At 41.3% G+C, this 144,179-nt stretch overlaps 7 protein-coding genes across 10 annotated transcripts in view; 4 read left to right on the top strand and 3 right to left on the bottom strand.

Annotated features, from left to right (window-relative positions):
* znf385a (zinc finger protein 385A) overlaps nt 1-11,362 on the top strand; it is an 81,544-nt gene extending 70,182 nt beyond the window's left edge. The window contains 4 exon segments of the mRNA XM_080444186.1: nt 658-1,035; nt 5,925-6,109; nt 6,767-6,859; nt 7,347-11,362. Coding sequence (XP_080300312.1) covers nt 658-1,035; nt 5,925-6,109; nt 6,767-6,859; nt 7,347-7,610 — 920 coding nt within the window. The 3' untranslated portion in view covers nt 7,611-11,362.
* Nucleotides 11,363-34,352: 22,990 nt separating this feature from the next.
* On the top strand, nt 34,353-37,582 carry tac3a (tachykinin precursor 3a). The gene is made up of 7 exons (XM_080444236.1): nt 34,353-34,404; nt 35,383-35,501; nt 35,619-35,718; nt 36,164-36,193; nt 36,290-36,343; nt 36,515-36,581; nt 37,446-37,582. The coding sequence occupies exons 2-7, from the start codon at nt 35,397-35,399 to the stop codon at nt 37,462-37,464; spliced, it is 375 nt and encodes a 124-aa protein (XP_080300362.1). The 5' UTR covers nt 34,353-34,404; nt 35,383-35,396; the 3' UTR covers nt 37,465-37,582.
* On the bottom strand, nt 37,487-45,442 carry c1galt1la (core 1 synthase, glycoprotein-N-acetylgalactosamine 3-beta-galactosyltransferase 1, like a). 3 transcript variants are annotated; one of them, XM_080444235.1, is made up of 4 exons: nt 45,211-45,442; nt 44,137-44,373; nt 41,131-41,795; nt 37,487-38,986 (listed from the first exon to the last, which is right to left on the bottom strand). In XM_080444235.1, exons 2-4 carry the CDS (start codon nt 44,300-44,302, stop codon nt 38,696-38,698), a joined length of 1,122 nt encoding a protein of 373 aa, XP_080300361.1. In that variant the 5' UTR covers nt 44,303-44,373; nt 45,211-45,442; the 3' UTR covers nt 37,487-38,695. The 3 variants fall into 3 exon arrangements, with proteins under 3 accessions (XP_080300361.1, XP_080300359.1, XP_080300360.1); XM_080444233.1 differs by having other exon boundaries at nt 37,500-38,986; nt 41,131-41,798; XM_080444234.1 differs by lacking the exon at nt 45,211-45,442 and adding an exon at nt 44,693-44,825 and having other exon boundaries at nt 37,500-38,986; nt 41,131-41,798.
* A 17,504-nt stretch (nt 45,443-62,946) lies between these two features.
* Nucleotides 62,947-77,517, top strand: b4galnt1a (beta-1,4-N-acetyl-galactosaminyl transferase 1a). 2 transcript variants are annotated; one of them, XM_080445301.1, is made up of 11 exons: nt 62,947-63,293; nt 65,164-65,431; nt 66,115-66,303; nt 67,853-67,959; nt 72,293-72,330; nt 72,421-72,601; nt 72,887-72,979; nt 73,091-73,278; nt 73,934-74,074; nt 74,945-75,182; nt 75,447-77,517. In XM_080445301.1, exons 2-11 carry the CDS (start codon nt 65,175-65,177, stop codon nt 75,656-75,658), a joined length of 1,644 nt encoding a protein of 547 aa, XP_080301427.1. In that variant the 5' UTR covers nt 62,947-63,293; nt 65,164-65,174; the 3' UTR covers nt 75,659-77,517. The 2 variants fall into 2 exon arrangements, with proteins under 2 accessions (XP_080301427.1, XP_080301428.1); XM_080445302.1 differs by lacking the exons at nt 62,947-63,293; nt 65,164-65,431; nt 67,853-67,959 and having other exon boundaries at nt 66,149-66,303.
* An 11,230-nt stretch (nt 77,518-88,747) lies between these two features.
* slc26a10 (solute carrier family 26 member 10) lies at nt 88,748-102,969 on the bottom strand. The gene is made up of 18 exons (XM_080444487.1): nt 102,680-102,969; nt 101,274-101,384; nt 100,099-100,256; nt 98,365-98,529; nt 97,400-97,552; nt 96,143-96,225; nt 95,894-96,041; nt 95,395-95,508; nt 94,563-94,640; nt 94,183-94,278; nt 93,432-93,538; nt 93,050-93,119; nt 92,114-92,296; nt 91,484-91,538; nt 91,060-91,148; nt 90,879-90,933; nt 90,460-90,566; nt 88,748-90,276 (listed from the first exon to the last, which is right to left on the bottom strand). Exons 1-18 carry the CDS (start codon nt 102,945-102,947, stop codon nt 90,238-90,240), a joined length of 2,079 nt encoding a protein of 692 aa, XP_080300613.1. The 5' UTR covers nt 102,948-102,969; the 3' UTR covers nt 88,748-90,237.
* A 27,256-nt stretch (nt 102,970-130,225) lies between these two features.
* Nucleotides 130,226-132,257, top strand: sp5l (Sp5 transcription factor-like; the record flags this gene model as incomplete). The annotated part of the gene is made up of 2 exons (XM_080443783.1): nt 130,226-130,279; nt 131,217-132,257. The coding sequence occupies 2 exons, from the start codon at nt 130,226-130,228 to the stop codon at nt 132,255-132,257; spliced, it is 1,095 nt and encodes a 364-aa protein (XP_080299909.1).
* A 2,229-nt stretch (nt 132,258-134,486) lies between these two features.
* The window catches only part of arhgef25a (Rho guanine nucleotide exchange factor (GEF) 25a), a 64,951-nt gene continuing 55,258 nt past the window's right edge, over nt 134,487-144,179 (bottom strand). Inside the window, 4 exon segments of the mRNA XM_080445676.1 lie at nt 134,487-137,429; nt 139,606-139,740; nt 143,077-143,312; nt 143,847-144,027. Of these exon segments, the coding sequence (XP_080301802.1) occupies nt 137,298-137,429; nt 139,606-139,740; nt 143,077-143,312; nt 143,847-144,027 (684 nt within the window). The 3' untranslated portion in view covers nt 134,487-137,297.

Here is a 144,179-nt window from a genome sequence, read left to right as displayed (position 1 = left end):
TATGATGTTTTCTTTGGCCTTAATGTCTGTGCCCGGTTCAAAAACAAGTGCCATCGTGTCACTGTACCAGCCAAAAATAACAGGTGTGAGAGAGCAAGTCAAAACATCCACAGGCTGAGGTATCTGTTTCCTATTTCTCCCCTCGGAAACATTTCAATAATATGAGACCACATCATTGAGAGAAGGGCACTTCAAAGGGCCAACAATCATGCCCCCGCCATGTATGTGCCTCTTCCTGTACTACGAGCTACAGTATACCGTACTGTAAATATACGCCCGTTTGGTCTGATCCACATCAAGTCTTACTGCTTTTGCAGTTAAAGGGAACCCTTTCAACACAATTACGGGTCATATGGCATAGCAAACATTATCCGCATGCGAGCTCTTTAAGTTGGTTTGTCTGATCCTCTCACCAGACACTGGGTTCCACATTTGAATGGGCCTGGGTTTGAGATGTGGTTGAAATGTCCAAACAGTGGATTTTTCAAGGGTACTTTGCTTTACCGCAGACTTGAAGGGCCATAAAGTGTGTAATAAAACATTTTATTGTTCGAGTTATATGCCCATTTGTCCCAGAAAAACAACTTTTCCGATATTTGCACAATTTGACAGAATTTCCATCTTATGTTGTCTTTTCTGTTTTGTTGTCGTCTGTAGATGAACCAATGCCGCTGGTACAGCTAAATGGCCCCCTGCTGGCCCCCGGGCCCCTCCCTCCTCTCCCCACACCACCCACACCACCCATGGACTCCCCCATGCCCATGGTGTGCGACCTCCTCCCCACCCAGACTCCACCGCTGATACCTCCGTCCTCTTCCTCCCCGGGCTGTGGCAACGGCAGTGGCAGTGCCAATCCGGAGCATCCCCCCGGCTCGGTGACCCCGGGCACGGGCTCACCAGGGGCCGCGGGGGTCCCGGCTTCCAACGGCCCCTCCAACCCAGAGACAGAGGAGGACAAGGCAAAGAAACTACTCTACTGCTCCCTCTGCAAGGTGGCCGTCAACTCCCTGTCACAGCTGGAGGCTCACAACAAAGGTAGCTTTACCTGACACACACACCCTCACACACACACACACACACGCACACGCACACGCACACGCACACGCACACGCACACACACACACACACACACACACACAAACGCTCACACGCACACAGAGAAACACCTGGACACCATTGCCCTTATCTCATACCATCTTGATTCAGCGCTTTCAGAAAAGTACCTGTAGGTTTCCTATAAGTGCTCCAGTGTGAGACTGCAGGGTTCTGAAAGTAGCACCGATCAGCAGATAAACGATCCGCTCGACTGGGCTTTAAACTCAAACTCTGTAACCAGGCACTGCTCTCCTGTTTTCCGGAGCTACGTCAAGGTGGCCCCGTGGCAGCGTATTTTTCTGCTCACCTGTCTGTACGTGTTCTCTCATATGGCACGCTGGCTGCACATCCACACCTCACCTCACAGAGACATAATTATTTAAAGAAAACTCTCCCCTGCTCAAAGATTGATCTTGTCATTGGCAGCAGGCATGCCCGACGCTGCTTCAACAGGACGAGTAACACTGGTAACAGCTACCTGAAGGATTTAAACAGGGTGAAACTAAAAGAGCAGGTCATTACTGTATGTGGGTGATCTCTCTCTGCCTTGACGTCAGCCTCAGCGTTCTGTCAGGACAGTTTTCGCACACATGAGCAGACATGAGACGGGCTTTAAATGTCACTGAGCAGCCCACTCACTGCCTGATCTAATTGTCCATGCCCACCAGCACCAGTCTACCTTTATGTGTGACATTGTTTCTCACTAGAGGACACCACACTGTTGGTGTCTGTTGGTCCTTGAACCTCCACTCTTTATTTTTGGACATTTTGCTCCCCAGGCAGGCGTACACAGACCTGCTTGCCCATACTCCGCAGACCTTTTCCACACACACACATGCAATGCATGCGCACGCACGCACGCACAGACACAAACCTGTACACCCACACTCTGTTGCATGCACACCTATGTCCACAACACACACAAGCGCAATCCACGCGTACACATTTACGCACGCACACGCACGCACAAACTCACACACTCGCCAGACACGGAGTAACGCAGTAACTCAGGTGTGCTGTGTGATGTACTGTAGCAGGCTTGTCCTTGGTGTAAGTACATTGCCTTGGAGCAGCCAGTACTGAAAGACATGAAAACAGATCCTTCTTAATGTAGAATTAAATGTCAATCAATAAAAGTGCAATCACTGAGATCATTATGGTTGATGTAACTGCTGGCAGGGTTCTTTATAGTACCCTGGAGATCCACTGACTCACACGCAGGCAGGCACGCACACACACACAGGCGCACACACACACAGGCGCACACACACACACACACACACACACACACACACACACACACACACACACACACACACACACACACACACACACACACACACACACACACACACACACGCACGCACGCACGCACGCACGCGCGCGTGAACACACACACACACACACTCTCCCACACACTCAAAGAGAATGGAATGACGAGTTTATTGTTGTGCAGTAACAGTTTTCCAGCTGTAATCTTGCAGTAGATTAGGCTGCACATGTGCGTACCAGTGCACATCCATCCATGATGTTCAGTACATGCATACAGTATGTAACTATAAAAAGAGATCAGCAGCACAGAACAGATTAAAAACAAACATGACCCTGTGACATGCGCTATGTGTCAGCCCACTCGCCCTGTTCTTCAAACCCCAGGGGAAGATTAACAGTTCAAATCAACTCTGTGGGTAGAACAATCTGGAAGTAATCTTTCTCTCTCATTCAAAAAAAAAGAAAAAATGGTGCATGTAACCATGGATCCAAAAATAAAGACATATGCTAGGCAGACGTCAAAACATGCACAGTATATGGCGCGAATCGAATGATAAAAAATACAAAATAAAAACTCAAAGCCGTAAGAGAGAAGAACGATAATGTGTATTCAGTATTATCTCAACATTTATGCAACGGTTTCCCCGCTACCTATTGTCTATTTTCATGTTTTTAAACCTGTCTTGTCTGTTTGTGTTGCGCGTTGAGTCAAACTCACAAAGACAGAAAAAATGAAAATAATCCACAGGGGCCTCGTCAGCCCAAAATAGAACAAAGGCAGATACAAAATACCCCAAGTTCACATTTTTGGCCACAAGTTAAATCAGTCATTCCAGCCTCTTCCCTCCCAGAAGACACCCCAGCCCCCAGGCCCCCCTCTCTATACTGCCTCACCCCTCTCCCCCATCCACCCCCACCCCCATGTATTCTCTCTCCCTGCAGTACTGTGTGTGTGTGTGTGTGTGTGTGTGTGTGTGTGTGTGTGTGTGTGTGTGTGTGTGTGTGTGTGTGTGTGTGTGTGTGTGTGTGTGTGTGTGTGTGTGTGTGTGTGTGTGTGTGTGTGTGTGTGTGTGTGTGTGTGTGTGTGTGTGTGTGTGTGTGTGTGCGCGCACGCCTGCGTGTGTGCCTTTGTGCGTGAACAAAACATAATTAGTTAGCGGAAAGCTATTTTGGCAGGTTATTGGTATGCTTAAGAGTTGTGCAAAAACACTACAATACATTTTACACAGTCAAATCTGGAGTGTTAATCTGACACAAATCTATCCTTGCAGGTCCATCTTTACACTGTCGTAGTAGTTCACCCAAAAAAATACTTATTTTCTATCAAGTATACACCCCATGAAGCCTTGAATTCATGAGATGTATTTGTTGTTGTCTTATTCCTGAGCCAATAATTAGTAGGAGAGTAGGAGTCAGTCGGAGACTCTTTGAGTCTCCTCCCGGAGACTCCGCCGGTCATCAAATTATTGTGTTAGGAATGTGACAAAAGCAAAAAAATCACCATGAATTCAAGGCTTCATGGGTTGTGTAATTAATAGAAAATAAGTACGTTAACACTCCAGATTTTGCGGTGTAGTTGTATACTGCAGAAAAAACAATGATCTAAGCGAGCTAAGGTTGTGCAATATTCTGATAAAATAAATAAATTAAGGGCAAACGCATACTTTACCAAGACCATTACCAGCTGGAAGGACTGTAAAACATCAATAGACGTTTAATTAGTGAGTCAACCCATTGTATCGCCTTTATCAATGATGCTGCTTAGATGGCTGACCACACATAATTGAGTTGTTAATTAATTTACATACTTATTCCTGGACTTTCATTATGTTTTAATCACTCTACATCTTTATATCTGTCGGGGTCAGTGATTATATTGGAATTACATGATAGATATATATATAATTTCATGGGACATAAAAAGAAACCCACAACACATTCTCATATCCATTCTAATCCCATTGCCTAAGCTCTTTTTAATGTCGTTGAGAAAAGTGGTGCATAAATAAAACTATTATTGGCATTATTATTATTATTAATGCCACCAAAGTGCTTCATTTGACACATGAAGCTCAATTGTCGCTGAGTCATTGATATTAATGCCTGTGTGTGACATGAAGGACTCTAAGACCTCACTAACTCCACCCTCCCCTCCCCACCCCTCTTTGAATCAGACATTCCCAATCAGTTGTCACAACATTAGCACTGGAGACTAGCTGTGGCTCATTTCTCTCATCTCCAGCCAATGTCAACCGTTCTAACTCCAACCACTTGGTCCCGTTTTGTAACTGAAAGCCTCTCCCTCCCTCAACTCTGCCTGGCTGTATCCCTCTAGTGGTGAAGACTTTACATTACACTGTTATCCCAGTGGTGTAAAGTACATGTACTCAAGTACTGTACTTAATTACAATTGTGAGGTATTTTTTACTTTCTTCAGTATTTAGTTTTCAATACTTATACTTCTACCCTACTACATCTCAGAGGGAAATATTGTACCATTTCTCCACAACAAGTATGAAGTTAGTTGCTAGTTACTTTTTTTTAATTTGAATTATTATTACAAAACACTTTTTATATATATAGCCCTATATATATTTCGGCCATTTGAAAATAGCAGATCTACAAGCTCACAATGTGTCACATTGTGAGCTTGTAGATCTGCTATTTTCAAAAGATTTCTTTTTGCATTTTGAACTTTTGAACTAAACTACTTTTACTTTTGGTACTATAAGTATTATTTTGAAGCTGGTACTTTTGTACTTTTACTCAAGTACATTTTGAATACTGGACTTCTACTTGTAACAGAGTATATCTACATTGCAGTATTGATACTTTTACTTGAGTAAAACATGTGTGTACTTCCATCACTGGTTATCCCACTGTAATGACGTCCTCTGTCGCACATATGTGTTCGTTTAGAGCAAAACTCCTGCCACTGACACACAGTCTACTCTTTCATATCCTGATGTTTGTCATTGTCACTGTCTGCCTCTCCATCAGCGCTTTGAGCTTCAGAGTCAGTGACGCTGTCCAGACTCATTATTTGAGACTGAGAGAGCTGGCAGATGGAGGCAGCATGACTCATATGGCAGATAGCATGAATAGTGATGCATCTTAAATACATTCTTCAATAGATTGTTTCATTATACTTTGTTAGCTCCTAATTATGTCATTAAATCTGAGTCAGTAACATTGATGACGTGTGTGTGTGTGTGTGTGTGTGTGTGTGTGTGTGTGTGTGTGTGCGTGTGCGTGTGCGTGTGCATGTGCGTGCCTGTGTGAATGAATGGATGAATAATGTTCTGGTCTTGATAATAATAATAACTAGAATTTATATAGCATAGCGCCTTTCAGAAACCCAAGGACGCTTTACAATACAAAAAGACCCAATCCCTTACGGGATTATAAGACACCAAAAACATAAATAAACAATATCACATTCACTTCCTGGAAACAGAAACTGCACAAGTAAAAAATATTTGGTTAACATATATGTTTTCCATGTCCGTTTGTCACAAGCTTTCTCTAAATGTGTGTGTGTGTGTGTGTGTGTCCAGGTACCAAACACAAAACCATCCTGGAGGCGCGAAGTGGGCTGGGCCCCATAAAGGCATACCCGCGCCTGGGCCCCAAACCTATTGGCGAGCAGGCAGGGGGGCCGGTGGACCCCAACACTCAGGAACGCACCTTCCACTGTGAGATCTGCAACGTGCGGGTCAATTCTGAACTGCAGCTCAAACAGGTGTGCAGATTTTCTAGGTTGCCAGAAAAAGCAGAAGGAAAATGACATCTTAAATGAATGCTTCAACATGTAATATTGGATTGTGTTGTACGGCATCATAGTATAACATTTTTGCATTGTATTTGAACATGGCCATTTGCATACATTGTATGCAAATTACAATATACTGTAAATAATACATTATACTTAGTTCATTTAACTCTGAGAGTGTACTGAGTTACACAAATGGATAAATGAACACTCAGGATTTTATTGTGTACAGTCCAGACACTTAGAAAGCCTTCCGTTTATTGTCTAATCAAAGCATGCATTTGTCTATTCGTCTCAAAGATCAAATCAGCCTTCATGATTTTGGGGGATAAACAAATTACCTCATGAATAGATATACAATTAGTTCAATATCACATACAGTAACAATACAAAAATTTTACTGGCCAATTGAATATTTTCTTCTTTGCGTTGTTACTGCATTTTGGCATTTTTCCCCTCTACACCAACTGTCTTTGCCAAAAATAGACACTTTGTGAGCTTGTAGATCAGCTATTTTTGCTGAATGTTTGCCCCAGAATAGGGACGCCAGGCTTCATGCGGTTAAGAGAGCTGGTCATGCATTATGATGCAGCATAACACTGCCCCCTGTCTGTGTCCTCCATGCAGCACATATCGAGTCGAAGGCATCGGGATGGCGTGGCAGGAAAGCCCAACCCCCTCCTCAGCCGACACAAGAAGCACAGGGGAGCTGACCTAACGGTAACCTTTCACCTCTCACCTCTGAACCCCAAGGGCTCCTCTGACACGGCAGTGTAGCAACCTGAGAAGAACAGATCATCAGATACACATTATTGAACTAGAACAGAAAGGCCTTGCATTGGTTCAGACTTGTTGATTAAATCCCTACCAAGGCTCTCAAGCCACTCTGTTTTTTGGCCGTCTCCCCTTCCTGGAAATGTTTCTTGATTGAACTGAAAAGCTCTGCATTATGACAGATCAAAAGAGTCTGGAGACAATTTTAAATTTCTATGTCTCCCCTCCATATGTTAACCTTCTGGAACTAATAGTTTTATTCTGGTCTCTCCTTCTCCCCTCCCCCCACACACCTATCCATCACTCTCAATCTCTCTCTCTCTCTCTCTCTCTCTCTCTCTCTCTCTCTCTCTCTCTCTCTCTCTCTCTCTCTCTCTCTCTCTCTGCTCCTCTTCCCCCATTTTCCGCCCTCTTTTCTTCTTCTCCCTTTTAGTCTGCTTTGACCTTCTCTAAGGAGCTGAGCTTCTCTAAAGCTCTGGGTGCAGGGCTCTTGCCCAGTCCCCTGGCTGTCGCCGCGGCGATGGCGGCCGCAGCCTCCAACAACAGGCTGGCTCAACTTCACGCGGCGAATCCCGCCCACCACCATCATCATCCACACCACCATCTACTGCAGGGCCCGCCCCTCAGCCACATCCTGAGACCCGCGCCCGGGCCCATCCGCACGGCCCACGGCCCGATCCTCTTCTCCCCTTACTGACACACACCCCCTTTCACCTCGGACCAGTCAGGAACAGCCACTCCAAAAAAAAAAAAAGCACACTGTGAAGAAATAAACATAATCAACAGCAATTGACAGGAGGAAAAAAAACTAAAAAAAACTAAAAAACATCCAAACATTTAAATATCTAGGTGAGAGGAAAAAGCGAGGGAAGCGAGCACTGGAGAAAAAAAGGAGAAGGGGCATATGTTCTTCTTTTTCCACTTTACCAGGAACTCTCCCTTCATTTCAAAGACTCCTCAGTGATAGGTGGACTGGATGAACAGAGGAGAGGTATTCATTATGCATTGGACTCCCTTGTACATCTCTCCCCTCACCCCCCCACCGCCCCCCCTCCCTCCCTTACCCCCCTCTCTTCCACTGTGGCCCGCCATGGTCGCCCTCAATAGAACAAAACAAACGTAACACGTGGATCTTTGCAAGAAAACGTTGAAGCATGCCTAGTGTTAAATGATCATGCTGGGCCCGAGGTGGTTGGTTTCACCTCCCGTCCTCATGGTTCAATGTGTTCTTCTCACCCCTATGCACCTCTAAACAGCAAGACTGTAGTGTTATGTCAGTAGGATAGCTGCTTCCATCGGTCTTTGCTATAATCAATGTGTGTGCCCCCGTATACTGTAGCTACGGTGGCCTCCGCGGTACTTACTGTAGGCTACATGTTTCTCTGCGCCAGGAGTCCAGCCAGCGGCGAAGGCAAAACCCTTTCTCAGTTTGTGACACTAGGCACTCACTAGATGCAACATGTCTTTAGGTGACAGGCGCAGTCTTCCCCAGACGCATGGTGGTGGTGGTGGTGGTGGTGTGGGGTCAGAAAAGTGACTGTAGGGGATCGGCTGTCAATTCAAGGTTAGCGCTAGGTGAGAGGGCAGAGGGGGCTGGCATGGGTCAGCGGTCAAACTGACCCCAGGCAGCATGCAGACCCACACAGGTCCAGACAAATTTGTGTTTAAAAAAAGACTATGCCAACAAATATGGCTGGAGGGAGGGGGAATGCTTACGTCAACCTCCATAACAGTCAGAGAAGGGGGGTTGCACTGCAGGACTCAGACATTGGTACTGTACATTCTGTACTGTCTGTGCTGTAGCATTATGTGCTACATGATCAGAGTTTGAACCCAAAGGAATGAACCCAATTTTCTCTTAGAGTTGCTTTTTTTTCCTTTTCTGCTGAACAGACACACCACCACGCACTGTAGGCTCAACGGTAGCAAAGGACATCAGAGTATAGTACAGCATCGCTCATAGATGTCATGAGAGAAGCCTTTGTGGGTTGAATCCCAGTCGCGTAGCGCTATTCACAGAGCGAGGTCATTATATGTCATCCTCACACCACCGCACTGTGCTCATCGTTCATACTGTACGCTGCGGCAGTGCCATGGCATGACCCTGTGTTCCGCCATATCGATCTCCCTTGTACTCTCTGCAATGGGGCCTCGCACCACAGGACGCCGGAGGGTCAGGCTTCTGCATCGCCGGATCGACCTTCTCTCTCCTTCCTCCCCCGTCCCTCCTCCTTGTCCCCCCCACCCCTCCCACCCAAAGGGGTTAAATGAAACTGTAACGCACGCGCGGCGCGGCACGGGGGGGTTGGGGCAGCACATTGACCTTGGCAACAGTAACGTTGCCTACTAACACTGCAGGCCGTTGAAAGGAATGGGAATGGAAGACAGAAAGGAGAAGAGAGAGGAGAAATGAAGGCATAGCGGAACGATGCTGAATTAGAGTGACAACCGAACCAGAAGCCCCGGCAATGTCACTCCAGACTGGGACCCAGGATGCCACCACACCCGTGGCCATCTGGCTCCATGTAATTTCCTACAACTGAAAGCCATGAAACGCACTTGTTTGTTTTCTTTTTTTTGTTGCTGCAATGACTGGTTATAGTGTCTCTGTTTAGTATGTGTTGTTCGGGTCATTATTTCACCTCCATAGCACACAAGAGATTATGAAAGAACGAACATAGCATACGGTGCACGCCATGAAAGAGGTGCGCACAGCTGGTGCATCATCCTCGCAACAAAAGTAACAAAAACTCATATTTTTCTAGGCAGAGAAAGTGTCGCTGACCGTATCTGACAAGGGAGAAGAGAAATGGGCCAGAGGGATTGGAAGGCTGCCAGTCTGAAGTATTGAATAGATAGACTGTGACCATCCTGGCACAATATATTATATCACACCGACAGACTGACTCACAGACAGTTAGCGAGCGTGGGGAAGCCACCGCGGTGGCTGAGCAGTGACACGACTGTCCTGCAGAACACCTTCAAACTAACCCCCCTCTACTAATTGAGATTTACACTGTGCCCTTTCATTGAGAAGCAATGAGCTCTAATGTCTTACCTTTGTCTGCATATTGCAATGCAATGAGCATTTTTTTTAGCAGAGTGATTTGTTGTGGTTGTGACATGTTGTCTAGGGGGGTGTGTGTGTGTGTGTGTGTGTGTGTGTGTGTGTGTGAACGAGGTCCAGCACGCCTGCTCACGTGCATTTCTGTTCTTCCATATTATGGAGGAGGTACGACATGCCCTCCGATGTTGGAGAGATGGAGAGAGGCAGAGAGACGGAGAGGAGTAGCTGGGCTTAGGGACCGGCCCTTCATATTAAAGGGCCCTATTACTGAGGTATCTCTGCAAGGGGAACAGGGTACAACTCCAGGTATCAAGGGATTAAAAGTAGATTCAGTTCACAGGCTTTTTCTCTAGTTTAGTTGGACATTTGTGTTGCATTGTGTTTTTATTTTATTTTTGTGTGAAATTTGGTTAAAAAAAAGAAAAAGAAAACAATACAAAAAAAAAATTATAATGCCATCACTTAAAAATAATAATGATAATAATAATAAACAGGGAGTTGGCTTCCACCATTGTGCTTTTCTCTTTTGGTTGATGAGAACATTTCTTGTTGGAGTTCATTTTGTAAGTGAGTTATTGTTCCAGGATTATAGTGTTATTATATGTATTCTAGTGTGTGTTGAGACCCGCTCTCTCCCCACTCTCCACCAATCAGAGACAGAGGTGACCTGGAGCTAAAGTGGCCTATCATCACGGTAGAGGAAGATGAAATGGGGAGGCTTGATTTGTGATCACAGATACTGTATAAGAAACTTGATCAATGACCCTAACCCACTCAGTGTTGCAATCTTGTCACTTGTAGTTCCATCGAGTAGCAAACTGCACAGATATGTTCATACTTGTAGTCATCCTCAAATGATTCATCCTCATTATTCACCTATGGGAAAATAAATGTTAGATTCCTATTTTCTGGGCAGGTATTTCATGTTAGCTGTGTTTAGAGGCTACTAGCCTTAGCCTTATTCCGCCCTCGGTCTCCCCTGAAGCAGAGAGAGAGACGGAGAGGCTTCGGTGTAATTTTGTCTTGCCAATAAAAGTTATTTTTTGAATTTCATTGTCAGAGGGACAAAGAGTTTGTATGGCGAACTGTAGCAATACCCAACTCATACTGGCTACTCTTGTTTATTGCAATAAGAAAATCAAACAATAAAATATGTATGTGAGTAAAATATTATAAGTGTAATTTAAATGAAAAAGAAACTTTATGGAAAATACTATTGGTATCAAGAACCATGGTGGAAAAAAGTAAACGTCAATAAATCATCAAATGAAATGTCATCTCTGTTTTATTAAATCAAACACCCTGTCACACAAAATATTTATTTTAATCATTGTGATAAATATATATTGACTATATCATACATACATAATATTGAGTCAATAATAAATCACACTAATGCATTCATTTGTAAATTCCCAGAGTTACTTTAATCCCAACTAATTCAGATCAAGAGAAGAGCTATAGCCTACTGTAACATCCAGTGATGAAAAGTAACTTAAGTACATTTAATCAAGTACTGTATTTAATCAAAGTACAACTTTGAGGTACTTTTACTGTACTTGACCTGACCATGTCAGTATCATGTCAATATGATGTGACATGATACTAACATGATACTGTCATGATACTGACCATGATACCGACAAAATACTGACCATGATACTGACCAGAAACACACATATGATTCTGTAGCTTAAGAATAGCTCTGGTCCATAGCGTTAGAAGGAGTTCTCCTTAACGCTATGGTACTTTCGATTCTTTCCCCTCGCACCGCGCTAGCGCAGCCTCTCGTCTGTAGTAAAAATAAATAATACACTTTTGCTACTCACCAAAACAAAGACGGTTTTATGGAGTTGAAAGCCTACTCTACTACGTGGGAACACTCTGAGCCCCCCACCTCACGTCTAAAATATAGTTTTTGGCCAGAAAAGAAAATATTTCACCGGAAGGAGAATCTGGTCAATAGGAAAATTCCATTGACCGGATCTGTAGAGGGCACTGTGGAGTAACCAAAAACATTGTTTCCTTCCGGTGAAATATTTTCTATTCCGGCCAAAAAGTGTATTTTAGACGTGAGGTGGGGGTCTCAAAGTGTTTCCACGTAATAGAGTAGGCTTTCAACTCCACAAAACAGTCTTTGTTTTGGTGAGTAGCAAAAGTGTATTTTTTATTTTTACTACAGACGAGAGGCTGCGCTACCGCGGTGCGAGGGGAAAGAATTGAAAGTAGGCTACCGCGTTAAGGAGAACTCCTTCTAACGCTATGGACCAGAGCTAGCTTAAGAATGATAGTAATAATATTAAGTACAGACACATTTCGCCTCTGTTCGCACTTCGCAGCATAGAAGTTGTCCCAGACAGTCCCACCAATGCCACCATTCAGTGGTGCACAGCCAGGTAAGTTCAATTGTGTCAATTACACAACTCAGCCACTAGATGGCGAACCAGCTTCTTTGTTTGCTCATTGTGTTTAACAGTGGTGGAAGCTCTATGGGTGGAAGAGGTAGGCTACTCTTACTTCATACTAAGGTAGCAATATAACACAATGTAAAACAAAAAGTAAAGTAAAAGTACTGCATTGACATTTTTATTTGAGTAAAAGTGCAAAATGATTGGCATTAGAATATTCTTAAAGTAGCTAAATTAAAAGTAGCCTACTCATTATGCAGAATGCCCATTTCAGAATCTTCAATTATTGAACAATAATCATTGATCATTTTCCTCTTAAGCCCTATTTTATACCTAGGCTATTTTAAAACTAGCAGATCTACAAGCTCAAACAATGCGTTGCAATGCGTTGTGAGCTTGTAGATTCTTTTTTTAAATGGGGGGGGGGGGTTTGATTAACACTGTATATATATATATTTTTATAATCAACATCTGCTAAGTAATTAGTAACTAAAGCTGTCAAATAAATGTAGTGGAGTAAAAAGTTCAATATTAAGCCCCCATTTTTTCAGCGGGCCGCTTGCCCCCAACGCGTACCACTTGGCCCGCTTGTTGAGAACAGACTACGCCCCTAATATTAAGTTAGGAAGTAATTACGCCAAAAACAGTTACAACGACGGAGGCGCGCCGTCTGAAGCGGACCTCAGCCACGAGAGGCACCGCTGAGCGAGCTCAGGTGAGCGAGTCGCAGTCGAACGTTGCGAAGTCCACTTCAGCCGACTCAGCTCCGTTCGAGTTACGTCCCGATAGGGACAGAACCTCGAGTAGGCCTACCGCGTGTTCTTTTAGGACATGCTGTAGTGGTTACACGCACCTGAAAGTAAACACCAACACAGTTAATTACCATTAGGTTCTATATACAACTTATTTTCAACAGTAGGCTACTTCACTAAATGTACTTAGTTACTTTACACCACTATAACTGTAATTGTTTTCATACATTCAAATCAATTTGAAAGCAAAACCATGGCTGTTTTATTTGTACTGCCTATATTACACAAATTAAGTATAGCCTGCTACATTACACAAGTAAGTATTGTACTACACATAAGCATACTGCAAAAAAAGCATAATTATGGTGTAACTGCCCTTCCCAATCTGAACACATACAGATACATCCATTACGTTAGAGAAAACGGCAAGAGCAGACAGGACAGATGGTTGCTATGCTAAGAGACATTGTAAAACTAAATGAGATAAGATTCTGCATGTCAGCACTGTAGCATGAAACTGTAGACTGTACTGTATATGTCGTCCAATATAAAAACCATCAAAAGATTCCATGCTATATCCAATATAAAAACCATTTAAATGCTATGCTACACTATGTCGTCCGATGTAAAAACCAGCCATGCTACAATGTGTTGTCCAATGTTAAAACCATTTAAAAAAATGCCATGCAACACTTTACGACATTAACAAAATGGCCTGCTGGAGTTCTGTATGGTTCTCTGCTATTAGAGCATTTATATCATTGTGGGGCCCCATGGAAGTGTTATCCGTTGTACACTTATTTCTGTTTTTAATTTGTATTTTGTGAGTGGACTTTAATTTTTTGCTGTGCTACCGGTGTGAGCCTGAGGTTGCAGTTACATTTGTTTGCAGTTTATTAAGTTTTTACTGTGAATTTTGGATTGTGATTTTGGGTGGAACGTTCTTGTATGTATGTCACATGACCATGTGAGTCATTTAAATTTGTCTTTCATTTTTTATCCTGATGAAGACCCTTTTGTGTTGAAACACATTGGTGTCCCTGTTGAAAAAAAATAGTTTTATCTTGATCAGCCTAGAGTGTCTTGGATGCCTTTTTTTTACTGCCACTTTATACTATGGGCTTACTTTTTAAGAGACCTGGACAGTCACTGCCTTTTATTATTTGATAACTTGCCCATCAATCCTCGAAGAGCATGTGATTTATTTACCCAACAGTACTATTACTATCCTGTCACCCAGTTCAGCACTCTCCTTTTCTCTTTTTAAGGTTCTATTATGTTTCCTCTCTGCTGTGGTCAATTCTGTATCACCTTCTACATCAGATTTATGAGTACAAAGCCATACTGGTTGGACCCTAGATAATTATCAATATAGCATAGCAGTACTGGAGTGCATCAGACAGAGACACTGCTGGCTGCCCTGATGCTGGGTGTAACAATCGTCAAGGGAAGACGACGACTTTCAAATGGATTCTGGAGAGCTAGAGATAACTGAGTCTTTCTACTGTAAATGGAAATCTTTGTCTGAGGAGTGCCAGCACGATCTTTAGTGTCTGTCTGTCTGTCTGTCTGTCTGTCTGTCTGTCTGTCTGTCTGTCTGTCTGTCTGTCTGTCTGTCTGTCTGTCTGTCTGTCTGTCTGTCTGTCTGTCTCTTGCTCTCTCGCTCTCTCGCTTTCCCGCTTTCTCTTGAGCCCTCTCTCTGTGAGCTAGAAGATAGTGGAGATAACAGACCAAGATAGGTGTATAGAGCCCATGTGTTGTATTATACACACAGAGTGAGTCTACAGGAAGGAAGATCTGAGTGTCTGTCTGTCTGTCTGTCTGTTGTGGAGATTGCTCTGTCTCTCATACTGCAACAAGTACCGGTACAAGTGTCTTTGGTTAATATTGGATGATTATGACTTTTGAGGATGATATCAATGTCTTCCAGTCTCTAGAGCAGTACAGTCATCAATAAGATGAACACATTTGTAAATATCTTGGATTTTGCACCTTTTCTATATGAATCCTGTGTTTGCTAAGTACTGTAAAAATAAAACACATATTTCGGATGTTACACATAACCATCTTTGGTCAAGGGAGATGGCAGGTATATTTTCTGAGGGTTTTGTGATAACTTTCTGTTAAGACTCATGTCCTGGTCACGTAACCAGTATATGTTCTCTATGTGTAATAAACGTCAGAACTTGTCATGATACTGCCTTGGTGTCATCTTGTTCTCTGAGCTCGCTGTTTGCTTACAAAGGAATACTTCAAAATGTGTTATCACTCAACACCCTTAATAAAGGATTACTCATAGGACCACATCGAGGGTCTTCTAAAATCACTACACAGACTGACTCAATATTTATTAGAGCTGTTTGGATAATGTTTATTATACAGTCAGTAAGGGCTGTATTATATAATATGTGTTACAGATATATCAATTGTTAATAGTATCTTGTACTCTTAAGTCCATATAGGCTGGACACTTTTTTATTTGAACCAGACCGTTAAACCAAGAGTTTAAATCCACTGAAATAATTATTTTATATATATTTATGTGAGTTCCCTCTGCGTCCATGGATACACAGTTAGTCATTGAATGACCATTATGATTACACACAAAGCCAACACGTATACACTTCAAAGGAAAAGCAAACACAAATGACTTGGGGTGCATATTTCACAAAACAGAAATGAAAGGTGCACTGTAGCCAGTGGGCATTAATTGTTTATGGAATGAATAATATGACTGACTCAACCTGAGCGTGCTCTGTTGGATGTCAAGTAGCTATTCAGCAGCTGAAGAGCCTGATGCCTCTGAAGCATGTAATCACAACGCACAACATCCAGAGGACAGCTGATGGCGTCATTTGAAAAAAAGAAAGGGGAAAAAAGCGATGAAAACAGACCTAAATTACATGATACTGATACATGATACATGATGCTATTTTCAGGCCTTTTGTGCTCATTTTAGTTCCTATTCTTTACTTCAAATTATTTTTCTTTTTTACTTGGAACTGCAAGTGCAAACGTGAAAGCCTGTATAAACAAGACTTTCACCTCACTTTTACCTGTAATTGTGACAAATAAGTTGATTGATCCATCGATCGATCGATCGATCGATTGAGCGATCGATCGATCGATCTGTTTTACAGCCTCTGTACATCCATAATAGTTCTGTGTTCTTGTGTGTATCTCTTAGCAAACAATGAGCAGTGGGAAGGTTCAGGTGCAGCCTCAGATAATTAGTGCTGTGTGCAGAGACACTCCGAGACAAAGAGACAACAGTGAGCAGGGGAGTCACCGAGCTCATTTTCTGTTGCAGGCCAAACATAGGAGTGGCACTTTCATGCTGCTTGCTGTTTCTGTCTGGCAGCTTGGACGTTTTTTGAACATTGATCAACGATTTTTGTAGCTCATTAGAGTGTTACACATGTTGCTAATCTTCCGTCAGGGATTCCTGCTGACTGAAAGTTCTAAATGACAGTTAGTATAAGGGTCTGTGGCAGGATATATAAAATGTCAGATTCTAAGTCTGCCTTGATTCCCTCCATGAACTCGTCACAGTGCCTCTTGCAGTCTTCTGTGCCTGACAGTGATGGAAGAAGTACTCACATTTTTTATTTACAGTAAGTAAACGTATTAATACCACAATGTAAAAGTCCGGTATTCAAAATGTACTTGACTAAAAGTACAAAGGTATTGGCATCAAGATGTACTCAAATGCTGAAATATATGCAGAAATGTCCCATTTCAAGTTTTCTAAATGTATAAAAATCTTTTACAATCTACAAGCGTTGCAATTTTCAAATGGCCGAAGTAGATATGGGGCTGAAGTGGTTACCGGTAATGTATGTTTTGTAATAATAATCAAAATCTGCAAAGTAACTAGTAACTAAAACTTTCAAATAATTGTAGTGGAGTAAAAGTACAATATTTGCCTCTGAGATGTAATGGAATAGAAGTAAAGTATTGAAAATTACTCCAGTAAAGTAAAATGAAAAAACTCAAAATTGTCCAGTACTTGAGAACATGTACTTAGTTACTTTCCACCACTAGTCTCTTACATTCTCTCTGCATTGTATCTTCCCACGAAGACTATAACAGGAAACATCCAGCTGTGCTGAACATTCATTGATGCTCGATTTGTTGCAGCATGTTTGCTGCAGCATGTTTGCTGCCACAACACAAAAGACAAGGAAGACAAGAGATCGTTCCTATGATGAATATCTCGTCAGCTGGAAGATTATTGAAACAGCTCTCAACAATAACCACATTTTCACATTCTTCGTCAGGCATCAATAAAGCCACACTCCTTCAGGAATTCTCTGGAGGTGCGAGACAGACATACAATATTAATACAGGTGCATATAACAACAGCACGGCTGTAGTGTACGGTACATTCTTCCTCCGGGGCCCTTTTCCCAATATGTTTGTATACTTACTTGTTACCTTTGTAATGTCATTAGGGTTTCCAGGGCAGTGCTGATAGCTGCTGGCAGACTGGTTGGTGTTTGCATGGAAGCAGCTGGAGACGAGCCTGCGCTGCAGGAGACTGTAAAAGAGGATGATGAGGAGGAAGCTTCCCTGGCGGAGTGGGCGGTCAAGGCAAGCTGCTCTGTAGCACCGACGCTAATGCCAGTCAATACAGGTCACGGCAGGAGTGAATTCAATTAAACGTCCGCATGCAGTGAATAGAGACGGTCAAATAAATCTAAATGTGGTGGTTGAATGCAGTCTCTGTGCTTCCATTGATTTGTGGCCTTGGAGGAAGGAACAGCTTAGGGAGAACTTGAAATAAGCGAGGTTTCGTGAGCGTAGGCTATAAAACATTGCTTCAGAACTTCATTGGGGTAAACATCAATGCATTTTGAATTGGGGTTTTAGGGTGAAACAGTTTGAGGGCAAAGGCAAATAAACAATTACATCTAACCGTCATGTTCTTGACATTTAAAGTGTTGTTTTAACTAAGAGCGCACACAGTTTTATCTTGTCCAGTTCATCCAATCCTGACTGCTGCATCCGCGCAACAGCAAGGACTCGAGGCAGCGCAGTGCCCACCGTTGAGTAGTTCGGATATCCAGTTGTCCAGAACCGCCGATCCAACCAATATGCCCACATATGGGCGTTCCAATATATGTGCATATACTGATGACATCAGGGATCTCCATGTATGGGCATAAAAGGGACAAGGACTGATAGGTACAGATATCTCCATATATGAGCATAAAAGGGACACAGGAAGACAGACAGAAACAGACATTTCCATATATGGGCATAAAAGGGACACAGACAGACGGGTACAAGGGGTACTCTGACAAACCCCCGACACTATGACTCAGACATATTGGTCGGATCGGTGGTGCGACGTAGGTATGAGGGCCACGTAGTGGCCCGAAACTCTTAGTACAGTATATTGGACAGTTTTGCCTGATGTATACTGTAGGCCTACTTATAATATAAAGCCCATCTACAAGCTCACAACATGTTAACACGCACAACTACCTATAACTTTATGTCATTGATGTGATAAACTCAAGGCCACTGTGACTCACAGATCAGATGTCCTCCTGTGTATGTTCTATTTACATACCAACCAGATACGTACATCAATAGCCCTGAAGCGCAGGAAGTGATGGTGATGGAGTTGGTGGCGTGGCGGCGGTGTTGGCGTGGTAAGAGGGACATGATGGTCAGACATCAGACCAAAATGTGAAAGATAGTGCGCCACTTTTAATTAGATGATGGGTCACTGATGGACGGAAACAAATGATAATGTCATTCAGCAGTATCCTGTTGTGACAGCCACTCACTAATTATCTGCCTCCTCCTCTCTCTTTTGACGCCTCTCTCTCTCTCTCTCTCTCTCTCTCTCTCTCTCTCTCTCTCTCTCTCTCACACACACACACACACACACACACACACACACACACACACACACACACACACACACACACACACACACACACACACACACACACACACACACACACACACACACACACACACACACACACACACACACACACACACACACACACACACACACACACACACTCTCTCTCACACACACTGAGTTTTTTGCACTCTCTCTGTCTGTCTCTCTCTCGCTCTCCCCCCCTCAGGTTTCATGCTTTTTCTCACCCTTTCTCACGCACAACTCAGTTGTAATCTAACTCTCTTCATTAGGGCTTTTGTTTGAAGTTCACACATTTATGACCTGTTTTCTGTCTTGGAGAGAGAGACGTCAGAGATGTGCAACCAAAAGAACAACACAGTATCAAGAGGCTATTCATATCATGACGGTAAAACACATGGTTGTTATTGAATGCAAAAAGATTTCTTTATTGTTATGTTGTGTACAGGTACATAAGAGTCCTTTTGGTTCCTTAGGCATTTGAATAAAAGCCTTGATTGGGAGCTTTGTGATTTAATGTGCTATTCTATTTTTTACCCTGCCTGTGATTTATTGTTGGTCCTGCACCTACCCTCCAGCGGATGTGGCAGTTCTATTTTCTCCTTAGGCATTTGTAGCAGAATTAACAATAATAATAATGATAGTTGTAATAATAATAATTAGTAAGAAAAAGTGTGCTCCTCGGAGCACAGGTCTCTGCCAGGCCGGGTTGCCTACCCTGGGCCTGTACATTTTGGAAGGCAGTCATAGCCTATTGGAATGGGATCTGAAAAATCTCATTCATCATGCACACCTGGTGGAGACAATAATAATAAACATATTTATACACCAACAGGGGGGGGGGGGAGAAAACAGTTTGACCATTATCTGCTAACTAAGTTGCTTTAAGTTAGTGTGCACAATGTTCTTACATCTATTATAAACATCTGTTAGAGTGTAAAGGCTGTAAGTGTGTGTCTTTGGCATTGTTCGACACACAGGCTGTCTCACTCTGACCAGGGCTGGACTGTTCAGTTAACTATGTAACAACATATAATGTAATGATGTCTTGTCACATTCACATTGCATTATGCTTGCGAGGACCTGGTGTGATCACATTACAACAGTGAATATATACCCATGACATTTATGGACAACCTTCCATGGTGCCAGTCTTGCCGCACATTAAGTAGAATGTTATCTGAGTTTCTTATCAGTGTTCCATCATACTTAGCTCTCACAGACATCCCCACAACACCATAACTACAGCAAGTGAGGTGGAATTAAGGCATATTCCTCTTATCTCTCACATGCTGACAAACCTCTATGCATGCTATGGGCAGGGCCCACATCTGAAACGCCATCCATAATTTGATGTAGAGTGTGCAATTTACCTTCCTTGTCGTGTATAGCGTGAGAGACGTGGTGCCAGCTGTGTTTACTAGGACACCGTGTGTTATGAATGTAATCACTTCACCAGCCCCAGCCTGCCTGTTATGGATGGCACTTGTCACTTACAGAGGACAGCCCTGGGCCATCAATCGTGTGTGTGTGTGTGTGTGTGTGTGTGTGTGTGTGTGTGTGTGTGTGTGTGTGTGTGTGTGTGTGTGTGTGTGTGTGTGTGTGTGTGTGTGTGTGTGTGTGTGTGTGTGTGTGTGTGTGTGTGTGTGTGTGTGTGTGTGTGTGTGTGTGAGAGAGAGAGAGAGAGAGAGAGAGATCTGTCTGTGTGTGATCTGTCTATCTGCCGCTCCATGGGAGACAGCACGGGACAATCAGCAGGATGACACTTCCTCCTGAAGAATGACTGCGTTGGAAACACACACTGGGAGGGCACGCTGTACTACAAATATAACCAACAACGTGTGGTTAGGTTATACCTATGGTACCATGGAGCCAAACACTGTATAGTAATAACTATAGTAATATAACTGTCATTAATATAAGGGAGACGTATATTTGTGACACATTTACCCTTTCTGTACATTCAACCAAACTCCATCATGGCAGGCAGTGTTACTTCGATGAATGCCTTGAAGTGGCCCTGTCAGTGGGTGTAGTAGCTTTTTGAGGAATGCATCAACTGTCAGGAATTGACCAGTAATCAGACATTGACCCCTCATATGACCCCTCCCTCATAGCAAGAAAGCAATAAGCAGTGTCTCTCAAAGGTAATGGGGTCAAGAGAGAGAATGTTCCATGACTAATGTGTTTCATTGACTTTCTCCCTTGTGGAATAGACACAGAAATGCCTATTATTGTCTCTGAAATGACCATCCCTGTTGTTTGGCACATATTGGCAGGCACAGTAGCTCAGTGGTAGTGGTTAGCACTGTTGAGCAAAAATGAAAACAATAATCTATTATAATCTCCTACAAGTAATAGCAATCCAAGCATAATATTATGATAAGCAGTTTTTGCTTGGACATTGTATCAGCTTTAACAGGGAGTGGGAACTATAATCAGCCAATGAAGTCTGATGATGTGGCCGACTCTACCCAATAATAGCCTGTCAGAACTTAATGACCATATTAGCCAATAAGGATAAGGCTTAATCAACCCCCCAGGAAATGGCTGAGGTAATTGCAATGGAAAAGAGCCAGAGACGACTGACAAGGTAACAGATCAATTTGGTTTTGCCACTGTGTTTCCAGCACTGGCAAGGGAAATCTTAGTCAGTCTCGGAAGTATTTGTCAAGTCAATGAATATAGTATCTGCGGTCCTTGTGTGTGTGTGTGTGTGTGTGTGTGTGTGTGTGTGTGTGTGTGTGTGTGTGTGTGTGTGTGTGTGTGTGTGTGTGTGTGTGTGTGTGTGTGTGTGTGTGTGTGTGTGTGTGTGTGTGTGTGTGTGTGTGTGTGTGTGTGTGTGTGTGTGTGTGTGTGTGTGTGTGTGTGTGTGTGCGCGTGCGTGCACGCACACGCGTGTGTTTAACAGGACAATTTACAACATGTAAAAAATACGAAAACACATGAACGAACACACGCGTGCATGTGTGTGCACCTACTACTTCATTGAGTGACAAATGACAAAAATCCGATATAAAATGCTCAAATTCAATCAGGGGATAGATAATGCAATCGTGAGTAGTTTAATACTTTCCAATTTCTCTCTCTGTTATTGACACAGTTTTGATGAGCCCGGCAGGACGGAATGTAATAAGCAGCAGAGAGCTGGGTCAATCTGAGGCAGTGAAACAGACATGAAAAGGTATGATGGGATCTCATTAATATCACCTGCCCTCACACTCTCACTATGGTAATGAGTAGTACCCACGCGTACCCACCGCTGCATCTGGGACACGGCGTCAAAGGAGAAGATCTGCCACGCCGTCAGTGGACCCGGCTGAACTGCCTGCATACTAGGGTACGCAAAACATCTACGAAGAAGTGGGGCCTGGCAGACAACACAACATGCGAGTGCGGAGAGCTTGGGCTGCCAACCTGCCAACCACATAATCACCACCTGTCCCCTGCATAGACCCCTATCAGAGGCCAGCCTCTTTGAGGTGGCACCTGAGACGGCGGTTGAATGCATGACACGAAAGAAGATGAAGTAAAGAGCAGTAAAGCCCATACAGAACCCCCAAAATAGACAGCTCTCTCATGTCACACTCCAAATTACTCACGTTGCATTTGACAATACGCCATTATGTAAGATGAACAGCAATAATGTCATGACTATAATGTTTTTGTTGTGAGTTCCATTTGGTAGTAGTAGTGAACGGAACCAAATGTTCGCATTGCTTTAGCATCATTATAGTGGAATCTGTTTTGGATACTGGGTTGCTATAGAGTACAGAAGTCCTGACGTCACTCGTCCATCCCCTGGTTCGTAAAGTAATTTCGCTATGGAGAATAACACTGGGTCATCTTAGAATCGTCTCATATAAGAATTGTGGTCCAAAAATAAACAAACTGTCTTGGCGATATTGTCAGGGAGGTGGCTGTGTATCGTTTATGATAGTCAGTCACTCATATTTGAAACAGTCTGTTTCTGGCGAACATTTAACTAATTCGTCTGAAGTAACATTAGCGTTTTCTCACCGTCAGTTGATGGTTCATATCCACAAGAGTAAAACCGCCGTGTTTGTTTATTTTTGGAACACAGTTCGCGATATTAAACACGTCTATGGGAATTCAGAACGGGGGGGGGGGGGGGGGAAACACGACCCAGGTAGATGTGTAAATTACGTCAGACTTCGGTGCTCTATTGGCGGCAGTGGCTCAGAAGGTACAAGGCGCTTGGGATTGATTAAAACTTATTGGGCATGGTGCATCACATGGTCTGTGTGTGCACGGACGGTAAAATATATATAAAATGAAAACAAGAAAGAGGGAAGACATTTTGATCGGGCAGCTGAAAATGGGAAACAAAGCCACGGAGGAGGAATATCTATTCTATCTCATATATTTGGTGAGTAAGCCTAAAGAAAAAGTACCAGCACACTGGATACAGTAGACTGCATGCTCCTATAGGGCCTACAGGAGGATACAGAGGCTGCCTTTTAGGATGAAAAACGCTGTCTAGAGCGCTATTTCTGCTGAAAATTGAAAAAAAGAAGAGGAAGGGGGATGTAATCAAGACATTCAGAGCGTTTCATTTATCATGCAAGTTGTTTACATATTATGCACTGCATATGTCTCCTCCCCTCTTCTCTAAGCACATTTCTTTTATCTATCTAATAACTGCACTGATGAGCCTGCACAATTAAGAATTACAACCACTTTACTTGTCTTTTAACTGCACTGATGAGCCTGCACAATTAAGAATTTCAACCACTTTACTTGTATTGGGTTGTCAACCACTTTACTTGTATTGGGGTTGTGACAATAAAGATTGATAGTGTGACCTTTAGGTGCCATGTCATTATTCCGACGTCCTGTTGGTCCGACTGGCCTCATTATAACTAACCCTAACCTTAACCCTAACCCTAACCTCACACAAACCTAACGGTCCGAATAATGGGTTGTCGGAATTATGAGCGGACCCCTTACAAAACATGGTTACAGCTGTGCTCCGTACATTTACGGGCGGCCATAGCTGAGTGGTTAGTGATCCCGCCTAGGGAGCCAGAGGCCCTGGTTGCCCCAGGTTCGATTCCAGGCCAGGCCAACATATGTGTCGATGAAATGAAATTTGTCCCTGAGCAAGACTCTTAACCCGTAATTGCTCACAGGTTCTCATTGGAAACAAGACCGTAAGGACTTTCATGAACGACCTGTTAAAAGGAATTATCCTTATCCTTAACCACTTTTCTATACTTTATTCTTCTAAATAGCTGAAATAGCCGATCCACAAGCTCACAACACAGCTTTTTGACCTCATCTTCTAGTTTGAAACATTTTTGAAAATGTTTGGGGGATAGAGAGGATGTCCAAGTCTGTGGATCGCAGTCTGTGGACCACAGGTTCCGTGACAAAGTACGTTTATGGAAGAGGCCTGAGAGGTACTGTGGAATGAGACATTTGTAGGTGAGAAGGACGAGTTTGTAATAGATGCTGAACTTATGTGACACAAGTTAAATGCTAGCTTATCACAGATCACACGATACATGACACACATTTAAACACAAAGAATGTGATATGTATATCCTATATATAAACAAAAACAACACTAACCACAACAACTAAAGACTGATTCTCGAGCTCAAAGCGTCACATTGATAAATTGGTCAGATAACACTGCTTAACAGATAGACAGAAGGACAAACATAATCCCTCACCTTCGGCTTGAATGGCCTGGCGGGATAATAACACATGTCCGCAGCTTGGTAATTCTTTACTTCTGATATAGACCTCTATGCTATGCACCCTCTTCAGCACCACGGACAGCGAATGAGGTCAGAGAGAGAAGAGAAATCTAGTTTAACTTGAACTTCGGTGAAATGCAGCTACGGCCATCTGTGACTATTCAATAAACTCGACCAACTAGCTTTTAAAAAATAATGTCATGTGCACATAACAGTATCATTCTTAACTTGTTAACTTTATTCAGTAAAACATCCAGAGACCTACTGGAAGAAGGTTGAGCCCAAGGGGAAAGGCCCATCTCAGATGTATTGGATGTGCTGTTGTATGGTAGGCTAGCACATCATATCATCCTCTTTGGAGGATTCAAAACACCAGAATGACCTGTACATTTTATGCTAAAGTCATAGTCTGAAAACGTATTGCAAGGTAGCAGTTATCAAGTACATGTTCCCACGTGACACCAGCTGGGAACTGACAGCCATGACTATTGACATCAACTGAAACAACAAAAACTTTAAAAAACAGTCCATCGAAACAACAACAAGCACAGTCCATAATGCTCTTCTGTATTTTACACTGTAACCATTCATAAGCTTCTTGTTTGGTACCCTTTTGTGTGCTGCTTGTGATCTATAATGATACCCAATTAGAGTTTTTTCCGACGTATAACTGTAGCTGTAGTTTAACAGTAAATAATGATACAACGGTATCCCTGGCCTATTTTGAAGGTATCAGTTCTACTTCTAACTATTTTTGTTTCTCCCTGGGAAGTAGGCTAATAGGCTAATCACGTTCCAAAAATTCCGTTTAATGTAATGAGATGTTTTATAAGTTATATAAGCAATACAGAATAATAAACAAACACTGATTTTCACATCAGAAACTTAGCCTACATTTTAAATGGGTGTGGGGGCGGTAAGGGACCTGGATATTGGATAGCGGGACACTGGCCAAAAAAAGGTTGAGAGAACCACAGTAATAATAGGTTTAATATACAGTATTTTTTTGGCAGAAGAGAATGCTGGTGGTAGTCGAGAGTGGATAACTCCATGGATGCTGGTGGTAGTCGAGAGTGGATAACTCTGTGGCTGAGGCTCACAGCAGAGCTTAGAGAGATGCTTCATCAGACGAGCAGCTCTGCATTTGTGTATACTGTCGTGTCTGGACAGCTGATCAATGCGGTCCACGTTTCTGAACAAGTTCTGAAAGCGGCTTGTATGCAGTTGCCTTTGGGTAATTTCCCATAGGCAACTGCGCGTGTGTGTGTGCACACACGCGCACGCACACACGCACACACACACACACACACACACACACACACACACACACACACACACACACACACACACACACACACACACACACACACACACACACACACACACACACACACATACACACACACACACACGCACACACACACACACACAATGCCTTCAAGGTTGATGCCTGTGAATGACTGAATGTAGTGCACATTGTAAGGATCTTTGAATAAAGGCAATGAGATGCAACAAACCATGTACCATCCCAGCAGCGCTTTGCACATGTTTAGATACATATTCAACCGTAGGCCTACTTCACCTGTCTCTGGTCAAAGTGTATTTACCACTTGGTGCCCATTACTGACCTGTATAGCCTGTACCACCCTCAATCCCTTGTATGCCCAGTTGTCTCCTGTTATCCAGATTCATGATGTTCAGTACTCCAACTTTTTACATCGCTGTGATTCAAATAAAGGAGAGTGTTTGGTTTGAGTATAATGACATGTCAGCAGAGTCTGTGGATACAAACAGAGAGCAGTAGCATCCTCAGACAAATGAGACCACAGCATCATTGGACACATACCAGGCAATGTAGCAGTATAGCTTTAATATCCAAGGACAATATCCAAACAGACTGCACGAGTAAAACAATGACATTGAAAATGAAATAACCGCATTAAAAAAGGGTGCCATTCCAACGGATCTGTCCACATGTTAATATCCATGACATTTAAAATTCTATTCCACAGTTTTCAGATCATTAATTTTAATGATTAAATAACTGTATGTGTAATTTTGTGAAAAAAAAGAAAAAGAAAAAAAGGGAGCACTTCACCCATTTTCAACCTTGTCTTCATATAATTGGTTCTCACTAATGTAATGCTCATTATAAGATGCCACTATTTCTGTCTACTCTGTGTCATAGAGGTGGGCTATGGACAGTTCAGAAACCTTCCTTTCATGACATCATTGGTGATAATTCCACAAATTCTCACAAGATTTCGAACTTTTTTTAAATGTTTGTATTGATGCAAGAACAATGGCTTCCATCTAACTTTCTTCAAACTTTCCAGGAAGAGAACGGCTGTATTTTGCAATAGCTCGGAATCCCCACCGATTATGTATTTGGTAGGCAGGTTTCTGAACTGAGACAGTGGATTAAAATGGTACCATGGTATAATGAAAAAAGGGAATCAACATGCACATCCCCAACCCAGGCTTGGGCAGGTGCTGTGCGACAAACAGTGAGCAGAGAAAAATACATAAACGCCTGCACACTGAGGGCTCCAATGTGACAGATGCTTTATAGCACCAAAAAAAAGCTGTGACGTTTTGAGCTCAAAGCTCTTCCTCAGACTGACTGATATGAAGATAAGGTTGAAAATTGGTAAATTGTTCCTTTAAATTAAACAAACTCCCTCTGACCACGAGCACTGTCTCAATGTCAGTAGTACAGTATATCAAGCATGAAGCTGCACCTTTGGCATAAGAGTGTGCTGGACAGGGGGGGGGGGGGACACACTGATTGCATGTGTGACACAATGCTATTACATGCTCCCATCGCGGGTTCACTTCATTCTCTGCAAACGGATGTCAATTGTTCCCTGAAATAAAGAGAGAGATTCCACAGCCGATAGCATCCAGACTGTCTTATTGTCTCCAGTGTGCTTCACTACTTTGCCCCAGAGAGTAGATTACAATTCACAAAGCTCTACTGAGGAGAGAACAAAATAAAACACTTTTGAGAGGTATCTTGGAAACATCGAAAAACAATAATGTGTTCTGCTTCCGCAATGCAACAGCTTGTGTTTTCACAGAAGAATGCAAATGCAAATGGACTTTCAAAACACACTGCCTGACAGAAAGAGACTTCAAATTAACATTTAGATGGAAGTGACACGTTAAGACCTTGCTATCAAGAAAAGTGGAGGTGGGGGGGATCCACATGTCCAAGTAATTTCATGTGGCCCATATGGAGGGGTTATACAGTAATACATATATACAGTAAAGTGGAGATACAGTTGAAGCCATCGCCCCTCATACAATCAGTGCCTATTTTAATTCATGAGCGGTGCATGTTTGGTCCACTGCAGTGAGTGAACCAGATTAGTCTATTTTAATCTTAATGTCCCCTCTAGCTATGAACAGCAGGGATGACCAGCGACTGTGTGTGAAAGACTGTTTTATATTACTGTTTTCACACATACACACCCCCTCACTCCCCTCTGGACTTATTGACCATCAATTCCAAGCTGTGTGTCTAATGTCCATGCTCTTGGCCTGTGTACATAAATAACTGTATACAAAAATAAATGTTATGGACTGGCCCTGCAAGGCTTATGCTTTCACTCTCCCTCTGCCTGTTCTTCTCTTTCTCTTTGCTTTCCCTCTCACTTTGCCTTTTCATGCCTTTTCTTATCACTCATCATAAAGAATTTCTTAAATGAGAACATAGAGGCAAACAAAAGCCACCCACAAAAACTGTGGGAGGCACTAAAACAATTAGGCTGCAACGGAAAAATTCAGACTAAATCTACAAACATTTGCATTATTTCAAGTGGCTCACTCACTACCGACAAGCAATTGGTAGCGGACTGTTTTAACAGTTTCTTCACCACAGTTGCAACCCAGTTGGTAAGCAAACTCCCTCAGCATTCAGGTCTGTACGGCCCCGACCACATTCAAGCTCACTATGAGAAACTAGGGGCTAAAAAATATTCCTTTTTTTTCAAACCTGTATTGACTGAGGATGTGCAAAACAAACTCCTCGCCCTACAGCCAAACAAGGCCACCGGCCTTGACAACATCCCCACCAGATTCCTCAGAGACGCAGCGGTCTCCATTGCTCCCATAGTAGCCCACATTACAAACTTATCCATCAGTCAGTGTCACGTCCCACAAGAATTCAAGTTGGCAAGAGTAATCCCTCTATTTAAAAAAGGAAGCAAACTAGATCCTGGCAACTATAGGCCTGTTTCCATCCTTTGTTCCATCTCAAAGGTTATAGAGCGATCAATCCAAGAACAAATCAACAGCTACCTCAGCGAGCGTAAACTGTTGTTTGAATTCCAATCAGGCTTCAGAACATCCCACTCCACTGACACATACTATATTTGACCGACTACATCAAACGTGAGGTAGACTCGGGCAAATACTGTGGCATGGTCATGCTGGACCTCCAAAAGGCGTTTGACACTGTAAACCACGCAATTCTACTTGATAAGCTGAGGGCGATTGGTTTTGATTGCACATCACTAAATTGGATGAGATCTTACTTGGAGGGTAGAGAACAAGTGGTTGACATCAACAGAACCATGTCCTCATCCCTCCCAGTGAGCTGCGGGGTTCCTCAAGGCAGCATTCTAGGGCCGTTACTGTTCCTTCTATACATTAACGACATGAATGCTGCCTGTAACTGCAAACTGTTCCTGTTCGCTGATGACTCGGCACTCCTGATCTCGGGTGAGGACAAGTTGCAAGTTGAGGAAGCTCTCAGCTCTGAACTCTCAAAAATCCGTACCTGGCTGACCGATAACAAACTGTCTCTACACCTTGGGAAAACTGAATCCATCCTATTTGGGACCAGACATTCCCTCAGTAAAATGAAGGTAAATGACTTCAAGGTCAAAGTCGATGACACAATCATCACTAGCAAAGAAGAGATTACCTATTTGGGATGTATTCTTGACAAATACCTGACAGGTGAAAGCATGGCAACAAAGGTGGTCAAAGGAGTAAACCAGAGAACCAGATTTATGGGCAGAGTTTCCTCTTTTGTCAACCCTCAGGCCCTCAGGACCCTCTCAGGGGCCCTGATACAGCCCCTTTTTGACTATGCTAGCTCCTCTTGGTACTCCAACACCTCAGTGTCACTGCAGACTAAGCTTCAAACCTCCCAAAACAAACTGATCCGACTACTTCTCGGACTGGGGCCCATGACCCACCTCTCTCCCACTCACTTTGCCAGCCTAGGCTGGCTCAGGGTGGAAGACAGGGTTAAACAACTAAAAATGGGTCTGGTCTTCAAAATTGTAAATGCAGATTTGCCCGATATGCCCCCTATACCCGCATATCTGTATAAATACCTCGAAAAAGTTAGTGACACCCACAGCCACGAAACTAGAGGGAGCGTAAACAACAATCTGGTACCACCCACCCATAAAACAAACATGGGCAAATTCTCCTTCTATAGCACAGCCACTAAGGAATGGAATAGTCTAACCCCATCCCTCAAAAAATGCAGTTCGCTGGGCTCATTCAAAACAGCCCTAAAAACCCATCTTTCTGGAGGCCGAAAGAGGAGCTAGTACCAGTTTCCCTGTAGACAGACGACCCCCCCCTCCTCTTTTTGTACATATTTTGTATTTCCTCATGCTTTTTTTTGTATATAATTTTTATTTTTCCATGCTTCCCCCCCCCCTTTTTTTTGTACATATATTTTTTAAATGCTTTTTTTGTACATAGTGGTATTTTTTATGTATTATCTGTATTTTCATGTTGATCTTTGAACTGTTTGGTTGCTACTATATATGTCTATGAAATTAACTCAAGGACCCCAACGGAAACAAGTCCGCAAGGACTTTTTTGGCCGGACCTTTTAGACAAAAGCATTATAAATGTAACTGTGTTGTTTTACATTCTTTTGCCTAATAAAAATTTCAATCAATCAATCAAACTCTCTTGCTCTGCATACTCTCTCTCTCTCTCTCTCTCTCTCTCTCTCTCTCTCTCTCTCTCTCTCTCTCTCTCTCTCTCTCTTGCAGCCTTTTCTTCCCTCTCTCTTCCCCCCTCTCTCTGCCTTTTCTTCTTTCCCTCTCTCTCCATCTCTCTCTTCCTTCTCTGCCTTACCTTCTCTCGCTTCCCCTCTTTCCCTCTCTCACTCTCTCACTCTGTCTGTCTGTCTGTCTGTCTGTCTGTCTGTCTGTCTGTCTGTCTGTCTGTCTGTCTGTCTGTCTGTCTGTCTGTCTGTCTGTCTGTCTGTCTGTCTGTCTGTCTGTCTATCTCTGCATGTTCTTTTCTCTCTGACCTCCTCTCTGTCTTTTTTCCTCTCTCTCTGTCTTTTCTCCCCTCTCTCTCTGCTTGTTCTTCTCTCTCCTCCTCCTGTGCCTTTTCTTCTTCAGTGCAGAACTTGGGATGAAGCAGTTTTCAGTGTGTGTCAAATGGAAATGCCACTACACAGTAGAGAGATGTTACCACCTGACATACAGTATCCATCAGTTAATTCATCAAAGAACAATCACCTACAACATACATCAATCATATTGTCAAAAAAGGAAAATAAATTTCCTGCAGGGTGGATGAAATTTGCAACCTATTAAAGAGCTGGAGGGATGGGGAGAAAAAAAACCAATAGCAAAGACATCTATCATAATACAGAGCTTTAACTTTTAAACAACAAACTTTTTGTTTTAACCAAAAAACTATAACTTACAGTACCTTTAAGAGTACATAGAAATAGGTTGCATGTATTGCAAAGAAAGGTGTGTCACAGGTGGAAAGGCACGTAGAAAATATCATGTTTTTGTGAAGTAAGGAGATTGTGGACACTTTTTCAATGAGACACACGGTAGCACTAAAACGACATTCAGCTACAGACAGTATTTCCATCAAGCATTACAATTAAGAGCCGCAAAGTACTACAGTGCCCATATATGGGCTTCCTATGTAGGGACTTTCACCCTATTGCCTGGCCCCATGCATATTATGCTTCTTGTGTTATTGATAAACAGCCCCTGGCGCTCTCTCACAAAGCTCTGTCCACTGAGAGGGTCTCTTTGATTACTAGGAAGGAGAGAGTAAACAGTCATCAATAATGTAAAAATGCAATTAATCACTTTCAACCTCCTCTCTCTTTTCCATTCCAGACTCCCCTGGAAGACCCCCCCCCTTCCCATCCCAAATAACACGTACAGTAGAGAGGGGTCATTACTAAAACATTTAGTTAAATGCACCATTTTGTTGCCTGGCTCTTTGTAGTTGGCCATGCCTAGCTACCATGTCAGACCTCAGTCTCCTGAGACCACAGCCACAGCTATAATCTCACTGAAATATTTATACTCTTTCGGTAAATGCATCTAAAAAAAGGCCACAGAAGTGTAATTGCTTTGAAAATATTCAATTATTATAAGAAAGTAAAATAAAACAAATTATTTTATCCCACAATTTTTGTAACCCATTTTTTCACCCAGTGCCAATTGCCTAAGCTTGTAATCCTGGGCACTACTCTCCCTCTGCCAGCCTGGGGAGAGCCCCGAACTGAGCTCATGCTTCCTTCAATGCATGAGGAGTGAGCGGGCCGCTTCTTATCACCTGACAGGGGGGAGTTTCCCCGGTAGGACGTAGTGCGTGGAAGGAACATGTTATTCCAACCAGTTCCTTTCCCCTCCATCAGGCACCCCAGCCGACCAGGGGGAGGCAGTATAGAGACCAGGATTACTGCATGTTTTTTGTGAGGGTACCCACCCTAAGGGACACGGGGAGAACATGCAAACTCCACATAGAAAGGCCCTTTCGCCAACCCCACCTGGGTATGGGCACTGATGACGGAGGAGGGAAAAAAAAGAAATTTAATTATTTTACATTGACAAACAATAAAGTGAACAGGTGACTAATTGAATGTGTCTTCCATTTAGCTTATACTGTATGCCTCATGGTGCTAAGACAGATGTTTGGATTCACATTGCAGTTTCTTCATTGTGTTGCTTCCAGCCACTAGCAATTAATAATAATAATAATAATAACTTGCATTTATATAGTGCCTTTCAGAAACCCAAGGACAAAAATAAACAAAAGCCTTAACAAGTATCGCTTCAGTGCGGACTAAATTACTGGTTTCTCTGCTAAACTTTGAGTTTTTGCTTTTAAAAAAATTACACACACACACACACACACACACACACACACACACACACACACACACACACACACACACACACACACACACACACACACACACACACACACACACACACACACACACCCACACACACACACACACACACACACACACACACACACACACGTTGACGCACACACGTTGACGCACACACACACACACACACACACACATCTTCCATGATGCCATGCAGCGGCAGCTGCTACTGTATAATTACTTCCTACAGTACAAAGATTACCATCTTGACAATGACCATAGTAATTGGCCAAAGAGGAGGAAAGGGCACTGTTCAAGGACTATAGGAGCATGTCAGTGTCAGCCATAGTGTATACCAGTGGTTCTCAAAGTGAAGTCTGGCGACCCCCAGGGTGTGTCGAAGTGTCCCTGAACAAGACCCCAAAGGAGCAGGGAGCAGGGACCAAATTATTATTAGTATTAGTATTATTATACTCCTTAGCACTTCTGCCAGGTAACCCTTGCCTGCAGTCTGATGTATTGTGGCCTGCCAGTGAGGCCATGGTCCACCCGCATCACAGCGAGCTTCCCTGCAAGCTTTTCCTGATAGTGTTGAAAGCACTGGAGAAGTCGAAGAACATGCATGTTTATGGAGGTGCTACCAGGGTCAAGGTGGTAAATGGTGCATTTATATAGAACTTTTATCCAAATTGCTTTAAATAGATTTTGCATTACATTCATCCATTCACACACACATTCATACACCGACAATGGCGGAGGAAACCATGCAAGGCACCAACCTGCTCACCGGGAGCAATTAGGGGTTCAGCGTCTTGCTCAAGGACACTTCGACACTAAAACTCTGGGGGAGCCCGGGATCGAACCTCGTGGTTCGCATCCAGCCCTACCGGCCACTCCCCAGTATATATTGGTGGGTAGCCTATATATTGATGATGTTTTGACCCAACTGGCTACTGATCAATCAGCCACTGTCGATTATGTTCATATCATATAGCCATCATGTTCACTTCACATTCATGCAAATGTGTAGTCCAATACACTAACATAAACATTTTAAATGGTCCAAGTTCATTTTCTGTTGCTGTGTTTGTGATTATCAGTTAGTTGCTGCTGGACAGGAAACTTGGACCCAATGAGCTCCCTAGCAACAATGACTAACAAGTCATAAAAACTGCACAACTGCTTGAATATACTAGTAATTTGTCCACGAATTTGTATGGACTCTGACGTATAAGCTAGAGACCACGGTGTCCTTTTTCCATTATTCATCATAATACTCATCATTGTTGAATACGAAAATGTAACACCTACAGCTGCTCATGATGTAAGACGTGAGGAGTGAGGCCACACCTACGCGTCAGACGCTGATTGGGTTTACGCAGGTGGCCCGCTGTCATTTAATGATCCTCTGGGTAGGAGTCTCTCTCACTGCTCCTCTCCAGCTCTCCACAGCAGGACGCACAGCGCTGCCTCTCACACCACGTTAACTCAGCAGAAAACAGGTAATGGAAGTTTTTAACGCTTTAAAAGCAATGAGTTTTATGTAGGCTACTATTTGTTTTCTTTGGGATGCTGCTCCCCCCTTTTATAATTCCGTTTTTTAATGGATCGGCTGCTTTTTAGGACCATTATGGAGAGGAAAACAGGGTAATAGGATAGGTGGGAACTAGGGACATCTGCGCACCTCGATGTCAAATTGGCTATTTTGTACAGAATGTAAAATATATATATATATATTTGAAAAATGGTCTTAATGTAAAGTATACATGATTAGAACATGAACATAATTCGACAATTAATGTCTAATATTTCTACAATTGCTACAAATGGCTACAAAACCTGTATATCCAGTCATTTAGGGGCATAAACAAGAAGTAGAAGGATAAATTAAGTCTGATAGTGATGTTTGACAAAAGATAAAGAAAAGAAAAACAACCTTGACGCAAAACTCATAATAATGTTTCTGCAAAACTTTATACCGTGCGCTTTTACGCACGAAACGCACGGTCACCGACACCTACACGAGCAACAGGTGTTCTACTACTTCGTGACAGCCTGACAGGGGGGCTTATTATAAGCAAAGTTTAATTGGCTGCATATAGTCTGTGGTTATGTCAAAATTGGTCATAACAACAGGCTAATTGACTAATCTATTAAACAATTCTCCTTTCGTTTCCATAAACGCACCATGTTCTTTTAAAGAAAAAACCTATATACTGTAACTCAATATTCAACATTTATGTTGTACATATTTTTCTTAAACTACTACTCGTTTATATGATGTTTTTGCACAGTATTGTATAATTGTAAGTCACTAAATGTCTCGATGAATTGAATACACATGGACTCCAATGGAAACAAGCCATGGTGCTTTCTTGGGTTTAATCCCTTTTTAGCATCCTTTGTATAGAACTACTTTATGTGCTTTTCCCCCCCAAACTTGCTAAATAAAGTATTCAATCAATCAATGGAGGCTACAGGTGTCGTGAAGAAGATGAGAAGAGGTTTGCTGCTAGTGGCTCTGATTCTCGTCATGAAGCTTGGCAGCAGTCAGTCCAGATGTGGCGAGGAGCCCGCTGCGCGCAGAGCATCCTCAGATGTACGGTTCTTCAGTTTGGTACAGTATAGTAGTAGTAGTAGTAGTAGTAGTGGTTCCTTTCATTTGTTTCCACCAAACAGAAATATTAGATATCTTATTTGCTCCATGTCATTGCAGCAGAACACAGGCATTGGGAACCTCCAGCGGGGCATTCTGAAGAGATATGGAGATGTGGATTATGACAGCTTCGTGGGTCTGATGGGCAGAAGAAATGCCGGTGAGTGAGTGAGTGAGTGAGTGAGTGAGTGCCGGTGGTGTTCTAGTGATTGAGGCGATGAACTGACTAATTGGATGCAACGTTGACTGTTTTTTGGTTTTTAGTTTTGTTATTCTCTCCATTACATTAGATAGTTTTAATACCATTTAATTTTGCATGTTCAACACATGCATGGCCAATTTCAAAATGCACAAAAATAATGTATTACAATTGTGTGTGTGTGTGTGTGTGTGTGTGTGTGTGTGTGTGTGTGTGTGTGTGTGTGTGTGTGTGTGTGTGTGTGTGTGTGTGTGTATATATATATACACTAGATACATACATTCATACATACATAGAGAGAGATAGAATGTTTCTATTCATAAAAAGTATATTTGTATTCGAACAGAACATCAAGTTGTTGCATCAATTTATCGTGATTTTCATTTTTTAATGATTTAATTTGTAGATCCAAATGCTGAACCATCACCACAAAAAAGTAAGCCTTTTTTATCTTTACAAATGATATAGCACTTCATTTTCCATTATATTCAATTACCTGATGTCATTCTTTTTCCTTTTCTTTTTTTACCAGGAGAGATGCATGACCTTTTCTTTGGTCTTATGGGACGGAGAAACGCAGAGCCCGGTGAGTGTGTGGGCTAATGATCTATTATATGGCCACTTACTTACTGTACAATGTGTGTGTAATGATCTATTATATGGTCACTTATACTTACTGTACAATGTGTGTGTTTAACATAAGATTTAACCTATGCTCTCTTTTCCCATTGTGATTGGCCTTGGTGTGTGTTCTCAGACAATGGTCCCCTGAAAGAGTACCCAGAGACAAGAGGCGTTTTCCTCAGCAACAAGTGTAAACTGAGGTGAGCGCTTTTCTTCTGTCACTCAGCAGAGTAGACATATATTACTCTTGTCCATCACATTTAATTTTAATCACATTCATCATGAAGTGTGAGTGTTGAATTTTTAATGGGCCACAATTGGCATTTATGTTTCTCATCCAGTTGGTGTTTTTAATCGTTAAACCTGCAAAAAAATTGAAGAATATTCAATCAATCAAAACCACTTAACTATTTAACCACAAATTGTATTTATTATTGCAATCGGAGAGTGTGGAGGGCAGCGATTCAGGAGTCCCCAGCCGGTGTTGGCTAGACCTCACTCTCACATTGCATCATCATTATTATTGCTATTTTTAAAATAATGTCAATATTTTTAACGTAAAAAAATGTCACCTATTTCCGCCTATAATAACAAGATTCGGACGACAGAGTTAAAGTGGTTAAATATAACGATATCACCTCAGTGGCTAACACCTACTGATTGACTCAGCTTCCTGAAGCCAACTGAGCTTGTAGAGATTTTGCATCAAATTGCTTCAAAATATGCACATAAAGTGGCATTATTTATGTCAGTATTGGTAAACAGTCAAATGTGTTATTTCCCCAAATGCACCATTACTGCACATTCTCTCTTTCAATTAAATTAACAGTTAGGATTTTACTGTTTGTTTGAGCATAACATTATTATTTTTTAACCCATTAAGACCTGAGGCCGATTCTACAAATGCCCTCTAAATCAGTAGTTCTCACACTTTCAAGATTTTTCAAAAATAGCAGATGTACAAGCTTGTGAGCTTGTATATCTGCTATTTTTAAATAGCCAACGCAAAAATCTTTATGCGAGTACTGCTCATGTCATTGCTGTGTAATTGTGTTTTGTTCCAGGTATCGTCGTGGGCTATAGATACACCATCTCTTTCACCTGGCTAAAACGACCGAAGATCACAGAGAAAAGAATAAACAAAACAAAAAAAACTGCTGACTAAATCTTGATGCATATGGCAAAGCATATCTGACACAATACTACACCTACCAGATGGCTCATGATGGCTACTGTATTATTATACAGTTTGTATACTATGTATTATGTGAAAGCAAGCAATCAACAGAAAAACGGCTGATATGATCTATTTCTTTACGACATGATTCTTTTCTTCAAGGTTCAGAATAAACAATTTTTGTAAATAACAGTTTGTTGGATTTACCCCTGTCAATGGATGCAGATTGGGATATCTTCATATGGCTTAACTGTTTCAAATCTCTTTTACACCGTTTACAATGTTGAGCATCTTAACATGAAATGAAAAGAGTAATGCATGTAATATTGAGCTGATCAGAAAGATTAGGCATGTTTTTACTATGACATCTTTGTCTTTGACATGAAACACACAACATAACATTGGTTGTGGATTTGAAGCCTGCAGTAACCAATAGGCTGGGTGGTATAGTATGCAGCAGAAAGAAAAATCAATCAGCACTGCCATTTGTTGTTATTCACTTATTAAAAACAAAACATCAGGAAAGAGGGACATTATACTGAAATGTTTCATACTGTTGGTTCAGATCAGATTAATCTGAATAAAAGCAGAACCAGAATATGAGCCCTTTCCTGCTTCTCTACATGATGAACACATCAGGAACATTCATCGTACTTCTCATATGTCAAATTAAGTAATTAAGCGATCGAACTTGTTTGTCGATGATGTACTGGTTAATGCACAGTGAAACAGTAATATTAACCACCACCAAGATAATGACATGGAATTTATTGAATAAATGAAGATGGTCAAACCCATTAGGAGCTGTCACCAAATCATAACTCTTATTAAAGGTTATTCACTCAAACCTTTGTACCGTACATTATCTGACCCAGCTGTCTCGGAAAGAACTGTTAGATGAAAACTATAGAATAAACCTGTTTTCTTCCAACCACCGCTATTATATATAGACAGAAAATGGGAACGCTGCGTTGTGCCACACACTCCTCTAACGTAATCAGCTGTGCACTGGTAACATACTTAATGCAAATGAAACCTGAATAGTCCACTCACGGTGGTAACAAGTGGCTACAAGTGCTACTCATAAATGGGTTCAATCAGATCGCTCTCTCTCGCTCGTTTTGACCGCAGGCGGAGTCACAGCTGCTCGCCCTGCGTAACTGCAGTCCTGTTGTCTTCGTCTCCTCTGTAGAAGGGTGTCATCATCGTCTTGGCCCGGTTCCCGCTGACAGTGATGTCTGGACGGATCGTGTGACCCGCAGCTTTTTCCGTCTGCACGCTGAGGCTCAGTCTCTGGGGTGGCGGGGGCTCGTAGCGGGGCCTGTAGCCGTAGGCTCGCAGGTGGTAGGTGTAGTACTCCAGTGTGTACATCAACTCTGCCTCCACATAGTGGAATGATACAGCCAGGTCAGAGCAGCACTGTGGGCCCTGTGAAACATATAGGCCACAAAGACAGATGCAGCATGTTAAACAGCATGCAACACTTAATCGAACTAATCGATTATTTTGAAAAGTTCAATTAAAGGTAGGGTAAATGATTTTCTTTGGTCAAAATAAGAGTTAGATAGCTCTATATTCTGATAGTACTCATTGCTATATAGAGTGTTTGTTCAGTAACAGGAGTCTCCATGTCTCTCCAACTATAATAAACAGAAAATGCATTTTCAGGTCAGGATACCAATTTTATCCAATCAGGATAGAGAACTCAGTCAGGATACAGATTAAAACAAGTGAACTTGGAAGTTGTGACACAAAGAAATGAGCTGAACCAATTGGAACTGGAACGCTATAAAAATAAAGCTGATAAATGGGTACTCTCTCCTGATTGGCTGAAACTTTGTCACCTACCTGAAAATGTATTTTCTGTTAATCAAAGAGCTGGAGAGACGAGGAGTCCCCTGAGACTGAACAAACACTCTATACCCATGATTACTATCAGAATATAGTGCTTTAACCTTTTAATACAAAACCTTTTGTTTTAACCAAAAAATATCACTTACCCTACCTTTAAATATTTGATTATCGAAATCTACATTTACATTTTCAAGCAAAAATAGCAGATCTACAAGCTCACTCTACATCGCATTGCGAAGCGTTGTGAGCTCGTAGATCATCTATTTTCCATATTTTTGCGCAATAATTGATAGTTGCTGCCCGAACCAGGAAAGCATTTGTGTCATTTTAGATTTTTGCGTTGGCTATTCAAAAATAGCAGATATACAAGCTCACAGCGCGTCACTTCGTGCCACGCTGCGAGCTTGCACATCTGCTATTTTAGATTTATTTTATTTTATCTTGAAAGTGAGAGAACTATTGATTTAGAAGGCATTTTGTAGAAACGGCCTCAGGTCTTAATGGGTTAAACAGCACAAATCACTTTGTACCCGTTGACTATACACTGTATGCATGTGCTGACGGCTACTAAAATGTCACCTTCTATTTGGAGCCTGAAAAATATAGATAATTGCCTTGTTATTAAAGATGCATTGTGTTTCTCTTACAAAGGCCCAGTATAAGTGGCTTGTTTACACCCTGCATTGTGGCCATCTACCCTGACAGTCTCTGACCGGTTCAATAATGAACCCGTCTCATTTCAATTGCAAAGCACAATGAATCAGCCTTAGCATCTTTTACAAATTGCCTATTTTTCACTATTGTTAACGGGGCCATTGTCTTGCCTGCAATCATCCACTTTAACATCAAACTCATCTGATTTTCTATTCTATGCAGAGGTCACGCAGGGTATTAACAGTGGGCCAAATAATCAAATATTCATTATTTTCTTGGTCATTTCTCTCTGATCTATCTTAAACCTACACAGTAAAGTCCTCAGTGTTAAATTAATTCTGAGACATAAATGCTCTACATTCAATTATGAGTGTAACTAACAATTGATGCAAATAGACTACATTCAATTCTGAGTGTAAAAAATGGATGCAAATGTATAGGCTATATTCACAGATAAATTACTGAGAATTGGCGCCTGACACTCAGCCTGAAATTTTCTTTATATATATTTGTTATGGGTGTGGCTGGCGATTCCAGGCTATGAGGATTGTGTTGATGTTTTTGGCTTTTTCTGCCTTTATTGATAGTATACAGTAGACTGACAGGAAATGGGGAGACAGAGATGGGGAGTGACACGCAGCAAAGGTCGTCGGAATCGGGATTCGAACCCGCAACACACTGTAATTAGCAGCCCAGGTGCCCGGACCGCTACGCCAGCCGTCCGGGCCGTGTTCATGTTTTTTGATGTCGATTTACTTATCATATTTACTCTACACAGTTTGCTTTCAGCTACACTAGCAAAACCTAAAAAGCGAAATCCTAGAAAGGACAATTTACTGACTTTAACTTCTAACAATACGTTTTTTCCACAGACAGGTCGACAACATGCCTTCCAATGGCCAATGGCTAATCCATTCACAGGGTTGCCAAGACGAAATAAGGCCTACCTATAACCACCTTTGGAATAAAGCTTTGTTGAATCGGTAACAGAGACAGTTTATTAGGATACAGACAGCTTTGTTAAGGTTCATGGGTAGGTTCAGCACCGACTCACAGAGACTTGCCTCAACAATGGGGTAGAAACAATAGTTCCAGTACCAGAAGCTCTTGGAGAACTTGCTGGTTAGGTGGTGCTCTGGCACAAACGGATGGAACGTCTCCCGCTGTAAAGTGTCTCGGGAGTCACCCGCCACGACGCCCATCTTCTCCAGACACTGCCCCAGCGCCAGGTCCTCCACCGGGGTGGTGTGCGTGCACACCTTGGTCCGAAAGCCCCCCACGAACCTCCTGAGGGCCTCTCTGCTCAGAACGTACCCGGCCCCTCCGCTCATGTAACCCTGCTTGGCGTAGGGCTTGAATCTCTTGCCGAAGTAGATGGGCTCCTCCGGGGTGTGGTTGGCGAGGACCCAACGCAGGTTGTCCACCACCACGAAGGTGTCGTCGTCGGCTTTGAGGAACCAGTCCGCTTCGTGGGCGTGGTGTTCGTGGACGTAGTGGAAGGCCCGGATGGTCTTCCAGTAGAGCTGGTCGCGGCCCTCCTTGGTGCCCAGGCCCACGGTGGGGAAGTCAGGGTCTTCCGCGGAGCTCATGAAAAGCACCGTGTTGCAGTGCCGACTCCAGGTAGCCTTGACGTGGCGAGTTCTGGACTGCAGGTTGTGCGGCCCCGTCATCACCCAGCAGAGTATGCGGACCTTATGGTACAGTTCGTCTGCCACTCGGCTGTCCTCGCCTACTGTACAGGACACAGGTCATCAGAATTCATCCAAAGACTGTTTTACTTAAAGGGGTATTTCACTTTCAAAAAAACTTTTGGTGATTTTATCGTCTACTCAGGCTTTTGTGAGCCCCGCAGACAGCTTTTAAGTTGCTTGATTCAATATTTAGATATTAGATATTCATTTTATCAGACACGCCCCCTTCCTATACAAACCCATTGTAACTTCAAACTCCATTTTTAACATGTTAGATTCATCAAAAACACCCGTCCTTGGTTCTGGTGACTCATACCTCCCCCCTAATACGTGAGGGGGCCGTGTTTTTTCAATTACTTTTTTCATTTATTTTTTATATATTTTTTTGAAAATGAAAAAAATAAAATACAATAAAAAGAGTCACCAGAACCAAGGACGGGTGTTTTTGATGAATCTAACATGGTTAAAATGGAGTTTGAAGTTACAATGGGTTTGTATAGGAAGGGGGCGTGTCTGATAAAATGAATATCAAATATCTAAATACTGAATCGAGCAACTTAAAAACTGTCTGGGGTGCTCACAAAGGCCTGAGTAGATGATAAAATGACCCAAAGTTTTTTTGAAAGTGAAATATCCCTTTAAGTAAAAGTATCAATACTGCAATGTAGAAATACTCTGATGCAAGTAGTAGTCCGGAATAAAAAATTCACTTGAGTAAAAGTACAAAATTGGTATCAAAATGTACTTAAAGTACCAAAAGTAGTAACTACTCATTGTGCAGAATGTCCCATTTCACAATTTCAAAATGTATGAAAAATCTTTTGAAAATAGACGATCTGCAAGCTCACAATGCGTCACATTGTGAGCTTGTAGATCTGCTATTTCAAATAGCCGAAATATATATAGACCTTAAGTGGTTAATGTATGTTTAGTAAATAAAAATCTAGACCTAAAAAGTAACTAGTAACTGAAGTTTTCATATAATTGTAGTGGAGTAGAAGTAAAAGTATTGAAAATTGGAAATACTCCACTAAAGTAAAAATGCCTCAAAATTGTACTTGAGTAAACGTACTTACAGTAGTTACTTTCCACTACTGAAGACTCATATTTTACAGTAACGATTACTGTTTCCTGTACTGCCAATTAAACAAGGAGGTTTAAATAGAAAAGTGTGTACATTCAAGTGCTTTAAGATTGGTTGCGGTTTACACCCACTTATTACAGTGCTTTGTTCAATACTGGATTCTGGATATTGGTCGATCAAGGCAATGAAGCCTGTTGTTTCTTCTCAATAACAGACTGCTGCTCTGCTTCTGTTTACATATGGTTGCAGAAGCTTGCAAAATCAATATTACCTGTTAAATTATTGATTTTGCTTGTAAGTACAGTAGTAGCCATGTGATAAACAGGATAATGCACAGTGAGGCAGTCATTATTGGAAAAACACTTCTCCAAACAATTACCTGCATGGTGAGGTAGATTATCCCTACCATTAACATAACCTCACAGTCACAGCAACAACACACTCCACAGCTATACTGTTGGCAATGTGTGTGTCGCTCAAATGAAATGTTGACAAATTAACATTAAGCAGTGGTTCTCAACCTCTATTTGGATCAGGGCCCACTTGAAAAGTCTTGAAAGCATCCGCGGCCACCATCACCATTAACACAGAGGTCAGATGGGTGGACCCACGAGCATTTTCAGAGCATGTTATTTTAATAACCTAGGTAGTATACTTTAAGTTATATTATTGGTATCACTTTTTAATGTAATATCATATCATTAAAACCTTAGTGTTTTGCCAATCATTTGGGGGCCCAGTTGTAATATCCTCACGGCCCACAGGTTGAGAACCTAGTGATATAAAGCAGGAGTCTTCAACAGGGGGTCCGGGACCCCTAGGGGGTCCTCAGAGGTTACAATAGGGGGGCCGCCAAATCTTTGTGTGATAGGAAATTTATTTTTTTACATTAAACACTTGAACCCATGCAGCATCCCTATTCTGAGGATAACTTTAGCCAAAAATAGCCGATATACAAGAGCGGCTAATTTTGGCTAAGATGTTTTTGGTGTAGAGGGAAAAAAGATCAGACTAAGTACAGAGTGAAAGTATTGACCGTTAAAGTGGTAAAATACATCAACATCAATCCAACACTGATGATAGTGCTGTCAAACAAGTCTATGAAACTATTTATGAAATCTATGGAAAAGTTTAATCTGCAACAAAATGTTGTACAATATGTAGTGGGGGGTCCCTGCTTCATCATCTCTCTCTCTCAGCTAAGGGGTCCTTTGCCTGAAAAACGTTGAAGACCCCTGATATAAAGGCCCTCTGTGGTGCAGCAGGTGGAACAAGTGGGTGAGAGCAGAACTCACTCCAGTCAGTTGTGCTTCTCTCCTCCAGCGCTGCAGGGTTCTCCTGGGCATCGGGCAGCATCGGGGAGCTTCTCTCGAACCACACCTGATGCAGGAAGAAGTAGATGCTGCAGGTTCCCACCACAAAACCCAGGGAGAATGCCCATCGGGAGCCAATGGCCTTCATGGTGAGCGGTGAGCGGTGACCCTGTGACCGCGTCTTTGGCTGTTTTCGTGTCTAGTTTACATCATGTCTGCCTGGAAAAACAATAATCCAATGTTAATGTCCATTAAGTTCCCTCTCGGTCTGGTCATGAATCCCGTTCCAGTACTTATAGTCTATCGTGCCATTACTTTTACCACTGGCACAATAAATATTGTGCACTAATGAGACTGATCTTTTGCTTTTTGACTTTGGAGTTGAAAATAGTATACACAGAATGCAGCTAGTAGCCAACTATTTTTACACATCACACTTAAATTCAATAATTGATATGCCTCTTATTGACTAGGCTATTCAATAATAATAATAATAATAATAATAACAACAACAACAATACAAATTGTCTTCACTGACTTGATCATCTTTGCCTGATTTAAGGAAGGCGACATTGTTCAGGGTAGCCTATGTTTTCATCTAGACTTCAAGCCAGATGTCTGCGGTGTGTTTATTGCTCTTTCCAATCCTCCAGAGTAGACAGACATGACACACAACCAATTCCACGTACAGCCAAAATGATTTCATTGGGTTTTTTAGTCTAAGCCACCGCTGAGGTTAAGGACCCCATCATGTCTGGAACATGTGTTACTGATTAACATGGTGCACTGATGACGATGCTGTAAAAAACGAGAGTATGGTGGTCAGACAGTGTGTGTGATCTTTGCTGCTGGTGGTTGTGTTACGATTACTACAAACCAAATGCGGGTTTATTGATAAGCTATGGGGGGCGGGGGGTAACTAGCATGTCCATATTGTAAGGCGAACTGGTATTTTGCAATAGAAAACGGATGTGAATATAGCTACAATTTCCCCAACACTCGTTTGACAAATATAGGCTACTTGTTTTGAGATATGAAGAGAAATTAGCTATTTACCTTTTTGTGGGGGGGATCAGCACGATATGCTGCTCTACTCCTGGGGTGCCGAGGAGGGCTTTAATGCTTTAGAAATCCCGTTATTCTGTTCATTTTGACAGGCAGCTCAAGCCTATATATATTACGCCATTCACAGCATTGTAGGCTACGTGTTCGTACGTGAAATAATTACATACATTTCTGGACTGTTGTTATTGTTGCGCTCTTTTTAAAAAAAGACAGAATATGTCATGTTTCGTGGAAAGCTTAAATTCACATTCTTCTGCACCGTCACCGACTAATCTCTGAAAACGCAGCGTTTTATTGGCTGGCTGCTGATGACGTAGCTAAAGAGCCCGCCTTTCTTCCATCCCCGCAGCTAAGAGTGATCTATTTATTTATTTATGTAATTTATTAGCATGTGTTTTCTGGAAGGGGTATGAATAATTTGACAACAAAATAAATGAATAACTAAAAACTAATTTGAAGTGGTCTTGTCAGCTGTCACTCTTAAGAAATAGCAGCCTATAAATGGGCGGATGTGGTATGTGCAATGCCCAAATGCACCCAAAAACTAAATTAATTGTTAAAAGTATTAGAACCACTTCAACCAAACATTATCTATTTTGTTTCATCTGGATGTTACGTCGGATCAGATTCATTGTACATAAAATAGCAGCTCAAACTGTTTCGCGCAACAGGCAGCAGCTGCACTGCACGAGTGCACGTCATGACTATTGTAGCCTACAATTGAACCACTGCACTGTCTGCACACAATGGTCCTATTTATTGTAATGCAAGTATTCCAGGATGGAAGAAATAGACCTGCAGTTGAGAATTATTTGCTGGATAGGAACATAACACTGCAACAGTGTAACACTTGTAACACTGTTAGAAATGATGAATGGAGGACAAAGTTGCATTTGAACATGACAAATGCCACTACTAAGATTTGCCCTTTCTTGTTTAGAAGAGACAAAGGGGGCTATTGAAATGCGAATTGATACATAGGACTCTTTGTTTTATGTGCCATGTTTGCGTGCGCGCGCGTGTGCGTGTGTGTGTGTGAGAGAGAGAGAGAGAGAGAGAGAGAGAGAGAGAGAGAGAGAGAGAGAGAGAGAGAGAGAGAGAGAGAGAGAGAGAGAGAGAGAGAGAGAGAAGAGAACACCAGAGAGAGCATGTCCCTCTGAATATTGACCACTAGATGTCATCCCAAGCACGGATAGAAGATCCGTGGTTCTGAAATATGTTCATGTCAAGGACCCCCAAAATTGACAGAGGTGGACGTGGACGAAGTACTCGACCCCGGTACTTGAGTAAGAGTACAGCACTCCTGGTCAAATTTACTCCACTACAAGTAAAAGTAGCTCAGTCAAAATGTTACTCAAGAGTAAAAATGTCATTGCTTTTAAATATACTTAAGTATTCAAAAGTACATGTTTTCGAAAAATACTTAAAGTACAAGTAAAAGTACATGCTTGCTGAAATGTTTTCACAATGAATTTATAGGACCTTGTAACTCTTGTTTCAGAGAAGTGACTCTCTGAAACCACCTGCACTGCATGCACTCATGTGCTTGCTTGTTGAACCACTAAGTTAGTTAGTTATACAAAGCCTGCAGAAACACCTATAAAACATAGAAATGACTGAGGAACCAGAACTAAATACTTTTACTCCTATACACCCATACAAGATGTAAGAAAGAGGCGAGCGGAGGGGGAAGCCAGAAACACGGATAGTGTAATAGCAAAAGTGTGTCCAATTGCATTTTAGGGAAGAAAAGAAAAACTGCCAACCTAAAAGTTCTCTGTACTTTACAACCTACATAGAAATGTACTTGAGTAAAAGTAAAATATTTGTCTTGGAAGTGTACTCAAGTAAGAGTAAAACATCTCAAGTAAAGTACATCCAGTTTCCATCCATCCAGTTTAAAACCCTGGTGCATCGCATCCTGTTTAAAACCCTGGTGCTAGCCTATCCACCTGTTTCCGCGGGAATTTACTGGAGCAAAAATCCTGTGTGGGAAACATCCTGCGGACGGACCGAAAGCAGGAAGTAGCGGCTCAGTGTGTTTACATTTGCCAGCAGAACGTAGCTGCAGCTTCACAGGTCGCCTAGCGATTCTGACTCCAAGAACGTTTGTTAGTAAGTCTTTTATCTCTGCTTTTCTCTCGCTTAACGTCAAAATTCCATCGCATCCGATTTGAAAAGAAGTTGGCTAAGAAACTTGAACTTTAAAAAAACTCCCAAAGCTGTGTATGTATGTTCATTTCACTTCGTGGACAAGAGACCTACACGGGACAACCCATATCCAACGCTGCTGTTGGATGAGAGACCTCCAGAGGAGAGTATCGTTCAGAGACATTTAACGGGTAAGATTAATTTCTACAAGGCATTAAAACAAATCTGACCTGGCCTGGTCCACGGCAGGGCTCATTGTGATTTATTTGTGTCGCAAGCGATTCAACCTATCGCAAACAAAAAGTTGCAACGCATTTATGATCACAAACACATGTACTAATCTGTCATTTGTAACGTCACTGTGTGTGTGTGTGTGTGTGTGTGTGTGTGTGTGTGTGTGTGTGTGTGTGTGTCACACCCACGCACAGCGCTTGTTTTTTTTTTCTTCTCCATGCACCTTGCCAAAATAATGGCCTATTTCTAGCCACAAGCAACTCTTTAGGCAAAAATATAATTTCCCAAAAAGAAAGATGTAGGCCATTATTTTAGGAAGGTGACGGTACAACCTTAAAGACAAAAAATATGCAATAAACAAAGTTTTTATTTTTTCAAAAAACAAAAAACAATGTGTCATAATCGTATGTTTAATTCAGTGCCTTAAGCATGGTGGTGTGTTAAACATGTACAATTACATCTGTCTCAATCGATAACAACTACTGCAATACAACTCATTGTACACTAATTAAATATGTCTGTACCCGCAGACGACGAGCCAGTTGCAATGGAGGCTTCAGAGGAGCCACATTCCGTGGCAAAGAGCTCACATGATGTCCAGACACAGTGGTCAGACCCAGGAATGGAGGACCACATCTATGCCAAAGCTCCACCTACCAGGACATCTAGCGAGCTGACTGAACCATCCCCTGAGAGCTCACAATCTGTTGCAGAGGATCTCCTAAAAGATGATGAAGACTGTCTTCTCTACACAGGGATTCCTCTACTTGAATTCAACACTCTTGTGTCATGCTTACAAAGCTTTGCCCGCACATCAACAATGCTTGTTGTAGATGGACCAAGGACCAAGGACCTCAACGGAAACAAGTCCGCAAGGACTTTTTTGGTCGGACCTTTTAGACAAAAGTATTATAAATGTAACTGTGTTGTTTTACATTCTTTTGCCTAATACAAATTTCAATCAATCAAATGTTTTTAATTACATTAATGAAACCTGATTCAGCAAAACGCTTCAAAAGGTCACATAGTCAGGCTAGTAAAACATTGTCATTCTGGATAGATGTAATTGCTGAGCACACTAAGGATCTAATTCCATGGCTGCCTCGTGAAACCATAGAAGCTACTATGCCACAGGTTTTTCTGGAGAATTTTCCAAACAAAGTCAGTGTAATTGACTGTAGAGAAAGTGTTTTGCAGAAAGCAAAAAATCTGGACTCAAGAACCTAATCTTACAGTCACTACTATGCTTGTAATGCTGTGAAATATCTAGTTGTAATTGCGCCATCTGGAGTCATTATGTACATTTCAGATGCTTATGGTGGGAACTGTAGCAACAGATTCATAACCAAAAACTCTGTGCCCATTAATATTGTCCCTAAAATGGACAAAATACTTTCGAAAAATGAATTCAACTTGATTATCTCATTGGAAATTAGACAATACTGTTTCTGGATTATCTCATTAGAAATTACATAAGCATTTATTCAGGCCTGTCAAAACGGAAATACATAAAATACAATTAACAGTGATGTGATTGTGATCTACATTGTGTTACATTAACTCTCCTCTCAGATTTACAAGGGCTGCACAAATTCTAACATGAAAGATGATTTGTGTCCTAGGACAAATACATTGATGAAAGATTTCGCACTGTGTTTGTGTACTGTAGGTTTACGTGTGTGTGTGTGTGTGTGTGTGTGTGTGTGTGTGTGTGTGTGTGTGTGTGTGTGTGTGTGTGTGTGTGTGTGTGTGTGTGTGTGTGTGTGTGTGTGTGTGTGTGTGTGTGTGTGTGTGTGTGTGTGTGTGTGTGTGTGTGTGTGTGTGTGATCCATTTACTTAAAGAGAGCCATATACTTTTGGCAGAGATGTAACTTTTTCTCAGTAAAATCATCAGCCAATTTAGGTAGCATGTGTAAGAAGTAGAACTTCTGCAGTTGTTGCACATGTCCATCAGTGTAGTCTTTATTAAATGGGACGTCCACTTCTATGTGCTCACTTGGTGTCCAGACGACCAGCTGGCAACTTTGTCATCATGCCATAGCTGTGAAGCACTTTGTGTTTTGGTTTCTTCCGTCAGTGTAGCTGCTTGGATTGGAGATAGTTTGATGTAGGTTTCATAAAATACCCTGCATTTCCTACAGGTGAGTGTAGTGCTGTGTTCAGTGTGACAGAGTGTGCTCAGGTCTGAATCATGTAGGCTTGGGCTTGCCTGGCCCTGCCTGTTAACATCGGCTCTGCAACTGAGCTGAAGAAGACCATCTGTCTGGAGGTGACTTGAAGTACTGTACTTAAGTACAAATTTGAGGAATCTTTACTTTACTGGAGCATTTTCAATTTGCAGTACTTGTATGTCTAGGCCACTACATCTCAGAGGCAAATATTGTACTTTTTACTCCACTATAATTATTTGAAAACTTGAGTTACTAGTTACTTTGTAGATTTTCATTATTACAAAACATGCATTAAAAACTTTACCCCATACTTTGGCTATTTGAAAATAGCAGATCTACAAGCTTTCTTTGTGAGCTTGTAGATCGGCTATTTTCAAAATACTTTTTAACATTTTGAAGACTTGTGAAATGGGACATTTTGTATAATGAGTACTTTTACTTGGTTACTTAGTTATGGTAAGTGTAAGCCGTGTTTGTGCGCATAGCGTCTCTCACAGTAAAATCCTCAGTGTTCATTATCCAGACCAGTTGTAATTGTGAGTGTGCAAATAGAACCATGCTTTCATTTGTACAGTCATAGTTATATTAAGAAGGTGAGAATAGCCACCACACAATACAATACTTGTCCTTTCCTTTGTTGACAGTGGGATAATATGAACGTCATATGCAAATTAGCCATGAGGTGGTCTTAGAATGTCAACAAACAGCACGTGTTTCCTCGCCGACCCAAATAGACTACCCAAATAAAATACTGGAGCACTTGGCTTGGGCCTGCACGTTTAATTATATATTGATCTACCTATCTGTGTTGCATTTTTACTGCTGTTGATGATATGACCTCAGCACGGGGACTGATGGTTATCTTTAATGATAATAACGGGTTCATAAATGACGTATTGATTACGTGAATCAGCTGTTCGGGAGGTATCTAAAACATTCAGAACAGGTCGTAATAATGGATGCGTACATTTACATTTTCCTACTTAGAACTATGGACTCCACAAAGCGATACGAGGCCACTTCTTAACGTCATCATGCATTAACACATGCATGATGTGTTAATGCATGTGTACTAGTGCCCCACACGAAGCACTCTAGTTTAAGCCATTCATTTAGTTTGGTTCGGTTGTAATGACAGCCACGCACAGCACACGTTGTCCCTGAGCTCATTGTGACGTTAAGAAAAGCAGAGTCTTAATAACAAACGTCTTGGAGAATCGCTATGCGACCTGTGAAGCTGCAGCTACGTTCTGCTGGCAAATGTAAACACACTGAGCCGCTACTTTCTACTTCCGGTCCCCCCGCAGGAAGTTTCCCACACATCATTAAACTACCCGCGGAAACAGGTGGATAGGGCAGTGAAAGGAACAGCTCCTTCTTACCTCCAGGCTATGGTCGATGCTTACACCCCTACCCGACCACTTCGGTCTGCCGCCAAGGGCCGACTGGTTGCCTCGTCGCTCAGTGGTCCTTCTGGCCGATCTACACGTCACAGCTTTTTTCTGTTCTGGCCCCACAGTGGTGGAATGAACTCCCCACTGATGTCAGGACAGCAGAGTCACTGCCCATCTTTCGCCGCAGGCTTGAAAACCCACCTCTTCAGGAAACACTACCCTTGGCAGTCAAACCAGACAAACTGGCCCAACAGGAAAAATGTTTGATTGCAACCAGTAGGTGAGTAGGTTTTAGTTTAAAGTGCAAAAAGAAGACAATGAAAACAGAGAGAATCCAAACTTGAGTTTAAATGAATAAAAAAAAATAACAATTTTCCTGCTACTTCAATGTATTTTTCCATTTAACTTAATTTGTGTCAAAGTGTCATACAGTATCATGTCATGTACATACATACATACACAACACATAACTCTTGTTAAATAGAAATCAATGTTTCTGAACTAACTCTTTGCCTTAGTTTTTTAGATATTTAACTTTTAAAACTTAAATTATAAAACTTTGGACACTATTCCTTCATACTTTCATCTAGAAACTCAATTCACAATTAAAGAATTCCACACTACTGGCAGATGTGACTTATATTCATTGAAATGCCTTCTGAGGCCAGCATTCAATTTCATTGGTTCTCGCGCCCATCCAATCAGTAAGAGTGGGAGGCGGGGTAACCTCGCATCACCAGTCTTTCCTTGTTCGTTACTAAAGACCCATATGATCCGGTCTACTGAAAAAAAAAAGAGAAAGAATCCTGTTTCCGGATTCTGCCCATCCGTTTTTTGCGGTGCCGCTTTGTTTTGGTTCCCCAATCCCTATTTAAATGGAATAGAATTTCCCCGTGGGATAATACAGATGCTAAATAGTCTCCGGATAGTGCACGCACATTTATATTTAAAAAATAAGCTAAACTATGCCGAATCAAGGATTTTATTAGCACGGACCTATTTTGTGGTGAGACGTGTTTCCGGTTCTGCCCTTCCGGACACTTTTCTTTTTTTTTACTTCCGCTCCCGACCGGATCATATACCCGAAAAGGAATGATGCCCAGGCTAGGCGGGGTGGGGTGCGGGTTCAATGGAATTTTTAATTTTGCAATTTAATGCTGCCCTCAGAAGGCATTCCAATGAATATAAGTCACATCTGCACCTTACTGTGGACATGCACGCTTGAGATCTTTACTTTGAAATAATTTGCTGTTTTCGAAACATTTAACTTTAAGCACCCAATGCATTTCCAATGGGTTTTGCTAGTGGAGAGTCAAGTGCTATGCTTGTTCAACATCTCTTATGAATGAGAATGTATAGTGTGGTGAAGTAAGGAAGTATGTATATTTTATCAATTTAAACAATCTAAGACATTTCACAAATGCTTGTTTAACCAGTAGTGTTGGTTCTTAAAAATGTCCACAGAGGCTGCAGCTCTCAAGACCTGTCTAAGGGCATTCCATACCTTTTTCTTTTTGGGAGCAGTTAGGGGTTAAGTACTGTATCTTGCTCAGAGCATACAGCAACACTTCAGAATTATGCTGGAGAGAATGTGGGAAGGAGGGAAATTCAAGGGGAGATTACATTTATGGGAGTTGTCATTCCTTTTGAGCCTGCATTCTTTATACTTGGTGAGATTCCAGGGGGAATAGTAACAAAGAACCAGACATATCTGCTTGGGGTGTTGCTGTTCGTAAAAAAAAAGATCTCTGTGTCTTGGAGAAATGTAAAGCCACCGGATGGAAAGCATCACAGCTAGACAGAGGATTTCAATATCAGATGGACACCGGTAGTACTGCAGCTGGTCAGGCTGACTGGGGATACGGTCCCCCTTAATGTCAATGGACGGGACTTGATTGAAAGGCTTGGTTGTCTGTCCTCCTTGCGCTATTGACCAGAGTGTCCTGAAGGTCATGTATGGACGATTGGTGCTGTTAGAATAATGATCTTTGGTTGCCTGTGTCTGTAATGCCTTTGTACGTTTTTCTTTGATGTGTCTGATGATGTTGAATGTGTGATGCAATTTTTATTTTCATTTTTTGTCTGTTTTTGTTTTGTGTATGTATGTATAACAGAGTGGTTCACTACCTCAGCCTGATGGCCTGAAAGTCTAATATCTCCCCCAAGCAATAGGGATATGCCTTTGGCTTAGTGGTTAAGATGTTGGCTTTCCACGGGGGAGACCTGAGTTCGAATCCCGGGGGTTACAATGGTGCCGTGACCTGGATCGGATTTCCCCGTGGGAGGAGGTCAAAAGGGGGGTGAGTGTAACAGAATGGTTCACTACCTCAGCCTGATGGCCTGAAACTCTAATATCTCCCCCGAGCGATAGAGATATCCCTTTGGCTTAGTGGATAAGATGTTGGCTTTCCACGCGGGACGGCCGATCTACACCAGAGAATTTTCACACACACGCGCATATAAGCACACGCGCAGTTTTAGATCCAGTCCTATTTTAAAAGTCTGCATATGAGGGACTCGCGTATCCTGGGCCTGTCTCCCGGACTATGACTGGCAGTCATCCAACTTAACTTTCATTCTGTTTCATTTCCTCTTGACAGCCAGTAGCCAATTTTTACGACCATACTGTATCTCTAGGGGTGTAAAGGTCGCAACATAAACGAAAAGGATAAAGGATTTCAAACTGATATTTATTACAGACGGAAAATATAAATAATTACAAAGATCTTGACAATAAATACAAAAACACCGAACTTAACTATCAACAGTACAAATACATACAAATAAACATACATACACATACAAACATACAAACAAAGGTTTGGTTTGGGTGAGAGGACAGAGGGATTGAGTCTCTGCTGCCGAAGCTGACAGACCTCTCCTCATAGTCAGTTCATGTGTGAGCTTTACAGCAAATGGTGAGCGTTCTCTCAGCCAATCCTCCAGTTCTCCACCTCTCCACTTCTCCACCTCAGAAACATAGAGTAAGCTGTCTGCCTTCCAATGAAGGCACTAAGAACTGATAGCAAGTGCATGGAGTTCACTCAAACACTTAGCTGTAGTAACTGCCAACATTAAAGCAGTTTTCATCGATACATTTCTGAAGGTGACCCACTCAAGGTATTTAGGACAAGTGGCAGACCCTATGCTGCCACAAACCTCACCTTGTAGGGGCGTAGTCTCTTGGCACCACACAGAAACTGTGCCACCCAGTAATGTGCACCAATTGATATGTATATGGCGCAGCCTTGAACGGCTTCTTTGAAAAGACTACCAGCACTCACTTTCATCCATATAGGATCTTGTTTTTTATTCAAGTCTTTATCCCCCAGCAGCACTCATATACCGGACGTTTCGGCCTCACAGGCCTTCCTCAGCGTGTGTGAAGCAGTCTCGAACGGCAACTCATGTAGGAAAAGGTCGTCTCAACTCCAACCTAAAACCATGAGTGTTGCTCACACCAGGCTCTGAGTAGTGCTGAGAGGAGTTGTGCCCCAGTGGCCCCACATAAATTACATAGCATTGTAAAACTTAACATGGAGAATCCAGTCATTGAGAATCCTGTACATCCGTGGCAGGAGTCTGCAAAGATCACGCAGTGGACCGGGGTGCTGGCCCTCCCACTCGAGGACAGATTGACGATGGGATACCTGAAAGGGAGGGTTTAGTCTACAACACATGGTCTAATGTACTCTTGCGTTGTCGGAGTCCATTTACAAAGCAAGCTTGGCGGAGCTTGCACACCGTGCTGAAGAAAAGGGAGTAGAGATCCGGGGACTACAGAAGCACAGGAGAGTTCATGCCAGGGGCGTAGCCACAGGTGGGCTGGGGTGGGCCCCACATAGAAAGCTGGCCCACCCAATCGATTTAGCAAAAGAAAAAAAGAAAAAAAAGAAAAAATATTATTATTTATTTTACAACAATATGTTTATTTATTTTTCTTTCTTTACACAAAATATATCAATCATTATAATACAAAGAAAACAGAAAACAAAAAAGGACATTTACATTAAATCATACAAGACAATCATTGAAATGACAAAAAGCAAAAACAAAAACAAAAGAAAAACATACATAGGCATCAACACTACTCCTCTCCAGATTCTTCCATTAAATGTGGCAGATTATTGTTTTCCATATATTGTATGAAACAACCCCACACCTCCTGAAACATCTCTTGTTTGTCCTTAAGTATGTATGTGATTTTTTCTAAAGGTAGGCATAAAGACAATTCCCTGAACCACTGTGCAATGCTTGGTCTATCCGGCCTCTTCCAGGTCAATGCAATTACTCTTTTAGCTTGTAAAAGACAAATATCTATGAATATTCTATCACTGCGCCTTATTCTTTGTCCAACTGGATAGAGGCCTAGCAGAAAGAACTTAGGTTCTGGTACAATGTTAATTGAAAGTATCCTTTGTATTTCCTGCCCAATCTCCCTCCAAAAGTCCATCAATCTTGGGCATGACCATAAACAGTGGAACAATGTGCCTCTATCTTCACCGCATCTGGTGCATAGGTCCGGAATATTGTTATTAAACTTATTAAGCTTCACAGGTGTGATGTACACTCTCATGAGCCAATTATATTGAAGGAGTTTTAGGCGTGTATTCCCAGTCTGGGATTGAGACAGTTTACAAGCTGTACTCCATTGCTCCACTGTTAGGTCCTCCTGTAAGTCTGCTCTCCAGGCATTAAGCCTATGCTCAGAGGATTCCAGAGAAAATGACATTAGCAGGTCATAAAATTCTGATATTATTCCCCTTCCGAATGGATTTTTAACCAAAACTCTCTCCAACACAGATAAGGGAGGGGCCAGCATGGAGTGATCCTGGTTAACTCTAATAAAGTCCCTCAATTGCAGATATTTGAAAAAATGAATGCGAGGAATATTATTTTTCGTGACTAGTTCTTCAAAAGTCAGCATGCTCCTATTAGCACCAAAAACATCCCTCATTTGCCCCACACCCCTATCAGCCCACAATTTAAAACCCCCATCCGCTCTCCCTGGCACAAATTGTTTATTGCCCCAAATTGGGCTACAACAGGAGAGGCGAGATGGTTCGCCCAGGTGTTTGTTTACCTCATGCCAGACAGAAATCATATTTTTAGTTATGGGGTTGTGTGTATTCTTCTTTAGGTTCTTAAGAGTATCTGAATAGATATACGTAGGGAAAGGTAACTTCAAGGAACTTGACTCCATATCCCTCCATGCTGGCGCATTCTCCACTGTAAAATAGAACATTAGAGTTCTCAATTGGGCCGCCCAGAAATACCACAACAAGTTAGGACACTGTAACCCTCCCCTGTCATAGGGTAAGTGGAGTAAGGACAAATGAAGTCTAGCACGTCTATTATTCCAAATAAAGTTAGTAAACATTTTCTTGGTTCTAGAAAAAAAGTTTGAAGGAGGTGGTAAGGGTATATTTTGAAATAAATACAATAGCTTGGGAAGAACATTCATTTTGAGTATATTGATCCTGCCAACCAAAGAGATTGAAAGATTTGACCATCTATTAATCGAGTTTTCGATTGTGGCTAGAATTGGGTTATAATTGGAGTTCACAACATCTTCCAACCTTGGAACAATTTGGATTCCAAGATAAGTAAAGACATTTACCGATCTGAAGTGACCAACATGAATGGGTGGGTTAGATCTTTCTTCCGGATTCAGAAGCATAATGGATGATTTAGCATTACTTTTTATATATATATATTTATATATAATATATTTTTTGATAATAAATTGGTAAAATCAGGCAAAAATTAGAATTAGATAACATAACCCTAACCTAACCCTAAAACCGAAATAAAGTAACCAAAAAACGGGGGGGAAAAGAAACAAAATCCGCCCATAAAACGTCACTGTGCGCGCGTGCGGTGGCTACGCATGCCCACCCGCTCTCGCTTAGGCCCAGCCTGTACTAGCGTTCTGGCTACGCCACTGGTTCATGCTGATGATCTAATCTTGTATCAGAGTGGAGAGATACTCGTTCGTCACCTCATCTGCATGATGCCTCAGCTGCTAGATGCAGAAGATGAGCCAAAGGCAAGGTACATGCGGCTTATCCTTGCGAACGTGGAGGTGACAATGATGTGTGTGCCAGTGATGGAAGACCAGAATACCCCAGAGGTCCAATCATCCGGATGCTGTGGTGGCACGTGAAAAAGTTGAGGATGCACACTCAATTTCGAGTATACCATGGAGAACTGTGAGGTATTCAACAAGGCCAAACAGGCGGACGACATTCCCAAAGAGGTTGTTAAGAAATGCATCTCCTAGATGACGACCAGGCTTTCATGAAAAACAATAAGCCGTTACATGTGGTCTCTCTCTAACATATCCCAGTGCCTAAATCTGTAGATCTATCAAAAACAGACAAGTACTGTGGCATCAGTCTGACATGTATCCTTGCAAAGATTTACAACCATACTGAACAGGATACAGACTCGGAGTGACATCGACCCCCACTTGAGGGAAAACCGATCTGATAGAGTGCATCTGAACATGCAGTACATCAATCCTGACCGATTATGACTTTATCTGCAGCCATCACTTTTGTTATGCACATAACTCATTATTTGCCAGGACATGTGGACTTATTTTGTCATTTTCCTTGTCTTTTCCATGACTGGAAAACTGCATCTAAAAATTCCAGGTTTTCCAGGACATGTGGGAACCTTGCAAACACATACACATCAGTACCACATCTGCACCTATGTTCTATCCAGGGGTCACCATGGCAGCTCGTGTTGGACATTTTCATTAATATTTCATTTTTGCCACAGACATGGAAAATAATATTTTATTTACCAAAAACACATTGGCCTAGCCCTAAATGTATACTAATGGACTCCTAATGTGTCATAGGGTCTATTCCAATGTGCTGCACATTTTAAAACAATAGTATGTCTGCATTAACTAACTGAGCCACTTTACCACCAAAAACGTTCTAATCAGTATAGACAGTGCTTCCATCGCAAAAGGGCCACTTAGCGTATTATACATCATATGGCTATTATAGAGATTGCTGGCTTTTCAAAGGACAGTGTTACTTGAGGACAGAAGGAGATCAAATCAAGTTCTACCAGCTAAACCATTGGTTTGGTTTGGTTTGGTTTGGCAAGGTACGGTAGCTAGTTGTGGATTCCATTAAGGTGATCAGGTATTCTGCTGTTGATGAGAAAGTCCAAGCCAAGGCATGCACATGTACAGTAACAATGGAAAAAAGACACACACTACAAGCTACACTTGATTTGATTGACGTAATAATAACATGTTAAATGCTTCTCACGGAAACGTCAAGGATAAAATGCCAATGGAACACTGGAACAAGGAAACTTGAGAGACAAAAAAAGATATGGAGGAGGACCCAGGCTGTGGATGGATGGTTGTTATTGTCATTAGTGGACACTTTGAAAACCTTCTATTTTTGCTCTTTTCATGCACCATGTTTTCACTTTGGTCCCCTCACATGCCACTTTAATTATTTTATAAATGTGCTTTTTTATTGAAAGCACATTTAGCTATTTTCACAGAATTGAGGCATCAATCATTTCTTCTAACTGTCTTGTTGTCTTCACCTGATGCAATTGTGTACAGGCACCATGTGCAATGCTACAAATCTCCTGAACATATTATATTAATGAGCATGTTACTTTTCGAGTCACCAAAGTTATTCAAACACATTTAAATATGTTTTACATTGAAGACAATATATAGACCATATTTTGATTTTATTTTTTTCAAAATAAAAAAAGTGTCACGGACATAGACATGTCTTGCCACGGACACGTTTGTCCGTGTACGGACATGTTGATGACCTCTGGTTCTATCTGTTAATGTTTCTACTGGTGCACCCTATGCACACATCTGCATTTGTTGCTACATTGCAACCTCAGGTACATACAGTGTACCTGTTACTTATATTCCCATTGAAAAGCATTGGCAGAAATGGCCCGCATAGGCAGGATTAAAGTTCGTGTGACCGCACCCTAAACCTGTGATGTAAAAAAATATAAGCTGATTCTGAAATCCATTTCAGGTCCATTTGGTTCCATTTGTACACACTCAGAGTTAAATTAAAATTCAGGATTTTACAGTGTGTTTAACCTTTGACCCTTTCAACCCAAAAGTGAATGATCTCTTTTGGCTGGGGCAGCCTATTGATCATTCTCACCACGTTCCATGATAATCTCATCATCCGATCTTGAAGTATTTAGTTCATAGACAAACAGACAGACAGAATTGGTACACTAGGGCATTATTTTACAGCAAAGTGTGATGTCACGGATGGCAACCGGTAGCATCGGTTGATTTCATTTTCCATGGAGAATCAAACACATTAAATGTTGTCTTTCTACATAATATCTGTTCATGAGATATGACTGATTATGCAATTTTGACTGTGAACTTGAATGTGACCTCGACCCTTGATCTATTTAATTCTTCCTGATTCATTTCTGAATCAGGAAAATCTTGAAAGTGTTCACGGCCCACCCATCCGACCACTCAACACGGAGCATTTTCAGAGCATGTGTATTTTTTATGACCAGTCAATCGATTGTGAATGAGTGAATGTTGTATTTACCTTAATTTTTTAAAATATTTTTTGGCCAATTATTTGGGGTCCACTTGCAATATCCTTACAGCCCACCAGTTGAGAACTGGCCCACAAGTTGAGAACTACTGATCTATTTCACCCAAATGTTAAGAGTCTCTTTGGGGCAGCCCGCTGATCATTCCCACTAAGTTACATCCGTAGTGAAGTTATTTTCTTCACAGACCCAGAAGCAATGCCACGCATTGTGCAGGCAGGGTTACTACAACAGGTGGATTGCATTCATTAGAAAACAGTCAAAACACACAGGGGACATCTGAGGACAGGCAAGGGAATTGATTGATTGATTGCATACTTTAGGAACAGTTTGCAAAAAAAAGCACAGAAAGTACAGTTTAATACAAAGACAATGCTAAAAGGATTGAACCCAAGAAAGCACTATGGCTTGTTTCCATTGAGGTCCTGTGTATTCAATTCATAGAAACATTAAGAGACAGACAAATATACAATACTATGCAAAAACATCATATAAACGAAACATATGTACAGTAAACAGTTCTGGGGGCAGGGCATTTCTGGTGATAGGCTTGATTTTTTTACAGGGGCCAGTTCCGAATTGCAGCCACCTGTATTTGCTCTTTTAGAGCGGTTTTGAAGGAGATTAAGGATTCACACTTTTTTTATGACTGTTGGTAGCGCATTCCACAATTTTGTGGCAAAGCAGTAGAACAAATGTAACCCCTTGTTTAAGCCATTGATGATTTGTGGAGCTCCCTCTGGTGTTGTGTTTGTGGACGTCTTTAACGTTTTGGAAAGTAGTGTGACAGGTACATGGGTGTCTTTGTGTTTGAGGTGTAGTGTATCTTGTTGACCAGGCCCATTGCAAGTTGTTGTACTCTGTCCTCTACCCTGAGCCATCCCACCCTAGCAAAATGAGCAGGGGTTAGATGAGTTGTTTATTTGTTAGGATCCCCATTATAGTGCCCTAAAGCACCGCTAGTCTTCCTGGGGTCCATATATAAAAACAATACATACATCTAAAACATATTAAACATTTAAAAGACAAAACATAAAGAAAAAATTAAAACTTTAGGCACGGTCACACCAAAATATGACTGCCCGCTGTTAAACTCAGGTTGTGCGCAGCCGACTGTTTTTTTCAGCCAACCCATTCTAAAAAACTTGTAGTAGCCTGCAGCGTATTCTGTCCCAATAACCAGTTTGTAGGTGTGAGGCCACCAGTTTGTTTTGGGATGTCTGGAGCCTTGTTTTTACTGAATTGAGTGTCTGCTAAATGACTAAATTGTAATTGTAGATAAGTGTTCAGTAGCACCCCAAATAACTTTTTAGGCTATGATAGGCAACCCACAGCAATACAAATACAGCAATCCAGAATCTAGTACGTATCTCAATAGTGTAGTATCTCAATTCCAAGTGAATTCCCTTATGATGTAACCTAAACCAAAAGCCCTAAATATCATAGAATAGTTATGATGTCTTTTGCGCCATAAGATCTTTTGTATTCCTCTTTGCGGACCATGTGGCCTGTGCAAGATCAGCAGTGGCTTACTGTCTGTTTATGTTAAAACTTGGAAGTGTCTGAGAGCGTTCCCAGAGCTCAAGGCTCAGGAAGAGCTTTTACATGCGGCTGTCAGAGCCCTGAACGAGGACAGAAGACAAGAACATAATATCAATAATAAATAAATAAACATATAAATACGATGCGAGAGTGTGGTCTAGTCAACAACAACAAAGAAAGGACTCCTGAATTGCTGTCCTCCACACCCTCCTGTCTTGCATCAGTGTTGTTACCACTGTTGTCCACTGTCACGCCGCGGTGCATCTACGTACTGGTGGAGCGCCTCTTTCCTTTCCTGGCTGTGCCCTGGGTTGGCTCCCACAGTGTCAGTTTGCTTGCCACAAATTCCAGGTTCCTGACACAGTGCCCTTGTAACGCCCGGGATCCAAACCTGGGTCTCCCCAAGTGGAAAGCCAACATCTTAACCACTAGTCTAAAGGGGAATTCCCTCTTGGGCAGGGGAATATTAGGCTTTTTGGTCATCAGGCAGAGGGCTCTGAGCCGCCCGCAACTGCTACACCCTGCCAGCCTCATCCTTCCCTCTCTGACCTTGTCTGTGACCTGTGGTAGGTGCCTGTAGAGGTCCACATTTCTGATGTGGTCCACCCATTTGACACCCGTTAGTAGCATTCTCCAATGTTTGCGGGCCCTGGGTAGGCACCCCGGCCTGGCAGAGACCTGTGCTCCGAGGAGCACACTTTTGTAGTGTAATCGTATTTTTCTTGTTCCTTATCCAGGATTATCTCTATAATCTTATGTAGGCTATTGTATTGACCTGTATGAGTGAGTGAGAAATAAAACATTGATTCTTGGCTATTGATCAGAATAAAGCATTATGATATTTGGCTAAACATCATCTGAATGTACAGTAAAGAAAAGACCAGTCTGTTTGTTTAAGTGTCATTGTTTGTCATGCAGCTCTAGGCTACTCTGCTTGTGCGTCGACCACGCCTCTAACACGCCCACGCCTTTTTCTGATATAGCATGTAAAACATTTGTGTGGTTTGTTGGGGCTACGTGCACATAACGTTATTTTGTCTGACTGCAACTTTTGTTTAAATGTGCAAATTTCTCGCGCACCAGATGCTGATGCGCTGTGAGATGCAAGTTGTAGGCTAATGCATTCCAAGTCGGCCTAAAACAAATGATTGGCGTCTGGTCTGTGATCCACAGGATAACATAACTCTAGCCATGGATCACACGACGGTCGTGACATGGATGAACTTCAACCTGGTGTTTGCTCTTTCTCCCTTTTTGTCCCTACATAAACGTTCAGATTTCTGCTTACCTCGTGGCCACGGATGTTACAATTATGTACGTGCCCTCAGAAGTACCCGTATGTTCCGTATTGTTCTATAAAAAGAATTTTAATCCGATCGGTGGCCATTTTCTCATACAGTTATAATGTATCAGAGTGCAATACACCTCCCAACCGATAGGGTCGCGTAGTTGAAAGCGTGAGAAAATACGGAGAAAATGGCCACCAATCGGATTACATTTATTTTTGTTTAACAATACGGAAGATATGGATACTTCTGAGGACCAGAACAGAATTGTAACATCCGTGGCCATGGGGTCAGCACTTTATATTTGAAATTTGAACGTTTATGTAGATGTACGGGCCAAAAAGGGAGAAAGTGCAAACACCATGTTAAAATTCATCCATGACGGTCATGACAGATGACCGTCTTGTGATCCATGGCTAGCGTCTGTATGTGATCCACAGTATAACATGACTCTTTTTACTTTCAATATGACGCAAAAAAAACGCTCACCCACCCAAACGAGGCCATTAGCCTAATATAGACAGGTTTAGCCGGTTTGATTTGTTTGCTGGTTGGACTTCTTGAGGACTTTAACTTTGAATCTCTGAATGTCCATAGCCTATTTTATCGCAGTTCTAAATTGTCGCTTTAAAACTCCACCACCAACGGAAAGGCTTCATCATCAAAATGACGCACGAAGACACTTTTACGCATCAACAGTAAGTAAGCCTATTTTTTATTCGGTTGAAGATGATCCATGAGTGTATGTGTGTGACAAAGTGACAATTAATTCCATTTTCAAGAGCAATGATGAAAAAACAACACTTTAGCGTCTGTTTAGCTACCATGTACAAGGAATGATTCTTGGATAGGATTTTACGTTATCATATGCCATAGGCCTGCTAGCAGTTCAGTCCAACTAATTTATAAATGACTATAACATTTAAGAAAGACCAGCTGTTTACTCTACCAAAGCAGAGTAAATGTATGTATGGCGACTGCTATGACATAATGTTTTATCTAGCATTTGTTAGATTTGGGATATTATATGGTACAGTATAGAATCTATACTGAATCTATAGCAGTGCTAAGCTCACTTGAACAGTGTTGGTTACTCTATCCTTTCATGCTATTTGCACATTTGTATAGTGTTATTCAGCAGTTGCATTCACTTGATCACTTTTCTTGGAGAAATCAAGTATTCCTTACTAACTATACATTAAGAGTAGAATAGCTATTTATTTATACATTTCCTTGGAATTCTAAATAACACAACAATTAATTGACTATAGGAAGCAGATTTTGGAGTTGTCAAGTTGGCTTATAGATCAGGTTGAAATATGCCTATATACTGCAGCAAATATATGCAATTCATGATTGTGCAATATCTGACCTACTGTACTTCCTAACTAACTTCCTACTTCTGTACAAAAATATGGTCAGATGGAGAACTGAGCAGTTCTGAGCTGAACTGAGCAGATCTTAACCTGACACCGTCAAATGGAAGAAAGCTTGCGACACACATTTTGTTTCACAGCGTACTTGCATCTGAGACTCCGGGCGCAGAATCGATGACAGACAGTTTTTCTTTTTTTCAAGCTACTAGGCAGGTGATTGGATGATTCCGCCCCTAGCAGCCGCTGATTGGTTCGGACACGCAGTGTTCGGCCATCTCTACTCCCTTCGCAATCCCAGACCTCCCTGAAATCAAATGCAAATGAGATTTCCGGAGGGAGGGGGTTTACCAGGCTAAGCAGATCTACCCCCTCTCATGAAATATAGCAGGAAATGCACAGTGGCTTCAAACCACTTACAAACACACCCAAATGACTCTGACACATTTAGTCAGAAACGCATAAAACACCTTCAACCTGGTGTTTGCGCTTTCTCCCTTTTTGGCCCTACATAAACGTTCAGATTTCTGCTTACCTCGTGGCCACGGATGTTACAATTATGTACGTGCCCTCAGAAGTACCCGTATGTTCCGTATTGTTCTATACAATCTCATGAAACACCTTTGGATGGGGCATGCCAGTGTCCCTATTTCCTGCAAGAAAAACACTGCTTATCAGTGTTATTCAGACTTATCAGGAGGGGGATACAAAATAACGTACATTAGCCTCCGGCCTTGTATTGAATTATTAGAGCAGGTTGGAGAGTGTTCAGCAAGAGAGATAGACATGAAAGAAATGATGTAGGAGTAAAAAGAAAAAAGGACACTTTCTCCTATGAAGGCAGTCAGACAGGCAGTGCTTGGGCACTGGTTACTGTGTGCTCACCTGTCCGCTGTGCACAGTCCTCTGTATCTGTCACTAATTTATCGGGACGTCTGGTCAGCCATAGTCATAGATACAATACTTAAGGACACATAATAAAATAATTAAACGTAATGCTTAAGATAAAGATACATAGAGATTTGCACAGGGCCCAGTTATCTCCTGGGCCAACTCCAGTTCTCTTGTATTCCAAAATGCTCTGTGATAATAACAAGGGAAAGACTCAGACTCGGAAGAATGTCTGCTGAAGTAAAAATATCAGTAATGAAACTGATGCTTAGTCCCCCCCCCCTTTATTTTGTTGTTGTTGCAGATCCATGTAAGATGAGACCCTGTTGTTCCACTGCATTGCATCCGTTTTTAAAAATGCGAACCACCTCAATAAGAAAGGTTCTTGGAATCAGTTTGGTCAGCGGAGTGCTGCTTATCCTCTGCCACTGGTGGCTCCCTGGAGACGACTCAACATTGGACATTGGGACAAGACATGGGGGCACCATTGAGAAGCTTCTGGAGAAGACATATAAAGACGTTCTCAGCAGCTATCCTGATGTTTCTTATCACATAAAGGACAGCGTGGCAGGGTGTGTTTTGTTTTGATGTGTGTGTGTGTGTGTGTGTGTGTGTGTGTGTGTGTGTGTGTGTGTGTGTGTGTGTGTGTGTGTGTGTGTGTGTGTGTGTGTGTGTGTGTGTGTGTGTGTGTGTGTGTGTGTGTGTGTGTGTGTGTGTGTGTGTGTGTGTGTGTGTGTGTGTGTGTGTGTGTGTGTGTGTTTGTTTCTGTTTCTGTTTCTGTTTCTTGTGCAAGCTGCCAGTAGGCCAAGAAAGTCAATACACTTGTAGTTGCTTATTTGGGCTTGCTTCCTTTTTTTCATGTCAAGAACCCCCAGATTCTCATCAGATTTTCAAAACACTCCTGAATTCAAAACAAATTCAAATATCTTTAAAATAATTTCATACATTAAATCAATGAATTAGAAAAAACAAACAAACAAACCAAAAAAACATGTAAGAATAGTGAAAATAGTAGATCTGCGACGTGGTGGTGAGCTTGTAGATCTGCTATTTTCACTAGTTTGGGTCCGGGGGGATACATCAAATTTCTCTTTTGTGTCCCAAACTCTTTTGGGTCTCGAGCTAAAAAGGGAACCACGTACTGCTATAGAGCCATCAGGTATAAACACGTCTTATTCAGTCATAATATGAGGAAGTATTAAGCTCAACATCTTGCTCTGTGCTCAAACTTGACTTGTTGTTTTGCTTGTTTCAGTCAGCTGACAATGAATATGTGCGTATGTGAGTCAGAGAAGGAGACCATTCGTGATCGTCTACCATACTCCCACCTACTCTTTCCGCGTGTGTGGGCACAGAACCTCCAACTTGCATTCTTGGGCAACAATGAAGACCCAGAGGGGGTGAAAACTCGCAGATCTCAGGAGTACAATGGCTTCAGAAGGAGGTAAAATACAAGAGTTGACGTAATACTAACAATAATTACATGTATTGCACTTTTCAAAACAGAGTTTACATAGTGCTTTACATAAAAACAGTAGGCCTACAGTGAATAAAGTACGGTTAATCGAGTCAGTTAAAGGCCGATTTATTTATTTTTTCTGTTTTCTTGCCTTTATTGATAGTTTACAGTCGTTGAGAGACAGGAAACGGGGAGAGTGAGTCGGGGAGTAACATGCAGAAAGGTCCGCTGGCCCTGTAATCAAACCACATCAGAGCCTATGTGGTACGCCGTGCCTATCTTTGCTCCCAAGGCTAAATTACAAATATCAATATAAAACACAAACTCGATAAAACAGACAACAGAAAGCTATAGCTATAAACCTAAAATAAATAAATAAAAACACCAGGATCATGAATTAAAAGTGTCTTTATAAAGGTGTGTTTTGTAGAGTCTTCGGCATGTGTAATAGGATGCTGCAGATGCCCTGTGTGTTTGTTGATAACTTTTGATATAGTAATGGTCTTTTTTCATTTAACTTTTCTTTTCTTTTTGCACTTGAGTAAAAGTACAAAAGTATATCATCAGCCATCAAAATGTTTTTAAAGTACCAAAAGTAAAAGTACTCATTACGCGGAATGTCCCATTTCACAACTTTTCAAATGTATAAAAATCCCTTGAAGATAGCAGATATACAAGCTCACAAGGCATCGCTTTGTGAAACTTAAGTTTTCAAATAATTGGAAGTGGATTAAGAACCATATTTTCCTCTGAGATGTAGTGGAGTAGAAGTAAAAGTATTGAAAATTGGAAATACTCAAGAAAAGTAAAAAATACCATTTGTACTTAAGTACACTACTTGAGTAGATGTACTTAGTTACTTTCCACCACTGATGTTACAGTTATATTAATCAAGACGCGATGAGATGAATGCATGAACAACCTTTTGCAGATCGGTGGATGACATGAAGGAATTCATTTAGGATATATCACATAGCTGATAAAAACAGGATTGGACAACTTTTGTCGCATGGAGGTCAAGGGGCGGCCATAGCTGAGTGGTTAGTGAGCCCGCCTAGGGAGCCAGAGGCCCTGGTTGCTCCAGGTTCGATTCCAGGCCAGACCAGCATATGTGTCGATGACATGAAATTTGTCTCTGAGCAAGACTCTTAACCCCTAATTGCTCACAGGTTCTCATTGGAAACAAGACCGCAAGGACTTTCATGAACAACCTGTTAAAAGGAATTATCCTAAGTTTAAAATCTGAATCAAATAAAACACTGATATTTCTGGCTAGTGATGTCAGGGCGATGTCAAGTCGATGCTAACCGTTGCTAACCGTAAGGACCAAAACCTACTCAATCATGATTGGTCAATACGGACCGAAACCAGAACACAAAAACCTGCATTCATCTGCATATCTGTTTATAGAGATTACTGGTAAATGTGCGTCTTTTATTTTAATTATTAGCTGCAGTGTGCAGTAATATGTTTTTTCCTAGCGATGTGGTAGGACAGAATAAATGTTCTGTCCAATGTGGTTTTGTGTGTATAGAACCTACACTCCATCAGACATGCTTATTGTTGCTGAGGCCAACAGTCCTCTTCAGTACCCCACCCAGGGGGTGGAGGTACGCCCCCTCAAAACCATCATTATTCCAGGTACGTTTACATGGAAGATGTACTGTAATTGTTGACATGAAATATAAACACAAGTTAAATGTGAAAGTTAAAAAAAACTTTATAAAGCGTTTTTCTTTTTTTTTTTTTTACTTTCTTTTTATTCTTTTTCGTTTTTAGAACAGGCAGGTCACATTTCAGGTATATTTAACACTCATTATGCTGTGGGCTATTCAGTCCAGAGGAGAGGGATCCTAAGCTAAAGCAACTTCAGTCCTTTTATAGAAAGATCTCAGTTTATTTGTCCTTGATGGTAAAGTCCATGGTAATTTCAGTAGACTCATAAAGCACTAAGCTTGAATTAAATTGAGTTCCCACGCACACAAGTCATGATGACAAACAGACAGACAGACAGATATATGACGGATATATAAACGCCTCCCGATCTACTATGAACACACGCACGCACGCAGTATCCCGCCCCAAGGTTGGGCAAATGCTAGAGCAAAGTACACGCAATCAGAGAAAACCCTGATATCGTTACGTTGTCAATAGTGAAATGAGTACAATAACCGCACCCTAACACATTTTATTGCTGAGAATTTGAAACACCAGTGATATTACGATGAAGCCTCAATGCTAGAGTGTAAGAGACAGTGAGCGTCCGGTATTGTACTGGTGCTACTTCAGAGTTATTAGATTGTTGATCATGTGCCTCGTTGTAAATCCTCATATAGTCTCATATAGTTCCACTGGCCTCTATCCAGTTGGACACCGTATAAGGCGCAATGAACAAATGTTTATAGATATCTGTCTTTCACGAGCTAAAAGAGTAATAGCATTGTCCTAGAAGAGGCTGGACAGCACAGTGGTTCAGGGAACTAGCTTTATGTGTACCTCTGAAAAAAATTACATATATTCTTAAGGACAAACAAGATATGTTTCAGGAGGTGTGGGGTTGTTTTATACAATATTTCAAAAATAATAATCGATCAATTTAATGGAAGAACCTGGAGAGGAGTAGTGCCGATGTTGTTGTTATTGTCATTATGTGTAGTCCTTTTGTTGTTGTTATTTTGTGTGATTGTCTTGTAATGTTTAATGTGATTGCCCATTTTGTTTTCTGTAATGTAATGGAAAAATCTATAAATATATTGTTTGGAAAAAAAAAGTAGCCCCAATAAACCATTTTAAAGTAGAACAATTACATTTCAAAATGAAATTAAATTTAGTAAGTAAAACCTTTCTTCACATTATCTCTGGGCTCATGTGATCAAGGTGTATCGGTCAAATTTTTCTGATTCCATTCCAATTGGCTATGACTAAATCTCAGGGTCTGGGTAGGCAACCCGGCCTGGTGAAGATCTGTGCTCAGAGCAGCATACTTTTCTAGTTCGTTCTGCATCCTCCTGTATATATTTGTCTTTGTGCGTCTCATAGTGTTGTTTGACGTTGTGACTCTTTGCATATTAGACAAATAGGCTTGCCCTTGAACTCAGAAATAGCGATCTCTCTTGCGATTTTCCTCTCTTGCTATTGTTCTCTCGCAGCCATAGACTTTACATAGGTAGGCTATAGACAGCGGCGAGGGAGAGAGAGAGAGAGAGAGCGGTACCGAGAGGCTTGCAATGAGCAGAGAGGGTGGGGGGAGGGGGGTGGTGACGGCGGCATAAGAGGAACTATGATTGTATTTTTCTGAAAATTGACACCCTTGTACTAGAGTGAAGGTGCAGGCTTTTCCTCATTAGATAAAGATCTCTGTCTTTCATTTTCTTCAGCTTTTCTGGTATGAGGAAACATCTACTGTATCTTTCTCTTTCTTTCTCTTTTTCAGGTTTCAAGCCATAAAAGGTTTGCATAAAAGGGGAAGAAAGAGAACAGATGTTTCCTCATTTACATATTTTTTTTGGAGTGAGGAAAAAAAACAGGCTCTATTGGGATTAATGTGTGAAGACATAAACAATTTATCCAAGACTTACCCCTGACACAGTAGATCATTCATAAAAACTTTTCAAAGTCGTTGTAAATTGGGTGTCATTGTGGTTTCAACTTTCGACACTTCATTCCTTATCAGTGAATCTCACCAGATCTCATCGCATCTCAGACAAGGCTGTCGGGTTACCAAAGCATGCGAAAGAACATTTGACACTGAAAATTGCACAATATCACGTGTGAGAGCACTGTCTGTCCATCCATGTGTAAAACTGCATACTGCACATTACTGTACAGATTCCAACTAGTGTTATATAAAATGACAGCATAAAATGTATCAAATTACATCCTACACGTTACTGTACAAATCAGGCACAGCACAATTGGGGTTTAAAGTGGTAGGCCCAAGATTTCTTTTTAATTTTTAAACAAATATATCAATGTTATTTGTGTTATGATTACAGCTCTTTTATCTTTATCTTTTAATTATATAATTTGTCCCTCTGCATTTGTATAGTTAAGACCATGTGGGTCTAGGATAATAATTTGTGCAATTTATGACAATTAATCATAAACCAAGTCAACCCACTTATATGTAGTACAGCATTAGAATTTCATGAAGGTTCAGGTCATTTGTGATGCCAGCCTTGCCAGGCTGTCTCTCCTAAACGAGACAGCATGGTGGCCTGGGCGACGCAAAACTGCAGGGTATGGACACGTGTCCAGGAGAGCTCACTGCATTGACTGAGTCACTTCTTCAGATTTAAAAAGTATTCCAACCGTGACAAACATATTGGTGTGATTCGTGTAGGCTACAGGGGTGACAAAGGTTATTATCCCCTCAAAGGATGCCCGGTTACCCCACTGGCAAAACCTGCTACAGAGCGGGTGCACAGGTTCCACCATGGCCAAATATGCACACCCATGGTGGAGAATAGTGTCGATCAGAGGCGAAGGCCGATTTGGCACCGGTCCGATGTCAGTGAGAGGTTAAGTTAAGCAGCACTGAAATCATGTAGTGTGAACTTTGTATCATCTTCAACCACTAATGATTTTTAGGTGTGTGTGTGTGTGTGTGTGTGTGTGTGTGTGTGTGTGTGTGTGTGTGTGTGTGTGTGTGTGTGTGTGTGTGTGTGTGTGTGTGTGTGTGTGTGTGTGTGTGTGTGTGTGTGTGTGTGTGTGTGTGTGTGTGTGTGTGTGTGTGTGTGTGTGTGTGTGTGTGTGTGTGTGCGATGAATAACATTTCAGCTTGTCACACATGCCGGAGGACAATAGAGTACAGAAGTCCTGACGTCACTCGTTCATCCCCTGGTTCGTAAAGTAATTTCTCTATGGAGAATAACATTGGGTCATCTTAGAATCGTCTCATATAAGAATTGTGGTCCAAAAATAAACAAACCGTCTCTGCGATATTGTCAGGGAGGTGGCTCTGTATCGTTTATGATAGTCAGTCACTTATATTTGATACAGTCTGTTTCTGGCAAAAAAATTAACTAATTCGGCGGAAGTAACATTATCGTTTTCTCACGTCAGTTGATGCTTCATATCCATAAGAGTAAAACCGCCGGGATCATTTGTTTATTTTTGGAACACCGTTCTTATTTGACGCAATATTAAAGATGTCTATGGGAATTCAGAATGGGGGTGGAAAACCGTGAACCAGGTAGGATGCGTAAGTGACGTCAGACTTCTGTGCTCTATGGACTTTTTCCACAGCAGACATTTTGACATTGCATAGAAGGGTAAACATAAATGAAGCCAATGACATTAGTTAGAGGTTTGTTTTTTATTTAGGTGTTTTGTGTGCCAGCATGACATTGTAACTGTGCTTGTCTGCACTTGTCTCATGTTGATTATACACAGTGGCACTTAAATGAAATAGAACTTGAATGAGTCTTCCAGTTTAGTAGACCTTGTATTGTGAATTTGTACTTCCATGTACTGTTGTTCTCATGTCTTACTAAATAAAGTACATCAATCAATCAATCAAATTAATCTTGCCTTCAAAAATGTCTATTTACAACACTTCCCACGTGCTTACAGCACCTTACTTTGTTCTTTGAAAGATATGGCAATCAGGTCAAATGTGTTTCTTAATGTGTTGCAAGCCAATGTAGTTATTATTTAGTCACAAGATCTTGTTAATACTTTTCATTGGTTCATTACTTATAAAACCCACACACACTCTAGACACTTTCATTATCACTTTCAAAGTGTTTCAAAACTAGTAGATCTGCAAGCTCACAACGTGTCACGTCGCGACACGTTGTGAGCTTGTAGATTGGCTATTTTTGCTACTTTTGTAGGTAGTAGGGCATTAATTTACGGAAAAAAACATAAAAAGTTGAAATGTGGAGATGCAAGGTTCTGCCTGACAGCCACAATATGTGTTGTCTGTTGGGCACTCTCTAATTCTTTTCTTTCTATGTTATATCTTATCTAGGTTTGGGTCTCAAAGAAAACCCAAGATCTAGACACATGGTAAAGTCTTACATCCAGCCCTGTATTCTTTTGTGTACTTTGTGTTAGCCATACTATTACTTTAACATTAAGGTCTATTATTTTAAACAGGTGAACTTGACCGCATCGCTGGGTGTATTTGACGTGGCTGCCACAGTGGATGGCGTCACCGTCATCGGGGCCGGAGAGAAGGGTATGGTGATATCGAGTCCCCTTCTCCCCAGTCTGAACAGGCAGCTGCAGTTTGTCACCTACACCAACACGCTGTTCCACCCGAAGACAGCAGACTCAGGTATGGGTATGACCAGCTGTTTTCCTTCCTTTCTTTTTTTTCCTTTTTTTTGGGGGGGGGCTTGTAGATCTGCATTTTTTTTTTGCAAATCTTGACATTTTTTGCAAATCTTTGAATATATATTTTTTAAAGCCAACATTTGTAACTCAAATCTTTGCTTCTGGGGGGTCATTATATTTTTTCTCATTGATTATTTCATCAGCATCTCAACATTTACTGTGAATTAATTCTTAATTCTTAAACCAAGTTAGATTCATTTCATTATCATCATGCTCTGTTTTGTAGTTCAATTTGAAACTGACAGACACCGTTCAGTTTTCACCATTAAAGTCGGACACAGTATCATCCCAAAGCTTTACAACTCTGGATCCAGTGGAGGTATGTGCATTTTCATATCACCATCATAAATGTAAATGTTGGTGTTCATTGTTGGAGTTCACACAAGGTCTTTTGAGGAAGTTTATGGGTTCTGTTTCATTTCCGTTTTAGAGTACAACATCAGTGCCTTGGTTACCATTGCCACCAAAACCTTCCTGCGTTATGATAAACTGCAAGAACTCATTGACAGCATACGAGAGTACTACCCCACTGTCACCATAGTGGTAGCAGATGACAATGAACACCCCCAACCCGTCACCGGGCCTCATATTGAACATTACATCATGCCATATGGAAAGGTACAGAAACCTGCTCTGCAGAATCACTTTTTGTCACAATCACAATTTGAATATATACAGTACTCGTGTATTCATTTGCATGTGTGTGTGTAAAAGTGTTTGTGTATGTGGTAACACATTCAAACCGGAAAGCATCTGTGTCATTTTAAATGATAAAAAAAAAGATAATAATAATATTTTTGGGCCTTTTTCTGCCTTTATTGATAGGAACAGTAGACTGACAGGAAATAGGGAGAGAGATAGGGGGGAGTGACACAGGTGACAAGGTTGTCCGGATCGGGAGTCGGACACGTGACACGTTGTCAGGCTGGATTACCATCCTCGGTGCCCAGACGTTTACGCCAAACGTCAGGGCCATCATTTTAGATTTTAACAAGCTCATAGCGTAGATCTGCTATTTTGAAAAATCTTGAACATTTTTGCAAATCTTTGAATATACATACCGGTATATATATTTAAAGCGAAAATCTTTTACTCAAATCTTTGCTTCTGGAACAAAATATTTTGAGATGGGGAGGGTCCGTGGCCAAATACATGTCATTTTGAGCACCAACTGATATAGCAACATACGTTTTTCAGAAAACCTGACATTTGTAGAATCGACCTCAGATCTTAATGGGTTTATATTCAAACATCATCCTTCCACATACTGTAGGGCTGGTTTGCAGGGAGGAATCTGGCCGTGTCACAGGTGAGCACCAAGTATGTGCTCTGGGTGGATGATGACTTCTTCTTCACTGCCAGCACCAAGCTGGAGAAGATGGTGGACATTCTGGAGAAGACCACCCTAGACCTGGTAAGGAGTGCTGTTAAATATACTTCAGTGCATTTTCCCTTTCACCCTTTTAGTTGAAAATACAAAAACCTTGTCAAAAGAGTGTCAAAAGTATACATTAACTTTCTTTAGTCATATGAGTTGGTGCACATTCTACAGCCTAGCGAAACATAGTAAAAAAAAATTACCCTCAAAAGATGATGAAGATGCCAGGCTTCCCTATCCCCATTATCTTCTTCGAATTGGGGGGATCCTGAGCTGTTCCAAGCCCAGCATGGAGAGATAATACCCCATTTGGTCCTTGGTCTGCCCTGTGGCCTCCTCCCAGTGCGTGCGTGGTGCGTGCACATATGTTGTGTTTGCATCTGCATATAACTGTAGATGTATACAGCATATCTTTCTACATGTGTCTACTGTCTATAGCACACATGGGCAACATACGGCCCGGGGGCCGGACCTGGCCCTTTGACCATCTCAATCTGGCCCCTCCAAGTCAAAGAATTGAAACAGTCAACCTTGAGTCCATATTTATAACATAATGCAATGTGTTTTATCAGTGACCTATGGAGTGGTACATATCAGATAAGATCATTTAAAAGTTTATTTATATTGACGTGGATTGTTTTATGTAAGTAAAAGTAGTTTTTATTGTAAGTACACCAGAGTGATACAGTACAGTTGTAAAAAATGTTTCAGTTAAAACATTTTGTAACTGAAAATTATTGTTGTGAAATGTATGGCCCTTCTCTCACTTTATCGAAGTCAGTATGGCCCTCTGGAAATAAATGCTGCCCACCCCTGGTCTATAGTGTTTCTTTTGCCTTGCCTGTTTTTGAGTGTGTGTATTCTGCTTCTACAATACTAATGCATTTCCTGTGTTTGTGGTGCCAGGTCGCTGGTGGAGTGAGAGAGGTGACGGGTTATACAGCCACATATCGTCACACCATCTCAGTGGATGAGGGGGGAGAGGAGGGTGACTGTGTACACATTAGGCAAGGCTACCATCACACCATCGAGGGCTTCCCCAACTGTGTGGTGGCCGACGCGGTCATCAACTTTTTCTTGGGGAGGACAGACAAGGTGCGGCAGGTGGGTTTTGACCCCCGCATGGCACGCCGCGGACATTTAGGTGAGTCTGTAATCTGTGAATAATTTGTTATCTGCTGTATCAGGTGTAAGCTATTATCTATACATAGCAATGATGCAATTGACTGAAATGAATCTCAGCTGAGCTGACGGCAAAATGTATAATCATTGATACTGCAAAATTATTCAAGAGAATATTCTTGAGGAGTCGTTTTTATCTTTGCATACTTAGAGCAACTACCGGCAGCTTCCTGCTATGATGAAAGCTGTCAGTTGGTCTATACTTAAGATGCTTCTACCCTTGCAGAGTTCTTTATCGATGCATTGGGCTCCCTCCACATTGGCTCCTGCAGTGATGTCGTTGTGAGTCATGCATCGAAGATCCGACTTCCCTGGACTAAAACGGACAATGACAAGGCTTATGAGAAATTCCGCTACACCTTCTCCTCCGATCTTTCAAAACTCAGTGATGAAGTGTACTACTTCAAGAATAGATTCAAGTGCATGTCGGCTAATTGAAACCAGACCCCTCCTCACCTTTTTCCTTCCTGCAGCTTTTTAATTTGTTTATGTACTGTTGTTGTTTGTTGTTTGTTTACAAATGAGCAATCCACCCTTTTGAGGTATTGTATTGTATTGAAAAGGGATGAATGTGCTTATGTTTACTGTACTGGCACATGAAATGACATCGCTTATTATGACTCTATCAAAATTCAAGAAGTTTGCCAGTGAAGGAGGATGTTTAGAGGACTGTCTACTGCACCTGTATGTTGATAGGTCATGATCGTGTTTTATGGTAAGAAGACCTACAGCAGAGGTCCGCGGAGGTACTGCAGGGGGTCCGCGAAATTGTTGTTTGATTAAACACTTTTTTTATTTTTTGTCAATTTTTTCATTAAACATAACATGACATATTTAAATTTTACATTTACAACCAGCACATCTACATAAACGTTAAGGCCGAAAGATTTCAAATATAAAGTGCTGCCCACGACCCCCCCCCCCCCCCCCCCACGGCCACGGATGTTACAAGTTAAAGCGCACGGCTAAGTAACCGTATCCTCTGTATTGTTCAATAAAAAGCTTTTCAATCCGATCGCTGGCCATTTAAACCGAAATCGGTTGGGAGGTGTATTGCACCATGATATATTATTACAAAAAATGTAAAAAATTGAAAATGGCCGGTGATCGGATTAAAAAGCTTTTTATTGAACAATAGGCTACGGAAGAAAACTTGCGCTTTAACTTGTAACATCCGTGGCCGGGGGGTCAGCACTTTAAATTTTAAATCTGAACGTTTATGTAGATGTACTGGTTGTATGTGAAATCTTAAAAAAAAAAGGAAGAAGTAGCGTCATGACGCTTGTGACAGACGAGAGTCATGTGAACCATGGCTACTACTGGGACAACCTGTATAGGAGCAGGCAACCATTGTTTCATATAAAACACAATTTTATACATAAATATATGATATATGTGGTGGACCCCCTACCCTACGAGGTAGGGGGTCCCTGCTCCATCACCCCATCATTTTGGGGGTCCCTGGCCTGAAAAGGTTGAAGACCCCTGACCTACAGTATATCTAAAAGACATGTATCCTCTTTTCTATGTGTATCTTCCACAATATTTACTCTAAGAGTAAAGGGGTAAATGGTAATGGGTACATGACTTTGAAGTGTGAAAGGTTTTGAATTCCATGCGTGAAATGAAAAGGTATTGGAGGCTAAGAGTCTCGCTACAGATCTGTTCCACTATTGATGGTCACTCTGGGACATTCATTTTTCCAGTGGGTCTTCAGAGCTATTAAATGTGTATATTTGGGCATTCCCCCACCTCAACATTCATATATTTTATTTATTTTGTTTTTAATTCTCTGATTTCCCCACACACTTGTATGTAATCTTGTCACTGCTGACCTCTACTGTTTGATATGTGGACTTACGTGATTTCACATACCTCATCTGATACACATTGGAATCAATCACAGATCTTTATATTCACCCTTCAGTAAGTGTAGCCGCTGTAGCTCATTGTGAAACGGGGATAGACTTCGGCGCTCTGGCTGATACGGACAATAAGCCTAAGTGTGGGGTCATCGAGGACGCACAGAAAAAAATTGTTGAGGACCTTATTGTTCTTAATAAAGAAAACCATGTTAATTATGCATTTTATTAAAGGTTACTTAACCTACCTTTAGTTGAAGTTATAATTTCTAATCTATACAGGCGATATGTTGACCACCTTCCACTTAGATCCAGAATCCACGGAATGTTTTGACAGTTAAAATGTTTTCTTTGGGGTTTTTTTCTGAAGGAATTTAATACATTGTTGTTGTTGTTGTTGTTTTTTCCTGAATAGATAAAGAGAGAGAGCATGCATGTGTAGAGACACTTGACCTTGATTGACCCATATCTCTGAAATGGAGTCCTGAGGAGAAAAGTATCAATACCGCAATGTAGAAACTGTTACAAGTAAAAGTCCGGAATTATATTAATCATTATGCAGAATGTCCCACTTCACAAGTTTACAAATGGATAAAATGGATACGAATCTTTTGAAAATAGCCGATCTACAAGCTCACAATGCGTCCCATCGTGACCCATTGTGAGCTTGTAGATCGTCTATTTTCAAATGGCCGAAATGTATATAGGGCTGAAGTGGTTACTGTATGTTTTGTAATAATAATCAATATCTACAAAGTAACTAAAGTTTTCAAATAATTGTAGTGTAGTAAGAGTACAATATTATTTACCTTTGAGATGTAGTGGAGTACAGTAAAAGTACTGAAAATTGGAAATACTCCATTAAAGTAAAAATACCTCAAAATTGGACTGAAGTACAGTACTTGAGTAAATGTCTGCCTCCTTCCACTGGTGAACTTCACCTAAACAACAACTACTGGGCCAGTACACTCAGTACAAGTCAAGAAAAGCGACTATAATTAAAACAACATGAACATTTCCCTGTGTTTGGTACTTTGGAGACTGAAGGGGAAGTTCTGCAGAAGGACCTTGTAAGAAAAGTGCTGACTGGCCACTGGATCGCTGTCAGCTGTCCTCAGTGCACAGCCAGTCTGTACTGTACACCCTTTGGACTCCAGTGAACACTGAGGATTTAGTGTGTAGCCTACATTGACAGTTTGGAGCAAATAGCCTGAATCCATTTAAACAACTGCTATAGCTTTGTAGCCGGTTAGGCAGAGAAATTGCCTGGAAAAGGTGTGTTCTGTATGATTTCTCTAATTGTGTTTCTGTCTGTTTCAGACTTTGTTTTCTTTAGCCAATATCACAATCACAATATCACTTCCAAGAGGAATGAGTAAACTTAAGAAACCAAGGGGCCTGTCGCCCGCTAGAGATGCGAGTGCTGTGAAGAAAACTGAGTTCCCAAGTATGGGTATATGTGCATGTGTAATTTGTCGAGGGCGAAGGCGGTCGAACCGGCGGTTATTCAGAACCAAAAGTCTCTGTACCTGTGTCTGTCTGTCTTTCTGAATCCCTTTTATCTGAGTCCCTTTATGCCCATATATGGAGATCCCTGATGTCATCAATATGACGGCATACACTGGACTCCCAGGTACTACAGTATGATAATGGGTTCTGCACTAAATCCTCTGACAACAGTCCAATGGGTACAACGGGAATCGGCCTAGTATTACTAAAACCGTGATCCCCAAACACCCATTTTGGGCCGCGGATCCATATTGAATAAATATCCCGCTTTTTTCCTACCAAAAATGATTTTTTTTTTGTTCACTTTTTTATTTCCAAAAGATATTCAGACAGTAAGAATAAATCTGAGAGTATTTTTTACTTTTTTTTAAATTGTGAAAATAGACAATCTACAGATTGGCTAAGTGTGTCCCCTCAGGAGACCAAATTTCTCTTATGAGTCTTGAGATTTGAGAAGTTTGGGAACCCCTGCAAAAAGAAATCTGTGTGTTGACGCTGGGATTTCCGGCTCTCTGACAATGAACTGTGGAGCAGCTAAGATAATAACTTCCAGCTGCCGAAACATCTGCAAGGCACGGCAACATTATGCAGTGAGTCATCGCATCACTATGAACTGGGATAATATCCTGTGTATATAAGTGTATATATGTCATACTGTACTTGTACCTTTGTGTTCATTGGTTTCTTAGCAATACAGTAGACGGTCTCCTGGCTAGAGAGGCAACACAAGGAATATCATCGTCCCCTTCAGCTGGGTTGAGTCGGGGAGCAAAACACTCATACTGAACCATTTCATCCTTTACTTATAGAGTCTAATGCATTGGTTCGCAAAGTAGGGTCCGGGGGTCCTTGGGGGGGGGGGGGGGTTCCAGGGCGTTCCCAGTAAAAAATTGTATTATAGCATCACAGTCATTTTAAGCACTTTATCCATTTATACGTTGGAACAATTTAGATTTTTATTTTTTACAAATCTTCTCTTCTGGGGGTCCCTGGCACAAAACATTTTCAGATGGGGGTCTGCGGCCAAATATATATGAATTTGGGGGTCCTTGGCACGAAAAAGTTAGTTCTTGTAGTTGAAAAGAGCCATTAGACCAGTAGTACTAAGTGAACTAAGTGCCACAAAATGTCACATCTCACAGGTTCTGAATTTGTTTCCAGATAAGGTTCTCACGGCTCGTTTTTTTTAAATGACGTAGCTCCTCCTTCAGGGGTGGTTCTGGTTATAATGGAAATGTAAATGGAAAACCATCACAAAACTTCAGTTCAGAAGAGTTTAAGGTTATGGATGGTTTTGGGTTAGCGGTGGCACTCAAAAAGAGCTTTTAGTGTCTGTTCATTCTCTTGCCCCTGACCTTTGTTGATGGTGACTAAGAGGCAACATGACACAATCCATCTTAGGTGTATCACACCAAAATATATTTGTGACCTCTTGTGGAGCTTTCCGCAAGTTCCTTTCTGAAGTTTAGATTCTTTTGTCTGGTCCTTTCTGAAGTCTTCCACTGTCTTCTGTGCAGACTGTCCTGTGTTTATCTGAAAAGTTAGGTATTTGTTTAAATTATGGGACTTTTAAAATGTTAAAATGTAAATTGTGTATCTGTTTACACATAAATAACATACATTTTATATGTAACTGTAGTTAACACAACGCATTACAGGAGTACTTACTGTACCTGTGGCCTCGGACGGCTCCAATGACCTGCTCCAGCTCATTCTCTGGCGATTCTCCTCACGGTGCTCAACGGAGAAGTGAAGATAAATGTTTGAAATAAATTAGACGAACATAACCATGGCTATGTAGGCAGCCACTGCCCAACCAAAATTAATGAATTAATCTATGCTTGAATATACTCATTGCTTCGATTAAACCCTTTCTTGCATGAGTAATGTTAGGACAGAGCTAGATAATTTGTATTACTACTAATCACATGTAAACATGCACTCTACGTACACACAACTTATTTCTGAAAAGGCTATTTTGCAGGAGATATTCCCACTACAGTGAACATAATGCATTTATCATCAATAGACCGACAAAGCGACTTAACATGTGACTATAGTGGACACAATGCATTACAGAATGAATAGGACTGCATGAGCCTGTGGCCTCAGGGGCTTAATGCAATCACATGTTAATACAAGGTTTGCCTCCTTGTAATTTAAGCCAATGAAGTAGCCTATGTATGTTAATGGTTTTTTGTATGCACACAATAAGTATTTGCTTTATCTTGCAGTCTTACAGGATTGTGGTCAGTCATGCACATCCCTGATGACAAACAGTAAGTCATGTTTGTCACAACAGAGAGAAAGAACACCTGCTGTAACAGTCATGCCTGCTGCACGCACGCACGCACGCACTCACACTCTCACACACACACACACACACACACACACACACACACTTGACTACTGTGTTCAGTAGTCAAGTCATTTTTATTTATATAGCACATTTATAAACAACAGCCGTTGATCCAAAGTGCTTTCCAATCAAGCATGACTAGCAAAAACATGACATATAAAAGCTAAATTAAAACATGCAAGCAAAATGTAAACAAGTAACTCACAGTAAAGGCTCGTCACAGTAGGCCCGTCATGTCCGTGCATGCGCAGTACGGTGGTCTTGCAGCTCTTTTCTGCCCAGGTTTTTTGCCAAGCTGAGACACAGAGGGGATGTGCAAATAATGTCCATCATTTGATGTGATCTTCTGTGTCTTCACTGAACGCCTCACTTTTAAGACGTTTTAGAAAGTGACCTCCTTTTCTGTTGGACTTTTACTATCCCATATACTATTTCCCTCACAATAGTTCCTCTGTCCGTACAGGCTTCTTCTCATATCCAAATATTGCAGCTCAGATATGGACCAAACTAGAGTCTCAATATTAAATCGGGGTGGGTTCGAGGTTTGCAGTTTGTAATACATTTGATGACATGGTTCATTGACTCACAGGCCATTGACAAAGCATTGGGCGCTTAAAGTTAAATATTTCAAAAACTGCAAATAATTTCAAAGTAAAACATCTCAAGGATGCATGTCCACAGTAAGGTGGAATTTTTTAACTGTGAGTGAAAGTGTTTTTTTGAGGTCCCAAAATCTTTCATCGACCTCCATTATAAATTTCTGAACTTTTAAAGGAGTATATTTCTGAAACTATGAAACATTTCAAAGATTCCTTTTCGGGCAAACATGTCCACAGTAAGATGAACATTTTAAAGTTTGAATGGGGTTTCTAGGTGCAAGTATATAGAACTAGTAGCCTGCCAAAAAGTTGCACCTTTTTCCCTTGTATTTCTTCTGTAAAACTTTAGCTGGGAAGAGTTCTTTCAGACATAACCCCCCACCTTTAACTATCAGGAAACAGGGGAGGGACGCAGTCCCCCCGATGGTCCTCTGTGTACGTTGATGGCATGGGACTTGAACCTGCAAACTGTCTGTAGCAGAGGCAACCGATCAAGATCAAGAGAAACCGAACCCTACCACTGCGCCAACACACCTTTGGGCCCTCAACAGGTGTCTTCTAGTGCTTTTGACTTGCTTTTTTGTATTTTGGCCTTGAAAATGTCAAAGTATTACAACATGGGATGACGGTGATTTGAACATAGAACCTCTGTGCTGAAAGTCTGCTCTTTAGACCACCTCTCAGCTATTCAATCATGTCTCTTTGTAATTTTGACTTGCTTTTTTGTATTTTGGCCTTGAAAATTTCAAAGTACTACAACATTGAAATATGGGACAACTGGGATTTGAACATGGCACCTTTGTGCTTAGAGTCTGATCTTTAGACCATTACACCATCTCTCAGCCACTCACGCCATGTCTCTTTGTAGTGTTGAAGCGTTATTTTGTGTTAGCCTTCAGTTAGTAAAGTTGAAATAATCTTGGCAGATGTCTCTTAGTACTGTTGAAGTGTTCTTTTATATGTCAGCCTTCAGTCAGTAAAGGTGAAAAGCAATGAACCATAGAAGGACTGGGATTTGAAAATGGCATTTCCATGCTGAGATTCTGATCTTAAAACCACTACACCATCTCTCAGCCACTCCCATCATTTGTCTCTTCGTACTGTTGAAGCTCTCTTTTGTATGTTAGCCTTCAGTTAGAGTAATGAAAGACTGGTATTTGAACTTGGAACATCTGTACTGGGAGTCGGATCACTAACCCAGTAGGGAATCTCTCACTGATTCACAACATATGTCTCTTAGTACTGTTGGAGCACTCTTTTATATGTTAGCCTACAGTTAGTAAAGTTGAAAAGTAATGAACAATAGAAAGACTGGGATTAGAACATGGAACCTCTGTACTGAGAGTCGGATCACTAGCTCACTAGGGCATCTCTCACTGATTCATAGCATATGTCTCTTAGTAATTTTGGAGCGCTCTTTTGTATATATTAGCCTTAAGTTACGTAAAGTTGAAAAGCAATGAACTTTAGGAGAATTGGGATCTGAACATGGAACCTCTGTGCTGACAGTTTTATCCATAGACATATATAGGTAGACGCCTCCTTCGGCTCTGAGGCATGTGTATCTTGGGCGCCATTTTAGCGTAGGAGAGCTTCCCTGAAGCTTCCGCGTGTGTCACAGAAGGGGGCGTTCGGTAGGCCAATCAGAGGCAGGTGGGGGCGGGACAACTAGATTCTGACAGGTCTTAGAAAAGACGCACTGTGATTGTCCTGTAGTCAACGTGCTGTGAGCGCTGTGATTGGCCAGTAGTCACTTTGAGTGTCCGTTTGCCTACGCGAAAATGGCGGCCGCGATACAAGTTGCTCCAACGAACTGCAGAGGCCAATGAGGTATCTAGGTTTCTATATCTATGGTTTTATCACTATCCCATTACCCCATCTCTCACTGGCTCATGGCAGATGTCTCTTAGTAATCTTGAAGTGTTCTTTTATATGTCTGCCTTCAGTCAGTAAAGTTGAAATAGGCCAGCATTGAACTATAGGAGGGCTGGGACTTGAACATGGAATGTCTGTGCTGAGAGTCTGTTCATTAGACCACTTCACCATCACTCAGCAGATGTCTTCTATAATTCTTGAAGCGTTCTTTTGTATGTTAACCTTCAGTTAGTAAAGTTTAATTACTTCGGCATTTAAAGCTGCATTATTATAACTACTATTATTTGGCTTTAAAGCGAGCCCACATTGTTTCTTTAGGAACAATATTTTCAAGTTTTATTTAAGGATTTATTTTTTGTGGTTTTCCCTCCACGCGCCCTTTTTTAGCTCCAAGTAGAGTGATTTTTTTATTTAAGCATTTCATTTTTTAGAACTCCCCATTCATTTTATAATCTATTAACTTTTTTCTCCCATTGTTTCATATTATTGGTTTGATATGAGTTGTTTTATTGAGACACGCATGTACCTTACCACTATACCACGTGGTTCATACTCAGCTAATTCTATTGCGTGCTCTTCATTGAAAGACTACAGGTAGAGCGAGGCACAAACTTGGGAAAAACTTTTTTTTAACCATGGCATGGATCTCGGCGAGATCCGTACTGTTTCCTTCAGAACAGGGACTAGCTTTTTGGAGAAATATTAAATGAATGCTGTGCAGTGGGTCTGGTACTAAACTCACAATCGTCTTTAACAGTTGTGAGGGAATCATCTGTAAAGATGTTTTCAAGGATGGCTCTCCATTTTGCATCCAACTCAACCTTTTCTCTAATGTCATGATCTGTATTTCTTCAGTGAACTAACTAACTAACTAACCTGTTCGTTTTCATGTTATATTTTATCGCTTTTTAGCACCTGCCCAACTTTGGGTGTGGATGTGCATGTCTTTCCTCCCTTTATATTAAACTTCTGTCGACATAGCACTCCTGGTACAATTGGCCACATTCAAGTCTAAATAGTGAAAGGAGGAGCATTTCTTACTTTCAAATTCTGTTGGCACACCTTTGACTTTGAAAAACGCTTTTTTTGGTAACAGACAACAGGAAGTGGTTGGTGATCGTGGAAGCAGCAGTGTGCTTCAACAAAGTCTCAAGTGTGCAGGGATTCTGCACACTTGAAGGCTACAGCCTACAGTATGTACGCGCGCGTGCGTGGAATCTGGCTTAGTAAACAGTTGGCCAGGGCTTTGTGTACCATGTTCTAATTGAAGTGGACTACTGCCAATTAGTGAAATACTCCTTGAGCTTTAAAGGGTACAGTGTCTGATATTCCACTCATGTACACATTGTGCAGACATACATGTATCTGTGTTCAAACACAGATGTTGTTTTGATCATGTATTTTTTTTCTCCTTTTAAAAATAAATAAATAAGAGTGGTATGTCGATACTGTTTTTCTTAAATTTTTATTTATTGAAATAATGCAGAGGAGCTACTGGTCCCTGTTGAGACAATGAGATAGTAGAGAGGGGCATAGGGGAAGCACAAGAGTTTCTGGTGGGATTTGAACACAAGCCAGCAGGGGCATGCCATGGGTTTCCATACACAGGCACACTTACTTTCATGTAACTACTGTATTTCACCACAAGATAGAGACAAAGGACCAGACAAATTATGCTTCCAATACCAACAGTGGAGAGTTCTAGTTTTGACAGGAGGTACAGTACAGTTCCTAAGCTGTTTGACCATAACATGTGCCACCTAGTGTTCTGGAATGCTCTGTTGCTTTTGCTAATTTGGCCTACAATAGAAACCATAGGCTAATGAGTTAAATGGTCATCATGATAAGTTGTATTCGATTTTTGTTACAGAACTCTTGGATGGAAACATATCATAATTGGCACTGACAAAATATGAAGGGTTATAAATGTACGTGTTGTTTAATGTAAGTTAATATGCAACTATAGCTGTAACTGTCTTTTTGCCTGGTCGAATACACCGGTATCAGGTTTTTAGGGATACGTTTTGTGTGTGTGTGTGTGTGTGTGTGTGTGTGTGTGTGTGTGTGTGTGTGTGTGTGTGTGTGTGTGTGTGTGTGTGTGTGTGTGTGTGTGTGTGTGTGTGTGTGTGTGTGTGTGTTAGTGGAATCTGGCTTAGTAAACAGTTGGCCAGGGCCTTGTGTACCGTGTTCTAATTGAAGTGGACTACTTCCTGCCAATTAGTGAAACACTCCTTGAGCTTTAAAGGGAAAACCCAAAGGGTACAGTGTCTAGAGGCCTCTTTGAAATATGCACTAGAAAAAGATTATATCTTGGCTATCCGACATCAAGCAAGTAAATAATTAGTTTTTGCTTTTTTGCCCTGTTTTTGAACTTGCACTACATATAGCTTTATCGGGTCAAGGTAGCATGGTTGTGATTGAGCACACAGCATGCTGGCCTCAACACTACTAAACAGTAGAGGGCGGTATTGCGGTATGGTAAGACATGGCTCTCAACTAATTCAGTGACCTTTAACCAGTATCATTCTGTGCCAAAAATATTTCTGGCTATATCACCCCTGTGCCAAGGCCAAAAATACATTGTAAAAAAAAAGTGCTTTGGAGCCGAGATACAGCCTTTTCAGTAAGAAGTTAAACAAGAAGTGAATGGAGCAGCAAATCTTCAAATCATCATATCTTGGGTTCTGAACCTTTTTTTTCAAAAAAAAAAAAAAAAAAAGGGTTTTTTTTTTTTTTTTTTCATGACGTCTCAGACGTCATTGGCACTCTGGGCTTATGAAAAACGTGACGTCTGCGACGTCATTGGCACTGAATGAGTTAAGGTCAGGTTCAACACTATTCTCATTGCTCACTGCTTATTGTGTGTCTGGCTGCCGTTCATGGCAGCTACAGTGACATTCGACAGAGTCTTGGTCTTGAAACAGCTATAGCCTTCTTTTGGTCATCTCAAACTACAAATGATTAAGATATGACAATAATGGAAATGCATTTTAATGACATTACTAAACATCTCTCTGTTTGCTCTCACTGAAAGAGTAATTCTGGGTAAATAACAGTAAAACAGATGGTTTTAAACAATAACCTACATCTGAGTCATGCTGTCATAATGAACTGTGCTCATAGGGATGTATCTGGTAGATTCCCTTAAACCTCAAATATGACCTCAAAGAAATCACTAGTGTGAAAGGACTGGTGGCACAAGAGTAAAGGAGAGTCTTGGCAATTTGAGGGTTAGGGGTTTGAATATTGGTCTCAGTTAATCTTTATTTTTGGTCTTTGTAAGGCGAGGATCATGGAGGGAGCCCACCTCCCTTGTCACGCTCTCTTTGACGTTCGGTAGGACAGGGAGGAGCGCGGAGGGAGCCCACCCCCAGAGGGAGAAAAATGGATGGAGCCCACCTCCAGGGGGAGGAGCTTAAGAAATGTACATTTTAAGCAGAGCAATTTTTTATTTAACAATTTAGTTTTTGTTTTTCCCCACATTCATTTGATTTTATTGGGGCATTTCATATTTTTGGTTAATTTATTTCTATTTTTGTATTTCCTGTCACCAGTTTGATCACAGTTTTTTTTTTTTTTTGTGCATTTATGTTTTGTTGTATTACATCATCAGTTTGATTTGATAGTTGTATTGTTTGAGTAGTTTTGTTTTTGTTGAGTTTTGAATTATTTATCTCTTGAGCCATCTTGGCATGGACAAGGCAAGGAAAGGAGATTATAATACTTAAACCACTTTTTAGAATGTAGATGGAGTGACATTTTTTCTTTAGGAAGTTTGAACGCTAAACCTTCTGTTTATAAACCCCTGATTAATCTCTTGAGCTACGCTTATATGGCAGATGCAACTGAGAATGTAATATGTAATACCACCTTTTAGAATTTAGACTGAGGGTGAAAAATGTTCTTCCGGAGTTTTAAACCCCAAACCTTTGGTTTATTAACCCCTGATTTATCACTTGAGCCATGCTGTCATGAAAGATGAAACTGATAATGTAATTCTTATCCCACCTTTTAGAATTTAGACGGAGATTGAAAAATGTTCTTTAGGAGTTTCAAACGCTAAACCTTTGTTTTTTAAATCCCCTGACTTATCTCTTGAGCCACTCTGGCATGGAGGATGCATCTGAGAATGTAATGTGCTCTTCAGCGAAAGATTAGAGCCAGTTAAAAACTAGGAAAAAAATACCCATCCTTGGTTTTGAACCAAGACCCATCGGTTTACAAAGCACAGACATACTGTATCTCCTGCACCACAGAAGCATGCATGACTTTTGTGACAACTATTACATGGGATTTAGATACAGAGTGGAGTTTACATGCAGAGTGACAATCTTACAAAAGGTGTATTTGAACCAAATACACCAGGGCCATGACACTGACACCAGAATACTGAGACCAGAATACTAAGCAGGATACTGACACCAATTTCCTCGAGGCTAAATTCACTATTTGAGGCAAGGTGATATTAGTCCGTCTCAAGACACGGCCTACTCTGGCTCTCATTTGTGGTTGAATTTGTTCTGAGGGTGGGTAAGCTCAAGCTTTCAAATTCCACAGTATAAACCTGTGTATATGTTTAAAATGTGACAATTTGAGAATAAAATGACATAATCACATATGTATTTTATGTATTTAAAATACAGAAAAGACTAGATCTGAAATTATGTTGATACAAATTACTTTTTAAGTGCCCATACCTGTTTGCGAAAGTATAGCCCGGACTCTCTCACACGCACGCACGCACACACACACACACACACACACACACACACACACACACACACACACACACACACACACACACACACACACACACACACACACACACACACACACACACACACACACACACACACACACACACACACACACACACACACACACACACAAACGGAGAGGGGTGAAACTATAATCTCCATCCCCGGCCTTTTCGGTATGGCGGAGATAACAAACAAACAGGAATGTGTCTTAATACAGGCAGAGTTGAACATTTTACAAACAGACTCTTCACAAGTATGTTTATTATAAAAACAAACAAAAAAATAACACAGTGGCTGAGAAATACAAAATTCATAAAAATAAAAATAAAAATAAACTTCCATTGGAGTAAATTCAAAATGGGATGAAAAAAATACATTTTAAGACAATATGTGATGGCATTTATACAAATAATATGCTTAATCAAACACATATTTCAGATGATATAAATATACATACTTATATTGAGAAAGTATTCAGTGCATTTCCTTCACAATGTTTGCGTTTGTTTTGCGCTTTAAGTTGGCAAAAAGAAGACCTAAAATAAATACACAATTTTGCCTATTTTCCAGCATATGTGAGAAGTACAACGTAATGATATAGTAAAAACAAACATTTATCACAAACGTTCATAGTTATTATATAAACTTATATAAACCATGTTTTCTCTTTTCATAGAGTCCAGCAGATGGCGTAAGTAAGGGGAGTGCCGTGTGTCTGTTCTGACAACTCTATTATCCACTTATACCCAGTTCACCGGGGTCCCCCTGGGGTCTATACTTTGGTCCCCTCCTTTTTTCAATTTTTTTTGTTCCGATACCGATACCAGTATCGGAAGAGCTGCCGATACTGCCTAAAATGCTGGTATCCATGTCGCCGAGTATGCCTGTCTGTGCCAATCCGATACCACATAATTTCACATGATGAGATTTCATTTACAGTAATATTTTGAATTGATGTTGCACTACTGTTTTATATTCTTACTGTACAATTTAAATTATTATTTTCTAACATGGAGCTGCACTTAAACTATTATTCATGGATTGTTTTTATTTATTCCTAGATCAGTGGTTGTCAAACCTTTTAATTTCAAGGACCCCCATAACCAATGAGAGTGTACAAATAGTGTACAAATGGAACCAGATGGACCCTTAAGGGTCCATTTGGTTCCATTTGTACACTCTCAGAGTTACAGACTTGTAAGGGTCCATTTGGAACCCCCTCAAGGAACCGTAAGGGTCCCTGGACCCCACTTTGAGAAACACTGTCCTAGATTTATTTAAATTACACACTGGTATTGGATCGGTACTCGGTATCGCCCGATATGCACGTTATGGGGATCGGAATCGGTATCGGGAAGGAGAAAATGGTATCGGTACATCTCTAGCTTTTTTCCCTCTGCACCAAATGTCTTCAACAAAAATAGCCGATCTGCTATTTTCGTCAAAATTTCTCCCCCAGAATAGGGACGCTAGGGTTCAACCTCTGAACTTCTGAGCGATTTTCAAATAGAATATGGATTAAGCACACCCAAATACACGAGCACTTAATATATCTGAGATACTGCTATAAAATAATGGTAACACTGTAACGAGATGACCAACCCATTTTATAACGTAGTGCTACAATAGGCTATGAAGTCTCTAGAACACTGGTATACAGTACAGAGTGACAAACTGACCTCAGTTTCATGTTGAATTTACGTGATCCTGGTCCAGATGATCTTGATTTTCATAAAAAAATGAAAAAAGAAAGCTGTGTCGAGTTGTGTAACGTCACATAACGGCAGAATAAGCTTTGTTTGCTTTTGTTTGTGTTAAAACGAGTTTGAGACCTGTTTCACAGTGCGATGTAAGTCAGTGAGGAGACACTTTTGGTATATCAATTTCCAAACAATGGAGCAACTTTTGGAAGATATCTCGCCAATACCCAAACATCTACCAAAGTGTTAATTTAGCTTTAAGGTGACATCCTAATGCCTTTGACCAGTTTATTCAGATACCTGTCAAGGTGGTCTGTGAATGTTGCCCTATATACACACACAGATCCTCCGCCTCACACCCAAACAGTGCTGGTGTTTTCTGGAGGTTTTTCCTGGATGGTAGATAAAACATGAAAAAATCATATTGTTTTTGTTATATCTGCAGCATTGTTATTTGAAATGTGTTAATGTAGATATCCCCAGACACATCGGTAGATGGAGATCTCTGATCATCTATGCGAGACTAACTGGAAGCGGGACTGAAAATGAGGTGCTGTTGTAGATCTGTATCCTACCTTTTGTTGTTGAATGTGAACCACAGCATCATGGACTGTAACAAAAATGTGTTGAGGGTTCATGTAGTTCATCAGGCCACTTGACGTGAGGATCTTTAGTACTCCCTCTGAGGGTAGAGAGACATTTTATCAGTACAGAGTCACCAGATGATAATTCATCCATATAACCGCTTAAACCCTCTCGACTTAGTCAACTGGACCTGAGTAGGCTCTGTACCAAATCTCTTTGTCAATACGACAAATACGATTTTTTGGGACCCCAATCTGCACTGTAAAATGCTCAGTGTTAATTTAACTGTACAATGGAACCTTCTCAAGGACCCTTGAGCTCACAACGCAACACATTCATTAATGTATTCAGGATTGCAGCTTTAATCACACATGCACACACGCACACACACATTCACATTGAGCCTCACCATTGCAGTTTGACAGGTATATGCGGAGCCCCACTTTCTGGCATTCAATGCACATCTGCAACAAGTCAAGGGCAAAGAATGAACAACAACAAGTCTCTGCCCATAAGACAACAAAGGGCAATTGTAACGTGACCTGTCCTTGTCCTGTACACGTGACGTCTTGTGCTTTTAGCAAACTCACCTGTATAAAAAGTCTGGCTCCAGCAACATCGACAAATATCACACTGCTGCAATCGATTAACACTGCCTGGACGTCATTCTCTGCTATTTCTGAATGGAAAGATGACATTTGTCATTATATGAAATACCTTTTTTTCAAGGAAAATGTGTTATGTGTTATGTGCAATTCAACATAATGTGACTTATACTTAAGACCAGAACTGGTGTTTACATAAGCAAAACATGCCATAATTGTTTATGATTTTTTATAAGGGTATTTCTTCAAAATAAGGCAACTTACTGTACAGTATATCACTGACATTTTTTAATAGGTAGGAAAAGGTAGGGAAGTCAATAGGTAGAGGTATTCATGAAACATTACGTTTTAAATTATTCATTTATTATAGTGTGTGGGGCAAAAAATAAATAACAATTTCAATGCTCACCGGATTTAAAGAATTCATTCTCTGATGAGAATGATGTATTTGCAACACCTCTCTCCTGAAAAAGGATTGAATAAGAAAAATCAGAACTGTGCTCTGGGGATTGACAGTATAACTTGTGCAGTATGTAGACCATAGCCCTGTACACAGTCAAATCCTCTGTGTTCATTTATCCCTTTTAACTCTGAGAGTATACAAATGTAAGAAGATAGACCTTGTAAGGGAAGAAGAATAAGCATCAGAAGAATCCTCTTCAATGTCATATTACACAATTACAAGGTGTAAAAGAGTGGGTGACATATTTTGTTGTGTTGACTCTCAAAGGTGCAGTTACAGGAAGAATTGGGAAAGAGAGAATAGAGAGGAAAGGATTTGACGGGTCAAATAATAAGAAGGCACAGTCAAATCAAATAATATAAAGTGGTTGGCAATGGTTAGATGGCACTACAGCAGGCATAAATGCTTATTGTGCAGGCAGAAAACATATCCAGCAAATACAGTATAATAGCAGCAGTTATATAAAATCACAGTTTCATATGTGCATGTCTAAAGTGACACGGCCCATTTGGTTACATTTGAACAATTAAATGAATAGATTTGACTGGGTGAGGTTATGTGTCCTACTGGCCTCACCACTGTGTTGACGGTGCTCTCTCTCTCCCTCCTCTCCATAGCCTTCCTGGCCTTCTCTCGGCTGCGGATCCTCTCCGGCGTCAGCCCCAGAAGCCTGCTGATCTCCTCCCTGAAGAAGCTGCGATTGCCGTAGTAGATGGGCCCATTGTAAGTCACGATGGTCACGCCTGGCACCTGATAGCACTATGGAGACAACAAGATCACCACAAGCTCACAAAGAGACTGATAACTCCTCAGCCCTTGATCAGTTGATTAAAACAATGTGTCTTAAAATACATTGACCTTTTTGCCTTCATGAATGGGTTACTGTCTGACATGTCTTAAAGATGCAATCTGTAGAGTATGTTGCAACATAACTACAGTAGCATAATCTGCAGTCGTTGGAAGTGGTTTCCCTACTCTTCCATTGAGAAATTCATACCCTGGTGTTGGATAGGTCACCTAATGGTTCGGGGACCACCAGGGGGTCCAATAGGTCTGTAGTGTACAAATGGACCTGTGAGGGTCACACTCTCTGTGTTAAATACGATTTTACAGTGTCGATTGGGGTCTATTTTGGTTCAATTTGTACTCTCTCAGAGTTACAGACCCCGTAAGGGTCCATTTGGAACCCTGGCGGGCCCCATACCAGACGTTAAACAGTGATATAGAAGATTCATGTAAAACTCAGGAAGACCTTCTTTGCAGCTAGAATAAGAATCAGTGTGATGAAGAATTTGTCTCAAAGGAGAGATTTTGGAGGAGATAGAGCCAATTTAAACACTCAAAACGCGTCGCGACACGTTTCGAGCTTATGGATCTGATACTTTTGATGCGTTGCAGTGACGCGATGACATGATCAAGTAGGCCGTTATTTTGCGGGGAAAAAACACAAAAGGTTCAAATAAGATAAGCGGTTTCTGCCCGACAGCGATGATATCAAAGGTGTCCTCTAACCTTGCTGTGATTCTCCATGGGTCTGTAGATCTCTGTGTTGCTGGCCCGGCCAAGCACTGAACAACCAGCCCTGTGTGGAGATAGGGCAGTGTTGTGGTGATCAATATAGAATATAGCATTAAAAATACTGGAACACAGGCTCAGTGTTATGAGTAGATATTGCCTATAATGAATTCCATAAGTTCACGACCCAGTGAAACAAAGCACAAATAAATTCCTATAACAGGGCATAATGAGCACGATTATTGTTACACTCTTCCCGCTTGCTGTTTATGCATTCATATTCTGCAACACATTTATGGAGCATTGGAGCACTGGAGGGCACTGGCTGGTTTGCTCATTAATCAACAAGCAATTTGTACAAAGCAAATACTGTATGCACCTCTGTGTTCTGCAGATGACGGTCATCATAGAGAAGACCACGCCGATGGCGAGGCCAAGGTCCACGTTGAGGACCACCACAGACAGCCACGTTACAACCCAGACCACCTATACAAAGACATGTTCATAATACCAGGTTATGATTATGACAACACAATAATCAGCACTGAAACTGAACGTGAATGAATGTACATTGTGTCTTGTGAAGTAACCACGCAAATGCTTGTTTGTAGAGTTGTACGAACGTGTGTTGAAGTGAGAAGAGTGTATCACATGTTTAGCAGCACAACTCCAGTTTCTGCCTGAACTAGTTTCTTAATTATGCTTTATCAACTCAATAAAATAAAGCTGTTTATGAACCAGTCTATAAACTAATCAAATCCATGATCACAGTATTAACTGCACTAGTTTTTTTCTCTCCACCATTATAGCTTTACTTAGCCAGGAAAGTGAAGAGAGACAGGAAATCAGGGGCAGAGAGAGGGGGTGACATGCAACAAAGGCCAACATTCCCAGTCCATCTGATGGGGATGTTGATGATTACATATTGACGCCTGATTTATACTTAGCTGTCTCGCACCCAAAATAGCAGTCGTGTCACAACACAGTGCATCACAACACACAAACCTTATAGATCTGGAATATTCGGTACGAGACACGATGCGCAACCAAGTATAAAGGAGGCTTAACCACTAGGCTGCTGGTGCAACGCGTTCTCTACAGTTTTTTGATATATGAATCAATGGCCTTACGAAGTCTATCTTGCTGATTCTCCACAGGTCAGGTAGGTCCCGGAACTGTAGGAACATCTGCCTGAGGCTGGTGACATTGATGCATGCCAGCACTGCCTGGGAAAAGACATGGACAGAAGATGGACATGAGTGGGTCATGGATTCTCTCTCTCTCTCTCTCTCTCTCTCTCTCTCTCTCTCTGTCTCTCACGCTGTGTCTCTCTTTTTCATACACACACACACACGCGCACACACACACACACACACACACACACACACACACACACACACACACACACACACACACACACACACACACACACACACACACACACACACACACACACACACACACACACACACACACACACACACACACACACACACACACAAACACACACCTTGGGTAAGAAGTAGAACAGCGGTCCAATCAGCAGCAGGACAATCAGAACCACCAAGCTGGTGAACAAGCCGGAGAGCTGGAGAATAGAAAGCACATATTTAATATTCTAACACTTACAACTTTACCATGGCTTCTTTGTCTGTATAGATAGATACAGATGTTACTGTATCATCATGTAGCATGCATGAACCAGAAATCACCCCTGCCTCAGTGGTGGAGCTGAGCACATACAATTTAATGTCAGAGCAAGGGCAAGTGTTGATACTATGTAAATGTATCCCTTACAATACATCCCTTACATATTTTCATGTCAAGGACCCTCAAATTTGTACATATTAGGCTGTGGACCACCATTTGAAAATATGTTGTGTAAGGGACAGAGTATTTTGTAGTTAGATTAGTACAGATTTTGTACAGAATTCTACAGCTGTCTAATACAAGCTGTCGAACCAGTCGTTCCCAAACGTTTTAGCTCAAGACCCAAAAGAGAAATGATATGTTTGCCCGCGAGCCCAAAGTAGTGAAAATAGCAGAACTACAAGCTCAGATCTGCTATTTTCACTACTTCTTAAAAGATGTTTTTTTTATGGTTCAATTCCAAAACATGGGTCCCGACCCACTGTTGGGGAAACAGTGGTCTATACTGTAGCTGGGGAGCCATGAAAGCCATGGCCACCGTGGCCCTTCAGTTTGACCTTCTGCCTCTCAAAAAGTAATATGTACATTTTGAATATTGGGACTTCTACTTGTAACAGAGTATAATAATCTACATTGCAGTATTGATACTTTTACTTAAGTAAAACATGTGAGTACTTGTTCCATCACTGCACCTGCGTGAATCCTCCAGCGCTCTCCAGGATGTTAGTGGTGGCCAGAGTGGCTGAGCTTGGGAAGCAGGTGAAGAGGGAGGACACGGTGTTGGAGATGCCATGGGCCAGCAGCTCCTGCAATCACAAACAAACAAATAAAGCCGGAGTTATTGCCAGAAAATAGCCGATCTACAAACTCACAACAAGTTGCATCGCAACACTTTGTGAGCTTGGAGATTGTTGTTGTTGTTGTTGTTGCTGTTGGGGTTTTTTTTCGGCCTAGGACACCGTCGTACGATGAAGTATGAATCAGGCTCAGATTTCTATACAGAGTTGCTTGTCCATAATAATGTCATATTCCACGTGAGACCTTACACTTAAAAGAATAGTTCACCCAAAACATGTATTTTGCTTTTTTACCATAGAAATACATGGCAGACTGGCGCCGCCAGCTCAAAAGGCGCACTCTGTGGACACAGCCCCATTAAGCACATAATATACATTACATCAATGATCATACCTGGTTGGGATTAATAGAATATCCATGCTTGTCAGCATAGATCATTGCCAACGAGACGGACACAGCATAACCGACGAACGTTATGGCTACCGTGTCTCCAGCGATGTCAGGGAAGGTATGCAAGGCAGGCATCCGTGGACGTGGGAACCTGAGGAAATGACAGTTACAGTACATTGAAGTCAGTCATCAGGGAGTCATGTGGGCTCGTCGTCATGTCTTTTGAACTTTGCCAAATCTACCAGGACTTACCCAGCAGGGATATGGCCAACTATCTGAACACCATAAGTAGTGTCCAGAGAGGATGCGTAGGCTACTCCTGTGGCTATAATCACCTGCAAAACAAAATGAGGGAATGTATTGTGTCACCTCACACAATTAAATGTCCATTTAAAGATTTAAACCTTATTTCAATGTCATTATTATTTCAAACAATCAGTATGGTAAAATGGAATAATTCATTTTACTGTTATGTTTAAAGATAAAACACTGACAAACTTGTGTGTGAACCTGCATCTATAAAGCGTTAAACCACATGTAATCAAAAACGTGGGTACTGAAGCCAAAAAGGTGTTACAACCACTGTGGTATAGAGTATATACTTATAATACAACATAACTAGCACATCTGCAGTGGTTGGAGGTGGTCTCCTTATTCTTCCACTGAGACATTTAGACCCGGGTCGGTGTCGGGTAGGACACCCACTGGTTGACAACTAGTGTAGACAACTTAAGCTCATAGCGCAATATCTCCCCTGACCAAGCATGGATGTTGGCAGAGCAGTAGAAATGTGATCTCTCATGTGGGAGACCTGGGTTTGATTCCAGGTAGGACATCGTTGCTGTCGGGTGGAAACCGTGTAAGTCCAAAACCGTTTTTTTAACCTTTTTTATTATTATTTAAAAAATGATTTAAAATAGTGAGAATAGTAGATTTACAAGCTCACAACGCCTCGCGGTGCGAGGCATTGTGAGCTTGTAGATCTACTATTTTCACTACTTTTGTGTGACACACTTGTATGATGAAGTCGGGCATTAATTTACGAACAAACGTTGAAACATGGAGATACAAGGTTTCTGCCCGACAGCAGCGACGTGAAAGTCATGGACTGCAGCTTTCATTCTGAGAGTGTTAACACTCCAGATTGTGCATCACGCTATTTAGGATTTTCCTTTGATGCAGTTAACAACAGTCTTGTGGAACCAGACAATCAGAGATCTCCGCCTACCGATACATCTGATGACCTTTAACTAAAACTAAAACTGGCTGATGGAAACTATTTGTTTCAATAAATTGTAATGCAGAACCAATGCAAAGACTTCAGGGTAGGGACTTGATATGATTTGTTTTCAAAGCACTTAGTTAAGCGCAGTTAAAACGCCACTGTTCAAACCCATATATACATTTTTGATTTTCCCCCAGATACATCAGTAGGTTGTGATCTCCGATCGTATGGCTATGCGAGACTACAGCAACGATAACCTAAATATCACGCGTTGCCCGACTGACCGTGATGATCTCCACAGGGATAGGCGTGCGTAGGTGTTGCCGGCAGCGCATGTTGATCTCCTTGACTGGCACCAGGACGAGCAAACACACCATGGAGATGAGCAGTTCAGCTGTGTTGGTGTGAGGAAGGTTCTCCATCACCGATGCTAGAGTCTGGAACACATCAAACAGTGGCAGAGTCAGCAAAGCGCTTGAAGACGACTGAATAATAAAAGCAGTTAGGTTTTGTTTTGTTTTCAGGACAGGACAGAAGAGAATGAACTGAGGGCATGCAGTCTGGGCAGAAAAGGGGAAAGAGATGAATCAAAGCTCTCCCACTGGAATTGAACAAGACACGTTTATAACCTTGGAGCAAAAAACTTGCAAAATGCACCTTCAAGTAAGTACCTTAAAGGGATTGTTCACCAAAAAAATAACTTATTTTCTATCGATTACTCACCCCATGGAGACTTTAATTCAAGGATATTTTTTAGTTTTTGTCGCATTCATAACTCAATGATTTGATGACGAGCAGTGGGTTCCAGTAGGAGACACAAAGGAGACTCTTTTTCTCCATGGGGTGAGTAATTGATAGGAAAAAAGTAATTTTGGGGGTGAACTATCCCTTTAAGTGTTGGACAATGGTCAAACTCCTCTCCTTCTTAATTATTCCTTTTTTTGTTTATTTTCCTTGTTGAATATATGTTTATAATAATAATTATTATTATTATTGTAATGTTGAGAGGACAAGAACAGCATGTTTTTTATTCATATGTAGGCTAGCTGTACACAGGATGTATCGATAAAGAACACCTTGAACCTTATCTGATCCACTGCCAGCACAGAATTGACACAGACAGTAGGTTACTGACATTGAAGATATCATTCAACAGAAATGCTACAAGAAAAATACCCACCCAAGGATTCTAGCAAAAGTACCTAATCCAGAATAATGGTCAAAATGATCATCGTAAAGTACTGCTGACCTTGAAGAGGGAAAAGGTCCCAGTGTAACGAGGGAGTCGCAGTCCCAGCATGCTCTGCAGCTGTGAGACGGTGACATGGAACGCTGCAGCGCTGGTGAACGCCTTGACGATGGGCTCCGACAGGTAGGTGGAGAGGAAGCCGAGCTGAAGACCAAACATGCAGAGCTACAGGGAGACAATGACCAATTGATCCTGTTACTTTATGGAACCAGATGTAAGGTGTGTCGGGAATTTTGTGATCTAACGCAAACTGAGTAGGACGGATACACTTGAGTATTTCAACGATAGAAGTTTATTACATGAGCTCATGGGAGAAGTAGGCTACTGTATATCGTTGCTGTCGGGGCAGAAACCTCTTATCTCCAGGTTCTAACTTTTTGTATTTTTTCGTAAATTAATGCCCTACTTGATCATGCTACAGCGTCACACAAAAGTATCAAAAGTAGCAGATCTACAAGCTCGAAACATTTTGAGCTTGTAGATCTGCTACTTTTGCAATCTTTTTATTTGAATCCTGAAAAGTAAGTTTTGGACATATGAGGTTTCCTACCTAACAGAAAGAGACGATATTAGACGTATCTCAGACCACTGCAGTTGATTCAGAATGCTGCTGCTCGAGTCCTTACTAACACCAAGAAAGTGGAACATATTACTCCAGTTCTTAGATCTTTACACTGGCTCCCTGTATGACAAATAATCTATTTAAAAATATTACTGTTTATAAAGCATTGAATGGTTTAGGGCCAAAATACATTTCTGATCTTGTGCAATATTATGAACCGCAAAAATAGTAGATCTACAAGCTCACAACGCTTCGCAACACAATGCCTTGTGAGCTTGTAGATCTGCTACTGTATATTTGGCAGAGAGATTTGGTGTTGAGGGGGGAAAAGGAGCGGATCTAATATAGAGCCCTGGGGGAACCCAATCAATTAAGTCAACTTTTTCATGTCAAGGACCGCCAATTAATATGTATTCGGCCACGGACCCCCATCTGAAAATATTTTGAGCCAGGCCCCCTTTCAAGATTTGCGTTGTTAAAATGGTTTGGAAAATAGCAGATCTACAAGCACTGTGAGCTTGCATATCTGCTATTTTCACTACTTCTTAAAGGGTTTTTAAATGTTTTATTTATGGAATTTCTTCGATTTTTTTATTTATGGAATTATGTTGAAAAAATAAGGAAAACAATTTGTTTTTAATTTCATGAAAACTTTTGAATTTTTGGGGTCCATTTTAGAAAATCTTACAAAATGTAGGAAACAAAAAATAAAGGGATGTTTATTTGTGACCCATAAAAATGGGCCTGCAACCCATGAATAGGCCCCGACCCAGTGTTTGGGAATCACTGGTGTAGAACAGTAGTTCTCAAATTGGGGTCGAAGGTTTTTCCTTTTTATTTGGCGATTGGTTCCCAGATTGGGCTGGAAGTTAAAACGCATTAGCATATCAATGGGCACGTCTGCTGACAGACTAAATGCCAACTTTTTCCAACCAAATACCAGTCTGTTGCAGTCTGAAGTAGTCTGAACGAGTCTGTTTGATGGAGAGTCACCTTAAGGGTTCCTTAAGGGGATTCTAAATGGACCCTTACAGGTCTGTAACTCTGACAGTATACAAATGGAATTTGGTTCCATTTGTACACCGTCAGGGGTCCTTGAAATTTTTAAGTTTGGGAACCACTGGTCTTTGAGAATCAGTGGTGTAGATGACACACTTTTCTCATCGACTTACCATCATGATACCTGAGAGGAGTGCAACAGCTGAGGCCACCCCGATCCTCTGGGCCTCAAAGTCCGCTGCTTCAGGACTGCTGGAGTTCAGCTCCAAAGGACTGGGAACCAGCTGCTCCACCACAGTGCCTGTCATCAGACTCACCACTGCAAATGTACCTGACACACAAGCGACATAAAAAAAAAACTCTATGGAAATACATTATGGACAAATTGTTTGAAATGTGTGATGCGTTGCAACGCGTTGTGAGCTTGTCGATCTGCTATTTTCTGCGAAAGCTTTCCTCACAATACAGATACTGGGGTTTAAATGGTTAATACTGTATATGGTTTTGATTGATTGATTGAATCCTTTTTTTGACAAGTTTGTTAACAGAATGTGTACTTACATGAGGACTTCCCTCAGAGAGCATGTGAAAGGGTAAACATACAAGATCATTTATAGTAGCAACACGTCATTTACACCAGGGGCCCCCAGGTGGGTGGTGGGGATATTCAAAATGGGCCCCCAAATAATTGACAAAACACTAACATTTTGATGATAATATAACATTAATATTTAAATATTGTTTAAAAAATGGTCATGGCATTTTCCCTTAAAAACATAGTTTTCATTGAGATACCAATACAAAGCATACAACATTATTTCCACTGATCCAAGCCGGAAAACACAATTGATGGATTGACCATTAGAATAAAACATGTTCTGAAAATGCACCCAAGTCAGATGGGTGGAAGTCAAGAGTCCAAACCGCTATACAGAACTTATTTTAATGAACAGAATGTTATTTGAATTTAGAAACAAATCTGTATGGCGTCTCTGTCGGGTGGAATCCTCATATGTCGAAAACTGTTCATTTTCAGGATTCAAATTCAAAAATAGCAAAAAGTAGCAGATCTGCTACTTTTGATACTTTTGATGCTTTTGTGTGACGCTGTACGCACGCGTTGTGAGCTTGTAGATCTGCTATTAGAAAAATTGTAGTACAAAAATAATTTGGTATATTTTTTAAATGTTTCAACAACACAAATCCCTGGCACAAAAATATTTTCAAAAACATTTTCAGATGAATACATAAATGTAGGGGTCCTTGACATGAAAAGGTTTGAGAACCGCTGCTTTAATTATCACTCAGGCATTTACAGTGTAAGTAGGGTGTAGTTCAGACTTCTTACCAGTGGAGACATGGCGCCCTGTGCCAAACAGCATGTACAGCACCACGGGGAAGAAGGAGGTGTACAGACCAAATATTGGTGCTACTGATGTGAGTAAAGCAAAGGCCATGCCTGTCGTGGAGAAAGAGATTTGTGCATGAAATTCAGCAAAGTGTGTCATGCATTGTGTCAGAATTACTGCTGCATACATGCTCTCTCTGCTGACTCATATCAACATATCAACATACTACGATGAAACATTTCTCATTAAATGAAAACGGAATTATTTTTTTATTATTACATTATTTATTTACTTATGAAAAATTAAATAAAAAAGTAAAATATTTAACTAATTTTTAAAGGTAGGGTAAGTGATATTGTTTTGTTTAAATAAGTGTTAAATATATATCTCTATATTCTGATAGTGAATTGGAACTGGAAAAATTTTAAGCTGATACTGTACATGGGTACTCTCTCCTGATTGGCTGAAATTGGCACCCCACCTGCAAATATAGGCTATTTTCTGTTTATTAAAGAGCTGGAGAGATGTTATTGAACACTCTAAGTGAATACTAGTATCAGAATATAGAGCTTTTACCTTTTAACAACAACAAAAAATAACTTAGTTAAACCAAAAAATATCACTTACACCCTACCTTAAAATTTTCAGAAATTAGACATTTATGACTAGACATGACATCAAACCCCAGACAGAATAAAAAGGTAGCCTAAATCCAGTGGTTTTTAAAGTATCAAGATACCGCAATGTAGAAATACGACTGTTACAACAAGTAAAAGTCCAGAATTCAAAATTTACTTAAGTAAAAGTACAAAAGTATTGGTATCAAAATATACTTAAAGTACAAAAGTAAAAGTACTCATTATGCAGAATGTCCCATTTCACAAGTTTTTAAATGTCAATGCCATTTGAAAATAGCAGATCTACAAGCTCACAGTGTGTCCATCGTGGTGCATTGTGAGCTTGTAGATCTGCTATTTTCAAATGGCCGAAATGTATAGGATTGGAGTGGTTAATGTATATGTTGTAATAATAATCTAAATCTACAAAGTAACTAGTATCTAAAGTTTTCAAATAATTGCAGTGGAGTGAAAAGTACTATATTTGCCTCTGAGATGTAGTGGAGTAGAAGTAAAAGTATTGCAAATTGGAAATACTCAAGTGAAGTAAAAATGGCTCAAAATAGTACTCAAGTACAGTACTTGAGTAAATGTACTTAGATACTTTACACCACTGCCTAAATCAAATCGCTAGCCAACAGAAGGCTAGAAAGTAAAGTAACAGTGTAGCCAAATTTAAAGTTTCAGGACATACTTTGTATCCTCCTGATTCAGGACAGGAGGATACAAAGTATCGCCTGAAACTTTACATTAGGCTACCTGTCCTGATGTGTATCTATTCACTTTACCTTGTGGAATATGCAGGATCCCAACGGTCAGCCCTGCTATCGTATCCCCTAAAATCCACTTCTTCAGCCTGTACCTGGGCAGCCAGTTGAAGATCGGCACCCTCTCCTTCAGCAGGTGAAGGCAGGCGCGCCTCGAACACCTGCAGCTCCCGGCCAGCCTCTCGCGGAGCCGCACGCCCTCCCCGGGGGGCTTCTGCTCGCTGCCATACGCCTGCTTGAAGCGATCCTCCGTGTAGATGTTCCTGTAGACGGCCACTGAGGCACTCATCTTGTCCCAATGTCCCCCACCACACAGATGAGTGGTTTAGTCTCCTATCCTATCCAAGTGACCTCGCAGAATGACTCAGATAGACGTTGCCAGACAACGTCTATAACGGTTAGTAATAGACAGCGGTTGTCTATTGCATTCCATTTATATCAGGCTCTGACTGACCTGCTGGCATCAAGAGCCGTTGGATTTTCCTGTCAGACGCTCCTTGGCCAATGACATGGCTCATAGCCTGAACCTTTTTGTTATTGTGTTGAACCTGCTTTAATGGGAGGACTTTTTAGATCGCTTTATTTTGGCAAAGACCCCATAAAGGTGTGCTCTAACTCTTCCTATTTTTTTTTTTGCGGTGATGGATTGAGGACATTATAATCCTCTGGGTCCTACTGCTACAGGTTTTTGTTCATTTACTTTTCTACTGCAGAGGGGGGGGGGCAGAAAAAGTGTGGTCATCCATACAGTCTCTCTCAGTCTCTCTCTCTCTCTCTCTCTCTCTCTCTCTCTCTCTCTCTCTCTCTCTCTCTCTCTCTCTCTCCTAGCACTACACATGCAAGTCCTCCTCCACTCTTCAAAGGACCTCCCTCCCTTTTGGCCTGCCTGCCTCTAGAGAGCTACAAGGGTGGTACTACAAGCGAGGAGGTCATACAATGTATAGCACTGTGAAAAGCCTACAACAGAGATCAAAGTGGTATTGTTTGGTTGGGTTTTTGAGGTGTAACCTCAGACCATATCTGTTTGGCACTATTACAGGTGCTCATTTCCGAGAAGGATGGATGTCTTCAATAATGGAGGGGTGTTTAAACAGTGTAGTCATAAGGAAAGAGCCTGGTACCCAAGAGAGACCGGCCCTATGAAACTCAATCACACATGGCAACCTGGTTCATGGATCAAACCCACACCTTGACTCTGATCAGGGATTGTGTGTGTGTGTGTGTGTGTGTGTGTGTGTGTGTGTGTGTGTGTGTGTGTGTGTGTGTGTGTGTGTGTGTGTGTGTGTGTGTGTGTGTGTGTGTGTGTGTGTGTGAGATGTTCCAAGACAGGAGGGAATTGAAGAAGGCATATTTGGATAACTACAGTATCCGTGAACGGTGGTTCTCAGTGACAGTGAAGTGACAATTTAAAGACTTTTAAGACCTTTTAATTCCTAAAAACATATATATATATATATGAAAGAGGCAAAATCTTTGAAAATAGCCGATCTACAAGAATCAAAAAATCTCCAATCAAGACCTATACAGATATAAAACACAGAAACAGCTAAATAAGACCATAATAGAAAACTAGTAAGTTCAAAACAGTTACATAGTGAGGTAGGGATATTTAAGAGCAGGTCATTAAATTGTCCATTGGGGCATTAATCTTTAACACTCATCATAGCAGAAAGCAGTTCAGACTGAACAAGTGGAACCTCAAGTGTAAGCCAGTCATTTAAGCGGGTCTGGTAACATAGTGAAATAAAATCAGTCAAGTAGAAGTGAGACAGGCATGGCATCCTGACAGCGAACATGATGCAGCTCACGTCAACCCTCGGCTGGCACCCACTGAATCCTCCAGTGAGTGCAAACAATGTTACAATGGAGAAGTAGGATTTGTTTTGGTCTCAGCCCAGTTTTGGGGCCTTGTGAATGAACCTCTCCCATCTGGTGTGATGCAAGTCTACGTGAAGAGGTGCATGCAGCGCTTCAACTTTCTGCTGTTGCACAAAAACACGACTACACCCAATGATTTCAGCTTGAATGGGCCCAGGATTTTTCTGAAGTGATTAAGTGAAGTTGAGGTCACTCAAGGCTTAAAGCAGCACTATGTAACTTTTCTTTAATGAATAAAATGTAATTTTGTCCAATCTGTATGGTAGAGTATGTTAATACAATATAACTTATACAATTGGGGTGGTCGTATTTTGTCTCCCTGCTCTTCTATTGAGACATTTAGATCGTGTCAAAGGTCAAGTCTCACCTAGACACAGGATCTGACACGAATGTTGACCTGATGGTCAGGATTCAATTTATCCCCTGAGCAAGCAGGCAGGCTCTAGCTATTAGCTCAATGGTAAAAATGTCAGCACTTGCGCAGGAAACAGGGTTCAAATCCGTGGTAGAAGAGGAACGTTATAGTGCAGCTTTAACTATGAACCTTTATGTTAATGTTTTGGCTGTAAATTCATAATGCAATGAAATACCCTATAGATTCCATACAGTATTATATGTTGCCCGATCAACCCACCCAAAACCGAAAATGTGTTGCTTGGTGATCCAAACTGCAAGTAAATTTGTCTCCTATTTCTCCCAAATTATGATTTTTGCACGTATTAAATATAATGTCTACACCACTGTTTCCCAAACAGTGGGTCGCGGACCAATTTTTATGGGTTGTGAGTAAATACCCTTTTATTTTTTGTTTCCTACATTTTGTTTTTAATTATTATTTCAAAATATTTTTCATATAGTTAAAAACTATTTTTAAAAAAATCCATAAAAAATCCATAATAATACAAAAATGTATTATAGGGGAAATAAATACTTTTAAGAAGTAGTGAAAATATCAGATCTACAATCTCACAACACGTTGCATCGCTACGTGTTGTGATAGATTTTCACTAGTTTGGGTCCCAGGGAGATTTCTCTTTTGGGTCTCGAGTTAAAAAGATTGGGAACCACTGATCTACACCCTCCCCAAGACCACACAGCAGGGGCCAGCAGTGACAAGGACTATGGGGTGAATGGTAATTTTTTGACATAACTAAACTGAGAAAAATTAAGAATTAACAAAAAAGATTAAAAAAAAGAAAATATATTTGCGGGGAAATAATCACAGAAAATATGCAGGGACATTTTTGTCCATGACGTTGAGACAAAATCTGTCTGGAGCCGAGGGGAAGTGCTATTGCTAGGAGTTCTAGTAGTGTTGGCCGCCTGACACCTTTCAGAGTCTCCATCCATCCATGTCTCCATCTCACTTGTGTTTTCCAATTAATTAAATAAGCAGATATGCAGAGGGTTGTTTTCGTCCCAGCCTCGTATCTCCAGAATTCCAAACGTCTCCTGCGCACCAAGGCGATGGAGAAAAGGGGGCTGCCTTTAAAAAGAAGAATGTAGGCCATTGTGTTGATCAACTCCAGAGGATTTATGAACACACTGGTCGCTGTTTAAACAAGATATTAATCAGCGGTAAAGGGAACAATGCATTGGATGGAAAGAGGATATGGAATGTTAACCCTGAAGCTAGACGAAGCCCTTCTACTTCCAAGACACAGACACAGACAGCTTGACAAACTGTAAATACTCGAGTGACACTTCACAGTCTGCAATCTGTAGTGTAATTCAAGTACTGTAGTTGTTAGGACTATTTACAAACAGTACCAAACAGGACACTCAAAACTCTGTTGTGGATGCAGAACGTGTCATGTGTGGTATTCAAAATATGTCTGCTGCTTTTAAATAGTGGTCTGAAGTTTTTTTTTTTTTACGTAGATGATCACTTGTTGTGGCGCCAATCTATTGAATTTCCTTGGAAGACAACACTGATGGTGGATGTTTTTGCATAGTAGTGTATATTTGTCTGTCATTAAAAGTTTCGATGAATTCAGTACAAAGGACCCCAATGGAAAAAAGCCATAGTGCTTTCTTGGGTTTAAAATCCTCTCAACAGACCTTGTATTGAACTGTACTTCCCTGTGCTTGTCTTTGCAAACTGTTAATAATGTGTTCAATCAATCAATCAATGGAGAGTTACAGAGATTTTACACAAAGCTGTTTCCTAAAGTTCACAGTAAAATCCTCAGTGTTCATTTTTCAATTTGTAACTCAGAGAGTTAAATTAACACTGACATGTTATAGTGTTGTTTTGTTTGGCAACTTGTCTCGTGATCCCCCTCTTCTTGTTGCATCAACATTAATTATGTTATAAAAATATCTCATCCACCGGTCGCCTTCATGCTGAGTGTGTGTTCCAGTGCTCAGAGACTTTTGCTATTATTCCTGTCCAGGGAGAGGCTCCAGTGATTTTGTGGGCTATAGTTCCTGCTATTGTTCTTTATCTCCTTTATGGGATGCTTGTCCTGACCCCACTGCGTTGTTATTTGCAAACGACCTTGTCTATGAGGCTGGCGGGTGGCGGCCCACCTCTGCTTGTGTCGCTGTCTCCTATACCTCTCCCATCCCTTTCCGTTCAACAAGCCTCTGGTTCCATTAGCACTTCTCCTCCTGTTGTCCACTGCATGTCCACATTCATCCAGATCATCACTCATGTCTTTATGATCATCCAGGCTCAGAACAATTGCAGCCTTGCGCTTCCCTTCGTGAATTCATTGCAATTTGTCACTCGCACTATCATGACTCGAAGCGTGGGGGTCAAGAGCCTTAAGTCAAACTAAAGAATTCTTGAAATGCCTTGCGAAGTTTATTTTACTCTCTAGATTATCATTCTCCATAACTTAGGAAACAGAGTAGTGAAGCAAAGCACAAATGGTATAACTTGTGGCCTATCCAACTAATGACAAGCTGTAGTCTTCATTATTTTCTCTCTATTGAGAATTACTCTCTGCCCGACTGTACCTGTAATTAAGCATGCCTAGATTTCCCTAGACAACGTGCAATGATCTAATCACATTTTGTCGAAGTTCCTTGGAATTTGTTTTACTTCTCTAGTTCCCATCCCTGCGTTTCGTTTTCAATGTTCTTACACACACCTATTCCAGTTAAGGAATACTCATTCCGAAAGCGTATTACTTAATGAGCATTCCTTTACTGGAACATTCCATTGCCGTTTTGATTGAGTTCCAGTAAACACGGTGTATTGTATTCCATTATAATATAATCTATACTACAATCCGCAAACTGGCTGTACCAGGGAACGGACAAGTTGCATGTTAGGTTTCGCTTTTGGTTTGCATGATGCAGTTAGGTTTCGCTTTCGGTTTGCATGCTGCAGTTAGGTTTCGCTTTCGTTTTGCGCGTTGCCAAATCATGTGCGAGAAACAAGCACCGGTGTTGCAAGGAACGTCTACACGCTCTTCTGTCTCCGTCTCCGATGTGCGGGCCAGGCTACTAGACGGGAGGGCCGCGTAGCGGCCCGACCTTCTAGTACAATACAATACAATACAATACAATACACCGTGTTCACTGGAACTCATCAAAACGGCAGAGGCAGGGGTGGAGGTGCCCAAAGGGTAGATCGCGATCTACCGGTAGATCATAAAGGCTGTGCAGGTAGACCACATGACATGCCAATAAAACTTTTTCATGGCATCTGACAATTGAATTAAGGTGACTTGATTGATCAAGAAGGGCCTGTCAGCTCACTGACTTCACGGCATCTATAGTAGGCAAACCCACGATGCAATCCTTTCTTTTCAAGAGTGCAAACGTCAGTAGCATTAAAGTTATATATACATATAAAAAAACTACCAATTCAAAAATGTCTTCTCTATTTCCCATTCCAGGTGTATTTGTCTTATATGTAATGCCAGCGTCGCTATTCCAAAGCATTTTGTTTTATTTCAAAGTATTTTCAGCAATGGGATATTATTCTTTTTTGGATGGTAGATCTTGTTGAGCTGGTCATTTTAAAAGTAGTTCTCAAGTCAAAAAAGTGTGGGCACCCCCGAGATTATATATACAGTAATCTACCCGCACAACCCGACTCTGGATAATGGAAGATGGATGTATTCCAATAATAAACACATTCATACAATGTTCCAATGTACAAGACAACTAATAATAGCAAAATCAACATGCCAGTAACCTGCTACAACTCAATTAATCGATCGTTATAATTAGGTCCAGCTGGTATTCAGCCAGCTCTTTAGTTGTGATGAGTCCCAGTAAAATGTGAGTGCATTGTATTCCATTGCAGTTGTGATGAACATCTCCTGACCTCCACCACACCTACAACAGCCATGTCCATTCATCAAACATCTGTGTCATCCATCTCCGGGGCAGGAGAGCCTAGCACCTTCATTACCCTCCCCTCTGCCTCTGGCTGACGTGCTCGGGTCCCTCTGGGGCTGGCGTGGGTGTGCGCAGGATGCATCCTTCACAATCACATTTCATGTCCCTGTTGAGACAACAAACCAAGACGATGGCTTGGTGAGCATCACTTGTTGTTGAACATGCATGTTGGGAAAGCGTGTGTGTTGATTATATTGTCATTTCCATTTGATTATTCTTATTCCATCTGAGGTGCAATAGTGATTTTCTTCTTTAGAATAAGTGTTAAATAGCTATATATTCCCATAATAACAACAACTGCTATAGTGTTTGTTCGATAACAGGGGTCTCCCCATCTGTCCAGCTCTTTAGTAAGCAGAAAATACCTTTTCAGGTCGAGATACCAATTTCATCCAATCAGAGAAGTCATACATGATACAAGCTAAACAAGTGAAATTGGAAGTGATGAAACAAATAAACGAGCAGACAGAAATACACAAGCTGATAAATTATCTTTGTGAGGTCCTCTCTCCTGATAGTACTATAAGTAGATGAAATTTGTAACCCACCTGAAAACGTATTTTCTGTTTACTAAAGAGCTGGAGAGACAGGGAGACCCCTGTTACTGAACAAACACTCTCAATAGCAATGCTTACTATTAACGACAAAATATCACTTGCAGCTCCTTTAAGCCCTATTAAAAAATGTTTGAAAACGGCCAATCTACAAGCTCACAACACGTCACATTGCAACACGTTAGTTTGGCTATTTTCAAATGTTTTTGGAAGATTTGTGCCTATAAAGTGATGAAGTAGTGAAGCTGCAGTGGACATGGTTGGATTATGTAATAGATTGGTCTTGCTGCTGGTGAGGGAAGTGAACTCGGAAGAGTGCTGTCTACATCTCCATGCTGGAGACTCCATTAACAAAACAGTCTAAAGGGGTCAAGGTGTTGTCTGAGACTTGTCTGTCTTGTGGAAAGAACAAAAGGACAGACCCACGTTCCCCTTTGACCTTCCCTTTGTTGAAGCTGCTGATACATTGGTAACTGTCCTTCCCATCTCCTGTCAAATGATGAACAAAACCAAGCCTCATCTTTCCCTGTGTTTTGTCTTGCCGCTTGTGTTTTTTGATGTGGGTGTAGGTGTATTTGTGTCTGCCAGCTACAACAGTTCCCTCAATCGCCTTCCCCACTTTGTTCCAGTGCAGAGAGATGGCACAGAATGTAGAGTAAACTTTTCTGTCTATCTTATTCTCCATAAATATTTACAAAGACACACACAAATACCTGAAGCTGGACAGAAGAAAACACATGAAAACAAAAAACTTAATATCACACACTGGATCATACTCCCATGGATATTTATTATAATATTATATTACCATTATATTATATTGAGAATATAATAAATATCCATGGGAACATGATCCAGTGTGTATACTCCATTTTTCTGTTTTTGAATGAGTCAAAAGTCATTCTGAATAAAAGCGCCAGCAAACTGTCTAAAACATGAAAATGCAAATGTAAGATTTATCTACACAGTGATTCAAGTGGGTTCAAGGGTTCAAGGTTCAATCTTGTGTACGGGTACATAAAAGTAAAATTATTTTGGTTCCTCGGACAATGTAGCAGCAATGATAATACATAATAATAAAAATATATAATAATAATGATAATAATATATAAAGAATAATAATCAAAGATTAGCAGTTGTATTAAAATAGTTTGACCGTTGGTACCAGCACTTAAGGTACTGTGTGCAAGGTTCTTACTCCTAAGTTATGAACATCTGTCCGTGCCAGTCTCCTTGGCATTTTTTGCAACCAGGTTGCCTGTTTCTTTTTCCTGCATGGCTTGTTTGTTCATAAGCCTGGTTGTCGGCAATATCTATCAATATAGCCACTTGCCACTTGGTAGCATCTAAAACAGTGTGTGGGTTGAGTGGTTCTGTTCTTTGATAAGCCTGTGAACTTTGCTGACACAATGTCCGTTGTAGATGTGCTGATTGGAGGGAAGCTCACATCCACCGATGCGCTCAGCTGTCTGCATAGTTTTGCGGTTGAGGTCAGTACACTTCCCATACCAGTTAGTGATGCAGCCAGTCAGGGTGCTCTCAGTGGTACTTCTGTAGAAGGCCGATGGCACCGTGGCACCCATACCAAACTTCTTCAATCGCCTGAGATAATAGAGGCATTGCTGTGTCTTCCTCACCACTTGGTCTGTGTGCATTGTGCATTGTATGTCCCGGGTGAGTTTCTCAGTGATGTTGATGCCAAGGAATTTGAAGTTGCTGATCCTCTCCACTGCGGCGCCATCAATGTACATGGGGCTGTGCTCTCTGCCTGGCTTCCTGTAGTCCGCGATCAGCTCTTGATGTTGTTAATGTTGCGTGTCAGGTGTTCTCCTGGCACCATTATGTCCTCCACCTCTCTCCTTCTGTACTATATGCTGTCTCACCATCGTCATTGATGAGGCATACCACTTTCGTGTCATCAGCGAAAGTATTCAACACTACAAATTAATTAAAGAAATTTCCAAAAAATAGTAAAAATATAAAAAAGTTTTTCCAAAAATAATATATATATATCAATAGGCTATTAGTGAAAATATCTGCTAGATAACAACGCCTCGCATTGTGACGTTGTAGATCAGCTATTTTCACTCTTTTTGAAACAGGGCTTAAGTTATTCATTCGTAATGTACTTTTTTCCCTTCCTAGAAATGAAGTAATAATAATAGCCAAGATTTATATAGTGCTTCTCTAAGTACTCAAAGTCGCTTTACATAAAAGGAAGGAACCAACTTTAATTAGAAAAAACGAAGACATAAGTGCTAGATCAAAATCGTTAAGCATGGAGTCAAAAGGACAATATTTGTCTGTGAAATGTAGTGAACGCCATCCAAAACTATAAATACTCAAGTAAAGTACAGTTACTCAAAACAGTACAGTACTGAAGTAAATTGTACTTAACTGTCCAGTCCACCACTGCTGGGGAGTCTGTCTGATGATGGGATGTGTCACTTTGCCAGAACATTGTGCAGCTCAAGTGCACAGCGGTGACACAGCCTTGAACCTCATTGTGAGAGCTGCTGCTGCATTGTCTGCCCTCTCCTCGCCTCCGTCAACACCAGGATTCACTTTCAGCTGTAGAGGAACTGCACAATTGCCTTGCGTTGTCATTTTAAACCCTATAAGGCGCCACTCTACTGTAGAATATCTACATGATTTTTAGTGTGTTTAGACTATATAGCACAATGGTCTGTAAATGCCTCTGAAAGCCCCTCGGTTGGCAATCGGAGGAGAACTGACAGGTCATTCAGTCATACAGTGAATTTGCCATTTAGATATCTGTGAAGAATGTTCTGCTGGGTAGCTGCACTGCAACTGTAGCTATACATTTTTACTTATTTTGTTTTATGCATCCTAATGTCATTTTACAATGTTATAATTGCGTTTCCTTTGCTCGATGTTCTGTGTGAAGCACATTGAATCGTGTTGTTGTTGAAATGTGCTAAACAAATAAAATTGCCTTGCATTGCCTAGCTTTGAAAACGGAATTTCAAATGTTGTCAGAATTTAAATGCGTGAACCATTTAAATAGTTTTAACATGAGTTGTCTACATTGAAATGTGTGTATATACTATACAGAGAAATCTCACCTAACAATCAATCCAATTTGGCACAGAATGACCTTCTCACGTGGTTTGAAAAGAAAAAGTGAAGTGTTTAGAGTAGACATCTTAATTATTGGATGTTAAATCAGCTCCAGCACTGGTTTAGTTACTTCATTTGCCCAGTGACAATACTCAAAGTCATTTAATCACTTTGAAAATTCACAATTAAATAAACAAATAATTCAGAAGAGAAGACAAGCTCTAATTAGTATAGATGAGAAAAACATGAGGAGCAGAAAATGGAAAACAAAAAAATTGAACAAAAACAGAAATAAAGGGAATGGGATTTTGTGTTGTGCTGGCTGTTTAACCTATTAAAACCGCGAAAGCATCCGTTTAATTTTAGATTTTCTTTGCGTTAGCTATTAAAAAATAGCAGATATACAAGCTCACAGCGCGTCACTTCGTGCCGTGCTGCGAGCTTGTACATCTGCTATTTTCCAAAAAAATCTTGAAAGTGCGAGAACTACTGATTTAGAAGGTATTTGTAGAATCGGCCTCAGGTCTTATGGGTTAATCTGGTGCGTGAGACCTTCATGTAGTGGGTCCTTGAGAAGCAGCAGTGCAGTTACAGTAGGTCCACCTCATCTTAAGTTCAGGACAGGTCAGCTGTGCTCACTGGCTAAAATGTTGACTCAACAATTTTAGCTGTGACGATCCTTGCATTATACTGAACAAGGCCTCCGTTCCTAGAAGTTAATATTAATATTAATTTAATATTGCCCGAATCTCAATAATGCAGAGAGAAAATAAGAAATCCACAACTTAATTTTAATGTGATGGATAACACTTATGTAATTTTCTATTCTAACAGCTAACCCTTTTAGCCCCCTATAATTGTATCAAGACTTATTTCGTGGCTTTCCGTGTCTGACAAAATGCTTTCCCCTCCGATGTATAAAAACAATAGGGGAGAAAAGGTACACAACAATATCCTATAAGAGCTGTGATCGCATCCATTGAGAGTTTCCTATATAATCCCCACAGACACATACGTCAGTCAGTAATATATTCTCACACCAGGTTTTCCTGAGGCCTTGGCACTGCCCCAGTATCTACCCAAGGAATCTGACTGTCTGCAAGGATGTGATTCTGAAGTCTACTTCGTCAGGATGTACCCCCTCTTCAGCACGTACCAGCCTGAAATCAGTAGGGTGGAGCATTGGTTCTCAAAGTGGGGTCCGGGGAACCCCAGGGGTCCTTGGGGGTACCAGGCGGTCCCCAGCTAAATTAGTTAATATAGCGTCAGTCATTGTAACCACTTTAACCAAATTTTATACTTTCAGCTATTTTTTTAATAATTTTTATCCCTCGATTTTGTAACCCTTTTTTCACCCGGTGCCAATTTGCTAAGTGATCCTGGGCACTACACTCCCCCCACCAGCCTAGGGAGGCCAGGGCCGAGCTCATGCCTCCTTCAATGCATGAGAGCCAACTGACCTTCTTGTCACCTGATAGGGGGGAGTTTCCCTGGTTGGACGTAGCGCGTGGAAGGAACACGTTATTCCAACCAGTTCCCTTCCCCTCCATCAGGCGCCCCGGCTGACCAGGGGGAGGCAGAATAGTGACCAGGATTACTACATGTTTTTTTGAGGGTATTAACTACCCTAGGAGACACGGGGAGAACATGCAAACTCCACACAGAGTAGGCCCTTTCGCCAACCCCACCTAGGGTATGGGCGCTGGTGACGCGGAGGAGAAGACACACCCCCAGTGCCTACAGCGTCCCCGGCGGGAATGGAACGCAGGACGATATATATATATATATATATATATATATATATATATATATATATACTTTCAGCTATTGAAAAATAGCAGATTTACAAGCTCATAGCGCTATGAGCTTGTAGATATGCTATTTTTGAAAGATCCCTGGCACAAAATATTTTTGAGATAGAGGTCCGAAGCCAAATACATATCATTTTGGGGGTCCTTGACATGAAAAAGTTTGAGAACCACTGGGGTGGAGGACATGGACACTCCTTTTTGTTTTCTTTCCTTTCATTTTTCATTTAACCTCTCCTCTCCTCTCCTCTCCTCTCCTCTCCTCTCCTCTCCTCTCCTCTCCTCTCCTCTCCTCTCCTCCTTGGCACCTCCTCCCCTCCCCGCAATCTCTTCTCTTCTCCTTTTCTCTGCTGTCCACTCTCTTCTCCTCTTCTCCTGTCCCGTCTTCTCCACTCCTCCCCTCTCCTGTCCCCTCCACTCTCCTCTCCTCCCCTCTCCATCACCTTTCCCTTGCTCCCAGCCTTAACCCTGGGCCTTGTCAGCGCAGCATCAAAGGGCGTTTGTGGCTCCAGCTGGGTGGCCACTAGCTTCTCATTTCCTCCCTTATGCTCTGCGGCCATTCAGCGGTGGCGTGCTCCGTCAGGGCTGAGCGGACCCCAGGGAACCCACCAGAAGACTCCACTAGGCGCTCACTGCCGCTTCCTGCTCATTTAAGAGAGCCCTCAGAATGGAGCGCCATTGTCCTGGCCGTTATCTGATGGCCCTGCTGAACAGAGGCAGACAAAAGCCAAGAGCCTGGGGGGACCCACCTCCCTCTGCCTCTGTGACTGTGTTAAAGCTCCCTCTCTTCTCCTGTGATGTGTGTGTGTGTGTGTGTGTGTGTGTGTGTGTGTGTGTGTGTGTGTGTGTGTGTGTGTGTGTGTGTGTGTGTGTGTGTGTGTGTGTGTGTGTGTGTGTGTGTGTGTGTGTGTGTGTGTGTGTGTGTGTGAGAGAGAGTTTTAAGCATGTCAGTGGCTTATCAGAAAGACTTCTTCAAACACTGATGGATGAATAAAACTACGATTTTCTAGAGGGATGTTTAAATGAAAGGTAGGCCAGACCACGCAGACCTACTGAGAAGATAATAATTGGTCATATGGAGGAACCTGATCCAGGCAGTTCTACATTTTATTATGTGCTTTCCAAATAGCCAGGCCGCTGACTGATCGACTGATGAATCTATAATAGCAGCCTGGTAGTGAATACAGCGATGACAGTGTGTCTGTGCTATTGAACCTTCCAGACCTCCTCAAACACTGTCAGTGAGAGTGAGAGATGTAGTCCTGTTTCCATGCATTGATGGGACAATGCGGGGGACTTTAAGAGACCTTCTAGACCTCCTCAGAACTGTCAGTGAGAGTGAAAGATGGAGTCCTGTTTCCATGCATTGATGGGACAATGCAGGGGACTTTAAGAGAGAATAACGCTGAACTCAAAGTTGTTACATATTTATATATAGACAAGTTGTGATTTTGATGTATATACTGTGTGTAGTAGGGCTAGGGCAGTGTTGATTTCGTCGACTAAAACTATGACGAAAAATGTTCATCGACTACCTTTTTTCACTGACGAAAACTAATAAAAAACGAAATAAAAACTAAGCTACGATGACTAAAACTAAGACTAAATATATTGACAATTTCATCAACAAATAAAAACTAGACTAAAATGTTAGTGAGGGACTAGTGGAGAAGAGATCCAGTAGAACTAACTAACTAAGTCATTTTATGCTTGGTTGCGCTCTGGCGTTGCACTCTGAAAATAGCCGATCTACAAGCTCACAACGCGTTGTGAGGTTGTAGATCGGCTATTTTCAGCATGCAGCCAAGTGTAAAATCAGCCATTGCGACGCCATTAAGGCCTGCCAAAATAAAAAGACTAAATCAACTGTAGATTTAGTCGCCTATTATAATCTTATGATATTTAGTCGACTAAAACTAGACTAACAGTAAAACATTTCAGGTGACTAAAATGTGACTAAAACTAAAAGGAATTTGTTTCAAAAGACTATGACCAAAACTGAATCAAAATTTGCTGTCAAAATCAACACTAGTGTAGGGCCTTCTGCTTCTTGCACATTTGACACTGCTGCTAAAAAATGTCATACCTGCCTTTTTGATTGATTGATTGATTGATTGAATACTTTATTAGACAGAAATGTAAACAGCACGAGGTACGGTCAGACATTTAGGGACATAAAGGGATAACACAAAAAAGTCCAGGGTACTTGTTTCCATTTTGGTCCTATGTATTCAATTCATCAACATGGCAAAACAATAACACAAAAATGCATATCAACAAATACAAAACAATACATGTACAAAGGAGAAAAGGGGAAATGTTGGGAGAAAATGACACCACCTTTCTATGGGAAAATTGTGTTTACCTCCCCTTGTGGTCTCCTGATACACGTTTTTTTCAGGCCAGTGATCCACATTTTTTGTGTGTCAGGGCATTCCACATTTTGGCAGAGTAGTAGAATGAGAACTTTCCCATGTTTGTTCTATAAGTGGGTGGTACCCGATCGTTGTGGCTTAAATTTACACAGATTCTAAAAACAGCTTCTAAATCCTAATCCTTTTCTGGAAAACTTCAAATTTCTATTCAATTAATAAAATAAAAATAGCAACATCTAAAATTACGCTGATGCTGTCCCGGATTGAAAGGTATAATGTAAGTTTAACATGTCTAATTTAAGAGGTTTATCATACCTGCCGTTCTACGTCTACTTTACTTTAGTTCCATCTTATCTCAACTCAACTCAAATTTTATCTATAGAGCACATTTCAATGACCGGAGCCAACCAAAGTGCTATACAACACAGCAATAGAACAACGGTGTTATTATATATATATCTATCATATCGTATTATAATTTTGTATTGTTGTGTTAGTAGTCTTTGTGGAACATGCCGCGATAAACATTTTGCTGTGAGTAAATGACCTCTTGATTCCCTTTCCCTTGTTTAGCTCACTCACTGTGTACTTTCCTAAGTGTTTTTCAAACAAACATCGGTATATTCAAGAAGATTACCTCATCTTTCAATGGCAAAAAGTCTAACGATAATTAATGCGTCTACCTTGGAAATCCTTCCACATTACATTGTGGTAAGTCAGCGGAGATTCCCTAGTAAGACTGAGTGGATACAATATGGGAGCAAGAGTGTCCTCTTGTGGAGAAGGAGGGCAGAGCAGGTAAACCATCAAAGCTTTTCATCATAGATCAGTTCAGGCCTGTCCTTTCTCACCAGTTTTTGGCTCTGATGGGGAAAGTAGGGGGGATTTTTCATGTTGCACGCACGCACACACACACACACACACACACACACACACACACACACACACACACACACACACACACACACACACACACACACACACACACACACACACAGTCAGGTAAAACAGTGTGGTATAGAGACACCATTGTGTGTGCTGTATCAAAGGGAGACTTGTTAAAGGGGCTTTGGTGTGCTGTGATATCACCCACATCAGTCAGGGGCTGTCCATGCAGGTGCCTGCTATCGGTGGGGGCTGCCTGTCTACTCCTATTTCACAGGCTTCTGACGGAATAGGCTGTAATAGCAGAGGAAATGGTATAAAAGCGGAATCAAATAAAAAAAAATCTTAACAAATATATATATTATTTCCACTTATTTGATGTGTCTATTTATATGACTATGAAAAGTGTGCTGAGTCTGCTGACTAACTAACTGTCCTTGATGTGATCCATACCATTGTTCTTTAAACACAGCTTAAATGAGTCAGTGACTCCTATTCTGACCTCATGAGCCCTCTCTAGTGGTGTGGTAATGAACTTTAGATGCATTATAGCTTGAGTCCAGATGAGAACATTTAGGAAACTGAGAAATTCAGAAATCAGCAAATGTTATTAGTGTTGTTATTAGTGTTGTCTATAGTTTATTGAATTTTACACATTTTAAATGACTAGAGGTTCAGGCCGATACGTGACCCTCACATCTAGAGTTTGTGCGGCTACGCAGCCCTCACACCTACGCCACACTGACTGCCCTCACACCTACGCCGCACTAATCTCTCAAGAACAGATTCTGCTCTGCGTTGGAATCTGTCGGGGAGGTTCGTCATAACGTGTACGCACTGCCTACAAGTGGGCGTGCCTTCAGATCAGGAAGCAGGCCGCGCTTTACCCAATCAAATGTAGTTTGATTCACGTGTCCGTCGATCCTCCCCCCCTCGAAACAAACCAAAACTAATTTAACGATAGCGTCCGCGGAGCAGACAAAACCACGGAAAGATATTCACATTTTAACTTACTCTTTCATCATAGAAACAAGTGGGCTTATAAACAAAACGATCCATGTTCTCTGGGAGAAGTGGTGTTAGTGTTCCGTGTAGAAATATTGTTAGTGGGAATGAAAACATAGTCGCACCACCGGAAGTGATGCGCTGAAGGCAGACCAAAACCCCGGTTTCCTTGCGCACGGGTGCTCCGTTTTCTTCCTCCCAGAGCCGACTGACATAGTAACAAACAGCAGAGGTCGCTGTCTTTCCTTTTCAGTTGGCTCTGGGTTCCCAGATTGACGCCGCACTGACGGTCCGACCAATATAAAGGCATACTTTTGGGGGCTTTTGTCAGAGTATCCGTTGTACCCGTCTGTCTGTGTCTCTTTTGTGCCCATATAAGGAGATCTCTGTATCTGTCAGTCCTTGTCCCTTTTAAGCCCATATATGGAGATCTCTGTATCTGTCAGTCTTTGTCCCTTTGTTGTTTATGGTTATGTTGTCATAGTGACGTGGCCGTGGTTTGTTTATGGCTGAGTCAGAATGACGTCAGAGGTCCGCTCCGCCCGCCCACCGGCCTGCCCACCCATTAGCCAATTTTAATATAGGATACATTTAATATTTTAGTCTGAAATGTGGGGTTTATTTTATTCTCTATCAGGCAGTAAGCATCCAATTTCAATCAGCAAGGTGATTTGATTCATTCACTACTTTCTTGGAAATAATAGAGCATGGTATTTTATAGGTTCTATACATTTTACAATATCATATGAGAAAGAAAAGGGAAGTCAAAGTCTAAACATAATTCGGAGTAGCCTACTTAAAATGATCTAAGAATAAAGACATTAAAGTGAAGGTATATATCTAAATAAACCAAATGAGAAAATGGTATCCTCATAAACTTGATTCGTCCATCTATATTCTCCCCTACTTTTTTCCTCTTCTTTTCTGAAGATCAAGCAATGGCAAAAAGTTGAATAATTCTGCCTCTTTGATCTGCACACACACAAGTGAGTTCATTTCCATTTTTGATTTTTTTTTCTTCCTTTCTGTGAGAGTGCCAACATCAAGATTTACCTTGGTGTGCAAATGTGCTGGAATAGGTTAAAAGGAAAGCTCGCTGCTCTCTCTCAAAGCACAAGTGCAGATGTTATGAAGTTAATTAAAAATTTAGCAATTCGTTTCTCCCGTCCCAATTTAGGTTGCATCAAACAGAAGAAAACAGACGGAAAAATTACTTATGAGAGGGGTCCATACAGGATGTCTTCTCACGTGTATGCTAATGTAAAATGGAAAAATACCTCTGTAGTCTAAAATCAAGGTTGAAATCTCATCCACTTTCTTCAGATTTTTTCCAGTGCTTTAAGTAGCATAGTTGTTTACTGTAGGAAGAGTTATGCTGTCTGTTATAAATCTAGTGATATAACTTCACAGAAATATACTGTCATATTTAGGCCCGTTTTGCAGATTCTCTATTATCTTTGATTTGTATTTTATTAATCTACCAATGTCTCAAAAATACATATTGGATTGATCCTGCTATATGATATCTCATCCAGAAATCTAACAGAATCCTTCACCTATAGGATTCCACTCAGGACCTGTCTGCAGTCTAAAAGGCATTTATGAAGCCAGCCTCATTTGGAAGACAACAGCGATAAACACATTTAAAAGGCCCCCCTTCTTCCCAACAAGTAATCCGGCTTTATACGTGTTTACCAAAATTGCATCAGCGTGTTGACATAAGCCCCCTATCTTACACTGACTCTACGATCTCCTCCCAAATAATAGTGCCATGCACAGAAAGGGTGTCAAGTCTCAAGATGCTGCCCATCCCCTCTCCACTCCCCCTATCAGGATGATCGTTGGGTGGGGGGAGTTGTATGTTCCGCACAGGTGTTGCAGCTACGTTTGTACATAATTCCCCTCTGTGCTAGTGCTGCACAGCGTTAGCCTCTCTGTGCAGCATCCCCCGATGGGACCACTCCTCCGGTGAGGGATATTACAAGCGGCAGCCACGCGCCTCTGATCTGCAGGCGCCGGGCTCTCTCTTGGTCCTGGGTGAATAGCGCTTGACTTGTTCAATTTGTTTAGAAGCCTCGTTCAATGCTTTGAAGCCACACGTTTTAGCATAAATCATAACCTGTCTCCTTGCTCACAACAGCTTTGAAATGCAACATCTGCTTTCGAGTCGCCGCTTTACAATTAGTCAGGCAACATCAATAGATTGACTCCATATCATTTTTCTTGATAATGAACGGCTTTGCACCTGTGCAAGGGCATTAATTGTAGCCCCCCAACCCCCCACCCACCCTCATTTGATTTGGCCACTAACACTGATCAATCTTTGCATCGACTGTGCTGTGTTGGGATCGTGTGAACCTTAAGTTTCACGGTGTGTTCCAAGAGAGATCATGCATTAAATTGGGTTACCTCTGTATGGCAACCCACTTAGGAAGTGTCGTGGTTGTGGGGCATGTTACCGGGTCATGTTGTTTATCACACATCTTCAGGTTTTCCGTTTGTTAGTTTGTTTTGCAAAGCACAACCTTCTGCTCAGCTGTGGGAAAAGTGCGGAATCAAAGTTGCACAGAGCAGCCCGACGTTGACACTGATAAGCTTGGTTCGTCACTCTCCATTTGTCTGAGTGACATTGATGCACAGGTTAGCTCTCCAGAGGAAGGACTACCACAGCACACAGAACCCAGGTGCATATGGCAGCGCTGCCGTCGAGCACAGTAGACAGGAAGTCTTCTCTATCCAAGTTTGCTTAATGAACTACGGAGTTTGGCGCTCAAACTCAAAGTTCCTCTCAACATTTGTGAGCAGTAGGCCTTTTGGTTCTGGTTTTTCCTTTTCCAGAGAAAAGCTCTAGTAGTTAAATATACTTAAGCCTAATTTATACTGTTGCTTATGAAATATAGTATACATTTCAATTATATTATAATGTAAATTAGGCTTTACTGATCTATCAGACCAAAAACAGATCCATCATTACCCTGACAGTAAGAGACCTCTCATCGGTTACATTAAGAATTCTTTTTGCAGGTTGAGGGAGGAAAACAACAATCCCAATGATTTTATTTTCAAAGGCGCGCATTTGATCAGTAGTCATCAATTAAACTTACTGAGGTGCAAATTACGCCACATGGATAAGATGAAAGAGCCTCAATGTCATCTTCGTACCCTCCTCCTCCTCCTCATAGCTCGGCTGGGTTCACGGTACAAATAAACAGCCAGCTGATCTCTGGCGTTGCGGTGACAGGGTGACACTTCCCCTCACATTACAGAGGCTGAGCTGACTGAGGGGCTTAACAACTAGTGGCATCATAGGCGTACATTTACAAATAAATCTACTGCTCACACTGTGTGGCACTCCTCTGAACATTGTAGAATGAATCTCTGCTTCTGTTTCGCATTACTGATTTCGGTTGGAGCCTTGCCACAACAAGATCTAGTTACCATACCTCCACTACTCGAGTCCTTCCTTCTTGTGGTGCCAAGATTTCTTGGGTAATATTTGTGAAAAATAAATCTACGCTGTTCTTGGTTTGGTTTATTTCTTCTTACGGTTATGCTTCAGAAAAACTGCCAGATTCCTCCAGAACAGCATTTCGTGCAACCGTTACCTCCCATGAGTTTAAATAAAGTAAATTAGGGAGGAACTGTAAGTTTGGCAGTGGCCATCCCCTAACGGCCCCTCCTCCTAGGGAAATTCCCATATGAGGAGATTCTCTACAACAAGCAATTAAGTAATAACAAACAACATAAGAGATAAATGAGAGTTAACCAAGTAACCCTGAGATAGGGCTAGGCGATAGACAGAATCAAATATCACTATATTTTTTACCAAATAGGCCTACCTCAATATTGATATTGATATTGTGACAACAATATCATATTGTGAGGAAAATATCATTATATTATCAGAATAGCTAAAATAGCAGATCTACAATCTTATATCTGCTATTTTCACTATTTTACAAATATAAAATGATTATAAAGTGATTAAAACCAAGACAACACTTATGACAATATCACAATATTACAAATATCCAAAATCCCAGATGATATCTAGTCTCATGCCACGATGTCGATATGACATCATCGAATTATTGCCCAACCCTACCCCCGAGGTGTTTTGTTAACAAAACATTGTTTCCCTCATTTCATACACGAGTCAAGTGTACACTGGAGGAGATCAGACGCCATGTGACAGGTACTCTCATGTCCCCCAGCCACTGCAAGCGGATATATGATCAACTGGCAGGGGTCCATGCCAACTACAATACCCACATTAACTTGATGCCTGTGAAATGATGCTGTCAAGTGTTACAGCTAATTATTTGCCTTTGTTCCTCTGCAGTATATGTGAATGTGCTCCGAGCCACACTGTGATTGATAATCCCATTGTTTTTTCCCTCTTGTTTCTACCTATGCTTTTTTATTATTCATTGTATGTGGCGTTATACAGACAAGCTATTGTTGGGAATTAGTCTTTTAAGGGAATTTACGAAGCAAACCCTATGAATAAACAATTATTTTTCCCAGACAAAATTAGTTATCATCAATTTTGAATGCAGAGTCGGAGAAGTGAATTAACATGAGCATACCATGCTGCATAACAGTGGATCCGTTCAGTACTAATAGATCATCAAATTCCCAAGATATCAACAAAACACGGGTGCTGTTGATATCTCGTATGCTCCAGGGTGCTTATTTACTTCACAGTTGCATGTGTAAAAAGACATGAACTACAAGGTCTATTCATTAGGGCTACAAAGGCTATATGCATTAATTAACTTCCAATTATGGTCAGTAGGAAGTGAAAACAGTGGCAGTGATTGGTTCTTTACAGATTCACAGCCTTTTCATGATACTTGTTTCATAATTCTCCTTCAGATCAATTGTAATGCAATGGTCCTCAAAGAGGGGTCCAGGGGCCCCCAGGGGTCCTCGAGGGGGTTCCAGCCATTTTAACCCTTGAGCTTGTAAATTTGCTTTGGAAACATTTTAACAACACAAATCTTGCATGGGGGTCCCTTCCTGGCACAGACTATCTTCAGATGGGGGTCCATGGCCATAAACATATTAATTTGGGGGTCCTCAACATGAAAACGTTTGAGAACCACTGGTGTAAAGGAACACCATGAAAGGGGACATTTGGCAGATCTGCTTGAGAGCTTCTCTGATTCTTTCCTTTGATAAGAACCTGAAACACGAAGCCAGAAGCACATGCTGTGCTCAGATGTTCTGTGCCACGTTATAAAGGTTAACTGCCTCTCAAATGTGTCTCTGACTGACAGAAAATATCAAAATGTAACAAGTTAACCCTAAAAATATCAGTCAAGTCAGTCAAGATCAAGTAGTGCTTTGCCAAGTGATATCTGCTGAATCATGTGTGTTGATTTTTTTTTTTTTTTTTTTTTTACAACAGTTTACCAGTTGAATTTGAACTACTCAATAAGGGCATTTCAGTTCAATTTGTGTTAAAGGTAATGTAATGTTTTACCTCCATGCAGCTGTTTTATATCTACCACCTCCTAACCCACCCTCCCCTCTATCTTCCCTACACAGTAAAATCCTTAAGAGTTATTTGGTCGCATTTGTACACTCTTTGGAGTTAAATTAACACTAAGGATTTTGCTGTGTACATCTCTCCGTCTCTCTCTCCTTTCGTCTCCGGGAGTATGGGTGCATGTCAAGTGATTGTTGAATTGAAATATTGATGTGGAGTATCAAAGCGTGGCGTAGCACTCCTGTGTTTCCAGAACTAACCACGAAGCGCTTTGATCACATACTCCTGTGATCTGACTTCTGAAGTTGTTAAGACTGCCGGAAAACAAAATGCAAACAAACTTCAAGTGTTCTCGGTATTGATAAAAGTTTTCTTTGACAAGAGGAGATGCATGCTGTCTGTCGGTGTCTGCCCAAGAGTGGAGATTTGGGGGTTTTCATACAAGCTAATGGACAAGAGGTGTGGGAATTATTTCACTTTGAGTTGGGAATAACACACACCTCTATTGCATTTCATCACAATGCTTGAGCCACAATACAGTGGTTGTTAGTCTCTCAAGGCAGACTGTTTGCTCCCACAATTTTCAAATGCTTCCGCCCAACAGCTCCTATCTGAAAACAAATTAGTCGAAGCATAGCTAGCTAGCTGCTTAGCAGAAATGGGAATTCGAAAATATAATTCCTGGCGGTCGGAAGAGCTCAGCAGATGACAGCTTCCTGTTCTCAACTTTTACAGACTCTCTATATAGCGTTTTGATATTGTGGAAGAGATAGCAGTGCCATGATATACTGACTTATAATTTTATTCGGCCACAGTAAACACCTGACATAACATTCCTTAGGGCAGTAAGGAATAATACAATATGTATGTGTATTATTAAGTGGTCTTGCGGTTAAAGCCACCCTGAGATTGGGAGGTCAGGGTTCAATTCCCCAATCTGGTCGTACCAAAGACTATAAAAATAGGACCCAATTCCTCCCTGCTTGGCACTAGCATCAAGGGTGGGATTGGGGTAAGTCCCTGCTACCTAGCGTCATGTCCAGGGGGTGTACTTGTACATCAAGCCTCCTCACGCTACAGAAACACGAGATGGGCTCCTGCCCTATGGGTCATGCTACTTAGGTTACATTATGAGTCAAACCCATGAATCAATTACTAAATGAAAATAATTGATGTCTGTCAGATTTTTAAGTACTCTCTCAAAAATAACAACATTAAAGAATAGAATTATGTATTTAATCACATTTGAAAATGTAAATGTGATACCAATTATCAAATTATCAAAAACGCAGTGCAAATTAAGTAAGGTTGGAATTTCACCATGTTCACACAGACAGGAAATTAGAATCAAGAGAGGTGTCACACCATCACTCAGATATGACACCATAAAATTGGTTCTGGATTGCAGTGTAATAAGACCTTAAATCTATCTCAAGCACTTATCTCCTGGGCTGCAGCTCACGCGCTGTTGTCCAGTGGTGAGCCTTCATGCATTTATGTACATTGTACACAATGTGGTTTTGAGTAGTCATGACAGCTAAACATGCGCAAGATTCCCTCCTCCTTCTCCTCTCTCCCTCATAACACGTGTTTTATGTTTCCTACTCTAACTGAAGACAAGAGACTCCTGAATGAGGTGTCCAATAGCTGCACTGTAAAGTCCAGCTGTTGGTGGTGGTCCCTCATTCCAGCCAAACCGAGTGTCATGGTAATTATGCTCCATCTTATCCTGTCTTGGATTGGTGAATGGTTAAATGCAAGACGGCACAGCCAGCAGCAGGCTTTTACATGGTGTCTGTCTCATCCATTAGGGCCATATTTGTCACACAAGGGCCATTTAGTCGGCACAGTGCTGTAAAATTGGCTTTTTGACATGGCCACCGGTACAAAGGCTCCTCTCCTCCATGGCTGAGCCCTTTTAGTGTGCAGATGGTCAAGACAGCTGGGACACTTTAGTGATCTGAGGCTTTTAAACTGCCCCCCAGGCATGATAAAACAGAAGAGCTACTGGCATATTCTTCATTGTTTCCAAGCTGAAGAATGAGACTTAATCAGAAACCAAAACAAGACCATTTGTTTCCTGCAATGAGCAAATAGGGACCAAGGAATCCTCGTCTTGCCATGGAGGATCAGGACAGATGTCAGTACATGAAGCTGGTAGAAGAAATTTTGTTTTGTTTTCCTGGGTGTGAAGCATTTACTACTTAACTTAAAACCCTATAATTTGTTGACCGGGGTCCCCCAGGGGTCTGTACTTGGGCCCCTCCTTTTTCCCCTCTAGTCTACACCAAATCTCTTTACCAGAATTAGCTGATCTACAAGCTCACAGCGTGTCGCAAGATAGCCAATCTACTAAGCTCACAATGCGTTGCGAGCTTGTAGATCCACTATTGTCGCTGAATGATCAACTATTTTCACTGAATGTTTACCTTTTTTGGGGAGGGGGCTTTTTCTGCCTATTGATAGTCCACAGTGAAGAGAGATAGGAAACAGGGAGAGGGAGTAGGGGAATAACATGCAGCAAAGTTCCGCCGGGCTCAGGAATCGAACCCGGCACTCAGTGTCAGGCATACAAGCCTGTGGTACGCTCCATAAACCATTAAGACCGGAAAAGCATCTGTGTCATTTAAATTTTTTGCTATAGCAACATACGTTTTTCAGAAAACTCTTACGATTTAGAACACTGGTTTAGAACAGTGTTTCTCAAAAATAGTAGATCTACAATCTGCAATTTTTGAACATTTTTGAAAAATCTTGAAAGTGAATTTTGAATCAACAAATCTTCTCTTCTGGGGATCCCTTGGCACAAAACATTGTCAGATGGCGGTCCGTGGCCAAATCATTTTGGCACGAAAAACTACTGATTTAGAAAGCATTTGCGGCCTCAGGTCTTACTGGGTTTTAACCACTCTGCTATCGGCACCCCCTAATGTTCACCTATTATGACATGCCCAAGGGGCCCCCGCTGGCCTAGCGGTCCAGGTGCATACCACATATACATCTACATCCACTGTGTACTATCAATAAAGGCAGAAAAGGCCCCAAAAATATCCAAAAATATTATGGCATGCCCAGAGTAGGGACGCTAGGGTTCATGTGGTTAAAAACATCTCACTAGTAAAGCCTTCACTGAGAAACAGGAAGATCTTGTTTAGAATAGGCCAATCGGCCCGTGCCAGTTTTGAAGTTGGTGGCTGACTACCCAGACGGGGGAGCCCAGAATTATTATATGAGGGAGCGCGGGGCCTGATTGCCGGCAATCTCAACAGCTGTTTAATGAACGCTGGGACCTCTTTCTCTGGAAACGAGTTTTCCCTTGAAAACTGTGGAAGCCGTATCCAGGTCTATTTAAATGAGGTAACATGGGGAAGGTAAGCACCACCACATGAGCATTGTTTTCACAGTTCAAAGTGAGGAGAGAGTACTTTGCACTTCAAAGCCACTCATCTGGGAGGCAGTACAGTGGGGGTGGGGTGGTGGCGGGAGGGGGGGGTGTATGGGGGGGGGGGGGGAGAGGGGACAGGAAATAAGAATCAGGGTAATTAACAACTTCTGCTCCGCAAGGAGAAGACACAGCGTACCTTCTGCCTTGAAGATACATTCACATTTTGCTGGCTGTCCTCCTCGCTGGTTTTTCTTTTTACTGCCATCTTCTTTCATCCTGGATGTTTACTTTAATCTAGATTCTGAAAAAAAATTAAATTACATAATGATTATAAAAATGTTGCATGGGGGACTTGTTTCCCATGGGCGGGGCGGGGGGCGTGGGCATAATAGTATCATATTGATGTTATGTTTTTCAATATTACGGATTTTAGCCATTTTATTTCCATCACGATGCACTGGGAAAGTAATTGGTCTGTGAAAATGTGTTAAAGTATACATTCCTCAAGCTTCAGGAATTTGCTAAATAACCAGTAATTGTTTTGAAAGAAACAAGCTGATGGTTAATTAGTTTGATAAAAAACAGTGCTTTGATATTGTAGTAACACGATGAACTAAAAACACTGACATGGTTTTCAGATTAGTTTTTAGTAGATACGTTTAAGACCAGTTAAATTAGTCTTCATTAGCAGGCTTATTGGCTTTAGTTGTGAGTGTATAGTACATTATATGGACATAGTCTCTACTTGTCAAGAACACATGCATAACGTATCGCTGTTCTGCATCATTTTGACCATACAGACCATAGTCAGACTCAGAACATATAACAACCAAAAATGGTAATCTGTAGTTGAGAAATTATTTACAACTGTGCATTCTTTAATTATCTCATTTTAATTTTATTGTCATTAAAGGCAAATTTAAGGTGTTTCATTTTTAGATTTTTTTTGGGGGCTCGGGTGAGTATTTATGAATTCCAAGAAAACCCTTAGAAATGGGAACAGTAGAAAGTGTGTGGGAAGGGGGGGGGGGGATTTACATGTGAATTGGGTTCCCAGCCTGGATTTAAACTCTTAACATTGTAATGGAGAACAGAGTTACAGAATGAGATTAAGCCCCAATCTGCATTTAATGGAGCAGATCTGAGGCCGGCCTCTACTTGAACCCTGGTTTGTGAGAATGTCACACAGAGCAGTCTATTTGACATGTCACCTAACTGGTGAGGACCACCGTGCTTTGATTGAGTTTTATCAATTATCTTTGTGAGGGAAAACACTTCATGCAAAGAAAGGGCTGCAGTGACATTCAATTGAGTGTGTGAGCCTGCCTTGCTCCTGCCAGGCCAGGGAACTGTCTTGCATGTGACAAGATTAAAGGAGAAAACCCAGCTGGAATGTATGTGACATCCAGGGACTGTTTCATAAAAGTGTAAAACTGATGTCATTCCGTGGATTTATTTGTGCTACAAAGACACCTGTACCGTTTCTATGCACATGCAGAGAGGAGATATATATATTCATCACGAATGCACTGACATGCATCTCATAAATCATTAACCACCTAATTAAAAATGGCAAAAAATTGCAGATCTGCAAGTTCGCTGTGAGTTTGTAGGTTTTCAATTCGAGCCGTTTCTGAAATGTTCTGAAATTGTGGGGACATTTTTTTTTAATCTTTGGAAAATGATTGACACCCCCAACATATGTATGCCAGGGTGAAATTGTTAATTTCAATGACTGACGATGATGATTGTCTATTGCTAAACAAATTATATTTCTATTTATTTGTAGCCTATGTATTTTTTTCCTCTGGATTATACAATTCTACAACAAATCAATCTATCCATGGAGAGGGCATGTGAAACACATGAAAAGCTACTACTAATACATTTGTTTTTGTTTGATCTTATAGTACAGTCAGTCAAAAATGCTGTTATCTTGCTAAAAACAACAAAAACTCAATGGGACATCTTTAAAATGACCATGGTAAAACTCCTTCAAATAAATTACCACACACAATGGCAGCATTCCATGTAAAGTGCAAACTGAATAATATCATGCCCTCCAATTAAATGAGATGTTACAGAGAAGACCTTATCATCACACCTTAGAACAATTGGAGGAGGGCTTCAGTTTGTGAGGTCAGCATTTGGTTGAAATTGGGTGAAATTATGAGTAGCCCACCCCTTCACCTAATAGTCAATGTAATCCCCCCATCGTCAGCCTCCCCCTCCTCCCTCCCACCCCATCTCCCCTCTATTGACTGGCTCTCCTGCATTAAGAGACCCCGTTGAGAGGATCCATACACTCTATAAAGACAAGATGCAGCCCAAGCGCCTCTGATATGATCCTAAGGATTTAAAGCGTGCGCCTCCTCTTCTCTCCCCAAACTTCAGTAGACACGTTCGTTCGACTGATTGAGTCAAGTGCTACTTCTCGTGAAAGGAAACCACATTAATTGGGATGCCAGCAGTGCCAGTGCACTGCACTCCTGCATTTTTTTGTTTACCAAGAAGAGGACCGAGGGACAACTGAATGAACCCAGGATTACCTTGACTTGTACCGTACGACTGCCTTCCAGAGTGTCGGGGTCGATCTTGATCTCCATCCCGTGCTCTCTCGCGGATCGAGCCCCAACTCTCTCTCCCCATCAGACCCGCCGTGTGTCGGTGCCTCTCGGCGCAGCTTGTACCGCAGGTGCGTAAAGGAAGAAGTGCTGATCTGAAGTACTGATCTGAGGGACAGATGGCTGCGCTGGCGATACAAAGGACGGACAACTTTTTGCACAGCTTTTTACAGGTTGGTGGCATAATAACAGCGTCCTCACAATTACACTGCACTAAAATAACGCACTGTGCCTTGCCCTTTATCGTACTGGATGCGGAGTTAAAGCGCAACAATGTTGCAGCCTTTGCCTGGTTACAATATCTTTCGCTCAAAGTTTACCGGAGTTGTCTTTGATTGATTGATTACTTACTTTATTAACAGTTTGCAAAAAAGTTCTATACAAAAGGATGCTGAAAGGATTAAACCCAAGAAAGCACTATGGCGCTTGTCTCCATTTGGGTCCATGTGTATTCAATTCTGATAATTAATAGTCTTATAATTAATTTGGGGGGGAAAAATCCATGAATCTTAAGTTACATCCTACAACATATTAGGTATTTTTTTTCTTCTTAAATATTGCTTATATTGGTCAATGTATAATTGTGGAATAGGTGGTAGGTAGCCTATGCGGTAGTGACGTAGGCCTATTATATTGGTTAATGAGTTTACTGATTATTGACACCTGGTATCAATCTGGCCCTTTCCTCATAAAATGGCGTTTGACCACGGGTTTTGTAACACACTGATGATGGAAGAATTGAAAATTGAACCTGTCTCCTTTAGTGCACTTTTTGAGATGGAAACTGTAAGCATAACCGTTTATAATTATGATAGCCATCAGAATGCATTTTGATGATATTTTCAGCATTGTGCAGGTCGTATCACAATATAATACTAGAAAGCCTATATTTATTTCAAGTTGAGGTAATTGAAATAGAGAGGAGGATAGTTTAGCTTCAACCGTTGACATGAAAATTCACAGAATATTTGTTTTTGGGACAAAGGACACTACTCATTATTTAAAATGTTGCACTCCCATTATTAGTCATTTTTAAAAAAAAGATTCAAATTTTGTGTAAGTAAAATCTCGAGTTATTAACTGATGTTTTTGTATGTTTCCTCCACTCAGGACCGAACCCCCAGCTCCTCTCCAGAAGGAGCACCCAACACCCTGTCTTTCTTGGCCACAACCTGCAGTCAAGCCTGGCAAGTGGGAGGCCCCATGGGCTCAGAGGGTTCCCAGTTCCCCTACGATGGCACGGTGAACTCTTCATCGGGAATGTTTCAGCTCTGGAGTAATGACATGGCACCCAGCTCCGCCCTCAACACCCATCAGATGGCATTCACCGTGCCCAAAGTCCAGTTCCCCGGGCACATGCAGTCTGGCTTGGGACTCCATCATCATCACCATCATCACCACCACCACGAGCTGCCCCTGACCCCCCCGGCGGACCCCCCCTCATCCTACTCCTTTGAACTCTCCCCCGTCAAAGTGATTTCGTCCCAGCCGCAGGGCACCAGCCCCTATTACCCTCAGCACAGCTCTGTGGGACAGAACTTCCCCAGCTTCCTCCAGAACTCCTCGGCCAGGCATCATTTGCCGGGGGGACACGTGGACGAGGGACAGCAGTGGTGGAGCCTGCCGCAAACCAACGGCAGCCCCTCCAGCCATCCCTTCTCCCTCGGCAGGCAGCTCGTGCTGGGCCACCAGCCTCAGATAGCCGCCCTTCTCCAGGGCACCTCCAAAGGCCTGCTGAGCTCCACGCGCCGCTGCCGCCGCTGCAAGTGCCCCAACTGCCAGGCTAACGGCGGAGGGCTGGAGTTCGGCAAGAAGAGACTGCATATCTGCCACATCCCGGAGTGTGGCAAAGTGTACAAGAAGACCTCTCACCTCAAGGCCCACCTGCGCTGGCACGCCGGGGAGAGGCCGTTCATCTGCAACTGGCTGTTCTGTGGCAAGAGCTTCACACGCTCCGACGAGCTGCAGCGACACCTTCGCACGCACACCGGAGAGAAGCGCTTCGGCTGCCAGCAGTGTGGCAAGAGGTTCATGAGGAGCGATCACCTTTCCAAGCACGTCAAAACCCACCAGAGCAGGAAGAGCCGGTGTGGGTCATCATCGCAACATGGATCCTCGGACCCGTTGCTTGCCAACATAAAGAGAGAGTAAAATGCTCCTCCATTCAGAACTAACAAAACGACAATGAAAACACTGTAGATCTTAAATTCACTGCCGCATGTTTGCACAGGGGTAAGCTAATGGAGCTGCTCTTCATCTGCTGCAGTCGAGGCCATGCTCAGAACTCTTGGAACTGTATTCAAAATTATTTGAAATAATTAGAAACCATTTTGAGAAAAAAATTATGTTTACAATGTGAGAAAAGGGTTTCCACATAGAAGACTTGAAGCCTTTTTTCCATGTGAGCTGGAAACAATGGGTTTGCTGAATTTCATGTGGCGTTTAAAATTCAACACAAAAATTATCTTGACTGAAACTGAGTGAATGCCTTTGAACATTTTAAAATTCTTTTTTTTTTACCAAACTGCCATCAAAGTGTCGACCTTATTTCAACTTTTTTTAAATCAATATTTGTGATGTACATTTTGTGATGTAAATATTTTTATTAATGTGCTGGAAGTAGCAGACACTGTGCAAAATTAATAGTTTTACTGTGTTCATTCTACTGTGTTCAAATTCAATTTATGCCTTACTACAAAATAAGATTGCGATAAAAAAAAAGGTTTTCTCTTTAAAAGAAGATGATAATTTGGCACAATGCCTTGTGCAGTTCATAATTAGAATTTTAATACATAAATACATTTTTGAAATACAACTATGGGCCCATTACATATTAATTCCATCGGCTCGCTGTCAGCATATTTATCTGTATGACAGTATTGCTCTGGATATAAAAAGAAGAATATTTTACAGTTGTAAGTTCTTTGTAAATTATGTATATTTCATGAACGACTTTATTGAATTCCTGTCTGTAAATTATAATAAACCTCATCCTTGCTTAAAATGGATCCACTGGTTCCACTAGTTCCTTGCAGCTGAAATACTTGTAAGTGCCATGAAGAGCTAAGGTTGATAGTTTGAATAAACTGAATTAACCATCTTACTTGGCACCTATTATTTAAATAATTATTCAGAATACAAATGTATAACACTCATTGTGTTGTCGGTGTGAAGGAAGAAATGGCTTAACACCCCCAAAACATTAACCATTTATTTAAATGACAATTATTCGGAATACAAATGTTGCTTATTGTGTTGTTAGGTGTGAAGGAAGAAATGGCTTAACACCCCAAAATATCTAACCATTTATTTAAATGACAATTATTCTGAATACAATTGTTCACTGTGTTGTCGGTGTGAAGGAAGTAACTCGTAACAAAGAGAGACCTCAGGCAGCGGGGCTTTAAAAGATCTTCACACCTCAAAGTAAATACTGAGCCCATAGGTGGCGGGGGTCACTTGTCTCACCTTCTGCAATCAAGTTCACAGCCATGTGGGCATTTAATGAGTGTTTTCTTTCTCTCAATGGAGAAGATTGAGTCAACAGATGCAAACAGAGGGCACTGGAGAGGAATTCCTTCTGAATGGGACCCCTGTTGTTCAGACCCCCTCCGTGGTGACAGGAACTCCCTTTGATTTTGCACCCTTGTGAAAGTTAATACCCTTGCCCCCTCTCCCCCCAGCCTCCATATATCACAGTCATGTTACGATCAGCTCCGCTTTTACTGCCCAGAAAAGGGGCTTTATTCAGAAGGCTAGCCAACCAGATGTCGGCTCATCCAGGGGTTTCATCTCTTTTGTCTCCAAACCCGTTTGAACTCTGATGCACTGAGAGAGCAAGGCAGGCAAAATGCCTCGGTTTTCTGTACGTGGGTTTCATAAACAAAAAAAAGAAGAAAAAATAACATAGGTAAACATTGATGAATACATTGTAAAATCCTTGGTGTCAAGTTAACTCTTGAGACTATAAATGTAACCAAATGGACCCAATCAATAATGTTTATTTGTAACTCACTTATACAGGTACATGTAGCGAAATGTTGGTGCTTGGCAGACAACCGCTCAGCAGCAGCAGGGACTGCGCTGCAAGCAGAAGATCTCCATCATTTGGTTACGATTGTAGAGTCTCAGCGTTACAAATGTCAAATTAACTGTGAGGATTTGACTGTGTACCAGGGTTTCCATAGATCCGTAAAAGTCTTAAATTCCTTTATCTAAAAATAAGGCCTTAAAATGACATAAATCCACGTGGCAAAAGTCTTAAAAATGCCACAGACAGGGAACATAAGATTTAGGATTTATGTTTCTTACAAAAACTGTATATCATACCGCAGCGCAAACTGACAGTCTGTTTGAAATTAACGCATATCACACAGCACGTTTATTTTCAAAAAGACACTTTTATTTGATATGATACAACTCAGTCAAACATGGCATCAACAAACCCCTTTCTCGGTTTTATGTCTACAAATTTGTCTCGGTTGTCTGCAGTGGTATTCCTTTGCGTAACATGCAAAAAAAGGACCTGATTAATCATTCCTATGAAAATACACCAGTCCTCAGTATCCATCGTGAGCTCTTTGATATGGTTCCAGACATCATGTAGGCTCACCTAGTCTCCTATCTCAGTGGTTCTCACCTTTTCAGGCCACGACCCCCCAAAATGATCATATTTGAACTGGGGACCCCCCAAAATAATGACTGACAAGCACTTGGAATTGTAGGAGTTGAGGCGTTACATTTAGTTTGACTCAATTCCACAGATACAAATTTTGAGATCTACACACTCACAACGAAGGACTTGTAGATCTGCTATTTTCAAAATGTTTGCCTCTTTCTTATATTATTTGACAATTTGGCCAACGTTTGAACAGTTTTTATAGTATCGTTTGTTACTTTTAATGCAGTAATGGTTTCTTTCTTTCTTTTAGGTATTAAAAAGGTCTTAAAAGTCCTTAAATTGTCACTTCACTGTCATCTGGGACCCCCCCCCCCCCACAAAATCATGTGGGGGACCCCCCTGGAGGTCCCGACCCACAGGTTGAGAACCACTGTCTTATTATTTATTTCTCAGTCCAGTCAGTTACAGTACATTTGGTGTTGTCAATGTCAGGAGTAAATCTTTAAGCAGCTTTTGCTTTTACCACATGAACCCTAGCATCCCTATTCTAGGCTTATAGGCGAACATTTGCCGAAAATAGTAGATTTTGTGTATAGAGGGGGGAAAAGTAGGGGACCTAGTATAGACCCCTGGGGGACACCGGTCAACAAAGTATATAGGGTTTAAGTGATTAAGGAGGCCACTGAAATGTGAGGTCTATTGATCTTTGGTGCAGCTGTGTGATCCTGTTAATCTACAGGACATGAAAGCATTGTGGGGACCTCTACTGGCCACAAAGAAGAACCAACGTGACTGACTCCTCTCCTGCATTTGAAATATATGACACTATAAACCAGTCAGGCATTACGGCCCATACAGATACGTATTTAAGATCGTTGCATCATTGATTGTATGTCTTGTGGCAATCTGCACTATGGAACAATAGCATGAAACATTTAATTGGGAGCAAGCGTTGGTTATTTTTGGCACAATAGCCTGAGAAAAGAGAGAGCATGCATTCTTTATTTGTACAAATAAAAGCATATCCTTCATATTCACCAGCTGTGCGAGTCCAATTAATTGACTTTCTTCTCTCATTCTTCATCTAGAAAGTGAAAATGGGGAGCTTGGCATTATGGTGAGAACTGTACAGTATGTTGTGGTATGGGAAGATTAATGACACAATGGACAGCATTGACATGACAACACTGGAGATGACTAATAAAACTAGTATTTTATATTAGTTCAAACCAATGGATTTCACTGAGGGGGCTTTTCTCGATTGTCCCCAAACCACAAGTAACCTGTTTTTACCAGGAGAAAAACAAGTCTAGTTTATACTACATCACGCCATCGTTTCATCAAGTGTCAAATTTTCAACACTTTTTAGGGGGTTGAAAATATATAAATTTCCTCAAACGGAACAGTTGAAAATATGTCATTTTTGTCAGGTGACAAAGTAATTAGCCTTCAGCATTATGTTGGTCAACCTGGAAATGTTACAGCTTTGGTCAGGCCAGCAGTCCTGTCTCTATAAGTTTCCATTGTAGTAACACAGACTCTCTCCTAAACCTGTCCAACTATCAACAACTTCACCAAAGTTAACCTGAAGAGCAAAGAGTCATTCTGAACTCACATCATGTCCATAGACTCCAGGGGTCTCCCTCTCTCCTTCTGTGTCGGGATCAAACGAGCACCAATCTCATTCAAACAGAATAAGAGAGCATAGAGCCCTTTACTCTGTGTGGCAGGAAAAGAAAGTCCTCCACGTTCGGTTGAAATCTGAGTGAGTCCAATCCTCAAGGCATATTCAAGTGTTCTCCCTTTTCCTGCTTTTGTCTGCGTTAACATCCAACACAATAATGTTGATGCTGATGATGTCAGCAGGGGAATGACAAGTGAAAACATCAGAGAATAGCTGTACTTGTCTTCACAAAGGGCCGTCAGAAGAATCCAGCAGAGTGAGGAAACTGAAAAAGCTGAAAATGCGTGTCCAGGTCAAAGTATCGACAAGATTCTAGTGTTGACCTTGTCAATCCTGTGAACATTCACATACTGTGCACTCACACGCATACTCACATTGTTGCGCAAATGTACACATTCATGCACATGTAACTCCAGTGGCCGCCCCAATAAGGAATGGACTTTTTTTTGTCTTCTTTGTATTAATTCCCTGTGCGCTTTAAAATACAGGAGAAATAGATATAACCCAAAAAAAAAGCAGTAATCATCGTAACACTCGCACTGTCCACAGAAAGTGTTTCATTTACTCTCAAGTTCAACCCAGCAATTACAGTAACCCAGCATCCCTCAGCTGGGTGCTACTCATTAGCTGTGGCCACCTCACATCGAAAAGCTAAAAAAAAAGAAAAAAAAGAAACTGGAGTCAAGTCACGCTATGGCTGCAGCCCATTGTTCCTTCACATATATTCCTTCCACTGTTCCCTGGAAAACTTCATCAAACCTGGTTATGGGTCCAGCCTGACCACATAGACAACGAAGTCACAAAGTAAACGAGTCCTCCTTGTGTCCAACACGGCTGTGCTTTCGTGTCAGCCACTGTCCTATCGGCCTTGATGGAAACATTCAGTTCATAGGTCATCCTCAGCCAGCTGGGCCAGGTTGCTGGAGCGTCGTACTGATGAGGGTCCGGGGACAGACACTGTAGAGTGGCTCCCAGCCTCGCCAGCCAGACCCCTGCGGCAGCCCTCTCCTGCTCTCTGCTGGGGAGACAGGGAACATTAAAAACCCAAAAGTGACAAAAAGGCACATTTACCTACGATTAGCCCACCCAGATGATCTGACATGATATCGAATTGACAGCAAAACTGTCGTTGGTAGGTGTTGAATTTTTTTTCCCCTTTTTTTTGTCGACGGAAGTAGTCAGGTGTCAATGACACACAGTGGTGGAAAGTACATTACTCAAGTACTGTACTTAAGTAGTCCAGTTGAGGTATTTTTACTTTACTGAATTATTTCCAGTTTGCAATGTCACACAATACAGAACCACAACAACACAGAATAATTCGTGGTGTTGCCTAAAAGGCCACTCTTAAGGCGGTTACACACCGGCGAATATGCGAATATACGCAAAATTCGGACTTGTTCCGAATAATTAAAAGACGCTTTTTCGCTTTTTCGCTCCATGTACGCTTGCATTGACTTTATAAGGTTTTTAAAAAAAACGTATTATTCGCATGAAAAAATCGCCCTGGTGTGTAAGGACCTTTAGTGTGGTCAGCAGAATCCATATCTACTGTTGTGCTGTTTCTTCTACCGCCCACCACCCCTGTCCTAATGATGTGTTGGCGAAAGTTGAACCCCCAGTGTTAGAGCAAGAAAAACTGTTTTCCACAGTAGTGGAAAAGTACTTTTTTACTTTAGTAAAAGTATCAATACTGCAATGTAGAAACACTCTGTTACAAGTAAAAGTCCGGTAATCAAAATTTACTTGAGTAAAAGTACAAAAGTATTGGCATCAAAATGTACTTAAAATACCAAAAGTAAAAGTACTCATTATGCAGAATGTCCTGTGTCACAAGTTATCATATGTGTAAAATGTATTTAAAAAATCGTATGAAAATAGCAGATCTACAAGCACACAACACTTCGCATCGCATCGCGACGTGTTGTGTGCTTGTAGATCGGCTAGTACTTGAGTAATAGCCAACGTTTAAATAGGGCTTAAGTGGTTAATGTATGTTTTGTAATAATAATCCAAATCTACAAAGTAACTAAAGTTTTTTAATTATTGTAGTGGAGTAAAAGTACAATATTTGTTTGATGTAGTGGAGTAGAAGTAAAAGTATAGAAAATTGGAAATACTCCAGTAAAGTAAAAGTACCTAAAATTGTTCTTAAGTACAGTACTTGAGTAAATGTACTGAGTTACTTTCCACCACTGGTTTACCACATATTCTTTTTTGCCTTGTCTGGCTCAGCCTCTTTCCTGTTTGTTGTGCGCTAAAAGCAACCCTGCTTGGATAAACACAGTAGGACCAGACAATCAACAACGGCTGATCCTGTCATGGCTCCTGGAAGAACAAGTGTCTAGTGATGACAGAGGCAGATGTAGTTAATGGTTGGCCAAACCCCAACAGGATACCCAGCCATTGTTGACTGAGCAGACGGCGGAAACTTCAAAGCAATGGCAAAAAAAGGAAGAGAATTGTGTGGAATTGTGTGGAAATGTTATGATTTACTGTATGTGCTACAGGATGCGCTTCTAGACCAATCATTCATCAAATAGGATAGAAGTTAGTTACTTTTGACAGCAAACTAACAGGCTTTCCTCCACAACACATAAATAGCTGTGATAATTACAATTCTTCTCCAGTAGGGGGTGGAAATGCTCTGCCTTTGACCCAACAAATCTCTTCTCTGCCATGTGCACCTATTAGACAAATGGTTACCATTTACAAAAGTCTTTCATCTTTTCATTAACATGACTGAGCATGTTAAAATTACATGTTAGACTTCCTACAATGGCCCATTATTTTCTCCAGTGGTTAGTTTCATCTGTCTTGTTTTTCTATTCACTCTCCTGAGGCTAGTAGTGATAATGACTGCAAGTCGACCCCGGACCACAGAGTACATCGTAACTCAACTTCTTCACTGCTCTGGCTAGCACCACATATAGGCAGAATGTTGTGAGTGAAACAGAGGCATTTTCATACGTGCGCACTTGCACGCACGCACGCACGCACGCACGTGCACGCGCGCACAGCACACACACACACACACACACACACACACACACACACACACACACACACACACACACACACACACACACACACACACACACACACACACACACACACACACACACACACACACACACACACACACACACACACACACACACACACACACACACACACACACAGGTTCAACCTACCTGTGCATTGTGCGTAGCAGGTGCACAAAGACCATTTGACACAGTTTGACAGTGAGGCTGATCAGTAAAGGCCAGTTGGACATGTGATGGAGAGACGGTCTGGGAGTCAGAAGGACACGGTTGGACTATGGTAGGCTGCAAGCACAGAAAACACACAAGTTATTTTAACTCTGACGGTGGGTTGCACCAACAAGGATTAAAGCAAAGTTTAGGGCTAATTAAACATCTGTTGAGCTAGGTTTCATTTAAATTCTAGTTGTGTTGTACCACTTAACTTTAAGCATGGCTCAACAAATCAGAGATGAAAACCTTAACATTTAATCTCATCACAGAGTCTTTGAATAGGTACTGCTTTGATCATTCTTTATCATAAAACAACAGGGTTGAAACAGTCCATTATTTTCCTTTGATGAAGTCTGGTTTTCTTCAGTTCAGTCCATCTAATATATATGCTGCCATTTTGAAAATCTTAATGCCATTGCCCACAGCCGCAAGTTTAAAAGTAACCCTTAACTGAAATCTTAATTTGAGTCTTAAAGGTTTAATGACATTCACTTTTACACCACATTCAAAGTCTTTGTCCTGGTCCTTCAAAAGTGTACAAAAAGTTTTAAGTGAAAATTCCATTCCAGTGATCCATGGCAGGTGTTTTTCTCTCACATTTCTAAAGCCTTTTCAACTGCAATGAAAAAATAAATCTTTGCCTGCGGGTGTCGCTGGTGAGGGATTTTGCCTGTCAATCATCGCCTCTGCTCCGCCCCCCTCAAAGGAAAGGATAGGGGAGGGGAGGGGCGAGGAGGAGAGTGGGCGGGATTAATCGACTGTGACCTCACTGTCGAAGGGCCAAGCTCAGATTACCTTTCAGCCTAATTATTCAGAAAACCCCAGTCCACAGAAAATCCACTGAATGTTCTAAGTTCAGGTTTTTTGGGTGTAATTGAGGTCATAAAACCCCAAATAAAACATTGAAAATAAAAAAAGTGAAAATGAATGTCATGATACCTTTAAGTAGTGGCGCCACAGGAATAAAAATGAATCCAGGTTTACTGTGAGAACTAAAACCAAGATTAAAATGAGGCTATTCCATGGCCAGGCGGGTTAAGGTGACCTTAGTGTTGTCCCAGACAAAATATCCACATCGTAGCAAAATCATTTATCGTGAGCATCCTCTTGGGCCGTTCAGTGCAACTGAGGCTGCCAGACTTGTTCAGTCTAGAGCAGTGGTTCTCAACCAGTGGTCCGGGGACCACCAGTGGTCCTTGGGGGGTTACCAGGGGGTCCCCAGCAAAATGTGTTAACATCACGTCACAATCATTTTAACCACTTAGGTTTGGCTATTCAAAAATAGTGCCAAAGAGTGCCGCGCTATGAGCTTGTAGATCTGCTATTTTTGGAAAAATCTTGAAAATGTGTGCATATCTTTAAATATATATATTTTTTTTAAAGCAAACATTTAACTCAAACTCAAATCTTTGCTTCTGGGGGTCCCTGGCACAAAACATTTTCAGATGGGGGCCAAATGTTTATCAATTTAGGGGTCCTTGGCATGAAAAAGGTTGAAAACCACTGGTCTAGAGCCAATCCATAACGTCTGAGGCTACGACAGAGTTCTGGCCATGTCGAGAATGTTGGGCCATGTCCATGCAGTGTGGCTGATAGCTACCAACAGCTAAAAATAAAGGTAACTGCTATGTTTAACGGAAAGATTACTGTGGCAATTTTACAGGTTTCATGTGTAAAACCATGGGGAATCATTCACAATCTGCTGGTCTATATTGTGCAGACCCTTCAGTGAAAAATGGCTGGAGATATCTAGCTTCCTTTGGAGAATTGCCAACCCACGGTGTCCTCTTCTGCCACGTCAAGACTAGTCCAAGTCCAAATCTTCCTCCTTTGATTTTGTCTTGTTTTCTCAAGGTTAAAAATTGCCCCGGCGTGGCATATAGGCTGACATAGGTCATAATTTCGTCACACAATGTGACAAGTAGACTAAATTCAACTCGCACAGCCTGACAAGGTAGATAATCACAATTTTACTTTTTTCACATCGAGCTAACACAGACAGTAATGACCATATAAGATGGTGCGCAGGCACCATTACAGCTAATTACACCCGATTTACACTCACTCTGCTATTTTTGGTGCGCGACACCAATATAAATATAAATCAAGCCTTAGACAGTGTTGTTTGGCGTAAACAACTTGGACAAGTCGAAACGTTGCACTCCGATTAATTAAAGTTCCATAGGGAGCTCTGAAGACGGTGTGCTTATTCTGCTCTTTTCTGTCTATTTTGTCTTTGATGTCCAGAACACATCGAAATTATTTTTGGATGTGTGTGCACCTCCTAGACTGCACTGAGTGAAACACCACAGCATTTTGATGGCAGCCAGGACAGCATAGATATAGATAGCTGTGTAGGCTGGCTGACACTGTACATTTATCAGTTTCATATCGAGTGTGGACTATCTGTACATATATTTCCACTCATCATGGATGATAGATGTATCTTCATATTACTGGTGACAGATTGTACATTATACTTGTGCCTATATTTATTAATAGTTCATACATCATGCGGACCCAGTCAGTCCATGCACAGATGGCTAGGACAGACTTTAAAGGCTTCTTACTTTTATTATCTCCGCCAAGCCAGGTGGCCGAAGGCTGGAGATTATGTTTTTGGTCCTGTGAGTCTGTCTGTCCGTCTGTCTGGGATTCTTTCTGTGAACAGCTATAATCTCCACCCCAAATCTTTCAAATTGACCTCATGGTGGCGCTATAACAAGCTGATTCACGTTTTGGCTCTTGAACCGTAGGTCATACAATAAAAAAGAAATCCTCTGGATTCCTTGGATTGTCAGACTAGATTTACCACCATTTTATGTTTTCTTCAAAACACACGTTTTGCTACTATTCCTACAGATTTGGTCTAGATTTGGTCTTGTCTTGTCTGTCTGTCTGTCTGTCTGTCTGTCTGTCTGTCTGTCTGTCTGTCTGTCTGTCTGTCTGTCTGTCTGTCCGTCAGACAGACAGACATCTGTCTGTCTGTCTTTGTAGAAACAGGTCAAATGAGCACATCTTCCAGTACCACCAAAATGGTTTGGTTGCCACCAAAATGTGGAATTCCCTGACACCATCCCTTAAAAATGTCATCTTTCAGGAGAACAAAAGGGGAGGTAAACTCACTTTTCCCATTAAAGGAGATGGCATTCACTGCTGCCATTCACCCCCCCCCCCCCTTTTTCTCTTTCCCCTTTTTCTACTTTGTACATATAGTGTTTTATATTTGTTGATGATATTGTATTTTGGTGTTATTTTAATGCTATGTTGATGAATTGAATACATAGGACCACCATGGAAAAAAAGTCCTCAGGACTTTTTTTGTGTTATCCTTTTAGCCCAAACGTCTGACTGTACCTCATGCTGTTTACATTTCTGACTAATAAAGTATTCAATGAATCATTATACCTCCTTCAGTGAGTTGGTCTCGCTGGGCCCTTGGCTCTGGCTCAGGCCCTGACTGGGCAGGTAGAGCGTGGGCAGGGAGGTGTTGTGGGAGTGCAGGCAGGGCAGCTTGTGGCGGTCTATGGAGGCGGAGGAGTGGGGCCGCAGGCCGGCCACCGCAGACAGCGGGGATCTCATACAGCGGCCCAGGCTGTTGGACTTGCTCTCCCTCCGCTGATACTCAATGGGTGACTGCAAGGCTGAAGAACCACAGAGGTACAGAGAATTACAAATCTATCTTACTTGTTTCACAATGTTTACAGTATGTGTATACACACATTTTCATATATATATTTATATACTATACTATATATCGTCTCTGTCGGGTGAGTCGGGATGATGTAAAAAAATACTAAAACTAAAATATGCAACGATTATATTATATTATTATATTATATTATATATATATATATATATATATATATATATATATATATATATATATATATATATATGTATATGTATATATATATATATATATATATATATATATATATATATATATATATATATATATATATATATATATATATATATATATATGTATGTATGTATGTATACTGCATATCAGTGGCATCCCTCTTTCCTAATAATATTGGCCTCTTACGGTATATCACACACTGAATCTTCTTACTTCTGAGCAGACAGCATTAGATAAAATAAAGACATAAGCCTGACAGCACATTACGCTAGACCTCTGCGTGAGGCTCTCTCTCTCCCACTCTCTCCTTTACCGTTGAGGAAGTTGCGCTGGGACTCCAGGAGCTGGCTGACGTCGTGGACCCAGGCCCGGCCCATCTCCGGGGAGGAGGCCTGCAGCTGGAAGCGCACCGAGGTCCCGTCGGCGTGGCGTGACGTCAAGGCGAACCGCGAGGCGTCGCCCTCCAGCAAAGGCTCCACCCCCAGACAGCTCACCTGGAACAAATCACATCTGACTCGCATCTGCCGGGGAGGGCTTCCTGCCGCGCCGCTCATTAAATACATCACTAACACACGCAGGCCTCGAGAAGAACACAGAGTCCCTGCCCAGGGACGGGCTTATGTAACTCGCTGCTGCACGCCACGTT

Source organism: Gymnoscopelus braueri (assembly GCF_963280865.1).
Source record: "Gymnoscopelus braueri genome assembly, chromosome: 12".
Taxonomy (NCBI): domain Eukaryota; kingdom Metazoa; phylum Chordata; class Actinopteri; order Myctophiformes; family Myctophidae; genus Gymnoscopelus; species Gymnoscopelus braueri.
This window is presented reverse-complemented; position numbering and strand designations above follow the sequence as displayed.

What these genes read in the sequence shown, in the direction of transcription:
- tac3a (XM_080444236.1), top strand. Translation starts at nt 35,397, where the DNA reads ATGAGAAGAGGTTTGCTGCTAGTGGCTCTGATTCTCGTCATGAAGCTT. An exon ending in CGCGCAGAGCATCCTCAGAT is followed by an intron (nt 35,502 to 35,618) that starts GTACGGTTCTTC and finishes ATGTCATTGCAG; the next exon opens with CAGAACACAGGCATTGGGAA. An exon ending in GATGGGCAGAAGAAATGCCG is followed by an intron (nt 35,719 to 36,163) that starts GTGAGTGAGTGA and finishes TTTAATTTGTAG; the next exon opens with ATCCAAATGCTGAACCATCA.
- slc26a10 (XM_080444487.1), bottom strand. Translation starts at nt 102,947, where the DNA reads ATGAGTGCCTCAGTGGCCGTCTACAGGAACATCTACACGGAGGATCGC. An exon ending in TCCCTGTGGAGATCATCACG is followed by an intron (nt 96,226 to 97,399) that starts GTCAGTCGGGCA and finishes TTTGTTTTGCAG; the next exon opens with GTGATTATAGCCACAGGAGT. An exon ending in GAATCAGCAAGATAGACTTC is followed by an intron (nt 93,539 to 94,182) that starts GTAAGGCCATTG and finishes GTCTTTGTATAG; the next exon opens with GTGGTCTGGGTTGTAACGTG.
- b4galnt1a (XM_080445301.1), top strand. Translation starts at nt 65,175, where the DNA reads ATGAGACCCTGTTGTTCCACTGCATTGCATCCGTTTTTAAAAATGCGA. An exon ending in ACCCAAGATCTAGACACATG is followed by an intron (nt 72,331 to 72,420) that starts GTAAAGTCTTAC and finishes TATTTTAAACAG; the next exon opens with GTGAACTTGACCGCATCGCT. An exon ending in CAACTCTGGATCCAGTGGAG is followed by an intron (nt 72,980 to 73,090) that starts GTATGTGCATTT and finishes TTTCCGTTTTAG; the next exon opens with AGTACAACATCAGTGCCTTG.
- c1galt1la (XM_080444233.1), bottom strand. Translation starts at nt 44,302, where the DNA reads ATGAAGGCCATTGGCTCCCGATGGGCATTCTCCCTGGGTTTTGTGGTG. An exon ending in GAGAAGCACAACTGACTGGA is followed by an intron (nt 41,799 to 44,136) that starts GTGAGTTCTGCT and finishes TGTCCTGTACAG; the next exon opens with TAGGCGAGGACAGCCGAGTG. An exon ending in GTTTCTACCCCATTGTTGAG is followed by an intron (nt 38,987 to 41,130) that starts GCAAGTCTCTGT and finishes TATGTTTCACAG; the next exon opens with GGCCCACAGTGCTGCTCTGA.